This window comes from Harpegnathos saltator, unplaced genomic scaffold (assembly GCF_003227715.2).
Source record: "Harpegnathos saltator strain DR-91 unplaced genomic scaffold, Hsal_v8.6 scaffold414, whole genome shotgun sequence".
NCBI lineage: Eukaryota > Metazoa > Arthropoda > Insecta > Hymenoptera > Formicidae > Harpegnathos > Harpegnathos saltator.
This window is the reverse complement of record NW_020230222.1, coordinates 1,090,802-1,232,280: the sequence shown is the minus strand read 5'-3', so window position 1 is coordinate 1,232,280 and position 141,479 is coordinate 1,090,802. Positions and strand designations below refer to the sequence as shown.

At 48.9% G+C, this 141,479-nt stretch overlaps 8 protein-coding genes across 15 annotated transcripts; 4 read left to right on the top strand and 4 right to left on the bottom strand.

The window, feature by feature from the left end:
• Positions 1-1,590: 1,590 nt before the first annotated feature.
• Smurf (SMAD specific E3 ubiquitin protein ligase) lies at positions 1,591-8,181 on the bottom strand. 2 transcript variants are annotated; one of them, XM_011145153.3, is made up of 12 exons: positions 7,959-8,181; positions 7,065-7,103; positions 6,872-6,980; positions 6,660-6,793; positions 5,947-6,211; positions 5,172-5,614; positions 4,664-4,913; positions 4,382-4,551; positions 3,404-3,594; positions 2,869-3,266; positions 2,207-2,667; positions 1,591-1,831 (listed from the first exon to the last, which is right to left on the bottom strand). In XM_011145153.3, the coding sequence occupies exons 1-12, from the start codon at positions 8,011-8,013 to the stop codon at positions 1,644-1,646; spliced, it is 2,703 nt and encodes a 900-aa protein (XP_011143455.1). In that variant the 5' UTR covers positions 8,014-8,181; the 3' UTR covers positions 1,591-1,643. The 2 variants fall into 2 exon arrangements, with proteins under 2 accessions (XP_011143455.1, XP_011143456.1); XM_011145154.3 differs by having other exon boundaries at positions 4,382-4,548.
• Positions 8,182-8,815: 634 nt separating this feature from the next.
• LOC105185552 (uncharacterized) lies at positions 8,816-15,762 on the bottom strand. Its single transcript, XM_011145152.3, has 4 exons — positions 15,617-15,762; positions 13,335-13,389; positions 10,425-10,583; positions 8,816-9,988 (listed from the first exon to the last, which is right to left on the bottom strand). The coding sequence occupies exons 2-4, from the start codon at positions 13,377-13,379 to the stop codon at positions 9,800-9,802; spliced, it is 393 nt and encodes a 130-aa protein (XP_011143454.1). The 5' UTR covers positions 13,380-13,389; positions 15,617-15,762; the 3' UTR covers positions 8,816-9,799.
• A 21,269-nt stretch (positions 15,763-37,031) lies between these two features.
• LOC105185550 (hypothetical protein) lies at positions 37,032-85,049 on the top strand. Of its 2 annotated transcripts, none has more exons than XM_011145148.3 (2): positions 37,032-38,046; positions 78,607-85,049. In XM_011145148.3, the coding sequence occupies exon 2, from the start codon at positions 78,717-78,719 to the stop codon at positions 81,174-81,176; it is 2,460 nt and encodes an 819-aa protein (XP_011143450.1). In that variant the 5' UTR covers positions 37,032-38,046; positions 78,607-78,716; the 3' UTR covers positions 81,177-85,049. The 2 variants fall into 2 exon arrangements, with proteins under 2 accessions (XP_011143450.1, XP_011143451.1); XM_011145149.3 differs by lacking the exon at positions 37,032-38,046 and adding an exon at positions 74,227-74,323.
• Positions 84,885-86,345, bottom strand: Mrm2 (Mitochondrial rRNA methyltransferase 2). 3 transcript variants are annotated; one of them, XM_011145151.2, is made up of 2 exons: positions 86,155-86,253; positions 84,885-86,068 (listed from the first exon to the last, which is right to left on the bottom strand). In XM_011145151.2, exons 1-2 carry the CDS (start codon positions 86,163-86,165, stop codon positions 85,303-85,305), a joined length of 777 nt encoding a protein of 258 aa, XP_011143453.1. In that variant the 5' UTR covers positions 86,166-86,253; the 3' UTR covers positions 84,885-85,302. The 3 variants fall into 3 exon arrangements, with proteins under 3 accessions (XP_011143453.1, XP_011143452.1, XP_025157170.1); XM_011145150.3 differs by having other exon boundaries at positions 84,886-86,054; positions 86,155-86,345; XM_025301385.1 differs by having other exon boundaries at positions 84,886-86,073; positions 86,155-86,254.
• Positions 86,346-86,624: 279 nt separating this feature from the next.
• On the top strand, positions 86,625-90,810 carry LOC105185548 (WD repeat domain phosphoinositide-interacting protein 3). 2 transcript variants are annotated; one of them, XM_011145144.3, is made up of 6 exons: positions 86,625-86,808; positions 87,584-87,760; positions 88,037-88,294; positions 88,376-88,577; positions 88,648-88,871; positions 89,638-90,810. In XM_011145144.3, exons 1-6 carry the CDS (start codon positions 86,742-86,744, stop codon positions 89,742-89,744), a joined length of 1,035 nt encoding a protein of 344 aa, XP_011143446.1. In that variant the 5' UTR covers positions 86,625-86,741; the 3' UTR covers positions 89,745-90,810. The 2 variants fall into 2 exon arrangements, with proteins under 2 accessions (XP_011143446.1, XP_025157169.1); XM_025301384.1 differs by lacking the exon at positions 86,625-86,808 and adding an exon at positions 87,032-87,197.
• Positions 90,811-91,942: 1,132 nt separating this feature from the next.
• LOC105185549 (hypothetical protein) lies at positions 91,943-94,019 on the bottom strand. Its single transcript, XM_011145147.3, has 6 exons — positions 93,721-94,019; positions 93,393-93,526; positions 93,143-93,317; positions 92,839-92,924; positions 92,617-92,752; positions 91,943-92,136 (listed from the first exon to the last, which is right to left on the bottom strand). The coding sequence occupies exons 2-6, from the start codon at positions 93,471-93,473 to the stop codon at positions 91,943-91,945; spliced, it is 672 nt and encodes a 223-aa protein (XP_011143449.1). The 5' UTR covers positions 93,474-93,526; positions 93,721-94,019.
• Positions 94,020-94,226: 207 nt separating this feature from the next.
• On the top strand, positions 94,227-96,634 carry LOC105185547 (UPF0193 protein EVG1 homolog). 2 transcript variants are annotated; one of them, XM_011145143.3, is made up of 5 exons: positions 94,227-95,303; positions 95,423-95,562; positions 95,638-95,734; positions 95,878-96,024; positions 96,110-96,333. In XM_011145143.3, the coding sequence occupies exons 1-5, from the start codon at positions 95,207-95,209 to the stop codon at positions 96,331-96,333; spliced, it is 705 nt and encodes a 234-aa protein (XP_011143445.1). In that variant the 5' UTR covers positions 94,227-95,206. The 2 variants fall into 2 exon arrangements, with proteins under 2 accessions (XP_011143445.1, XP_011143444.1); XM_011145142.3 differs by having other exon boundaries at positions 95,423-95,734; positions 96,110-96,634.
• Positions 96,635-96,804: 170 nt separating this feature from the next.
• Positions 96,805-115,616, top strand: LOC105185546 (sorting nexin-8). Of its 2 annotated transcripts, none has more exons than XR_003113336.1 (9): positions 96,805-97,279; positions 98,476-98,603; positions 106,494-106,626; positions 111,723-111,916; positions 112,091-112,208; positions 112,537-112,996; positions 113,293-113,509; positions 113,771-114,096; positions 115,448-115,616. XR_003113336.1 is itself a non-coding variant. In XM_011145138.2 (9 exons), exons 1-9 carry the CDS (start codon positions 97,255-97,257, stop codon positions 115,532-115,534), a joined length of 1,551 nt encoding a protein of 516 aa, XP_011143440.1. In that variant the 5' UTR covers positions 96,805-97,254; the 3' UTR covers positions 115,535-115,616. The 2 variants fall into 2 exon arrangements, 1 of the variants encoding a protein (XP_011143440.1); XM_011145138.2 differs by having other exon boundaries at positions 113,771-113,959.
• Positions 115,617-141,479: the final 25,863 nt, after the last annotated feature.

Sequence of the window (141,479 nt, the reverse complement as noted above, 5' to 3'; positions counted from 1 at the left end):
GGAATGAAATATAAATAAATCTGCATTCAACATTTTTGATATATGCGTATCGCAGACGTCTCTCTCTATTAATGCGAACTTTTAGATTTAATAGACAATCGAAGATACGGCCTTCGATATCGGCATTATTATCGTTATACCTTTATATTCTATAAATTACAACAACTTTCGTTAAAATGACAGATAAAAACTATGATATTTAACACTTGCGTTCAGAATTATACATATGTACAAACTTTCTATATTTTTTCCCTTAAGACACCGAATAATACTAGATATTTCCAGTATTTCCCTACCAGAGTGAACTTTTCTCGCATGTGTATATCTTTCGTCCGACACTAAATCCTATTACTTGCCGGATAACTGATATGGAATTAATTGACTGTGTGCATTATATTATGGTGTTTAAAGGTTTATGGTGGAATTGAAAACTTCCAAACTTGTGAATCGCATTAATATCTGCGCGAGCCGATTCTTTATATCGTCAATTAGCAACATTTATAATCTCGAGATTCTTGACACAATTCTTTAATATTATCTCAATTTCACATTTCGATAAAAATTCTATACACAGTAATAAAAATAATAATAATAGTTGTAACCTTTGGAAGATTTCATCTTCCACAAATACTTGTGCATACTGCATCTTATATTCTAATTTGAATAATGACATTAACATTGATGAATTTCATGAAATTAATGATTTTAAATGTGATGAAGATTTCGATAGATCTAAGTAGACATAAAAAGAAGAAACAGATTGATTAAAATATTCACCGCAAAAGAATAATTTTTGCAAGCTGACAGACACTGGACTAACTAATAAATATTTCAAAATTGACATGTATAGACGTACTGAGAAATTTTTTTTAAAGATTTTTACTCGGACTTAGGTTTAAAAAAGAATGTACACTTAGTTTGAATACATTTTGGACATTTTTTTTCTCGATGCAGTTTGAAACATAGCCAATGATCCAACGAAAAAACGAAGTTTTGATTAATTCCCATTTGTCTCATTGACTTACCAGCTATGTTGCAAATTGCATTCGAAAGCATCAAGAAAAAAAAAACAAAGTCTAAACTGTTAAAATTGGAATCAAATGTACGCATTGTGTGATATGCAAGATATCGATTTGCGATCGTTAGTTTGTTATTACGATCGCCAAGGCCATTTAGATATTTGTACACGAGTCAGAATGATTTCCCTGATAGCTTACGTATTAACACCTTCTAACAAAACTACCTCGCAAAATCTCCCAAAACTACTTCTTGATGATTTATAAGTATAGAGAATGAACAACTTTGTCTCTTGTTGTTTAGCAGAGTTTGTTAACCCCTTGCATTGGCATTTAATTGACGCTTGCGCGTGACTGACATACGCGCTTATATAGGCTGATGCTCAAGGAGTACAAAAGCATACATTTACATTACGTGTTTGAGACGTGCTAGACGTAGATTCGTAAGTAATAGAACATAAATGATTCCAACGCAAGCGGTTAATGTTATCGTGAAAATTCGGAACCATTTAAATATATATATATATATATATATATATATATATATATATATATACATATATACGTATATACTAGAGCGTATACAGGAGACAATCATGCTGAAGCTTTTTGCAGAACCATACCATATTATTCAACAGCGAAGCCACAAGTTTCCTCAACTGCCTGTGTAAGTTTGTCAAGCATTTTTTGATAATTCGGGTAATTTTGCGGTATGTCTATTCTATTGAAACAAGTATGTGCTTTTGGTAGATTTTCACTTGGAGCATCGACAACGTGGATCGTGAAAAGTCGAGGACCCGCCGCTCCTGTCGATCCTACACACACATAAATGCAATGAGTTATTTGAGTAAAATAAAAAATTTTAGCATAAATATTAATAATTAATGTAAATATTACATTTACATTATTAATTTACATATTATATATAATTATTTACATTGTTTATTAATATAATATAAATACTATGTTTAATGTAAATACTATGCTAATTAAATATACAAAATTTAATGCAATGTGCATAAATATTAAACTAATATTTCCTGGTAAATGTTGAGAATATTCAGAATATTTTAGAACTTGAGAGAGAATATAATAATTATATCATAATCTCTTATTAATCACTTACTAATCACTTAATGATATCAATACAATGATATCAGTTCTGTGTATGAATGATTGGTGACATTTACCTTGCAGAGCCTTGAATCCTTGTAACGGGACTCTGGAACTGCCGGTAACAAACTGAAGTAATCGTGCCCTCATTTCCTCGCCGTACGACTCTACTATTTGCCAGAACCATTGCACCACTGGTGTATCAGGTGTACAGTGCTTAAGCCGAGTGTGCATCTTCCAATCGTTTATGTCGATAGTACCAAGACCACCGATAACCAATTCCAATTCGCGCTCATCGAACGGTCTCAGTAACAGCGGAGGAATCAATTCGTGGAATCCTTTCTGCAACGCTAAGAACTGTTGCTCGATACCGCGCATGAATCGATAGTTGACGTATAAACGGACGTATTCCCGTTTGTTCTCCTCCGTTACCGGAATGTCTTTACCACCCGGTTTCAATTCGTGATTCTTCAACACTCCGAAGCTGCTGTGTTCTACGGAGAATGTGGCATCTAACACACCGTCTATACTATTTTCCCTAATAACATGAGATACAATGAATTACAAAGATTATCAAATGAAAGCCATTATGAGTCATGAGGCAGTGATTATAAATAAATAATAATGATAGATACAGCAAATTGACAATTTTTCAGAAGTTGTTGTTAAGGCAGCATATTACACGAAATACAGAAACGCATCGTTTGCAAAAGTTGTAATTAAACAGAAAAAGACTTACAACATCCACGTAAGGCTCCTGTGCAGTTCCGGATCGACACCCTCGATATCGCTCAGTGTTATAGCTTTGTTAAGTAGCATTTTGTAGAACGGAGTCGTGAAACCACCATCGATATGGTGACCGTGGAAAACAGCGATGCCTATGATCCTCCCGGCAAAGTGGAAGTACGACAAGTGTTCGGGATTTATGCCCGAGTCCGGATTAATTTGTAGCGTGTAATTGTCGTCCCTCGAGTATTGAAAGAGACCGTATTGAGGATTCAGCATCTCATGCGATAACAGATACAACCATTCGCGCGCCACGCCGCCGTAATCGAGACCCTCCTCGCCGCGAAACTTCACCATGAGTCTTTTCCGCATGTCCTTCGGACGCATCTTCATTATCAGCCTGTACGATTCCTGGAAGAACGAGATATATTGTTTACGATCGCGGCGTAGTCGTGATGAATTCAGTCGAGTGTTTCCGATTCTTCGCGTTTAGTGACGAGATCTTTTGGTACAAAAGGAGAACACGTAGACATGAGACAACTTCTCACTTCGAATATTTCGTTTCTCGACACCTCCAGCCGGCAGTGACCACTCTGAGGTTGAAGGGCATTCAATTCCGCTCGAAGACACTTTAGTTTCGCTACTAGATCGCGCTTGTATTTTGGCAGTAGCTCGTTATCCATAAGTTCCTTGGGCAACTCTGACACCGTTTGAGCGTTTTGCGGCCGCACACTTTCCACTGAAAAAAAGAAAACAAGAATTTTAGCATACACCATATACACACACGCGCGCGCGCGCACTCACACGAGCGTTCAAATATTCCGCACAATCCACACGTGATATACGAGATTGAGATTGTCAATCTTTACCGTTCCTGAGGAGCATCAGCCTTCCGAAGTGAAACGGCATTTTGACCAAACGAAAGACAACCTAACGATTCGACGTTGCAACTAAGACTGAGAAGTCTCGTGCGTTTCTTCTTCTCTACCGAAGCTGCCTTCTCAATACTTAAAATAAAGCAGAACTTTTCGACGGAAAGATACGTGTGCGGATCAAATGGGAAATGAAAGGGGGAGAAGAGAAAATTCGAAGGATAATTTGACAAGTAAAGAGGCACAAAGAGCAGATTTTTACAATGAAACCTAACCATTCAGGTAGATGTGCTTGCTATAGATAAGATAAAACCGTGAGACACGCACACACAGACGTGACCTTTTGTTTTGTTTTGGTAGAAGCAAACTGATTATGTGATTCATATATTTCTTTATCAAATATGTAAGATGCATGTAAAGAGATTAGAGATAAGATTTTACATAAGGTCTTAAAATCGGCATCGGTGCTTTTCGCTTTCGGCTTTGATTTGTGTGCTTCTGAGTTGAACGCGTCGCTCTCGAGTAACCGTGTAACGACAAAGCCGTATCGAGCTATCACACGTGACGTCCCCGCGAAGTAACGCGAAGTAGGACTTTACTCTTTCTCCTGTTTTATGGGGAAGCGTGTTTTTGAGATATTTCACGATAACTCACTTGTCGGGGAATTGTTGTTACTCCCGTTTTCATTTCTCGTCGACTGCTGTGGTGTGTTAGGCTGAACTATTGGTGAACTCGTAGTGTCTGCCTCGGCGGTCTCGCTCGTCGTAGAATTGCTCGCGTTATTTGTCGTTTGGTTATTCACGTTATTATTTTGCCTCCTACTGCTGATGGAATAATATCGTTACATCCTCGTAGTCACAGAGTTGGTCCTTCCCCGTGACAATTGTATCTTATTCTTGTCTTATCTATATCTTGTCTTCTCACTTGTATACTCACTTCAAGAGATTGCTTATGATTTGACTGGACAGCCTGGGGTCGGTGAACTGCGTTGTGCGGTTGTTATGATCCACGAAATACACCCGTCCGCTTTGGGTCTGCCTCATCTCCCATCCGCTAGGAAGAGGACCAAGTTCACTCGTCAGTTCATTAGCTTGCAGATCACGTGGTATCCTTGGATCATGCCAGGTAGAAGATCCAGTGGGTACATGGTAGAAGTATACCTGACCTTGTTGGGTCTTTCTCATTTCTATTTGCACAGACAATAGTCACAATAAAACGTAATGAAACGAGACAAAACTCTTCCTCCTCCATGCTCCTTCTTACTTTACAGAATTCAAATCATAACATACATCCTAGGTTAGAAGGACGGTGAAAGAAAAAGTGACGGTGACGAAAGAAAGCGAAATCAAGGAGAGAAAATCGTGCGAGAAAGAGAGAAACTGAAGAGAATCGCGAAGGTCGACGAGAAGAGATTTCATATCGAGTACTGTCATTGAATTCGTACCGTAGCCACGAGGTAAGTCCGGCGGCTGCGGGGGATCAGTTCGCCTGTCGCTGCTTGGCATAACATTATTTCTATTTCTGTTGCTGCGATTAGGCCTTCGCGGTTGACCGCTATTAAGGCCGCGCTCTAGTCTTCCGTTGACATTTTGATTGCCGTTCTGTTCATCGGTTCCTCTGACCACGCGCCGTTCTCTTACGGATGACGCAGGTGGCACATTTCTCATGTTGTGCTGATTCTGTTGTTGCGTCGGTGTATTTCTCGGCGTGTTTTGCGCCGAGCTGTCTCTGCTAGGAGTTTGACTCGCTGTCCCGTCGCCATCCCACTCGGGCGAAGTATGTCTCGCTGGGCTTTCATTCCTCACGTTCGGCGAGCTCGCACTACTGCTGGGAGACGTCGGCTCCGACGACGGTGGTGGCTCCGGTGTTGTCGGTATAATATTAGGCCTGTTGATGATGTGTCATTCAAGTAGTACTCATGTTGCATATCGATATTCTAATCAGTGTCAGATAAAACGTAACCACTTATACGTAACAAGAACGATTTTGAATTATAAATTTGCCGTAATTGTAAATTTAGTTGCAAATCTATATTTTGATAGGAAATATACTCATATATATATTTCGTATGCTAATATGTTTACGATTATAATAAATATTTGCAAACGCGCATTCAGGATTGTTATTCGTGTATGTGCGTGTGTATTCAGCAACATTAATATTTCAACACGTAGTTCTACACTACCATTGTCTACCAATATTCATAAATGTAATATTACCGAGTATTAGGACGGATCCATTGCGTGCTTTTCGTGTGGTGATTTACGTAGTAAAGTCGACCACTTTGCGTTCTCCTCTCTTCCCACCCGTCTGGCAAGTCATTCGGGCAACTTAAATCTCCGAGCACATCGACCACTGCATTATGGCAGACTGTATTGCTCACTGCACCGTTGTGACCATCTCTTGACAACAAAGACACTACAATTTGCCCCTTTACAACGTCTGTGTCGTCGGAATGGGCTTTACACAAGTCCAATCGTTGATCTAAAAGTATGTGCACGTTGCAAAAAATAATTCTAAGAAAGAAAATTATTCAAGCAGCATATCTTCTTTTCTCTTAAATCGACATATCAAGACATTCAATATTGATTGAATGTCTGAGAAAATATTGATGTGAAATGTTATTTGATCAACTGTTGCAAAAATCTTAAATTAATTTGGATTCACAGAAACACGACGTGCAACATAAAATTTGGACTTAATTTAGGCTTAATTGTTTTCAGATATAAATGTGTATATTTTGCATATTTGTGTGTACATTATTCAGCATTTGTATATACATTTTAACATAAATATTTTTTGTTTGAAAATCTGTTCTCATGTAAATATCATATTATTGTGAATCTTAACACACACATATATGGAACACATTTATAACAAAATTAAATCTAAAACTATTAAATCTAAATCTAAATGTAAAACAAACACATACATCCTGTATCTTTAAGTCTTTGAATGGTGTTTGATAATATGCGTACACATCCTAGAAACCCTCCACCTTGCTTTTTATGGATCTTCCTATAATTCCACACAGATATAGTGATTCCATCATTCTTTCCAATATATCTGTATAAATAACAGTCGGTTATTTTTTTTCCTAATATAAATGAAATGTACTTTACAGTTTACAATATAGTTACTCACAAATCATAATGTTGATTCCATTTAGGATCAAGGGTGGCTTTGCAGGTGTCTGTACTGTGACACTGGCCAGAACCATCAACAGTTATCTTAGCAAAAGGATCAGGTAAGCCTAAAAATAATTATTTTTAGCCCATTTATTCATGTTCTTACATGTACATACAAATTCAAATTCGCGAGGAAACACGGTACTCACGAAATAAATCTTTTCTAGCAAGATTACGGGCGCATAAAACTGTAACACAGAGAAACATTGTGATTGCATTTATTTCTAATAATTTAAAATCATGCTAAACCATATTTCATATATTATATTTCCTGCTTTATCACAAGCAATTTATTTCCCACGAGTTACTACAACATATCCTCACAAATCAATTGAGCAAATCAACCGCATTGCTCCTAGATTCTGCATTAGCAATTGAAACAATATTCATTAATAATTCAGAAGGAAAGTAAGGGCACATGTGAAGCCACATTAGAGAGACACGTGAAGCTTGGAATGTGCTGTGTATTCTTTCTAAAGTGCTCCCCACTAGAAGATCCGATTTAGCGGTCTCTATAGTAGTCGGTAGTTAAGTGCGTTAAATACAATAATACAGAGAGAACACAATGCCCCAGAAAATTCCTCGTGCGGGCCCTGTCAAGGCTACCGCGGCGGGCACCAGCCAGAATGACACATCGGACTTAATGTCTATTCAGAATTAACATCAAGAGTGACCTCCCGGGGAGTGTTCGCGCGGTAGGGCCGCGAGCATCCGCCGAGGGAGTTGCCATAACCAAGGGACGAGGGAGCCACGGCTCGCGTCCTACGGCCAGGACACGCGACATCAACGGCATTTTATCCTAGAGCCAACGGGCCCTCCTCATTTGACGTTTCATTCGCGTCGCGACCCCTCGCGAACGGCGGCTACGGCGCGGGGCTACATTGAATAATGCACAACAAAAATAGGCCGAGCACGAGAGGATCTCTCGTCGACGCCGTGTCGTGGCCGTGGTGCCGCGACTTTCACGCTCGACGAGACGAGACGAGACGAGACGAGACGAGACGGGATGGGACGGACGGACGCCTGGTGTACGCGGCACTTACTCGTCAGACGGATCTTCGTGGCGCCGTTCCTCCTGCTACCGCCTGGATTCGACATTTTGCACGCACATTTAACACTCAGCACCGCACATCGGCGCTGCGTAATTGGTAAATAAAAGTGGCTTGACTCTGTGCTTTCTTGCGAACGCACGACGGCGACGCACTCGCCTGCTCCGCACCCACACCAACGTAAACTGGCCGACGCTCTCCGCTACATACACAGCACTCGCGCGAGCTACTCGCAATCGACTGCGAGAGATCGCTCCAACGGCCGCCTGCGACCACGCGAATCGATATCCGCGACCAGCGAGATCTCGAATCTCGAGGGCGCTTCGCGCGCGTGCGCGACCGTTACGTTCTCTTTTCGCCGGCGCCCACCTTGGATCACGCGGGATTTGCAGTTTCCCGAGGTATTATTTTCAATTTAACTTGTCTATCGGCAATTTCGCGCAAAATGATGGCGTCTATTCGGTTCCCGATGTATTCCGCGTTTCGGACTGGCGATTGAAACGTCTCCGTGCGCGTTTGATCGAATATTTTGGCTTATCAGAATATTTAACCAAAAAAGCGACAATGCGTACTAGTACCCGGGTTAGTCTCCAAAATGGCCGAATGCGATGCGTTCGTATAGTGGTTCAAGCGAAAATTACGTCACGCGAAACTTCCTGCGCATTGTTGTATAACGATCGAGTCTGGTTTATACAACGCGATAACGAACAGGAGCGGGCGAGAGTATGTGCGCGCGAGACGCGTCCAAATATTTTCGCGTTTTGCAACGAACGCGCCGAGAGTGGGAGGAGGAAGTGGAGACGGGACGGTGGCGGCGAATCAAGGTGTGAAAACATTCTCTCAGTCGTCGGTTCGTTTCATTATTTCCTTTTTATTATTGGGCTTCTTAGCATAGAAACGTACAAATCAAAGATAAATATACACGCGAATGCTCGTGAAAGAGGGACGGCGTACGACATACACGCGATCGTCGCGACGAGAATGTTTCATCGGAGTCGAGATATCGCGCGTCGCGCAATAACAGAATGTGTCATGATACTTTCGTATTCTTCCTCCATGCCGCGCAGCTGCTTGCCGTACTTAACGTGATAGCATGACTTAAGCTTACGAGTGCGATATGAGCACGTTAATAACATTTACGATATCTCAACTGGCCTGCTTCTACGAAGGGACTGCCGCTTCTTATTAGTATTACAGCGTTTCGTAACGTTTAATATGTGCATGTAGGTAACTGTCTGTCGTTTCTACCCGAGCGACATTATTTTTAATTATATATAAAATCGTGTGTATAATTGTATATAAATTATATATAATTATTTTTTCTCGGGTACATACGATTCGCGTTACATTTTGTACTATTATCGGTAAGGCACCGTCTCGCGAAGTCGCATTTTTTTTTTTTAATACACGACGCGATCGATTTGAAAGTATCCGTTTATTGATAGAAGAAACGACGTATAACAAATAATTTACTTCGAGAATGTAGCTCCGAATCTAGATTTTTCGGCAAGTTAGACGAATAGACTTTGTGATTTCATCTCGATCAGATGGATAATTGCGATAAGTTGCGCTTCACATAATCTGGGAAAATTCGCGAAATTGCGTGCGAATCCCGCGCGATTTGCGCGTCTCGCGCGCTTTATCCGGCTGCGAAAAATTTGTTCTTTCCGCGTTATCGTCGAACACATGCATCGTCGTCGAACACGTCGGAAAAGTCTTTGGCAGTATCGTCCCTTACTGATTAGAGAATTCCGCATTCGTCATTTCGATCACGGAATGTGGTTAACACCGATTGCCGGCCGTGCAGTCCCCGTCGTAATCAAATGCGGCTTATTTCAGTTCTCCCCGCGAAACGTGAGGAACGCGTCCACGAGGAAGAGAACGCCCTCGATGATGCTGATGGAACCTTTGGCCAAGCCGGTGTCGCGAAACGACGAGCTGTGGCTCAGCTTCTGGAAGAAGTCGATGTTCAACGCGCCCGCAGCGATGAACAGGGCACATCCGATGAGCGAGAAGAAAAGGTCCTGCGGGGTGAGTTGTTTTTTATTAAATGCGAGGTTCATCGCGCGGTCAGTGTTAATTAATTCTAAGCTGGTCAGCCGGTTTGTTCTTTGCTACCATGTGTGAGACTTTCCACTCTCACAAATTATGAATAATTTTAACAATTTTTCTCTTTCCTATTCAATTTCACGCTTTCACGGTGCTATTGAAAAAACGCAAATGCAGACTTCTCAGGGAAATGTACGATGAGTGAAAATATTTGAACACTCCTTTTCTTTAGATAATCTTATACGAAAGAACAAAATACTACATTGAGATTTAATATACTAATCGAGCGAAAAAATACATTTTACTCGCTTAAGTTTACCTTAAAAATAATTATACGTGCAAATATCTTATTTTTTATACTCTGCATGCTCTGCAATATTTGGTACATAATAGGAATATGCATTAACATACCACACGACGATTCACTGGCGTTCCCATGACACTGCCGATGAACAAGCCGACCAAAATAATTAAATATCCCCCAAATGTACCCATGGTTATCATCGCGGTGTGATGATCTCCCGCGTTGAAGGAATTGTAATGCAATCCGATAAGGATGCATACTAAGAGCTGTAGGCAATAGTATGAGGTTGAAGGGAGGTGGACATATACTCTTTTTTCAATTAAGCGCTATACTTTCTCTTTCTTTTAATCAAACTCGGACTCTCGCTCATCCTTCTATCTTCATTGTATACGCGTGTGAAAATCACAGCGGTAACGGTTTTTCGTTACCTGAGTGAAGGTGCGAACGTTGCCTGCGAAACTGGGTCGAGCCGAGGAGAGTACGTCGACTCTCTCGATACCATCATAAATAAAATATTATCCACTCGGCGTCCCAGTTGGCATAGAACTTTTATCTCCAGACAACAGGTCAGGAACTCTTAAACCTAACCGGCTAGATATAGTACGTCGGATCATTAACACAGTTACGCGTAGGAATAGAATCTACTTCGAGCGTGTCATTAACTATAATCGGTAGAAGACACGGTCATTGCACGCCCCACGAACAAAGCAATTCTGAATCTCAAAATTGATGCATCCAAGAATTTTCGAAATATTATTGTATGTGTGTGAAGTATCTAAAGTTACACACAAATATCTCGTACATTGAGGTATTTTACTCTTAATAAAAAAATAAATTAAATTTTTATTTCTCTGAATTTTATATATATATATATATATATATATATAATTATTATACAAAATATACACATTATTTATATATATATTTTTTATTTTTTAAATGAGATAGTTGATAATATGATTGAATATTGACGAGAAATCGTAGGAAAATGTAGAACAAATTTAGGGTTACGCGACTGCATTTTGCAATTGTATAATTTTCCTCCTGAGGCCCACCGCGGCGCCAACGTTAAAATTCAACTGGTTAGCCTTGACGCGATGAACACACTGCCGCTGTACAGTATATCTCAAAAAGTCGAGGGTTCGGTCATACACGTGCGCGTGGGCAAGCATGCGATAGTACGTCGCATTTACTACAGCCAGCCGCTAGTCATTAAGAGATGCTACTATCTGGTACAACATTGCCGATATAAATATCTACTCTGAGGCAGCATCATAACTTTGAGGAAAAAAGTAGTACAATCAATTTATTTTCACGCGTCTCCTCATCTCATTGTCGATTCAGACATATCACTTTTATCACGCTAACTTTCTATTTTATGCAAATTATGCATCACTATCGTTATATATTTCGCATTTATATGCAACGCGATATGTAATGATAATACTTCGTCGATAATACATCGTATTACTTTTCGTATCGTATTACGTAACTTTATTTTATCTCAAATTTATTGCCGACGTGCGTTGCAAAATTTTCTGCTATTTTTATCGTGAAACGGGTTTGGAATAACATTGCACCGTTAAGAAACTTTACCGATAAACTAAAAGAGAAATGATTCGAATAATATATAAGGAAACGCTATAAAAGATTGTTAGAATAAGACTAAGAGCCAACATTAATTTTGAACATAATTAGACGAGCATTCGTTTCACGAATGATTTTGAAATTCGTCTTTCCTTGTTTAGTGAGCAACGTTTCTAGATTTTCAAATCTCGGCTTTATGATTTTTTATAATAATAATATTTTATTTAATTTTATTATTTTTGATTCCTTGATATCTTGAGAAATATACTAATATATTATTGATATTTTCAAGCAATGCAAAATTAAGTCTGCGGTGCATTTTTAATTGCATGGTTAATCGCTGCAAGAAGAGAGATTGACGTAGAGATTTTACAACGCGTAAAAGCGTAGCCGCAAACCAGTTGTGTGTTTCCAAACGTTTCAAGACGCACAAAAGACCGCGGGCCCCTCTCGCATTACGGCACGTAGTCCGAAAGAATCCTAACGGAAACTCTCATACCGGTCGACTTCCGGGCAACTCGGTCGCATTGCGACCGTAACGAGAGGAGAGAACGCTCTTGTGCGATAATCAGCGCCGATTATGTCACTCTCCATTCTCGTCGCCTTACGAATCACGAAAGATATGCAGCGTGAAACGCCGCGCTCTACCAACAATAATCCGACCGCGACGCGCAGACGATTTTCTCAGCTGCGAAAAGCGCGATACGCATCGCGCAGATGGATGTGAGCTACTCGAAATTGGGTCAATCGATCGGAAGAAACGGCGCAATGCTGTTAAAAATAAACCCAAGAGCATGGTGTGGTGGCGGTGGCTCTCGGAGAAGTTCTCGGCCGACCTCGAGGATAATGTTTTTCTCGTGGCTCTGCGGGACACGTGTTGCATGAAAAGCCGAGCGATCTGTCTTCGACAGATTTATGCGATTCGCTGTCGATCCTCGAACTTTCTTAAAGCTCCATTTTCACGTGATTTTAAATGCTAATAATAGAGGACGGTTTCTCCGGCGGAGCAACTTGTCTTACGCGGTTCGCAGAAAAAGCGGTTTGCGAGAGAAGCCACCGCGCGGTGTGTTTTACTCTGTAAAAAGGGAGAAGCCTGCGAGTAAACGCGCGCGTTTCCGGTTATGTTAATGAACATTTCATAATGTTGTCACCTCGTACAACCGTATGTGTGTTGAGTTCAACTAAGAAAAAATTTAATTTACGATGTCAATACTTTTTTTGCTTGTAACGTTGCAAAATCCGAACGCTTCTACAAGTTATACGATTCGGATTTATCGTTTGATTGATTGATGTTCGTTGAATCTGTGTCATAGGAAAGGTTAAGATTTACACTTCACTCAGAAAACGAAAGACAATCCTACGACGTCGGGGCCACGAATTTCAGAGATTCGCGATAATCTTATGCTTATTATGCTTATTGTTATACTTACGAGTTCAAGGAATTTTACGATCGATAACCTCGTAATGGTAGCCATTTCGTCTGGTCTGTAAGTTAAAAAGAAATACTGAATACACAAATTAACGGTGTTGTTTATCGAGATAAATAAGAACGTACGTTTGTCAAAGTTCACGTCGTAATGAAATGGTACGTAGGATCGCAAAGTGATCCGATGAATTATAATTACATGTTAACTGACGAAACCCGAAGACGCACTATACGAACGCGCAAATATAGCAACTATAAGTACAGAATGTAAGCCGCATGCAAACTTAATGAGCTATAAAGAGAAACGAAGACACGACAATCGATATAGTTGTGCGACAGTCATGCAAAAGAAGCCGGAAGTACGCCGTATAAGCTCGATTGACATGTGCTTCCTTCTACGCGTTCTGAGGGCGTGTACATGTTTTAAAATAATAACGTAGAGTCAGCAATGTGAGGCACTGTCACAATTGAAATATTGCGAACATTATGTGACGGTTAATATAAAGAATTATCGAAGAATCGTATCTCATAATTAGATCTAAAATTCGAACATGGAAATTAATTGGACTTATTTTTTCTTTGAGTTTTTAGACTTCACTCTCGAGTGGACATTCTCGGTGAAAATTGCCATGCACAAGCGCAAATGTCTGATAAACTTTTCGCGAATAGGAGCATCTTATGAATAAACGTAGATAAATTTGAAAATAGAAGACATTTCGCTCTTATCTACGCAATATAAGTAGGCGATAAATAAACGTTATCTGTAAATTGACGTTATATCCATTTTCATTCATTTTGTTCGCATTCATTTTGTTTCGGACAATACGAGATCAATATAAACGTAATGTGAAAACGCGATGTCGAAATTCAATCGGGCAAGCATTTATGGATACGATGGATAAATATTAAAACCTGTCTTTCTCTCATGGATCTCCAGCTGCGAATTTTTCCCGGTAAATAAACACTCGTGACGCAATTAAGCCACCATAATTTAGCGATTTGTATGAAACTATTAACCATGACAGTATCGCATTACATACGTCACGGAGAAATTTGCCCCGCGGTACCGTCAAAGATAAGCAAAATAGTGCGTGCTTAATTGATACTTAGGCGAAACTTCACGTCACCCGTCGGATGACTTGAGCGAATCGGCACGTATGACGACCATGACATACCGACCGAAGACGGGATAGGATGCAACGAAACTAGTAAAAATACGTGTACGTTTATTTGTATGCGCGATACGTGTACGTTTATTTGTATGTGCTGCATATTTACATGGCGTCATCGAGTGACAGCGTCAGTATGTCAACGGCATAATGAATTTTTAATCTCGGTTTGTTTGAATCATCGGTCTGAAATTGATATAACGAGTATCCTCGCGATAAGAAGATATGAAGCGTAAATCGCGTTAAAAATAACCGACTAATTAGTCATATTTTGAAAATCATAGTTTTTCAAACATGTTATTTCTTGATATTATTAATTTATATAATGCTCAGTTGGATTCGGTACAAGTACAGAGAGTATTTATCTTTTATCGAATCACGCACTGTAGGAACTATTTGCGAGAAAATGAAACCAAAGATAACAGTAGCAAAAGTCTAAAAAAGTGAGTCGAGACTAATCGACAAATCAGTGTGGACAACGCGACGTTATTCGAGATGAATCGCTTGGATCGATTGTTAATTGTTTACCATCCGCGACGTACGCAATTACATCGCGAAGCCGGCGGCGTAGGCGACGAGATCTCAATGTTATTCCCAATAACGCGTGATTTCAAACGGTCGTAATTACCCGATGAAAATCGGGCATCGAAATGTAAATCGCGGTCAAACATCGCTCGAGAAGGGGGACGCATTTTTTGTACCGAAAAGGAAGACACTTTCACGCTGCTCGCGCGCCGCTCGTTGCCTTGACTCCGTTTTTGTAATTTCTTTCGGGATCATTTCCTTTCGGGGCGAATTGCGTTCTTTTTTACTTCGCGAGGCGCGTACTGAGACAAATCGCGCGAATTCACGCGACGAATTTTTCAAACGTTTAACACAGCAGACGCGAGCGTCTTCGCTTTTTGATCTAACGTCGCGCTCCGATCGGCCGAGATTAACCGAACCACAAATTAGCACATGAACGGGCGCCAGGAACAAAGAAACTCGGACGAACGCCGAAAAGAACCCGGGCAAGTTGCCGTATTTCCAATTTTGAAAATGTATGAAAAGAAAGTTCAAAGTCCACGTTCGACGAGACGCGTCCCGGTCGAGGCACGGCGTCGTTGTGCGTACTTACGTGTCCGCGCTTCTTACGATTCACCGGTCACACAGTTGCTCACGAGACGAGGGTTCAACGGCGACTGATGCTGAAGACCGACCACGCATTGTGGAGGCGCGTCAGCTAGCCTCGATTTTTACGATCGACGGAAACACGCCGCTGGTTTTGCTATCATGGTGTTCACGCATTGAACGGAGTGTACACACATGAATGTTATGGTCCAGTGACGCTCATTTTGACCACAGCCTGACTCGGAGGGACATGATTTATCCACAAATAGACGCTGACATAATTTTTGACGAAGAACGATATCGAAGCGCTGTTAACGCTAGAGAACGCGATTGACATTTACATGGCTCTGATATAATTACAAAATTCACCAAAGTGCACATAATATGACAAATTCGGCACTTCGGAAGAAAATATATGTTTGCAAATTTTCTTAGAATTTTAGTATACATATTTTATACGAGATTTTCCTTGCGCCAAATTTTCGTTTATATTTATATACAACATTATTTACAAAAACCAACGGATGTTTTTGAACATCCTCTTAATTAATCTCGTTATACACCTTTAATTGCTGAGTCATTAAAATTTGCGCAGATGTTCGCGAAAACATGAGTTAATTAAAAAACATACCTGTTGTTTTTCTTGGATATTTTAGTTTAAATTTATCTTTCGTGTCATCGCGGATGCACGAAAATTTCGTTAAAAATAATTGCTGATTTCGATATTTCGCGGCTATGTAATTATAAAATGTCATCTACATCAGGTAAGAGAATTTATGAATCGACGATTACGTCAATTCTACGCATTGAGCGTGACATCACGTTGCTTGTTACACGCTTACGTCACGTATCGTCACAGTACGAACAATATAACATACGAGGCTGATGTTTCAAGTTTTATAATGATCCACAGTTAATTTCCGGTACACAAAAGATGAACGTGAGAGACTTTTACATTCATACGAATGTAGATGCGTGCAGGCTAGTGTGCGTGTTAGAATTTGTCCCGTTCTAACGTCTAATTGCCCGGCTCGCACACGTCAGGTTTTTGCCATCTTTATTTTCTCGCCTGCGCTCTTAGCGTTGCGTAGCCGTCTTTTCCACACGTGCTACCAGCAAATTATCCGCAGCCGCTCGCGTTCGCATCCATTAGCCTCCTTTCGCCGGTTACTTATGATACAACGTGCGTTTTTGCACGGTCCCTGTGGATTTGGCACACCCTTGCTCTTTCGCTCGACGCTCGCAAAATGTTTGAACTCTTACGTTTATACATATGAATGTAATTACACGAGTGTAAGGCCATATCGCTGATAAGGAGATCACATGAAACTTGGTTAACGTTCGAGAAAATGATTTTGCGGTTAAATATAGAGAAACATTGTTATGTCACAGGAGAATGTACAAAACAACGGTCGACATTTCTCTGTGGAATTTCAAAAAAATTGCTCTCGCAGAAATATTGATACCACATATCGAGTTTCTTGGAAAAACGTTGGGTCATCGGGATTTAATTATGCGTATACATGTTATCTATCTCGCAGCTTCTTGTGTGAATCAGTTCCACGCGCGATTGTTACTTGAACTCTGACATCATCTGCTCGTCACCGTAGCATCGTAAAAATAATTGCTGAAAGATAATTTATAATTGTAGATTGTCAATTCAACAGACGGCACGTCGCACACAAACGACAGGCAAAATATTTTTAAGGCGGATTTTTAGTGATATAATTTAATTCTTCAATGATGTATATTTTTTAACAACAAATTAGGCGGGCGGATTTCGGAAATTGTCAGCGATGAGTCGAGACAAAAAAGTATTGGGCGCTGGACAAATGCGTATTCTTTTCGCAAACAACTCGGACTAGTAGTTACAAATCGACTGTTTTATTCGTAGAGCTGAACGGCTCTACGGACTGACGTTGAACAAGGTCTCTTAAGATGGCGCGATGGACACCGGTTCGAAGACCACAACGACAACGCGATAAAAGCGATGTACCAACAATCGTTATTTCTTCAATTCGTCCGTACCATTAACGGCTGAGCATTTTTACTTGTCAGACGTCACATGACATGAACTACTTGAAACTCGTGCTTCGGTTTACTTTTCATTTTTATTCTAACATAGTTGTACCAGTCGACGAAGCAGCAATAAAGGATTGGCTCTCCATGCATGTCCTGAGAGAATAAAACGTGGACAAATTATTATCAAATTTTCCAAATTCGTGACTTTGAAAAGACATTTTCTTTCTTGACTATTAGTTGAGCGATTTTTTATAGATTATTCGACAATCTTAGGAATGAACGAACCAATGGCATGCTATATAACAGAGTGAAACGTTCGTCTCATTTTCGAACATAAAATGATGTGTGTGAAGTTGACCCCGCATTTTTCGAATTTTGTATTTTTTCGAATTGTGCTGATTTGTGCCGCAAACGTGAGACCGATAACTTTAATAACATTTGAGAAAAAAAATAAAAACAAAAATTTGCCAGCCCCGCACTTTTTAGACTTAACTAGCATAATCCGGCACAACTTTCAAAATTTCGAAAATGTAAAAAAAATTTGTTTTGCCCACCACTTTTTGTTAATTCTTTTGCAAGTTGTGCAATTTTCGGAACATGTCTTAGTCGTTTCTTGTTGTACTCGGCTGGCACAATTCAGCACAACTTGCAGATTTGTGATAAATGCATTGTAGAAAGTTATTTGTTAATTTGTATTTTAACTTTAACATTTTTTTTCTACTGAACGAAAGGATATATCCAGTTTCTTCAAACGGCACAACGCGGCACAAATTAGTAGGAATTTACAAACAAAACTTGGGTTCATTCGGACAAAAGTGGGGGCTGACAAATTTTCGTTTTTATTTTGTTTCTCAAATGTTATTGAAGTTATCAGTCTCGCGTTTGCGGCACAAATCAGCACAGACGTAGCACAATACGGCACAATAAAGAAAAACTCCAAATTAAAAAAGTGCGGGGCCAACTTCACACACGTCATAAAACATCCCCTTGTTTTTTGTCCGTCACGGCTAATCATCTGATCCATTTCAAGTTTTAAGATATCGATAGAATCGTGTGAGAAGCGTGATGATCATTCTTACGGCATCATCGACGACCACAGCTGGGGTAGACAAGTCTTCGAAAGTAGGAATTGGTGCCAATTCTACTACCTGCTGTCTAGACTCGCGTTCATCGATCTTTGCAACCGTGGAACTCACGGTTACATCAGTGTCCACGCTAGAGTCAGAAGTTCGCGTGTCACCCGTTGTACTGGAAAGATCTCGTTCTCTTCGGAGCTACAGAGTCGCGAATAATTTCGCGTTACACATTTATCTAATTAACACATTGACTGCCACCGATCATCTCAACACTCAATTGCAGTTGAAATCATAAAATATGCGACAAATAAATGCAGTTCGCGATGTATATACTCGTTAAATCTTTTCGTTGCTTCTCTGTCGGGTATATATTTCATCTGTTACACGCAGTCGGCTATATTTTATATATAAATTAGAGAGATGTGGCAACATTAAAGCTGCTGGTGACCACCATGGCAGTCAACGCGTGTGTTAAGTACAACACTGAAGAAGATATTCACGAAACATATAACATTCGATATTAAACGCGAAGTGTCAAATTCGTTTACACTCACGCACCCACCGCCAGTAGTCGAAAACGACCCAGGCTTGGAGTAGATACAGAGTCATAACAAAGATCGATAATATACACATGACAAAATTATGAACGAAGACGGGATGCTCCAATAACTCCTCGTCGGAGACTTCAGTGATATCGATGTACGTATCGGCGTGTTTCATCTCCATTATCCCCGTCACTAGCATTAGAACAGCCCCCGTCATACACGCTGCGAAAGCCTTGCGAATTCGTTTTCATAATAATGCGTTATTATTTAACGTGAATACGCAAATGGTCGAGCAAATAAAAGCCGCAAATACTCGATATGAAACAACTAATTATACACGTGGATGGAAAAGAGAACACACGATTGTAAGTGAAACGTTCATTCCTCGAGATCAGTGGTAGGATCGAATCAAACGCCATTACGAGAGAGCTAATGACTTGTACATATTAGTCTTGTAAAAATATTTAACTTCTTAAGAATCGCTGAGAGAACCGTGTGTCAAGAGTTGGGTCTGTTGCAATGCAAATACGCGAGTTGCGTGTTTAAGCAGACGTTGCAACATTTAATCGATACAATATAATGATTCGGACCGTTGTGTTATCATCAAACGAGTGTCCAAATAATTATATTTGCATAAGCATGTTATATATATTCCGTATATTTTCGTAAGCAACTTTCAAAGTAAAGACTCACTATCACGGGTCGGTCGGCCAGTGTGTATCTAAACCAGAGGATCGTAAGGAAAAAACTCATCAGCATACAGATAGGGTACAAAAAGAAAATGGGATTTCTCTCCTCCGGCAGTGCCGGGATCGTGTCGTCCTTCTCTCGCGCGTATTTATTCGCATAGTGATGCACGTGATGAAATATCTCAATAACCGATATGAACACCTGAAAAGAAATATTCCAGGTCTGACAGGGAAGGACGAGAGAGAGCAAGCGAGAGAAAAAAATGTATCTCTCTTTTCTTTTTCGTTTCTAACAAAAGCGCTCTCGAGCCTGCGAGATACGTCTCGTGGGCAGCAACGCTCTTAGCAGGTTTCCACTGATTGTGATAAAATTGTCAGCTGAAATGGAACGCGGGTAATCGAACACCACGGGAAGCCGCGCGGTCTTCCTCCTGAAGTGATTAGAATTCGCGGTGTACGTACGCGTGCTGACACGCATGTTTACACACAGAGCCCGATATACGTGTCGTCGCGCGTAACATCGTGTTCGATTACATAATAAAGAAACACAGGCGCCGCGATTATCGTGAGAACGTCTGCACTGAATCACGGCGCGACGACGAGGAATCCGGTCCAAAGGAAAAAAAAAAAAAGAAACGAAAACTGGGTCGCCCGGTCGCATTGTTTAATATAAAGAGTCATTTTACCCTCGCGCGCATGCATGATGTGACACGTAAAGATAGCGATGCTATCTCGAGGTGTTACATATCGTGTTCTTCCGCGAGGAAAGTAGATCATGGAAATATTTCATTCGTTTCATGTATATTTGAAATTTTCGCGTGACACTTTTGAATTCGCTTTGTCTAGAAAACATTTTCTCTCTGGCTTTCTTTCTTTTCGACGTGAGAATCGGAAAATCAGGACGGTAGATACAGTCGACGTTACACTCGAATGTCGTTCTTAATTCTTGCTTCGAACGATAATTTGAGTACGAGAGATTTAGTATTTACTTCGTATCGACTTTTTATCGCGAAGTAGCTTCAGAATCATATCCGATCTCTTACGAATTGGGCACCGTGTAAACTGACGTGCACGATGTACGAAAGATCTGTCCTCTTCTTGAACTTTCTCTCGCCACTGTGATAAATAGCCGCGAGCCTGGCAGCTTCCCGGAGTCTACGTAGCTCCAGCGAGGCTTCATCCTCCCTAATCGATCGACTATTTTCGGCTTGACTCACCATTAAGTCGTTAATTATTGACGCAAATAGCCGGCAGATTCCCTTGTCGATGTAACCTAAATTTAGAGGCGAAACTCGACATTCCTGAACTATCTGACAAATGAACAATGACTGAAGTGACGTTCACTATTAATTCACGTCGTTTATCGAATTGTCTCCTTCGGGAGTTAGAAACAGACAATGAACCGCGAATGAGGCGCGCGCGTTTGGTGAAATTTCAAATAATTTATGCAGGCAGACGCGATTATGACGTGATGAAATCAAGCGCGAGGATAACATACATATATAAATTATACGTTGCAAAATTACATACATTTGCTCTGTGCACATTTCCATAAGCTTTGAATTATTGATCTTAGTTTGGAGCTTTAAATATTTGTTATTAATTATTATTAATATTATTTGGGGGAATTAATATCTTATTTTTTCTCTAAATTATATTTTGTAAGATCTCGATTAAAAAATTTATGTCTAATGAGAAAGCCTCCACTTCTTCATCTTCGAATTCATCTCCATCTAATCTCTGAGAAGTCGACATGTTATTCTCGTCCGATAGGACGAACCCACACGCTTATACTTAACATTTAGACCGCGTTAGCTCAGCAGGTAGATATTCTTCTCCCTTTCTAATCTCCCCGTTTGTTCGATTTTTATCTCGTTTTTTCCCCTCACATTCCGACATCCTCGGTCGTAGACACTCCAAAGATTCTCTGTTCTCAAGCTGAATGCACATTTCTCTTTATGCTCACGAACATTGTACAAATATGCAGTTTTTTGTAGGTATAATTTCTATAAATAATTTTTTATTTTTGCATTTTTCACGGTTTTGGCAGCACGGTTTTGGCAGCACGTGTAATTGTTTGACCAATCGATTATATATTTTACGGTACGAGCTTGACAAATCTTAAATCTTCGACAATTCTGGAAAGAAGTTTTACGATCGGAGCTGGATATGACGACAAAGATACGAAAGCATCGTGAAACGCGTTTTGGAAATATTCCAATTGAACGTCAGTGCTTTTCTGACAAGAGGATATCGGGGACGTAGAAGAGGGTACTCTTTGTGGTAGCCGACATTGCCGTCGCTATCGCCGTAAGTGTCGCCGAAAAATATCGTGTTGATGCTTCTTTCGATGAAATATTAAATTATTGTCAACCGTGAAAATCAAGATCAATGCGACAGACGTGCTGTATTTTCTCAAGGCCTCTGACGTCATTTGTGCTCTATTTCGGATTTCTCGTTTGCGTTAACTGGGATTAAACGCACATGGTTCTATTTTAATATTTATTCGAATTGCATGCTTGCGCGAGTGCGCCGCCTCGCACAAAACTGCGCGAGGGAACCGACTTTAACTGTAAATCGCCTTCTATTACTTCACCATTGAAGCCTTGTTACATTGATCTAGTGAAAATTCGAAATCAAAGTGTTTTACAGCGTCACTTTACGAACGAAGTGCTATAATAAAATGTTTAAGCATCTCTATCCTAACGGTCAAACGAGAACGACAGCACCGGAACGCTAAACTCGAGTATGGCTTTTCGGCCTGGCATAAATACTTTCCTTAATGAAAACGAATACCCTCTTATGCCGGACTATAAATTTTACGATCCTTTCGAACACGCTCGACGTTGCGCTACGTTTTTACGAGACTTTCGAAGATGTCGATATCGTGTGCAACACGAAATTTTTCGACCACGCTTTCCTGCGATGAGCGACATTTTCGGGAAATCACAGGGGGTTTCCGTGGAAAACATTTCCATAAAAATCTCCAACTATACCGTCACTATATCTCCAACACCTTGAACAATAGCGAAATATATAAGAATTCATTGCGATCAAAATCATCAACTTTCACTATTGATTAATTTTGATTTTTAATTTCGCATTTTTTCGGTCTTCTTCTTTCCTCAAATACAATTTAATACATTAAATCTTTCTATTACTGACAAATTGCAATTTACAATAGCTGACAATCGACATAAACGAATAAAAAAATATTAAATTACGAAAGCCAACTCGCACGTTGGCAGAGTGACAACTTAGAGTCGCAAGTGTTCACGTTGCAAATTACAGCTTAGGATCTATTAGCGGATGTCTGGTGCATAGCGATAGATAAACACATGGAGAGATGTAGGATACTTTATTGTCTTACTTATCCTTCGAGCTGGCGCCTAATGTATAATTATAAACGGAGATGGCACACACATTACGCAACGTCAGCTCGTCCGCGGATAAAGCGTGTGCCTTTTCCTTTTTTTCCTGAATTCATCGCCTCGTCACGTATAGTCATGCTCTCGGCGACTTCCAGGAGGAGAACACGTGGATGCCCCGTGTAATTGTATCTCCTCAATGGCGCCTCCGCTCCTTTCTCCATCGTCTGGACGACCTTGGCGGTGCGATCGAGCAGAAAAATCCGATTTGCTTCTTTTACCGCTATTACCGATTCGATAAATCTCCGGTAATCGTCGACGAAGACGTCGGCGAGTGAGGAAGACACCGCACGAGGAAGAAATCAATTTTCCAAGTGAAATTTATTTCTTGCTGCTGCGGTGAGACCAAAGCCGTCGTCTCTCGCGCTCGGCTTGGCCGGAGGTGCAGAGACTTCTAAATAATTTTCCATTGCGCAATTTCAGTGTGTGTTCAACTTCGCTGTGCTCTGTTATTGCACGCGCACATTTGAGCACGACGACATATACATTAACGAATAATTTATTTAACGATACGTACTTTCGCGACGCACCGCTTTGCTTCTCACTTGCTGGTCGTCCACACTTGCATTGCGACGAACGGCGCGAATCTGAAAGGAAAAAAAATCTATGAGCCTATCATCGTGCTCTGAAATGAGTCGAGAAAGGGAGAAAGAAAGAGAGAGACAGCAAGAGAGGAGCAAAGAAATAGATTTCTTATGCTAAATTCCCTCGAGATTAACATAATCAAAAATCGGCAGAGAATTTAGTATCTTGAAAGAAAGGGTCGCCTTCTCAGACTAACCTGCGAATGAAAATTTTATCAATTGCTAGAAATGTACACGATAAAATTTTTTAGTTGTTTTAAGGAAGATATTGGATTGTGTCGTAAATAACTTTGGGTTTTTCAGGAGAAATGGAACGATCATATTCTTGTGCCGTTACAACTTCGTGAAATAACGGATTGCTCGAGAGAAGACACAAGAAGATATGTAGATCGAAATGGTGTATACACCGTTTCCTAAAATTATAACGACATCAAAATATAATCGTTTCATTTCACCGAAACATCCAAAATTACTTATCGCGCAACAGCATTTTTCAAAGGTGAAATTTAGGTCACACATAGGATTTCCAGAGTGAATATCTCTTCAATGAATCAAAGTTTTCCTGCTGCGAATAACGTCGAATGTGATTAATAAAGATTGTACGAATGGTTTCCACAAAAGTCAAACGTGACTTCGGACTGAAAAACGACGCGAGAAAGGGTCTCAAAAAATGCCGAACATTTATTTGAGAACGGAACGGAAGAGTGTGAAATATTCTTCCGACGTGGGATCGACCGCCCCGACTCTCTCTCTCTCTCTCTCTCTCTCTCTCTCTCTCTCTCTCTCTCTCTCTCTCTCTGTCTCTGTCTCTCTCTCTCTCTCTCTCTCTCTCTCTCTCTCTCTCTCTCGAGCACACGCCCTGTGGAATTTCAAAATCGAAATTGTCCAGTTCCACATGACGTTACGCGAAATTGACGGCTTAATTGTTTTTCGTGCATCGACGTGAACAATGTGCAGGTGAAAAACGTGGCTGCAGCAGCCACGACGGCTAAAACAAGCGTAAAGAGAAAGAGAGAGAGAGAGAGGGGGGGGAAAGAGAGAGGAAGAGAGTTTGCACGATGAATCAATCCCGGGGCGGTTCTGCGTATTTTCGGCCGCGCGTTGAGAACTCGGACGTCGGTTTTCACCTGTGCGGCCTCCTCTCCTCAAATCCGCTGGAGATTCCGCGCGAGGTGCACCCAATGGGTTATCTCCCCTCGTGTTTGCGCCACGACGGGGTTTGTAGGGTGGGCGGGGTGGACGCGGTGGTTGTTTACGTCTCTCCCTCGGGAAATACGAGGCAACCGAGAGAAATGCAGGCGTGCGAGTGCGCGCTCGCAGGGTAACAAAGATTGGGGCGAGCGGAAATTCCCACGCGAAATAATATTTTCCTTCGGCAAAGGAAAATATGACGCGGAAGAAACAGACGGTCTTCTCTGGCCCCCGATGAAAAACGGCCCCCGACGAGAATAGCAGACAGTCCCGCTGTGATCCCGGGATCGTTTGTACGAATTATTTCGCGAACACCGCTGTCGTCACCGCGTGAAACGCGCAAACCAGGCGGTCCCCCCTCCTCCCGTTATATGAATCGATCTTATTATTATTATTATCAACATTATTGCCACGCGCATATCTCTTGATCATGACACGAAGACGCGTGAGCGAGTCCTCGAACAAGAAAATATCCCGGCGCAGCCATCGCGCTGGGCCGCGACGGTGATTCCGAACTCGCGCGCGAATCCGCCGGCAATAAAAGCGCATTTCGGTCCAGCCTTGGAGCTCCGGTTCTCCGCCGGACAAAAGCCGCGTCGTCGGTGCGAAAGCCCGCCTGTGTAACCCATGGGTGGATGGGTTAAGCGACCCTCTCCGTGCCTGCCTCGCTCCGAGTTTACGGGAGTCTCACCGGCGGGGTTATTTTCGGTGGCTGTGCGCTCGCTCGCCGTCATCGCCTCCGTCTTCGCCCGTCCCGTGAAACTGCACTTCCGGTATGCGCTCCCGCGGAATGTACCGCGGCGCGGCGCGGCGCGTAACGCGAAGAGCAAAAACCGCTCGGTTTTTCGATCGTTTCCATATCTCTCGTCGTCGCCGTTGCAGTTAACCCAGTTACGACGGTGATTACTTATTGCTTTACGGGCGGCGTGGCCGCGTCGTTATTAACGCACCGCCCGTACACTCTCGCCGGTACACGGCAGTCGCTGCCGCCACCGCCGCCGCCGCCGCCGCCGCCGCCGCCGCCGCGCCTCGTCGCGAACACACTGGGCTCTTTGTCGGCGAAAGAATTCAATATTAACGCACGGCACGCGGCGTCGTCGCCGCGCGCGGAGCTGCGTCTTAAGAACGTGCGTCGCCGCCCCGGCCCGACTTCTTATTTTACGCGAGCGAGCGCGAGCGTTAAACGTCCCGAGCGGAGCCGCGTCGGGAGAGATCAACGGTACCGAACGATGTCGTATATATCAATTAACCCTTCGAGGCATAAATTTGTTTTCCTCCAACCGGGGCGCAGCAGTTCGTTCTCACGCTACAGTGGGGTGGCTCTCTCTCTCTCTCTCTCTCTCTCTCTCTCTCTCTCTCTCTCTCTCTCTCTCTCTCTCTCTCTCTCTCTCTATCTCTTTCTCTCTCTCCTAACCCCGCTGTCTTTCCTGCCGAGGATTATGCGAGCAGAGCCGAGAGTAATGGCGATTGCTTCGGCACCGCGGCGCATGATATTTGCCGTTAAAAGTAAGCTGAATGGAATTTCTCTCTTTCCCTCTTTCTCTCGTCTGTCATCCCGAAAGCGCGTCAGTAAAGATTAAAGAAACGGTATGTTCGGGTGATGGACGCGCGACCTGCGGCTCGCAGAGGAGTTTTAAAGTGAGTCACAGTTTCACTTCTCGGTGCGAGAGTATCGACTTATCGCTTAAATGGCCGGTTTTGATAGAGGAGCTGCCTTACCTTTTTCCCCGAGAGATATTTCTGTTCTACATCGAGAGCGATTGCCACGGTAATTTTTTCGGAAACCGTGACAGGCGTCACGGTTGTGATCGTTTCGTCATCTAGGGGACGAAAGTGAGAAACGTTTATTTTTATCACCAGGCATAGCTCTCGAAAGCTGAACGAAAATGCAGAGAATGCGCACCGTCGAAAGGTGTCGTGCAATTGACAGAATTAAAGTTGGACTTTCCGGACTCAGCGTCTCGTTGGAAAGTGGAACAGATAGTCGGTCGGTTCCGGATTCGAGAGTTTTGGAGTCGGGTGCCGCGGAGAAGAGGTAAATGTAAAAGTAATAATGACGATGGCGTGTAAAATCCGAGAAACGTTATACACCGTGTGATGATTCATCATGCGTGTCCTGGATCTCTCGAGCGGGTTTCCCGAATTACGTTACGGACTTAATAACGTCAGGAGACTCTCCGATCACTCGTGGTGTCTCACGGGAAGTACTCGACTGCCGAGTACACGCGCCAGGAAAGGATACTTTTCAATAAAAAAATGTTGCGGTTTTCTTTGCGTGAATAAGAAATTCCACGGTCCGAGAAATAAATTGAGAAATATCGTAACGTAATCCACCGATCCCGAAGAACGTGTCTGGTGATGTAGAGAGAGTTTCTTTTTCACAATTCGTTCATTCCCGAAGGAAAAAGTTACTACACGCCTGAATAACGCGTTCCTGAGTTTAAGTTTCCTCGAAGAAGTATATTTCTCGGCACAGCGTCGGGGTTCGGGCGGGGGCGAAATTCCCCACGACGATGCAGCGCCGAGCAATTAATTAACTCGTCTATTAATTATTACCGTGAGGCAAGAGCCGCGGGCTAGAATCAAAGGCGCACGATGCTGAATGGAATCTTTATGAGCGCAAAGAGGTACGAGAAATCAGATCTTGCGGGTTTCGCAGCTCCCCTTAACTTAATGCGATTGAAACTTCAGTTACTCCTTCAATCCATTTTACATTGTCGTCTGATCTGATTGCCTCCGAACGCGACAATTATACGAAGCTAATTGCTAGGGTCATTCTCTTCTCTTCCTTCGTCTAGTTTCCTCTCTTTCTTCACACCCGTCATTCTTCTTCTTTCTTAAAAAGGAGAAATATGTATTTCAACAGAATTTTAATATCTTGCCTCCTCCCTCTTCCAAGTCGGATATCAGAAAAGAAAGAGAGAGAAGACAGAGCGAATAGCTTCAACAAACGGCGGACACGACTCACCAGGCGAGCGCGATGCACTCGCGGCGCGGCGAGTGCACCGGCGCCGTGCAACCGGCGGCGGCGCAGCGTGCACGCCGGTCGAGTGCGCCTACGGAGTCATCCGCGGTGCAGGAAACAGGAAATCCTGAGCGGTGAAACCGAGCAGAAACGTCGGGAGCGCGCACAGAGCCTCCACTGTCTAGGAATTCTCGGTCGGTGGAATGAGATGAGGCAGCGGCGACGGCGGCGACGACGGCGGCGGCGGCGGCGGCGGCGTCATGTTGGTTGATGACCAACCGCTGCGGCCAGCTGCTTCTTCGCGAAGAGGGATGCAAATGAGGGACTCGCCTCGTGTGTACTTACATGCCCTAGCCGGGCCTCTTCTAAATAGCATGTCGCAAGCGCAGCCCGACTCCGCGGCGCGCGCGTCCCTTTTTATCGGCGCCGCGAGTCGCCATTAATTACGGACGCGGTCGGAATAAGAGCACCCAGTGGGGTACGCGCGAGCGAGTATTTAACGAAAAGCGCACGGCGCGAGACTGAAGTGTAGCACGTAGAAACGAATGCGAATGCGAATTCCTCGGCCGGCGCGGAATCGAATTTCCCCCGGCGGGAATATCGGGATATCGGCGCTTTAATTAGGAGCAGTCGCGGGAGCGCGGGAGTTTCTTGCGACTAACAATGTACAAATACGCGGAATCACACGGCTACGAGGTAAAAGTACTGGTGCTGGGACGCGCACCTGACTCTGTGCATTCTTATTAGCTTGGCCTTTAAATTCGATATTTAAATGCTCGATGTAGAATACATCTGAATGAATATTTATTATTTGAATATTTTACAGCAAGTATTACTTGTACCGTAACAATATTTTTATATTAAGTAATGCAGTTTCGCGCGCGAGAACTAGATCAATATACATATTATGATATTTATACACATTACACTCGTATTATAATATTTATGCACATTTATAAATTATAATATTTATACACATATATTCTACATTGAAAGTTTAGATATTTAAAGTCCAAAATAATGAGAATGTGCTTATGTTGATACTTTTATCCAAATCCGCCGCGAATAAAAATTTGCGGAAAAGGAGACGATATCTTGTAACCGAAACATATCTCGGAAGAATGAACACTGCAATTCCAGTAGATATCCCAGTGATCCAGAAAGCACATGGTAAGCATAACACGGTGACACACGCTCGCGCGTGCAGCTCGCCGGTCCGCGCGCGTTAATCGGTCTCGATTATATCACCTCGTTGTGAAAATTATGCGCGCGGGTTTATCTCGCGAGCGAACGCGACTCTGCTTTGCGTAACGTAAAGCGCGTGACCGAATCGCGAGAGAGGGGCGAGAAAGCAAAGAGCAGAGCGGCGCGCATACGGCGTGCAGCCGCGTATCGCTGCGATTGCAGCGTGCACAAATCGCGATCGCTAATCACGAAGCAGCTGGCCAACTGCGCGGTGCGCATTAAACCGTCGACCGATAATGCGAAATTGCGAGAGTTGGAAAGCACCGTTGCGCAACGTTTGTGTAATACTCGAGGATACGCTTATCAAATTTTCGCGGGCGGGCTCCCTCCTCTCGCGGGAGCGACGTTTTTCAACGTTCAGTCGCAATCACCTGGGTTCTTCGCATCCATGTGCGTCACGGGATATCACTCTTGCATCCGGAAGAAGGCAGCGGCTCTCACTGCTGAGGAATGAACTTTTCGAATCGTCACCGCAAGAGAAGATTTCTCCGGCGACTTTTAATTTCGCAGAAGATCGAGGAAGATCTTCTTCCTTTCCCTTGGAGAAAAGCGCAAACGGAGAGCAACAGCTTCTCCCTCCGCTCTTTTCCCCTCCTCTCACCTGCCGCGGCTGCCTAACCGACAATTAAACTTTCATAACCTGTCCATTAGCGCGAATTAACGCGGTGCACTAACTCATCCGAATTCCGCTGATGCAACGCACTTAATTTACGTGCGAGCGTCGACCGCTCGCGCGCGCTCAGCTCGATGCGCGGGGGTGTGTTTGCCCTCCTTTTCCCCCGAGGATGCGTTCGCGCGAGCAAAACGGTGCAGCAGCGTGCGAGGGAAGATCGCAGGGGAGACAGAGAGACCGAGCAGATTGCCCGGGTGCGACGGAGAGAGAGAGGGAGAGAGAGAGAGAGAGAGAGAGAGGGGGGAGGAAGGGAGAGCGGAACGAACGACAGAGGGACATTTAGAGACTGATGGCACAAACCTTTTAGGCAAACTAATGCATTGAACCTGTAACATCACAGAGGCTACTCCAACAGCTCGATCTGTCCCCTCCCGTGCCCGCGCGACGCCCGCAATGTCCGTGTACACGCGTGTACGTGCCAGCGGGTTCATTATGGGAAATGTATCGAGTCGCACTGTTTCTGTATACGGGAATACCCGGTGACGCGTGTGCTCGGTGATAACCAACGGGCGTCGAGCTTATTTTTCGCATCGAGAGCGAGAAGAGATATCTTGTCATGTATGAAAATTCGTTGCTCGACAATGGATGCTCGCTCGTCTCAATTGAGTGGCTGTAAAATTACGGAGAAGTATCTGTAATACCGTGTGCACACACGTGATTTCTCGTGGTCTTCTCTTTTCGCGTCCGAGCAACGGAGGGCGAATGCGGTTGATTTGATTAAGCCGGTTCCAACGGGATTAATTGATAAGTCAACGGAGGCTCCACTACGTTGAGTGAGCCGTAGCGAAATTGAGAAAATCGTGAGAACAGGAATTATTTAATTAGGTTCTGCGCGCGCGATTAAGGCGAGATGTCCGTATCGCGGCACGTCTTCGGTTTCAAGTGCCGAGCGATGTCTTTTTTCCTTACTTCTCGTCTCGACTGTCGAGTTTACAGCGCTACAAACGCACAAACCGTGTCCCACGTGCGCCAGCGCGAGCTTCGACGCGCGATACACGTGGCGCCTTTCGCATCTTTTATTTATTCGCGCTTAGCTCGGCGTTTGCACATTTTCTACGGGGCTACTCTCCGGCCGGGCGCGAGTTGGAAACACGCGTGTGCCGGCGGGATTCATTATGGCAAATGTACCGAGAGTTCAACCCCGTATGCGAGCGCACTTATGCACGCCTGCATACTGATACGCGGGAATGCGCGCGTGCAATTACCTACGAGAGCCTGCTGCCGCCCCTCTCCCCTCGTTCCGTTCCGCCCTCCGCTCGCCCCTCCGCCATCCTCTTCCCTTCCTGCGCTCAACCCGTACACCGGGAGAGTGTACACATAATTACCGGCGGGAAGGCGCGATTATTAATTTAGGTATTGCTCCACAGACCTATATGCCGCGCGGCGTGCTCCTTCGGCGGGACATTCCATGCCGAGGTTTCCGTTTCCTCGACTCGTTGACTTTGGAAAGGGGGGAAAGGCGCGCGCGTAGAGAATTGGCTTGATAGCGTATTCAATTCGCAATTAGAGAATTGTTCAATAGGCCGCGGGTAAACTCGGCGGCCGGCTAACCGCTCGGTGTAACTTTCTAGGCGTTTCGACGCTGCACGCAGGGTCGTGAATTACAGTCACCGAGCGAGAGCGAGAGAGGCGAGCGAAATGACTCGAGCGCCTTGTGAAAGACAGGACAAGCTTTTTCTTAGTCCCCCGTAGCGTCGGCCGCGCGATCGGTGCGGCACAGTGCGGCGTCTGATCTACGTTAAATCGCCGTGGATGTAACGTCGGCGATACAAATATAACCCTCTTGATTGAGCATAATCGTGACTGCGGGTACCGGTGGTGGTGCCGTCGCTCCCGATGGAACGACGGAGAATAATGACTGTCACTTCCTTCGCTTTTCCCGAAGGCGTTCGCTCGGGAGCCCCGCGGAAAAGAAAACCGTGTGATCAAGTGATGGCGGTCGGGCGAAAAGTCTCTGACGAGAAGTGACTCTGTTGTCGCGAGTGATAACATTCGACTGCATCAGAAAACTCGGTCCGAGAGATAATCGGAGGACAACTGACCGATGAAGAAGCGCCCAGGAATCTTTCTGTTCTTCCAACCGAATTCTTCCAACTTGGTCAACCGGAAAACTTACACGGGGGAAAAGGATCGTGCGGAGGAACGAGAAAAATTCGACGAAACATTTCCGTTATCGCGACTGGTAATACTTGTCTCGACTGCTCGAAAACGCGGTTGAAATAATTGACTGATTAGGAATTTCTACAGGTACATTTTTTCGTCCCTGCAACCAATTTTCCGTCTTCCCGGTCTTCCCGGAAAATTCACTTACACCAACGGACTTGCTTTTCCCGCCTAACGTTGCGCGAAGAATAAAACGACGAGCAGGACAGCAACGGCGATGGGGAACGATTCCGGCGGACCTCCCGGTCCGTAGATGGGTAGATGGGAGACCTCCGTAATTTTCAGCGAGCCGAATTATCGCGAGATGATCACAATCGGGCGCGCACCGATTCATGCCCCCGGCGCCGCCGCGCCGCGCCGCCTCTCCTTCATGGGCGCGCGCGGCTCCATTTATTATTCTATTAAATTCGTAGTTTCCCGTCGGGGGGTCCCCACCCCTGCCTACAGCTATCTCTCACTCACGACTTAATGCGATATTCATACCGAGGCGAGCGAATGGACCGGCTGGGGTTCGCCGGGCATACGCCGTGTCGTAATTAAGCCGGACACCGCGGGATCCTCCCGCGTGCTTTTTCTTATCACCGCCCGAGGCGACCGGCCGGGCGCTTTTATCTATCTTATCTACGGCACTAGTTGCAACAAAGTTGCGACTGCAATATCCGCCGACGATCGATCTTTCTTACTGCTTACTGCCGCTGCTGCGGCGGCGGCGGCGGCGGCGGCAGCGGCGGCAGCGGCGGCGGCAGTTGCCGCTGCACGGTGCGTCGGCACCTGTAATTATTTTAATGGTCGTTCGAACGATGACAGCGTGCACTACTGTAATTACCGTGCCGGTGGGATTGCGTTAACTTAATATATAACAAATGGGCAGCACGCGTTACCTAGAGCGATAAGTAACGGCGCCAGACGCGAAAGGGCAGGGCCGGCTGCGCGTAACTCAAGGCACGGAACGAGAGCACTCCACCCACGCGAGAATCATTAGACAGTGAGGAAACGTCGTTGTGGAGGAACCGTCTTGTAATGCCGACCGCGCCGGTCTACGACACGACGGTCGCCAGTGCGCCCGAGATCTTGCGCGCCGATAGGTTGACAAAAAAAAGCAGCGGTAATTAGAGAAAAATCGGAGCGTTAAAAGTGCGGCCGAGGTGACTGTTTTATCCGCTTCGCCGGCTAACAGCCAGCCCTGCGCGTTGAAGAAAGGTCACACCCGTTACACCTTACCGCATGTAAATGCAGACCTGTTTCTTTGACATTCTCAGGACATCTGTGAACGCGAGATATCTCGAGGATCTTGCGCTATATGTTATAAGATATATCTCATAAGATCGAAACGTACAGTCCAAGGATTACGTTAAACGTTTAAAATATGTGCGTTATCGGCGATCAGAAGTGGAAAAAGTCCACGCAGTGGAAAAAGACCACGCGTTGCGTTACAAAACACGCATGTCAATTCGTAGCTCCTTGCGATTCGCACGGAACTGTGTGTTCGTGTTCGTCGAGAGAAATTTTCCCATCGAAAACCACCCGATTTTGTCGAATCGTCAAGCATCCCGATAGTTCTGAGAGTCACAACAGCACCCGATTTCAGACGTGAAAGGATATCGCGGTCGGTGCTGAGTGTACATAATGTTTGACCTCCTGCAGGTTTCACGCGGATTTATTCTCCGAAAATGTCAGCTGAAAGAAGGATTCACGCTCACGATCGCGCTATATGAGAGGATATCTTTCTCTCTCTCTCTCTCTCTCTCTCTCTCTCTCTTTCTCTCTCTCGCAAGGCACATATAGAGTGAAACGAGTTTAACTGGGTCTTTCGTGACGAGCGCTTTACTCCCGGGCTAAAATAGACTCGAACAATGAGACGTATGGATCTTCCCTCATTCCAACGGGAAGTTTGATAAGTTTTATCGAGAATGAATTAAGATTATTATCTTAATGTCTACGGTATTGCTGGAAATTTATAATGTTTACCGGATCAGATATTTATAATATCTATGTAGATGTGATGCGAGTCCAGGCCCGGGGTTGAACTATCGGGAAATAAATCGAATTCAAAATAAAGATTTCAAGAAGTCAGCTTGCTGTCAATGCACTCTGTACACTGGAAAGCTCACCGTACGAGACACGAAGAGAAAAAAGAGACCGGTGGCTTATCTCGTATCTTCCTTTATCTCGTAAATTTTCATTGGTCAGCGCTTTTCTACGATTCTTACCGCAAACTTCCTCAGCTTTACTGACCCCAATAAACTCCCTCATCAGTGTAGAACTTGCTATCACACATCTTTACGCCTGATGTGTCGCTGAATGCGCAGCCGACGTTTCCAGCTCTGGCTATGCTCTTCTCTCTGCTTTGGCTCGTTCTCTCCCATGTTTGAACGAGTCTTCCAGTGCAGCAGATGCAGCAACGTTCGCAAAGCAAACGCGTGCGCGTGCACAGCACGCTGAAAGGGCGACAGCTTGAGAGCCGCGGTGGCGGGGGCGGCGGCGTCCGTCGCACGTTGATAACACAATTAGCTTGTCTCGTCATGCGCGACCTCCGATAAGGGCCTCCTGCCGCGCTCTCCCCGTCGTCCTCTCTCCCCCCGGCCCTTATCCTCCTTCTTCGCCCACATCGCGCGCGCGGCCGGCAACGTGCAAGCGGCAGGATTGCCGGCGGATCGGCCGCGTCAGGCAGGATCAGGCGGGACAAGAAGATCCCCCGGGACCACGCGGCGTTTCAGGGACGCGATAAGGGCGTCGGCTTAACCCTCTCGGACGCGAAGAGCCCCCCGCGACGTTAATACCTTCCGGCAGGTTTTCCTCGGTTGATTTATTCCGGAGGGGCCCCGCAGTTCGCGGCGCCGCATGATACATACGCGCGCATAGGCGGATTTATAGTGAGGGGCACGGGGACGCGACGCGCACGGTGGCCCGAACGGAGCGGCTTGTAAATGTCCGTATATGCGAAAAAGAAGGAAAAGGACGGCGCGCCGTCGCGGTCTGCGCACCACCTGAGCACCGATCCCGTAATTGTTTTTTCGTCCCTCGCTAATCTCGCGCGAGCTCTATCCCGTTCGAAAGAGTTCCGCCGAAGGACGATCGCTTACGTGGTCGCCGAGAATTTCGAAAAATTCGAGTTCGCCGCACGGACGAAACAAATTGGACTCGAGTCAGCGTGACGAACGAACTAAACGTATTTCGATCAGGCGAAACGCAGTTTTTGGTTTCTAGAGCTAGACAAATTTTGCATTTTTCGGTCTTCAACCGAGACACGGTTGGTTCACTCATCGTCGAGTTCATTCGATCGATCCTCTTTCTTCTTGCAGATTTCTCGTTCCTATTTTTCCTCTTTACACGTTTCTATGTTTTTCTGTATACCCGTAGAAAAACTGTCGAATCCGCCTATGTAAGCACGTGCGACGACGGACACTGTCGGAGTTGTTGAGAGAGTGGTCACTGCGGCACGTGCCATTTGGCCACGCGATCGTTTCGACCGTTCGCCCGTGCGAATCATTAAAAAATAATTATTTTTATATCGAGGTCGTTTATGGGTTTCCGCTTCCGACGGGAAACCGCCGATGCCGGGTCCACGTGCCAGATCTCTCTCCGTCGCACACGTGCACGAGCCGCTGATGCGTCCTGCAAAGGGTCGCGATCGTGACCCTTTTCGCGTGGATATTCGTGTTTATGGGGATGCAGGATGGACCCCCTTCGAGGGAGACACTTTGACGAATCGTATAGCCCAGATCGTAAACGGCACCGAGTGCAGGGAGAGTCGGGGAAAATTCGTCCCTGTGATCTGCGCCTTTAGCAAGCCTAATGTCACGCTTTCATTCGGCTTCAATACGTCGCTTCGTTTCGTCAGCCGCTGGAACGATCACGACTCGACATTAATCTTGTGCTTAATTTTTTTCCCCCTTTTTTCCGCAGATCTTCCCTTCCACGTTCCACGCTCGAAGATTTCTTTTTTACCACCACGGCGTGAGGGAGAAAAAGGGACTTTTTCACCGAGACACAGGCGGTTGCGCCGGGCTAGTTGTAGCGACCTCATCGAACTCTTCCGTGAACTCGGAAAAAGCAGAGAATTCGAAAAGAAAAAAAGAAGAGAGACCAACGGGTGGCTGGAGAGAGCGTGCACCGCGGTGCCGTAGGGGGTGGAACACGGTGCGGTAATAGCATAAATCCGTGGACTGTGTAGTCGGTTCCCGATGGCCGCGAGGAGAGGGGAGGGACAGGCCGGAGGCAGGCCGACTGTTGGAAGAAACGACAGTCGCCACTCGACGCCTGCACCGAACGGAAGGCAGCTCCACGCAAACGCGAACACTCGGCATTTTCGAAACCTTCTCGATCGTGCGCCGTTGTTGTCTCAACCAAGGAGGAGGAAAGTCTGTCGCGGCGACATTTCAATCGCGAACAATCACCCGCCAAATACATCGCGCCGCAAACAAATACGCGCGCGCGCGCGCGTGCGTCTGCCTCGAGAAGGTGAAGAGGAGATCAGCCGTTTTGCTGCGACAATTTTCCCACTTGGAAACAGTGCGAAACGATGAAACGTCGCGGGTTCGTTCTAGATCCAGTGTGAACTCTCCAGAGGAGAGGGGAAGAAAAAAGAAGAGAGAGAGAGAGAACTTGCGATACCGCGATCGAGAAGGGATCGCGATCGATCGGCGAGCGGAAGCGCTTCTTCCGGTCGGCGCGAATTTCGACGGATTGCGTCGGGCGATTGCGCGCGATCTCTCTCTCTCTCTCTCTCCCCTCCTCCTCCTTCTCTCTCTCTTTCTTTCTCTTTCTCTCTCTCTCTCTCTCTCTCTCTCTCTCTCTCTCCCTCTCTCTCGCCAAGAGGAGATCGAAGAGACTCTCTTGTATTCGTCGTTCCGCCGGCGTGGTCCGCTCGGCCGGAGCAGCGATTCGCGCGCGAGCGCGAGCGCGAGCGCGACCGGGAGCAGCGCGACTCGTGAAAGTGCACGACGGTGGCTCGTCGGCCACGAGGACACATCGATCGAGGCAGCAGACGTCGATCTGTCAGTCGAACAGGTGCGAGCCGCGACGCAACGAAAACAGTCGCTGGAACGAGAAGAGAGGACAAGACTTGTGAAGTGTGCGAGCGAACGGTTTCGTTGTTTCATCGAATATTGACTTTGGATAAGGAGAGACGGACGAGATACACGTTGTGTACATAAGCACATTGAAACGTAAACGAATCGAACGGATGTGCGATAGTGCAATCGAAACGGAAATAATTTTGGGAATACGCGCGTGAACGGATCGTCGGCCGTTTTGACAGACTGAAGAGAGAAAGTGACGTTCGACATTTCGAGTGAGATCGCTCTGAAGACAGAACGAAGAGAGAGAGAGAGAGAGAGAGAGAGAAAGAGAAAGAGAAAGAGAGAGAGAGAGAGAGAGAGAGAGAGAGAGAGAGAGAGAGAGGAGAAAAAAGAGAGAAAGACGGGTGGTCCTCGAAACTGGTCCCAGCGACACGTGACACTACCGAAGCCTGTGCAATCGTGAAGGAAGACTTTGTGCGCGAGTGTGATACATTCGAGCGCTTCCTCGCTCTTCTTCAGTTATTCCGTGAGAAAGTGCGGGTCCAGCAGGAGTCGCAGGAGCAGGAACACGCGGTGCGTGATTATTAATTGACGATCAGGCTGCGAGGGAGGCGAGCCAGGGAGGAGAGAAATTTCGCAACGTGACGACGCATGAGGGGAGAGAGGAAGGAGAGAAGGCCGTGTAAACACGCGCACGCGGGAAGAGACGCGATAAATTGATACCGTTTTATCGGATATCAGCGAGAGAAAACGAGACGGAGACGGACTGAAGAGGAGAGAAAGAGAGACAGAGAGAGGGAGCAACGGGCCTTGCTTCCCGGGCGATCCGAACGTGGTAAGTGCGTTGTTTCGTTTATATACATGTAGATGTAAACACGGCGGTGGAAACGCGCCGCCGGTGCTAGACAGAAATCGATTCTCTCGATTGGTCCTCGCGGATATCGCGAATGTGACGTATCTTATCGCGAGACTGCGCGTTGAGATGATCAAAAACAGTTCTCGGCGTTTTGTCGGAGGCGAGGCCGAAGAGAGAATGTCCAGTTTACAGGGGAAAAACAACCCCAGTGTAACTGAGTTTTCCGTTGCCTGGGAACGGACAGGGAACGAATGGAAAATTCGGTTGCAGGTACAGAAAGAATTTCTGTAGTTTCCTGATCAGTTCAATTGTTGTCGATTATCTCAACTGAATTTTTATACAGTCAATCGTTTAAACGTTGTTTTCGTTCTTTCAATGATAGTGTCATTATTGTTGTCGTCGCGCAGATATACTATACGGCAGGAGAGATGCGCAATGACAAAACATAACAACAATGACATTGTCGTTAAAAGGTACAGAACAAGGCTGCTGGCTTCTAATTTCTAATAACATACGATCTCAGATCTTTCTCCCCGCGTGCTATTTCTTCTACAACATTACAAATTGATCCGATATTTCTTCGCAAAGTTATCTCGCAACGTCCATGATGACGTAACGATTTTATCGCATTTCGAAGTTCGTCCGCAGATTTCGCAATCTGCGCGTACACGAAGAGTTCAGAGCTCCACTGGTGTTACTCCGAAGTGTTGCTCGAATTTATGTTGAATGTTGATGCATCGCTGAAAAATTTGCGCGACACAATCATAATCGCGATATAATCGCAACGAATCGGCATTTGACGTCGATCGGCGACGTAACGCGGAATCGGCCAAAGTAACCGATTAATTAATCACGCGGTGCGTGAGTGCGCGTTTATGCGTCTGCTTGTAAACAAATGATGCGGAATCAGGCTGAAAGCGCGCTTGTTGATACACCGGTCATTCTTTTGCGTAATTACTCACCTTCGCGATCGTCGCTCATTAATACGAGATACGCTGCGCTCAGCGCGAAGGAAGGTGCCGTGTAATTAAATTCCCTTGTGTCCGACAACAATTACGCTCGTTAACGGAGTGCGCTCTTCGCGGTTCTCAATTACGACGCGAAACGCAGATTTAACCCTTTAACGGCGAAAACTCGCTCCTCGATCACGTAATACCGTGCGTCCGGAAAGGAGAGGAGAGGAGAAAACGCGCGCTCTATAAGTCGCGATGTGAATTTGATATCGATCGAATATATCGATGTTGCTGGAGGATCATACGAACGAAAACGAACTACGTTCGAAAATGAAGCGCCGGACAAGCCGCGCGGTAAATAGAGACAGAGAGCTTTGACGAGCCAATAACGCGCAGCTCTTAGCGTAAAACACGCGACGTAGGTAGGTTCAATCGCGTCGCTGACATCGCCGGCCATTCGCGGAGTCGCAGCAACGCGCCGTGGAATAAAACTACTTCGCGCACGTTATTGTGCAACGAAAATTACTCCATTTAGCATACTCGTTACTCGCCATTGAACGCGAGGACGGGCAATTATTGACTTTTGTACCTTTCTCTTCGCCGTTGGATACATATGTATGTGTGTCACGCGATGAAATTCAACGCGGAACGAACTCCGGGCGGGATCGTGAAAAAAGCATCTGTCAGAGGTCATACTTAAAGAGTGAGGGAAGTCGATTGGAAAAGCGGCTAAGCAGCGCTGTTCATGATCGCGAACGGCGATGGACATTTGATCGGAGCAACGACTTTTGGCCCGAGTCCAAGGTGCGCGGAGGAAAAGTTTGGTTGGGTAAATTAACGTGACAATGGACGAACGAACGCGCGTCTCGGCTGAAGGACGTAATTTCCAGTTCCAGTCAAAAGCGATTCTACTTCGTAGGGACCAGGAATTCCGTTTCTTTCGACGAAAATGCGTTGGACTCGCTCATTGTCACGCTGATTCGACCAAGCTGCTTTTTCCGTGTGCACCTGCGGGATATCTCACAGAGAACGTGAAGCAGAATGCTCAAGCAGAATGCGCAACGTTCTCTTTAGCTAACGACTCGATAGCAATTTGGTTGGTCCAGCGGTGGAAAAAAACCACTGTCGAAATTTCACCGAGCGAGCGCCTCGTTCGATGGAACGGCACATTGATTCTCCGCGGGAATAAATGTTTCATCTCTTTGTCTCCGATCGCGGCCTAGAGATTAACATGTATGCCGACTCGTCTAGCGATTGAATAAACCAGAGCGATCTCCCCGAAATATTTTATTGGATCGAAATACGAATAGTACGTGCGCTCTCGTGTATCGGAGTTCGATCGCTCCAGTCCAGTTCGGCTGGCGAGGTCACCGATACCCGGTTAACGGAGGTCAGGATCCGCGTTCAGGTCAGGCCGTGAAGAAGCCAATCCAGATCAAAGTAGATTACCATCACATGGCGATGTCAACTTCTCAAGACGGTCGGCTCTTTGAGGTTTCAGTGCAGCGTGCTCGCTCGGCCGTGCGTCGTAGTGCGATTCATGTATATATATCAACGTCAAATTGCTAATATAATAATTAGCAATATCTCGACGTATGCCTAAGTAATTAGCAATTTACTTCTACCCTTTCTTTTCTACGATCAGTTAAAATCAGCTAGAATCAGTTTATTAATGCGAGTCTAATTTAGATCCGCTCGTGGCAGGGAACTTGGGGGAAACTTATAATTTGCTATTCTAATTCGCTATTTCTGAGATGTTTAAAGGTTATTCGCTCAAGTGCGTATGAAGTCTTGGAGCTACCCGTGCAACTGCGTCGTAGCGGCACTCTCCGATGAGAACCGATCGTAACATTGCGCCCCGACTTCGATCTCGATCGCGTAATTCGCAGATTCGTCTCGCGCGTTCGGCGCTGTAACGACGAAAGTGACACAGTCCGGCTTTTGACCGTGACACTCTTCTTTTCGGGGCTTTCCAGTGCGTCAATGAGCAGAGACTGGTGTTAATATGGAGAAACCCTTTGACGAGAGTCCACCGTAACAGAGTTGATTTCTCTCTGCAGATGCCAAGTCTTGTCCTTTAGCGCGCGATTTAAAGGGAGCGAGGGCAAAGGATTCTCTTTAATTCAGGCTCATCTGGCGCCTGTCTCGACTCAACTGTCGATATCGTCTTACGTAACTTCAAGTCGCGTCTTCCTCTTTCTCTTTTACATCTTTCACCTAGTTCTGGACGTTATATCACGTAATCGAACGCCCCACCCGAATCGTGCCGACCTCGGACAGCCGCATTCAGGACGAGCGATTTCAGCGCGAGCGTCCCGCGCAGAAAATAACCGAGCGTCCGTTTCTGCAAATCTTGTCCACATGGAAAACGCGCTGTTTATCCGCGTGTGTCGTGTGCGGGAGGAGAGTCATCCGGACTCAGATTTACCCTACATCGTTGCCCTTCCCATTAAAGGCAGCAGCTGCGTTTAGACGATTGGTACGGAGAGAAGAGCCCGGCGGATCTGCGCTCATAGTACCGTGCCGGCGCGGATAAGAGGGACGGGTCAATAATTGTGACAGAAATTCAATCCTTTGCAAGCTGGACCTAATGCCCACCACTGACCGCCAATTCAATCAAGCGCCCGCCAATCGCGGCCCCCGGAACGGGATTTTAGTCGGTGCGCAGCGCGCCGAGGGATTTCGTTACGGTCCGCTGCCGCCAAATAAAATTCCGTGGAACGCGCGCGGGCCGAACGAAAATAGGTATTAACTACTCGATGGCGTACTACGTGATGGCTCCCAAACACTCTCCTATGTAAATCGTTCGCTAACGTCCGTCGGAGCGCGACAAGAGCGTTCGCCGATTGTCGGCGAAATGGATGAAAAATAAATTAAATCGCGCACGCGCGCGCGGATGGGATCAATGACACGCGCGTGAGGTCACGCGGAGGAAATTTCGGGGGTTTCGAGATATCCTACCGGCGAGGTCTCGCGAGTTGGCGGTCAGCCGAGAGTCGAAATGTGCGAGTACTTATTTTTCTCGGCGAAAAAACATTCCAAGACTCACATTTTCGCGTATTCCTGCCTTCGGAACATTTTCTCCGGTGTTTGATCACTCGAAGAAGAATGCAGGTGTCTGTTCTCATAACTACACATGTGTTATGTGAGGCCGGTGACTCTACAAATTAATACAAGTGTCTCGCGCCGCGCGAGATGCGTCTCTCGCCCTGCTGCGCGCTCGGCCTCTCTCGACGTTCTCAATTGAAATTACTTAGAAGCATCTAAATGCGGAAAGCATCGCAATTTCGCGGCGCGATGCACTCAAGACGCTTCGTCGCACGTCGCGCCGGTGCGAGTTCCTCGTCGACGGACGCGCGGACGTTCACGCTCCCGGAGCGAAATGCAGGAGGCGATGACACGCGCGTTCGTGATGTTTTCCCGCGCGGAAAGAAACGTCCAGCAACGAGCCAGGAAGTGGCGAGAACGGCGCGACGTTGCGGTACATCGTCGCAGTACGCGCGTACGCGCGTGTAACATCGTGACGCGTTAACGTTATACCGCGCGCGAGGACGATGTTAACATCGAAACGATATACGACATCGCGCGCTCACGATTGCGGCTCAAATGCTCCGCTCGACGATACTTCCGCTGTAGCGGAGCGCCGCGAAAAGTGGAATTTTCCGTGCATCGCAACATCGCGCAATGTAGTCGCGTTGTGTCGCGACGCATTAGTCGACGCGACGCGATTTCGATGTTGTGGCTTCAAGTACGAAGATAAGCGATTTAGAAGCGCGACTTTTTCAACTCCTCAGCGACGATTTACGGTCTGCCGGATTGACGAACGTACGAATTTTCGTACATGCACATCCCGCATGTCGCGTCGTCAGCTGATCAAAAACAATAACAGTATTCGGAGCCGAGTACTTTTACTCGTATCGCGACTACAAGTGTCGCCGCGGTCGACAATTAGTTGCGCGACTTGAGACATAGCCGACAATTACCGACGAAGTCAAATCCCCCCGGCTCATAATTTCACAACATTTGCGCGCGGTTTGCTTATACCGTTACGCGAGGCAATTTGAAGAGGCAACGTAACGAGGATTTGTTTCGCGCTCGGCAAAGGAAGGGTCACGGTAGGCCCCCCCGCAGCCACTTTGTGGATGCAATTATAACATCTCCGCTAATTTCCACGCCGCACGAGTCGTTACACGGCGCGCTGGCTCTCTCGCGGTTGGAAATAATGCCGGTATCACGAGACGGAAAACCGTTCTGTCTTCGCGCCTTAGAAGACGCGCTGATTTAAGACGAGGGACTTCCCCTCTCGCGGCGGCTCGCGCGTCGTCAAAAATCCTGCCGTACATCATGAATAGTCATTATGCAAATTATACACTCCGGTGTCCTTAGCATAGAATTAATCCGATCGTTTTTCACGTGTGTATGTATACGCGTATTATTTTTATTTAACGAGTCTGATTTGAATAATTCTTCATGCATATGCAGCGTAACTGCGCGCGGAGAAATGGTGCTGATCGAGTCGCGAGAGTCGCGTATTTCGCATCGTGAGAATCGGCGTTCGCGACCGAAGAGTAGGAAGTATCGCTACCATCTCGCTTTCGTGGCTTTGCACATCGCGATTGTGAGCGGTTTCAGGTTCAAGGCTCTCACCGCACTACCGTTTTGTAACGTTCCGCTCATGTGTGTGTAAAGAGAGGAAAGGGGGGAGGGGCTGCGGGCAGGCGGTGCCCACCTCAATTTCTGCTGCCGGTGAATTTGGCTGACCTCGTTTGCCGATCCGCGGCGACGTCGTCGCGGCGGACTCGCCGTCGGTCTAGCCGGAGAAAGGAGTGTCATTGTGTTCGATACCGCGGAGGTCGAAAGCAAGGCGGTATATTAATCGCGGGGGCGACGACAGGGCGGAGAGGTGGAGATTGAGGGGGAGGCAGGGAGGGAGCTGAGGAGAACGCTGTTACATAACGCCAGGATGTCCGTTTGGTCGCGCTTCATAAGGCATTCAATGTGCGGCCGCCACTTCCACCTTGGAACAATTTCGAGTCGCCGAGTAGACGAGACGATTTATCGAGAAATGGCTTCTGGCCGCGCGCGCGATACCCTCCGACATTCGTCTTGCGAGCGCGCTGAAGAAACATAAAATTACAACGACAGATCAGTCCATCGCGCTCGCGCGCGCGTATTCTGTTCGTTAGGATATCGAAAAGGATAAGGAACGGGGAATCTCGAGACAATCTAGCGGAATTAAAGCGATTACAATCAGCGATGCTTATCGTAAGTGATAGCGATCATAATAGCGAACATAATGAGGCAAAAAATATAATTGCGACGCATCGCAATTATGCAGATGCAAGTGAGGATAGTTATTAACACGTTGGAACGCGCGACAAAGTGCAATGTTCTTTCTTCTCGCACTGAAGCCGCCAAGTTAATTTAATCCGATAAGTCGGATTGACGCGATCGCGAAAAAATGTCGATTATACGCGCGAGTGCGGAATTCTCTCTCTCTCTCTCTCTCTCTCTCTCTCTCTCTCTCTCTCTCTCCCTCTCTCTCCCTCCCTCCCTCCCTCCCTCTCCCTCTCCCTTTTTCTCTTTGTCGAGAGGCGTTCGTGAGTCCCTTTCGTCGCTGTGCACGGAGGAAGTGATCAATGAAAAATAGTCGGCGACGCGGGAGAGCGTCTTCCTTTTCATTGACCGACAGCGCTGCCCGGCAGCTTGGCTATTACGGTAATCGTAAGACCCGGCGCGAGCAATTACGCGAGCAGATATTTAAACGGCGAGTACCTGTCGCGCGCGCTGAAATATGACTCAGCCCGGAGGTAAGACTGGCTGACTGGCTCGCTGCTTGGCCGGCTGGTCGGGCCTTCTTTTGGAGCGGATATGTCCACCGAAGGATTCTCGGAATTAGCAGTAAGGGATCTCGAGCGTGCCGCAACGCGAACCTGCCATTGTTGCGGAATGTGTTGTTTGAATGTTCAAGACATCGAGCCTCCGTGCAACCTCTATGCGAAAAAATAAAGAAAAAAATGTAGCGGAACGAAGCGCTACGGTCGCGGTGAACCATAACGATCGGGTCAGCCTAATCTAAGTGGCGACGAACGCAGTAAAAATTCTGGGAAAACACGAAAGCGGGTCAAAATCGAAACGAAAAAGCGTCAGGTGTTTATTTCTTCTCTTTTGCTTTATTCCGACTGCGGGTGATCCTTGGGAAAAACAGCCAGTTGGAAAAGAAAGTGAGTTGCAATAGGAGATTCAATTTGTGCCGCGTAGACACAGTAAACTCATCATTGTTTATCCTTATCTTTCGACTTTCGGAACGTATCCGTCTAGTACAATGGGAGGATTTCTTCCCTAGCGGGTAAATTTTTCCATTAAACAAGGTGGATCTGGTTTTAACACACAAAAAATCAACTTTTTTGTTCACTAGCATTACAGATGCACTACAGGTTCGCTCGCTTTTCCTCATTCAACGTCATTTTCTGAAGATTATTTTCTGAATTTCTTTTGTATCGCTTTTTACTGAGATTTCTTTGTCATAGTAAATCTTCATCTTATGCTACGTGCGACTGATGAACTGTCATTCCCGTTATATTATTATTATTATTATTGCTTCCAAGAGACATTTTGCGTCGATGAAGTCGCCGATGGACCTCTCCCGATGATCCACGTCGATTGTGGCTCCGACTTAATTTTTCCCGGCGTTTTGCTCGCCAGTCACGCCATTTTCATTCCATATTCGATGCGAACCAAATCAATTAGACGAGACTTAATTATAGGAGCGCAGGTATACGCGCACCATCTGGCGCGATGATTAACGGGAGAACTATTTTCTGTCGTTTAACGCGGTTTCCCGCGTGTAACGGTTCCCACGGGTAGGCCGGGAGAGTTCCCGCGAAACGGATGACGTTGTCGCTCGTCCGTTCGCTCGCTTGTCCGAGCGCGGTCTTCCTTTTGTCTTCGTACGTACCTTCGTACCTGTACGGCCTCCGTACAGGCCGGCAGGAAACGACTTCCCTCGCGCGAAGATCCACGCGCGGAGATGGAGTGCGCGCTTACGCGATTCCGTCGGAAAAAGATAACACGACTCGGGTTACCTATACCGATAGCAATAACACCTGCTGAAGACTCCCCTTGAGGCTTCCCTTTTTCTCTCCATCTTGGATATAAGATTAGAGATTTCGTGGGAAGGGGGGGAGGCGGGGCCGATTCAACGTGTCGGGGCTGTGGAAAAGCGCACGATCATTGGCAACGCCGGCTACACACGTTGTCACGACAGAGAGCGCGGTAAGTGGGCCAAGCAATGTGTGCCTGTGTGTGTGTGTGTGTGAGTCGGTGCCAAACCCACATCGAAGGTGATCACCGGCGAGGGATGGGGCTTTCTCAGGGCCAGCGACCGCCGTCGTCGCCGCCACGGGCGCAGCTCGGGCTCTCTGCGGCTGCCAGGATCGACGTGTCGATCGCGAGAGATCCAAGCTAACGTCTCGCGTTACATCGGTGGATTGTAACGGATTGTACGAACCGCGACCGCGATGACCATTCTAATTTGGTAGCGACTCCAGAGCGGAGCCGAGAGGACGCGCGACCGGGTGATGCTGACGAGGCTTTCGGCTGTGATTCGGCTCTCTCGTTGTCCGAGAGCGGTGCCGCGAAACGAGACACGTGAGTCGTCGTTCCCGATCTCGTCGTCGACGTCGCAATGCGCGCGCTCGAGAGAGAGAGAGAGACCGCGGCAATTATTCCGCGGTATAATAATCGCATTAATTACTTATACGGGCAAACAAGTTCCGAGCGGCAGGACTCGGGCGTTTCTCATCTTCTCTCTTCGCGTCATTATCATTAATACGTTCTCGTCGAACTTGTACTTACATTCGCGAATTGCTCGCGCGCGCGCGCGCGCGCGGCCGGCGTGGTGATTGCGCACGAGAACAGGAGTAAGAAGTATTTACTTCGGGATATAATCACGACGGACGGACTGCTTAATTAGAGAGGAAAAAAGGATATTTCCGCGACGCGCGGGCAAAACTCCGTGACGAGTTTCTCCCCGTTCCTCTCTCAGCCTCGTCGCGTCAGAAAGAGAGAGAAAGAAAGAGAAACTCGTCGCTTTGGAAAATAGTTAATGGCGATTCCTGTAATTGCTCCGTGCCGCGAGACAAGTGTCTATATCTTGGCTATTTCATAAAAAGGATCAATCTTTTCTATATATAGAGCGGAGAAAAAGATTACTGGTCCCTCGCGCGAGAGGCTTCCGTTGACTTTGCGACAAAGAAAAAGGAAGAGAAGAAAACGCGCGCGAGAGGAGAGGGAGAAAGAGAAAGATAGGGAGAGAAAGAAAGGGAGAAAGAGAAACGAGTAATATTCTGTTCACGCGAAGACGATACACCAAATCGTCGCATTTATGCAATCGGTATAGCGCACGACGAACGACACGGGATGAATCGATAAGGCACGTCGAGTGAAAGCAAGTCGAATTTCAGTCCGACGATGTCCCGGCCTTTTTCACGGCGACGCTGTTTTCGCGCTCGCGCGCCGATACGTATGACGACGAGATGAGGTGTGTTTAAACGTCGTCGCGGCTCGTCGGGCTTTTTTCGGTGTGAACGATACTTAAATCATTTTAAGACGATGCTCTCTGTGCAAGGCGGTCTGGTGGCCTTAGGCTGTCGGTCACTGACACTGTTTCACAACCCGTGCGACGGGCTTCGACGGGCTCGTGTCCTCACGTGATCGCACAGCGGAACCGAAAAGCGTTCGTAAATCCGAGCGGATGCTTTATTTCGATTCCACGTGATGAGGAGATCACCGAGCGCTCCCAAGGAGCTGCGTCTGTGTGTCGGCCGGTCTTTCTCTCCTTCGAGAAATCTCCCACACAAGTACATTTTGACGAAACTTATCGTAAAACAGAGTGACCGTTAAGTCTGTTGTGTAAATTTGACGCGGTGGCGAGAAACGGGACATCCCACATAAAATTGTCGGAATGAGCTACCTGCAGAAGGCGGCTGTTGAACATGAAAATCCACTCGCCTATTACCGAGATGTTTCCTTCGATTACGATAACAAGTTGCAAATATAATGCAAATATAATCTACCGTAATGTAAAGCAGACATGTTTTACACTGCACGCGGAAGAACGACAAATGTAATCAATGAAAAAAAGATGTATCTTCTATCTGGGATACATCGGCATATTACAAAGTGCTCCATCGCCGATTCTCCAATGCCGAATATCAAGGGCCTATAAAAAAATTTTATATCACTTATCTTTCGAGATATATTAGCGTTAATCACCGTGCCAAGATTTTTCGATAAATTCTGCCAGACAACAATGAGCGGAGGCTTGGGTCGCCCGATAAAGAAAGAAGATTCTCTCGCGAGGTAGGGGAGCATGAAACGGAGAGAAGGCTACCTTCACTCGGTGAAGGAGCACGAAACTTTTCCGCGACCTTGGGAAGCTTCGGCATAAATCGTGCCGGTAAGCGCCGAGGAAGAGCGACCAGGCGACGCCTCGCTACGCTCCATGACTCTCCCCAAAGGGCATTCTAAAATCGGTCTTAAGGTCGTCCAGGAAACCGCAATACCATTTATTCCCCCCGCAATCGGAGAAACTTCTTTCTCGCGAGGATCGCTCTACCGTCGCCGTCGGTTTCTCGCGGCGATATTTTTCTCACGTAATATCAACGAAGGCGACGAGCAGGAATTTCTCGAAGCGAAATGTTTCCGGAGTCACAGTCCGCTTGGGAAACTCGACTCGCCGATTTCGGCTCTACGGAAAAAACAGGGACGATTTAGCACCGCTAAATTAGGCGGCCGGTGATACGATCGGATTGACCTTGCTCGGCAAGAAACTACTTTGATATTTCGGAGCAACGACCGTGCTGGTATGATCGATGCGGACCATCTCAATTTGCGCTTCGAAGAAGCGCGAATCGCCCGAAACCTTCGCGTCGGGTCGAAAGCCATTGGGAGAATTACAACAACGGAGCCGAGCTTCGTTTGTGAGACTAAGGGGTTAACAATCGGGTCAATTCGTCGTCTAAACCAGTTAGCCGGAAGACCAGATACGATCGGCAAAACCGATAGCGTCCGTCTAACTGAATTATCTCCCATCGATCGAGCGCGCGAGACCTGCTTTTCGACGAGCGGATTTCAAACTTGTACAGCGACGAATCTTTTTTTTTCAAACGTCGTTTCGGGAGCATAAGTCAAGAGGGACATTCTTTCCCTGCGGGAGCTGCAGGCTCTTCGGCTGCAGAACTTAGCTTTATTCAGAGCGAGGTAAGAGTAATAACTTGGGAAAAAAATAACATTGCAGGATTTATGAATAAGAAAGAGTTGAGAGTTAATGGAAAGAATCTCGAGTTGAAAACGAATGAATAATCTTGAGATTATCTGCAGATAAATACCCTGAGGCAGCGTTTATTTGATTTTTACGCGCATTTTTAGAATCCATCCGCGCTTTCGTCCTCGCGGTCTCAGTCGTCTCACGTCGCTTTTTCTTACACGTTGTAATTTCATCCCGCCGAGGTCAGGGAGAGCGAGGCGCGCGATGAAGCACATACACTTCTTCGCGCGTCGTTGTTTTTCAAATTCCTCGCCTTCCTCGCGCCGACTGTTATAATTGCACCAGCGTCGCGATTGCGCAACGGTCTCGTCTCTGTTCGTTTTCTCGCGTCCACGCGAGTAATTCGCGCAAATAATGACGTCGACCGCGCGCTTCCGGGATGATGAGCGACGATAAATCTCGTTCGAGGGATCAAGCCGCGCCCGTGCTGTGATTGCTCGGTTATGATCAGGCTGGCATTCGGGGAAAAATTTCCCGCCAGATTTCCAAAGCTCGCTTGAACGAGATGAACATCTTTGTATCAGACTGATACGAGAGATCTGTCACTTCTCTATTTTAGATTCTTGTAAGAAGTTTGGGTATTGCAAGAAAAGTGAAAGGTCCTCCGTTAAACACCTGAAAAATATTCAGGCAATGATGTTCAGTTTATTCGTAAAAATTATTAATCTTTCGTAATTTCATTTCCTATTTTATTTGACAAATACGTCCAGCTGTCTATACCAACCTAACATATAAATTCATCCTTTTGTGTAGTTTCTATGTCACAATTGCAGACTGCAATTATCGGCAAATATTTCTTGATAAGATAACAGACCGAGAGAGAAGAAAGTCAGCATAATAGCGACCGTCAACATGTTTAATATAGTGATCGCTGGTGAATACCGGATCGGACATTAGAACGAATTATAGGTAGAAACTCCCGCCCGCGGAGAAAGTACATAGGCGATCGAACGTAGAAGTAACCGCTCGCCGAATGGAGAAAGTGCGAGTCGGCGAGCGAGTTTTTAATTTAGAGCACGATTCACCCTTTCGAATCCCGCTTGCCCATCGTCGTTTCGCGGCAATTCCCGACCTGCGAGGAGACTTTGATCGAAATTTCTACTGTCGTCGCTCGTTACGCTCATGTCTATCGCACTTTTAACGGAAAAAAGCTTTCTCCATCGGCGCTCAACGGCTCCCGCGAAATTTTTATCTCTCTTCGCTTATAGAGCGTTATCCTCGGCTGTACTGACTGCGTTCATCTCCAGCCGTTCCAAGCGAGTCTTCTTGAAAGCTCGAAGGATATAACGACCGACGGCTTTCACTAACGCGTGAAAGCACGACGATTTGCTTTTTAGTATCCGCGATTCGCAGCTTTATGTTTATATGTGTAGAGTCCACGTCTCCTCTCGCGAATGTTTCTTCATTATTATTTTCTACGGAGAATCTATATATATATATATATAGATTCTCCGTATATTATATTATATATATATATATATATAATATTATCTATATATATAGAATTATAGAATATATAGAATTTTATTATCAATATCTCTAGGGAGATCATAAATAACAGATCAATCCATTTGTGTTGAATCTTGTCGCGTTATAAACTTGTCACATTTATCGTCCGTGCATATTTTAATAATAAATTGAATCTTCTGTGTACAACTTCTTCAACACCGACTCGATTTCTGCTTGTCAAGCAGAGATGTCTTATATCGCTAGGCGCTTCAGAATTTCTACAATCATGAAACAACGCGAAATTTTCTCTGAAGCAAGTTGCATACCAAAAGACGAAAATTTCTTTAAAATTTTTCGTCAGCTTGAAACACTCGCTCTAAATAAGCGAATCTTTTCGAGATGGCTCCGCGAGTGATGCGCATAAGCTCGCAATCCACATCAATCGTTACGCGCGTGCGTCTGACGCTTTTACCCGCGAGCGAAGCGAAACGTAGAAACCGAAAAGCTTCTTTTAACACCGTGTACTTTGGAGCGCGTCCAAAACTTTCCAGACAGTTGGGCGCATAACTCGACAACTCGCGGGAAGGTTATCGAAGAAGTAGAAGAAGCTCATCCCGCGACTCGAGAATAATATTTACGATAGCCGATGTTGATGGTTAAGGTGGGCACGATCGCGCGCGTTGACGTTGAGATTAAACGGAAGCCGCGTCCCGAATCTATATACAACATTCACCTTGCTTCGCCTATTATCGGAGTCGCTGGGAAAGAAAAATCTTTTTTTGCCGGACATTGTGCTGTAGAAAACTTTCGTCGCAAAATGAATGCCAGCTTTAATTTAGTTTCTTTTCTTTTTACGACGTATAATTTAAATATATATATTTATATTATATTTAAATACATATAATTAAATATATATTACATAATATTACATAATATTACATAATATTACATTTAAATTGCGAAAATATTAAAACGAAAAGTAGTTAAATTTCATATAAATATATATATATATATATATACTGATCGTTATGTTATTAATTAAAAATTAATTGTGGGTACATATGATTTTGATCATTTGATAAATGATCGTATTACAACATGCGAGCGTAATGACAAGGTCGCTCAAATGAGCTAGAAGTCCGGAGCGGAGGACGGAGATTTAGGTCGACATTGAGTGCGAGCAGAATGCGCATTGCAGCCTCGTCCTTGGCCGATCTCGATTATCTTGGCGCTTCTCGTTATCAAGCGTTGCGCAAAATTCGATGATTTACGATGAGCCACGATGGCGTTTTAGGCAGCAGATGCGCGATGAACGCAATAAATCCGAGGCGAAGGATTACAATGGAGCTCGCGCGGCAATGGAGATTGAATTGGAACAAATTGCGATATCGCGAGAGTACACGCGTATGCATTATGCACACATACATGCCTACACGTATTAGATAAATAACCAAGCAATGTAATTCATTTTCTTTCAAGGTAATTAATTGCAATGCTAAATTTTAATTGACATTCTGAGCCAACACCCACGCGCATCGGATGAATAAATTAGTGCAATTAATCTTCTTTTAAAGAAGATTAATTACAATGTTGAATTTTTTAATCGACGCTCTAAGCTGATGATATGTAAGCACCGAGGTTATCGCTACGATCACAATATATCGAACTTGTTCGATCACTGAAATTCGACATTAAATTTTGTTTACGAGCGACGAAAAGTCAACTCGGCTGACCACCGCGCGCGGTTTGGAAATAATCACGCGTGCGATAGCGAGCAAACCTAAATTTCCGGCGTGCAGATGAGTCGAGCTCTCAAGCCGCGAGCTTCGTAAAAGTACCGTGCTTTATCCGCATCTCAGCCGAAATATTATGAGAGCTCGAGCGTTCTTCAAACAACCGATAAATCCATCCGAAAAATACTGCACTAAGCGTGACTACCAACGGTAGCGATAGCTACGAACAAATATATCATACGTGATGAATGTACCGTACCAGAACACTTTTGACATAAATAAACGACCGCGCTAGGCCGTCGTGTCCAATCTCGATTCTCGTCTAAAAGCTCTTGATCAATTAGACGAGCGTGCAGCAGCTGCTTGATTGAGCCGGTGAATTTCGACGCTGTTTTCCGTCCCATCTTGACCAGCTTTTTTTTTCAGAATAAAATATGCATTTGTAATCCCCAGCCCGCTTCTCTCTCGCGCTTGAATGACTCTTTAATAATTCTTCTTCCTGACAACGAGTTTTCTCACAGTGATGCATATCTTTTTATTTCGTCTCATTTCGAAAGATTGCAAAGTAATCAACTCCCGCTGAAGTGTCTGAGTGGATCGTAAAAGAAATACACGCTGCGTTTTCGCATATTTTTGTATTTAGAATTTCATATGTAAGTTTGGCAATATTTTAATATACGCTTTCCGTTTTTCGACGATTCAGTAACACTCGGTGTGTGATTATCTCGAGAAAAGAAAATGCGATAATCTCCTTTCTTCTTGCTTCTTCTGCCGTCTAAAGCGCACTCAATCCGAGACGCTGACGTTTAGTGTTTTTAGTACTCGCGCGCCGGCACATTCCCGTCGCGCAAATCGCAATCGAAATCTGTGCGATCCGCTCGTCGTCGGTAATGGGAGTCGCACGGCATCGCAGCCTCGCGTTTTTTCCCCGTGCACCCCGTTGACCCTCTTACCTTGACCGTGGCACTCCTGAATTCCACCGATAATTCCTGCGGCGCGGCACGAAAGTAAACACCGCGATCGCTTTCTCACGCCGACGACGTCGCCGTCGCCGTCGCCGTCGTCGTCGGGCGAATTTCCTTCGTTCTCGCTTCGCCCGTCGCTGGAAAAAAAAAAAAAAAGAAAAGACAGAGACCTGCCTGCCGGTCGGCCTTAACGAGTCCGGGTAAAAACGCTTATTGAAAGCCGGGGGATGCCCAGTTGCGCGCCGATCTCAAGGTGGACTCGAAATTAAACCGTCGACGAGGTACGATGCTGCGTTTCGATACGCGAACCGGACCTACACATGACGCGCGAGCGCGAACCGTGGGACTAGAATACAACCGGTGTCGTTCTGCGCCTTGAGAGCAGTGCGAGAAAAAAGAAAAACAGAGACGGAAAGATTACGCGCCGCATATCCCGCCATCCATTGTTGCCGCCACGAGAGATTTTCGGCACGTACTTCTTCCGCTGCTTTCAGTCGCGGATATTTTGGGCGATCTAATTTGCATTGAAATTACAAATTACTGCACTGAGAGAGCGGCAGATTTACGGACGCTGGAGCGTAACGCCGTTAAATGCTCAAGAATGTACTACCTTCGCCTCATTCATCAAATTCGACGCGCTCGCCGGAAAAGAATCGATCGTCGAATCAATTCGCCGATTCGCGGTCGTTTCGTCCCCGTCCAATTAGAAGAATCTCGGCCGGCGTTTTACGGGCGGCTCCGTCCGAGAGCCTTTTGGTGAACATCCAACCTTTACGGTTCCACGAAGCGCATTTGTCGTCATGGTCGTTACTCGCTTTGCCGAACGAGACAGCGCGGAGCGGAGTTTCCTGCCTGTCTACCACCGCGCTTTGGAACACACAGACTGTTAGAAGCGAACGCGCAAAACTGTAACTAGTGGACAAGATGACGACGCTCGGGTAGACATGCGGACGCGTCGTCGGGGGCCCGCGGTTTACGCACAGCGCGAAAATAACTTTTCGTCCTGAGAGACTCCTTCGGCGAGGGAAAACATGACGCGGTTTGACGACTCGACGGACGCGCGTTGCCGCTTGCGACATTTTCCGCCGGTCTCTGTCTTTTTTTCTTTTTCGCTTTTTACTCTTTCCCCAGCAGTCTCATCGGTAGCCACGCGATCGTCTCCCGATGCTGATGTGTCGAGAAAGATAACCGACAAAACGACAACTCCACGTGGCTCCGGTATTTTCTATGACGTACTTGGCACGTATCCGCGTGTCGCGCGTCGCAGTCCCTCCCGTTGAGAAAATTCAGCTACTCCTCGATAAGCGAGATAAAGCACTCGGGGAATCGTGTTCTTGCGTGGTCAGCTTCCCCGTCTGGAATCTCATTCGCGCCATCGTGCGATTCGGCACGTTTTTCCAGCATTGTGGAGCGCCTCGATGATATTTGGGCGCCGGGATATCCGGCTTTTCGTTCATTCGCGCACTCGAGCTCCGCGAGTCTCCCGCGAATTTTTCGGCTCCGAGTCGAGCGTGACAATTCGATACATCGCTCTGTATATATATATATATCTTCTTTTTTGAATCCGCCGGATATGACTCTGTCGTTTCGACATCGCTTGCTAACGACGATATCAAAGGCTGGATAAAGTAGTATAAATTATGGATTTGCTAAAACGACCAGTCGTTCTGTTTGCACGAGGTTTTATCGCCTCTCTTGAGCAGCGGTCAACACGTAATGCACAATAAACTGCAGGATTAAGAATCAAATTAGCATACTCATGAATAATTTGTCCCTCGATCAAAGAATCTTTGCGGTAGCGACGTAACCGCAAACTCGGCTCGTGTACGATTTGTATCTCTTCCTCGACCGGAAGCGGCTCGTATCACCGACACGATTGCGCCGGGCTTATGAGTTCGCGGCACGCTCGCAGTGCTTTATTGCGAGCGAACGGGCGAAAAGCGGTTATTGTATAACGCTCGCTTAAGTTTTATAGCCGTCGGGTGCGCAGCGGAGTGTGCGATTTCGATAATTAAATAAGAGCGATTCCGATCGACGCGTGTCTCGCGCGATGTATCATGCATATTAGCGCTATCTCGCGCTGTTATCATCCGCAGAATGAGCGAAGATCACTTCTCCGATCCGCAGAACACGCCGGCACGATTAGCGAAGTCTCACGGCACTTCAAATCGGAATCTCCGCGCGGAGATTTAAGATTCCGCCGAGCTACGAGTAAGAATCGTCGAAAAACCCGTCGATGAGCCTCCGCCCGTTTTCGGCCGAGCGACAACGATTCTGCGGCTCGATTGTCCCGATTGTGCGAGTAGAAAAATCGATAAAACCGGCGCGAAGGAAGCTGTGCGATGGGACGCGTATTCCCGCATCCATCTCCGCTCGGCTCCTGCCAACCCCCTTTGTTCCTTCCGCCCTGCCCGGCGTTTCCGCTCGTCCGCCGAACCCGCCTCGCAAATCGTCACCGTCAATTTCCATAATTTCCGCGTGAATGCACGCGCGTGTCCCATTAACGCTCTCCGGCCACGTCCGGCTTTTGAAAAAAGCCAAAGAAACGACGTTTCACAACGCTCCTTTTTGCCGTTCTCCGCACGCGAGCTGTGCGCCCGCGAGTTGTGCGCGAATTCGCGCGTATCGCGCAGGTGAATTATGAACACCGCGATATTACGACCCTGAATCCCCCGTACCGCCGAATGGCGTTACTTTATGGACGACAGTCGGTATAATGCCGCGATTAACACAACGAATCGTATCGCTAATGAGGCGTGAGTCACGCTGAATTTTGCAATTTCGCTCGTGGGATACGCGCGCGAGGGGGTGAACGATGCGACGCGCGCGAATGACACAGCGTGTGGGTGTGTGTGTGTGTGTGTGTGTGTGTGTGTGTGTGTGTGTGTGTGTGTGTGTGTGTGTGTGCGTGCGCGCGCGCGCGTGTGTATGAAAGTCGGTCGAAGCTTTTCGACGACTGTGCGTAGAGTAAGAGTTGCGTAACACCTCGAGTCGTGTTACACGAGTCAATCGTGCGGCTGGCCTTTCTTCTATCGTTTACTTTCTCCTCTACGCGAAATCGTCGATCATCGGCTAGATGAACGCGTGCCGCCGCGATTAGCGCACGCAGCCTATGTGAGACGATTAATATGATAATAAGTGCACGGGGACGAGTTTCCCACGAGTTGTCGCTCGGCTCACATCGATTGAACAATAATAATCCTAACATTGATGAGAACATGGACAAGCTTGTAGGAATTTTTTTCTCAAAACTGTTATTTTTATAGTTGGACGTAACTTTGCTCAATAGTGTACTCATTGTCTTTCCGATGGCGGAAGGCCATAAGAAACTGAGGAGAAGTAATCAAGCTCTGCTTGATTACGGGGTTATCGACTTTGGAGGGGTTTTCGTAAAAGCTCTCGACGAGCTCATCGAACAAGCTAATATTTTGACTACGTTCGCTAATATAAAGTTCCCGTCGAAGGGTCAGGGTTCAATGCGCGTGCAAACGCATTCAGCTCGCGCGCTTCATCCATTCGCCGTATGCATCGTCATGCGCGCCCATAGCGACTTCCTATTTATTGTGATCTCCGTTTTCCTGGTTGCGCGATGCGTCGCCGCATCAGGCCGGCTTAGGAGTGGTCCGTCGGTTTGATCTCACACGACACGAGATAACCTGAATTGAACGGGCCGTCTTGACGCTTAGAGCGTATTAGAACAATTATCAGAATGATTTAGAGCGAAGAACAGCGATGAGAGAGACTCCGCGGCACTCATCAGCTAATTAAGCGATACTTGCGGTTGTTATCACGTTATCCGACGGACGAGAACTTCACCGCGTCGTGTGTTCGTGCCGTACGTGCTTTTTTATGCGCAGCCAACTTTCGCGCAAAGTGAACCGAAGCGGTCGTCGCGTTACGAACGATCGCCGAAATTAATCTTGATCAGCGTAAGTGTCGCAATTTGAATCATTTCTCGCAATCCGGAGATAATTAGCGACTGATACTCCGACGACATCGGACGAGCAATAATTTCAAGAGAATCAATCGAGAAACCTGTTCGCTATTTAACGGGAAAATCCCTCCTCACACTTAAACAATATTACGCTTTATATTTGTATTTGAATTGTGATACATTTTGCCTCTTCCATATTTTAATATTTTAATTTTATTATTGGACATAAAATTGGAAACAAAATCATGTATATTTCTCTGCACTACTCCGAAACTATTGGTGCGGTCGCGGAAAATAATCGGCCAGTACTGACTTGTTATTTTACACAAATAGAAGATTACGTTTGGGATTATTGCAAAATAGATACGTCATAAATTTGATTGCAAACATGACTAAGCGCAAAGTTGAAAGAGACATGAGAGAACCAACTGTGAACGATTAAATTAATCGACGACTAGTTGGTGGCGCGTGCAACACGACGGTGAAAACATTGAAATTCCCCCGAGCGTTGAGGTAGGTCCGGCACGCGACCAGATTCGCGATGAATGTCATGATGGTGGCTCGCGCCATGTTGCGGCCAAATGTTCGCGGATGCCACGAATACCTGAAAAATTCCAGACCGTGCGTTTGTATCTCCTCTATCAAACATCGCATCGACTTCACTACACAGCCGCACGTAATCTGCGACACTTCGGACGTGTATATCCGTCTTGGAATCACTTATCCACAACCACATCCAGGAAACGACAAGAGGGGTGACCGTACGAAAAATCATTAAAGAATTCGCAAACTTCTCGGCATTGTCGTCCGGAGAGAGAAAATCCCAGAGACGACGCCCGCTATAAATCGCGCAATGAGCAATCACGAACGCAGCATAAAGTCACGGTTAAGCACGAATCACAAATTCGGAGACGACAACGATGACTCGTTGTATTTCGAAAGTACCCTCGGAAACGAGAATCAATCGGTTACTTTTAGCTCTCGCGAAATCGTGGAATTCCCTTAGGACAGGAAACGCTCGAATCTAATTAGAATCGATGGGTTCAGAAAGCACCAGCACCACCAACACTACCACCTCCTCCTCCTCGCAGCGTCTCTCATAATCGAATTATGCAAATCTGCTGTCGGGACGGAAATCACTTTCGCCAGAGGCGAGCTCGAGCAACGTCTCGGCGCGGCGGCGACGTTAGACGAGATCCGAAGCGATCCTTCCCTTGACACTATTACCGTCGCGATCGTTTCGCGTTCGCCAGGCGCGAAACTGCGAGATATCGCGCTGCTATTCATATTATTACTTCATCGGGTGGAGTAATCTCTCTCCCTCTCTCGCAGACAGTCGGGTTGCGGGAATTTCAGGAATTCGAGCGGAAAACTATTTGAAAACCGCGAGGCGATACCGATCTCGCGGCGCGAGCTCGAGCGCTCTTATTATCGCCACCAATTTGATCGGGCAAGTATGCGAGGGTCGGTGTAATTATCGCGCATGAATTGTTACCTCCGTCTGTCGCTCCGGAGTAAAAGAAAGCGCGCGCTCTAGGAGAGCCGGCGCGAGCTCGCGAGCCGTCGAATTGCGAGAGACTCGAGCGTCGAAGTCTATCAGAGCGTGTCTGAGGGAGTTGCATTGATTTTTCATCGATTCCAGTTTGCGCGGCTGGCATTAGCGGCTGCCGCCGCAGCCGCAGCCGCCGCCGCCGCCGCCGCCGCCGCCGCCTCCGCCGCCGCCGCCGCCGCCGCCGCCGTCGCCGAGGTTCGCTGAACGTGCAGCGCGAATTAGCTCGAAAGAATTGAAGAAATTCAGGCTCTCCGATTCATAGTCAACCTCGAGGCGGAAAGGATCTGTGCACGAATATCGTAATAGAAAATCGATTAGAAAATGAAAAAAATCCGATCAACGCGACGTATCCTTATTAATTAACCTGACCGCTGCGGAGGCGATGGCTGCGCGCCGACGACGGATGACGATGTTCCTCCGTGGAAAATCCCCCCGAGGAGACTTTCTCTTTCTCTCATTTCTTCCAGAATCTGATCGTACGCCTTGATTTGCGGTTGTCCTAGTTGTTACGCACGTGGAGCATTTTTTTCCGGATAATATCGACATTCGCGCGTACCGAGTAAGCGCCATATTAGCCTGTCCTAAGGCTAAGATATACTCGTGTTATTCGAAACATTTGAAAATACGTAGTATTGGAAATTATCTTGCATGTGATATAAATTTCCATATCGCAAAGTTAACAAGATATCCAAAGAAATTATCAATTAATTGTGACGTATAATTGTTACAATAAACTTCTCCGTATTTCGAATGAGAATTTTCGTGATAAATAAAATCGGCTGATGCGGATGCCGACAGACCGATCTCCACCGATTGTTCCCGGAATTTTCATCGTGGAAAAATGACCATTCTATTTTCAGCGTAAATCAGAGCGAGCTTCGAAGGCTTCACTAGAAGCATCATTAATTAGATTATTCACGACTCCCTCGCGCGATCCTTTGTCCGTGTTTATCTCCGATCGGTCTGTTTTTGAAATCGACTCATTGTTCCGTTAGGTGTTCATATATTTTCTGACAAAGCACAAAAGAGAGCAGCGATAGATGTTGTTTTAACCGCTTCCATTAGATATATCAACCTGTTACTCAGCCTACCGCCGCGCGGGGCGCTAGAGCCAGTTAATCAAAAAGCCCACATTGTATACTCGTTACTCGTGTATTACTCGCGTTCTTTAGCATAATTATTCACTTCGAACTTGCGGTCTCTTGCAAGATTGCCCCAGATATCGAAACTCGCTCGTCATTGTAGCATTCACGGCTAGGTACTCCTGTTCCCCGTCAGATCGTATCTACTTTGTAAATGGTGGAGTACGACGACGATGTTGAAAAAGATGAAGACTTTTTAATGCGCCGAGCGCCGAGCGGCTCGCGTGAATATGGCGGGGGACAAAAGTAGAAATAATATGTTGCAACCGGCCCATAATTAGGGCGATATCGCAGTACTAGCGCGCGCAGTGTGGCGGCGCGTTTATACGTACGTATGAGAGAGACATTTCACATTATGGCGCATTGTGCGCCGCTTGTGCGCGGCGTTTCTCTTCTTTTCAGTAATGAGCAACGACGGAGCGGGTAACGCTCGGTCGCGCGATTGGCCGCGGCTAAACCGCGACTCGCCGCTCGGCGAAATATCGGAAGTGAGCGATTTGCCGAACCAGTTTCCTGTGGATTTTACTGCGCTCTCTCAAGACCTAACCCGGCCGTTCCTTCCTCCGCTCCGGCGAGCACCGGCGAGAGGTAGTCGCGCGCGCGTCTTTTTTCTTATTACCGGCTGCTTTTCATTGAAATTTTCGTCATCATCGCTTTTATTATCTCACTCGAACGTGCCTCTCGACAAGCCGCGACGAGCCATAATAGTCGGCCGATAACTCGCCGTCGCCGTCGCTGTCGTCGTCGTCTCTTCCGCCGTCTCGCGAGATCGGGAGACCGAATTATATCGCCGGGGGGGATCGTCATAATTTATCGCGAATATATCCGCGAGCGAGGCTCATTTCGCGATTCTTTTCGCTCGGGCGCGATCCGCAGGCGCCGTGACTCACGGAAACATAACTCGCGGTAAAGCCGAGCGATCGCGCGAACAGATAACATACGACGTTATTTTATGACACCCGGCTCGCCGTGCCGATTAATTAGTTTACACGAAACTCTGCTGATGCTATCAAAGCGAGACAGTTGGCCTCAAGGTCCTCCCGCGTGTCGCTGCGTTCCCCGACGACGACGACGACGACGACGACGACGACGACGACGACGACGACGACGACGACGAAGAAGACGAACACGACGACGAAGCTGCCGTTAAATAGCGTTACGATCCGCTGCCCCGGCTACGCCGCTACGCCGTTTTTCATCCAACGCGCGGGACGTGTTCGCGAATGCGTTACGCCATTTTTCTAATTGGCCGAGCGCGACGATCTATTAATCTCTCCCGATTACGAAATGATCGTAACCTCGCGTGTCTCTCGTGAAGTAAGCTTTCGCGAGTCGTGCTCGGCGATGTACGAATTTAACAAACGCGCCGAGTCGGTATGGCAACAATCCCCTCCCCCCTTTCGACTATATTTCACTGAATCGAAGGCTATCTGTTTTCTCGCGATGTATCTGTTTAACAAATTTCCGACTCGAAGTGTCTCGTCGTCTCAAATATTCCGAGTATTCCGAACGTACATTTGTTTTCAGCGACAACGAGCGTCATCAAGAAACTTCGAATCGACTTCGGACAGTCCCGTTATTTTTGTACGTTAACGAGGAACAAACGACGGAGCAGAATGCGCTCTGCACGTCCGAAGAGAAGCACTCTGAGACATTTTAATGTAAAATTCCCGAAGCACTCGCAGTAGCCCGATATCGACACGTGAAATGATCCTTTCGAGAGAATACGTTCAAAATTCGACAGACACGAGTGTTTCGTCGGGCTTGAGGAAGGCGCAGCCTTCGTTAAATTCGTTTCGCCCCGTATTCCCGAGGGAACACGACCATGCTAGTCGATTCGAGCACACTCGCGGGAATGTATCTCCTTTTTTTCCTGCGATGAGAATGTTAGCGGTACACCGCGACGGGGTCCCATTTGCGCGCTGATCTACGACGTTCGAGCGGAGCGAGCGAGTGAGCGAGCGAACGAGTTTAGGATTCATGTCGCCTGGATGGGCTGACGGTGTTTAATTGCGCGACGATGATTTACTTGCAACGATTCGTCGTCGCTCTCGGTCTCGTAATGGCAGACGGGCCGACGTGTCGATTTCCAGCGGATCGCGCCGGTACACGGAGGCGACCCCGTAAATGCAATCCTATGCAAACCTGCGCGCGCGCGCGGATACGGGATCTCATTTCTACTTTCAATTCGCCTTGAACTTCTTTGTCTTCATCGCTCGCCGCGACCCGTCGAGCCCGATCACTTGTTTCAGAGAGCTTGCATAATCCGAATACCTGCCGCGAGAGATCTCCGCCATTCGCGGGATAATCGAGATATATCGTTGCAGCCCGCCAAGTTGGAAAGTTTATCTGCTTCCCAGAGACGCCGGCAAATGTTACTAAAAATGATCCACCGCCGTCTCTAACGGTTCTTCGTTTTATATCGAAGACGTGTCTGCGATCTCTCTGCTCCGGCACTCTTTCGATAATTCGCGAAGGCGCGTCAAGAGAGTCTCACGGTAGAACGAAGTTTTCAGCTAGTTAGGTTCGGTTGTGCCGCACTCGTCAAATTCGCAGGGACTGAAGCGAATAATCGAATCGCCACGTGTCAGCGCTCCGCTGATCTTCAGCGAGAATCGCGGCTGACGACGTTCGAAATCTTTCCACTCGCGCGCGTCTCTCTCTCTCTCTCTCTCATTATTTTGCGTCGCGTCAGGCGTGAATGAAAGATGGAGACTCATTGCTGCAATTTACGCCTTAAATCTTGCGTGACAACGTCGGGGTTTCATTGGCGCGCTTACGAATCGGAAGCAATCGCCGAGGATTTTTAACACATACCTCGCGCCTTTTCAACGATTCACCGTTCGAATATTGATCGACGAGTCAATCATTCTCGCACGTCCGCTTTCGTAGACGAGACTCGGCGGTTAACTCAGGTGGCAAGTGTCATTGTTCTCTCGGAGATCCGCGACCGGCTGTCTGAAAGGGAACAAAAGCGATCGCGAGCCCCGGCGGAATGGTCTGCGCAAGACCACGGCAACGACGACGACGACGACGACGACGACGACGACGACGACGACGACGACGACGATGAGAGTCATTTCGGTGAGTGTAAGTGGGTCTTAAAGGCCACTTCACGAGGCCGGACCCAAACACGAACGCTTTTACAAGCCGCCGCCACTCCTCTCTCCTCACCACCTCCTTAGCCTCCCCTTCGCTCGGAACACGCGTCCGAGATAAAGCCGCGCGAGAGATGAGGACCCGGCTTGTCAGAAAGAGGAAAAAAGCGTGCCGCCTTCATATAGCATGCGCCGTGAAAAATACATTTGACCCTAAATATAGACGGTCGCCGGACGGATTTAGAAATCCGGTCCGATCCCGCGCTTTCGAGCCGGCACAAACTCGCTGGGCCAAAAGGAGTAACAGAGTCCGGGATCTCCCGGGATTCCAAGCGGCCGTGATTTTCTCCCCGACGGACAACGCGAGACGGCCTCCGCTCGTTCGTCGCGAGATCGTAGCGCGTGTACAAAGGATAACTTTCTGACATGGGACCGTCGTAAAACGCCAGGACACCTCTGGTCGCGCGAGATTCCCGCGACAAAATCGCGCGAGGCAGTCGCCGGCCGTCCGGCGATCCGTTATGGCGGGCTCGCGCGAAAGCGACAGTGAGACGAGTAGTCGAAGGAGCTCTGAGATTGCCCGTTTACCTTTCTTCAATGAAGGAGGACGGTAAATAAAAGCGAGATGTGTGCTACTCGACTCGCGTCTGCATTATCTTTCTTTAAATCCGACGTCAATTCGGCTCCTCGTGCAAATTGAATCAGGAAGCGAGGAGGCGCGGGCAATTGGACGGAACGATGAAACGACTTCGTTGACTGAGTAAATGAACTCTCGGCTGTAGTCTTCATTATTCATTCTTCGTCGTTCAATCTGCTCAGACTCTTGCGTGTGCATTTTCTTGTAGAAAGACTCGAGCGATCTTGACTCGGACTGTCACGACGTGAAAAACGACTAATGTGGTAGAAATATTACAATTTTCTCATTACATTTACCATCATAGACCAAGCATTTGCCGTATTGAATTAATCACACAATGATATAATCGATGCAGCGACAAATTTGTTGAAAGTCTCCTCCATTTTGTGTACCTCCATTCTATGTACTGTAAATAGTACAGCGTAAAAGTTTGCGGCTGTACGAAACAGCCGCAAACTTTTACACATCCAAGCAACAAAGTTGCTGCCGAGCTTAAATTTGCTTGGTAACTTGCAGCTCGAGTCAGCTGCTGCTTTCCCGCAAAATCGCCGCGCGTCAATCGGCCCGATGAAGCTCGCTCAATTCCACTCGCCTTCTTCCTCTCTCCCCCTTTTCCGGGTGCTCGAACTTTTGGCACACACGCAAATCGCCAAGTCACGTCCGTGGACTGTTAATTGCTGTCGGATAATTATTCCCGACACGACACGACACGACGACGACGACGACGACGACGATGATGACGTGTCGCCCTAAATGCAACTTTATTTCTCTCGCGCCGGAATCACGGCGTTTCCCGACCACTCGAGCGTTTCTTTCGCGCGACAACTTGCACGACTTGCTTCCTGGGAGCGATGCAAACGTGTCGTGCTCATTTCCCCAGGAGGCGATCGAGCAACCGCTATCGCGGACTACTAGACGCCTCGCGCGGTCTCCTGAAAAAACAGAGGAAAAAATACGAGAAGAACGACTCGAAGAGGAACAACGGCCAGCGGCATCGCGTTACTCCCGCGCATCCGCGACGTCGTTCCGTGCCGTACCGTATATATTTTTTGTCACTCCGTAACGAACGCAGTTCTGCACGCGATGTCCTGGATACGAGCGGGGCGCGCGAGGCGAGGCGGGCTGCTCGGGGAGAAAGATGAATAGAATTCGATGCAAATTTTCGGCTCATGAATTAGCGTGGCTCGTCAGAGTGTTCGTTAGGATCGCGTTGACGTGGTTGTTAACTCGCTTACTTTTTTTCATGTCCGATGGAAAACAAATGCATTCTCTCGGTTAAGAAGAGCAGCGCACGCCGGCAGGTGCGTTATCTGCGCCCGGCTCTTATTGTTTCCCGCCGGTGAGAACGTCTTCGTAATGTATTCCCCCGGGCTGAAATAACGCTAGACCTTGCAGGATGCACTCGCGGCCGGCGGTTTGGCGTCGTAAAACCGGCGCTGTCCGCGACTCGCACATAAACACACATACGACTGTAACAGCGGGATTTTGGAAATGTCGCTTGAGTCTTCGAAATTGTCGCTTGAGTCTTCGAAAGCAGCATGTTTGAAGCGCGATTCGATTTCTCGTCGATTTTCATCTCAGCCGTTGATTCATCTCGTCGTCGTTTCCATCCGCCGCCGAGAGACGCAGGTTATTGTAAGAGAATACCGGTGCTCTTGAAAAATTTACCGAGGAAATACCGCGACGTCCGTCGAGGAGGACGAAAAGTAATGGCCGAGGAGAGGAAGAAAGGAAGAAGAAGAGCATTGCAGCATCCGCGTCGACCGGCGATCCAAAACCTCATTCGTTTCAACGCTTGGTTCGTATTTCCGCACAGGATGCAACAAGCTTTCGCAGCCTTGGAGACGATGCTGTGAGCACGATGATGCGCGTCTCTGATCATTCTCGCTTGCCTTCAGCAATTAATAAAACGCTGAAAACCGTCATTGACGGTAGACAAGCCTTCGACATGTACATAACCGAGTCACTCGGAGAGGAAAGAAAACCTCGCGAGCTTTTACGTAACTTCCTGAAAAATTTTTACAGGCGCTCTTACGTAAACGAGAGAGAAAGAGAAACAGATAAATTTGTTATATAATATATCGGCGTATTGCGAAGTTGCTGCACAAGCTTTTTGTGAGCGATCTACTTGTGCACCGCCGCCGTCGTTGCCCGTCTAGATTCGCGATGATAATGCGTTGCGCGCCTCTCGTAATTTCGAAAGGCCCGATAGCGAGCGTGAAAGAGCTCGGTGCACCGGAGGCTGACATTAAACGCGAAGTCGATCCGATCTCTCCGCAGCGACGAGAGAAAGAGAGATACGGCAACGCCGAGCTGTCGCGATAAATTTCGGCGCGTTCTTTCTTTCCGCGCGTGCTGTATTCCCATTCCGCGCGATCGCGCGTCATATAAATATATCTCTACGGCATCGACGACGTAAGTAACGCCCGGTGCTGTCGTCTGGATTTAAACACCTCTCCGTCGGCCGCGAGAAACAGCACCGAAAACTAGCCGGGATGTGTTATCGCTCGGTTTAAAAGCAATACATTTTAATTCTTGTTGCAGCATCAGTTAGAACTCGATCGAAATTAAATAATGTCGGGCTGAAGATCAAGTTGAAACGCTCCGCTTCAACAATACCGAGGGAATCAAATTGTTTAAAAAACGTCAAATTACAAATCGCGTAGAAACCTAAAAAAGGTCAGGTTGAAGATCAAGCTGAAACTCTCCACTTCAACAACACTGAGGGAATTAAATTGTTGAAGAAACGTCAAATTACAAATCGCGTAGAAATCTGAAAAAAGTGGGGTTGAAGATCAAGTTGAAACGCTCCGCTTCAACAACACTGAGGGAATTAAATTGTTGAAAAAACGTCAAATTACAAATCGCGTAGAAATCTGAAAAAAGTCGGGTTGAAGATCAAGTTGAAACGCTCCTCCGCTTCAACAACACTGAAGGAATTAAATTGTTGAAAAAACGTCGAATTACAAATCGCGTAGAAATCTGAAAAAAGTCGGGTTGAAGATCAAGTTGAAACGCTCCTCCGCTTCAACAACACTGAGGGAATTAAATTACTGAAAAAACGTCAAATTACAAATCGCGTAGAAATCTGAAAAAAGTCGGGTTGAAGATCAAGTTGAAACGCTCCGCTTCAACAGTAGCGGAAGAATCAAATTGTTCAAGTCATTAACATAGCATAAGCATCAACGGATACTGACAATTTTACTTCTCCGCCGTGGAACGTACCTTCGTTACGTACGGGCTGACATTTTCGGGCCAAGTTTCTTTCTCTCGGCCGTTCCCCCCTCCCCTCACTGCTGCTTCCTGTTTGCACCCGCGACTACATATCCGGTGGCCCTCGGGGACTACGCGCGAAGACGAGTCGAAAGAAGAAGCCACGCGCGATATGGCGGTCCAGACTCATAAGTCAGTCTCGGTGGCAGGTGTCTGCGATTAACATTATCGGGGGAGTGACAACCCCTCTCGCGCGTAGTGGCCGGGGTTGGCGGCGCGCCAGAGCCTTAATTCTTACGACCCAGACGAACTTTCGGCCGTGCCGATTATTACCGTCTTACTTCCAACCTCCTTGGCCGCCGGCCAAACGTGTTGCAAACATGTACTGGAATTCCCGTTGCGGACCTTCGAGTCGCACACGCGACGATGTGTCATGGACTCGAAGCTTCTGCTACGCGGGTGGAGTCCGCGTAGCAGAAGACACGTCGCGTCGCCCCTCTGGACGCGATTTCCGCGCCGAGAATGATAACGCGAGCGACGTACAGGGAGCCTGATGTCGACTGACATTGCCTGCTCATTGGCTCATCGACTAAGACCTTAAAAACGCCGAATTTTTCCTTTGCGCTTCTTCCGTCATTTTTTTTCTCGTTGGATTCGCCTTCCTCCTCGGATTTTTGCATCGTCATTTGACTTGGATTCGATGATCGTTAATCACTGTACCTGACATCGATCGGCTGAGTGGTCTTTCGAGCTGACGAAACGACGCGCGTCGCGAGCGGGTTCGCGAGCGTATGATTCCATCGCGCTGGGATGGTATAGCGACGGCGGGAAAAATAAGACAACTTAGAACAAGAAGAGGGAGTAGAAGCTGCCGCCACCGCCGCCGCCGCCGCCGCCGCCGCCGCCGCCGCCGCCGCCGCCGCCCGCCGCCGCCGCCGCCGCCGCCGCCGCCGCCGCCGCCGCCGCCGCCGCCGCCGCCGCCGCCGCCGCCGCCACCGCCGCCGCCGCCGCCGCCGCTGTCGCCGCCTCCGGGAGAGGAGGCCTCGAGGTCGCGGCTGCGTAGTTCCCCACGACTGCGGCTCCCACGAGCTCAGCCACCGCGAGTACGCTTTCCAGATCAGATTCATTGACCCCGCTGAATCTCTCGGAGCGGAGAGACTCGGTCGCGCTCGTGCTTTTTCTCCGCGACAGAAACGCGGCCCGCCCGCGGCGTCGGCGACGGCGGCGGCAAAGCGGGATCACACAGCGAAGTGTGTACGTACGCGGCTTCATCCGCACGATAAAAAAAGAAGAGAAAAAAATAAGAGAAAAAAGACCGATACGCGATAATACGCTCGCGCGACATACGCGTTGAAAGCGAGGAAACCTAATGGAAACAAGATAAAAAAGTGTGAACGCACGAAACGCCGTCTGCACGTTGGGAATAATTGTCGTTTGCATTCGCGTGCAGATCGCGTTGCCCGTAATCTTTATCTTCTTTCTCTCGAATTCTTCTTTCCATTCCACGTGCATCGGAAGCGCACATACCCGTTTACTCGTTTCGCATTCATTCCTTGCGAAACCGCGGAAATCGCGCGTTTCGATCCGTCTCGTTTCATTTGTCTCGTCGATTTGAGCAAAAGAAAAGACTCTCTCAGCGGAATGAGTATATTCTTCAAATCTCTTGACGATGCAAACCGTTTGAAAGCGAGTACTTTGTAGAAACATCGCCGGCCACTTCTCGCGAGTAATTCAAGTAGCAACGTTCCCCGGCTATTGATCCTTTGCGACATGAGAGTGTATTGAAAAACGACACGACGTAACCGCCAATCTCTGCTCGCTATTATCTCACAACGAAGCACGGAATTCAACAAGCCGGCGATTCTAATCGTCCTCTCGTGCGCATGGTCCATTATCGATTACTCTCGTTAGATCGATGATCGCTCATTGTAGCCGGCACGGTCGTGCCGCCCGAGGCCAGAATCGATCATCAGAAGTGTGTCACATCTGCCGGTCGCGGCGAGTGGACGAGATGCTCCAAAGGAAATCGCCCGTATCTTATTAAGAGCTAACAGCAAGTTCGGCTCGCCGAGGCCACCTTAGGCAGCGGATTACGGTATCGCCTCCGCTTCAAACGGCGCCCAGCCTAATTTCACGTTTAATCGCGCGCCAATTACGTGCGTCGGCACGATGCCGACGTCGATCCGATCCTCTCACTGATGACGAGGCGGTCAACCTTCGCGGAGATATGACGAAATTTCGGATTCCGGATCCGCGACGAGAGAGAGAGAGAGAGAGAGAGAGAGAGAGAGAGAGAGAGAGACAAAAAGTCGACGTACGTGCGATTACAGCCGACGCGAGTTTCAAGTATTTCGAGTTCCGAGAAGGTTTTTCTCTCCTCCGTCCAGCAGCGCGCTGAATAAATGCATAAACTAATTTCCGCCCGTTCATTGGAGCGGACGGTTTCAAACACCACGGAATCAAGCCGTTGTTTCCAATGCTCGCGTTAGACGAATGCGAATTATCACGTCGTCGCTTTCCTGCGCGAGAATTCCTTCTGTACTTACGCAACTCGAGATAACGCAAACGCGCGAGACGTAAAAGTCGCGCGTACCGACATCGAATACAGAGTGTGCTCCTCTGCTGGTCCTGGAGGAGGTCGGCAGGCATCGTCGTCGTCAGCAGATCCAATCGCGAGGGGGAAGAACGCTGCCGACGCTGTTCGACGCTGCGGCGCACATGCTCGATGGTGCAACAAGTACGCAAGAAATGGCCGCTTGCGAAGCCGGCGAGAAGTGCACCGGTCGCAGGTGAAACGTATCGAAACGCTGAGACGCGGCGTTTAACATGACGGCCGAGTGGAGACGTACTCTGAAATACGTATATACGGTCCGCGATCGCAAACTGCACTCAGCCGCAGATAAATACGAACTCCGAGTCGAGAGAGAGAGAGAGAGAGAGAGAGAGAGAGAGAGAGAGAGAGAGAGAGAGAGAGAGAGAGAGAGAGAGATGCACCGGCACCGGGCACCGGGATATGTGATGCGTGGCCGGACCAAGTGCACGCCGCCGCCACGGAGACGTAGAGGAATCTAGCGGAGATACACCTGCTGCGCGACGTACGTTCACGCGCGGCTACTGGGTGTCTCGGAAAACCGGGTCGTCGCGTCGCTCGATTTTTCCTCGCCGACCGATCCATCGTTTCTCCCACGGGCGCGTCGTCGGAAGACGGGGCACTGTTTACTGAGCGTTTAAGATTTCCGATCCACTCGATGGTGGAGTTCAGTTTCTCTCAATATTCCCTCGGGCCAAATTTCTCGACGCTGAGACGTGCCAAATTAATTAGACAGCCGAGTTAAAATTTACGATACAGTCGCGGGGCGACTGAATCGCGTTGAAAACGATCGGAATCGAGAACTGTAAATTTTTCGATTGTGCAAAACGCCTCTCGAGTTTCGCTCGTCCGATGAAAAGTCCAGCGCTGTGTGCGCGCACCCACTATCTCTGCCGCGGCATAACTGCGATGCGCGGCGAACCAGGACGTATCAATAGAGTGAACATTAGATAAAGCGCATACGCATACGGCATCAGTCAAGTTTCTCACGAAAGTAATCTGGCGGCAATAAAAAGCGATACACGATACGCGAGGGGACACGCGCATCGTGTCGTTATTATCGGAAATACCGAGTCTGAAATTCCGAGATGCTTTTTTCTCACAGAACTCACGATCGTTGGTCGTCGATAGAGCAGAATCTTAATCGCCCTCGGAAGAAACAAGCAAGAGAGAGAGAGAGAGAGAGAGAGAGAGAGAGACGGAGAGAGACAGAGAAAGAGAAAGAGAGAGAAGCGGATTTACTAATCGCCCGAGAAACGCCGAGATTATAATCCCGTGGAATGCGCTTAGAGCCGTCGTTTCGTAAGGCTTCTACTCTCGCGTTCCAGTTGCACGATATTATATTCGTCCACGTGTACAGATTTGTAGTCACCACCGCTGGCGACAATTCGTCTCGATTAAAGCTGAGCGCGGTTTTTCTTTTTAAACATTTCAACCGCGAACGCGCGCGTTTTACTCTTTCTCTCTCTCTCTCTCTCTCTCTCTCTCTCTCTCTCTCTCGCACGAGTGTTTCTTGTCAGTTGTATCTAATTATTATACGGTAAAATGCTGGAATAAATCCTGAAATTCTGCACACGAGGAGAATTTTGCAGCAAAAGCGCTACAGAGATCTCACAATGAGAGAAACATATCGACACATTCCTCTTCAACTTATTATCTTTTCGTGCTGAATCTCGTCTGAAATGTGGAAAATGGCGAGACAAATTGGAAAAAAGAATTCGAATGAAAAGCAGAAGGCTATAACATTCTGGCGATGAGACAACGATCGAGATATGCATGTTTTTGATTAAGGAAGAAAAGCAATTTCGATTATGTGATTAGTCTTAGGGATATTATTACGCGCGAGAGAGCGTCCGCGCCGAAGTGTCAGGGCGAATAAATCACAAACCGACAGACAGACACGCGATGCGTTGAACGCACTTGGAGATAATCCGAGCGCTAGGGGGATGCCCCGGGTCGGTCCTCGCGTTATTGAATTGCTTCTGCGCTAACGTTGCGTTATTTAGGGAGAGGTCAACTCGTGCGCGCGCGATGAATCACGGCGGGATACGAGCGAGGCGTTCGCGCGAAAGGAGCGGGTCTCGAAAGTCGAAGAAGAGACGCGGTCAGCATTGGTCATCTCGAGGCCACTTAAACCCACCGAGAATAGTAACGCGGTATAAGCCACCGTGCGCGCGCGCGCGCTCTCCGGCTAATTCTACAGGGTGTCCCAGATTCGCCGTCCCTTCCTCTCGGCTTCGTCTGCTTTGATGTATTTGAAGAGCGGCTCTCGCGGTCGCAACGGCAATTTCGCGATTACCCGCTCTTTGTCGCACTTTGTCTCGTTATTTCCAGCGTGCTAAATTGCGAACGTCCGCCAAAGCGGCCGGCCAGGTAAAGCCGATTAGACGGCGGATGAAAAGGAACGGGCGAGTCTCAGGGAGAGGCAGGAAGGAGATTCCGTTGTTCTGTTGCACTTAGATCACAACACGTGATCTAAGTGCAACAGAACTCTGGTCGGACGATGATGCGTTACGCGTAGCTGCGCGTGCGTCGCGTTAGAAAAATCACTGCCCGCATTCTGTGAATAATTCGCGGAACGCGCGCGCATCGCGCGCCGCGAGATCGCGATCCGTCTCTCTCTCTCTCTCTCTCTCTCTCTCTTTCTCGCACGAGTCGAACAAGCAGCGTGCGATTAATGCATTTGGAACATCATTCTGCAATCATACGCGCCGCGCGTACGCAGCCTCCGCGGACGATTGCGTCACGACGTAACAATCCGTATTAAGAAAATGCAGATACACTATCTCGTCCGCGCTTCCTCGACGAAATGCGCGCGAAATGAGGCGAGTCAAGTCGGCCAGAGGATCACATCTGTGATCCTCGGCTGGAGACTCACATTTCCGACTCGTATTTCTCTCTCCCTCTCGCTCCTCAGTGCAGCGCGACGCTTCCCCGCAATTCGCAGATCCCCGGAAATTTCTTCCGCTTGGCGTTCCGATTCGTTGGATAACGCGCTGTCACCGCGGCGCGTCAACTCTCGATTCGCATTTCGCTCCGCGGCGAGCGAGCGAGACGCCTTCGAGGAAGAACCGCCCGAAGCGAGCGCGTTATTAACACTTATCTCGAGAGCATATCGTCAGCCTGGCGCCTTGGGAGAGGCGCTTTGCCCATCTTTAGGGAGGGACTTTTATATCTCTCACGTCTTTAAAAAGTGATTCATCGGCGATCAAAGTTTTACATCTCGTGTCTTAACGAATGATTAATAGCCAATTAAAGTTTCCCGCGGTCGAGAGTCCCATTCCGCCGGCCGGTGGATTAATCGCGCGAGGAGAGCGCCGAGATACACAATCCAAGCGGGAGTTTAGTGCGACCGATAATTAACGTATCTGGAGCTCTGGACGTGTAAACGTTTGCACTACGGATTACAAGAGTGGACGCAAGACAAATACACGATGTTTCCTGTGTCGGCGGGAAGCGGCAGGAAGATTAAAGCCGATGGAGCTTTAAAGTTGGCTCGCGCACTCTCGCGCGTCCTCGAACCTTTCGGAGCCGTTCGCGCGGAGATACTCGCACAGAGTATCGATACTCTGCCTCGCGGTATCGGTATTTCTTCCGAGCGTGCGCAATTCACCGACCGGACGCTCGCTCGCTCAAACGACCGGCGTCAATTGATCGTTACGTTGAGCAACGGCGCGACCGCGCTCGTAACGTAAATATCGCGATATCGCGCGATATTCCCACCGGCGTTATCTCGGATCGGCGGAGAGGTTTAATCGTTTCGCGGCCGGATTTCGCGACAAATCGGAAAAATTGGGCGCGATGGAAAAACGTACGACGCGTTACGTCGCTGCTTTCGTCTCGTCGCGATCCGCAGTGCGAGACGTGACCGACAGTTTCCTGAGCATTTTTCTCTGTCCCAGCTCGGCCGTGCTCTCTGCCTCTTGCTGTCGAAAGTCACGAACTTATCGGAGAAAGCTTCCGATGCAGGAGAGCCCGGCGGTTGGTACGCGAGTAATAAAAGTCGTGGCTCACTGACAAACGTGGATAACGGATTGCTCGCAGGCTCGCGTAGGAAACGCCCGCCGCGTCGGCTATCAGTAGAACGGCTCTTAAGTGTCCGCCGGAACGAACGCGAGCGATCACATTGCTAAACCATTCACCGCCGTGCTCAATGCGCCGGGCTGTGTGAAATGCGTTTAACAAAAATCTCTCCGAGTCGAGTCGCGCTCGGGCGAGCGTCGATAGTTTCGTTGTCGCGCGACTTGCGCAAACGCGTCGCCGCGTACGTAAGATGTAACAAGCTTCGGCAAGACGGCAGAAAAAAAATGGACCCTCGGGAGAAAGATAAGGAGAGTTGCACTTGGTTCCACCTTCTCGCCGGGAAGAGGAGGAAAATGAATCCCGAAGGACCGCTCGCGAGACTCACGAAGGAGCGCTCGACGATCGTCTTCCCGCACTATCGGAATTTTGTGCACATTAAATTCTCATTAGTTTCCCGGCTATTAGTTTTATTACATCGGATAACGCCAAGTTAACAAAGTTAAATTAAAAAACGTTTAAAAAGGACATGGTAGGGAGGAAAGCTGTGCCGGAAAGCTCGAGCGCTATGTGGCGACGAGTAGTCGGCTGCTGAGTCTCGAATAGGTCCCATCGACACATCTCTGTTTCTTGCGACACGGTAAGTTTGACGTTATTAAGACCGTATCTCATCGTACGTTTCGTTCTTTACACGCAGGAGGCGCGTATTTTCGCGAAATAACGCGTCGGCGATCCTTCGAGACGATCGTATAAAGTGTCACACTTCGTGGCCGTTATTCTCCCCTCGAGCGACCTCGACCGATCATCGCGTTCGTAAAGCACCGAATTTTAGATACTATATTTATTTTGCCAGTCGCGCGCGCGTGCGTTTGCGCGGTTCTCTGGATTTACTGCTGAATTGAAGCAGAGCGCGTTTATTTGTGCCGCGCACGTGATACTAAATGTGATACTCCGTGAGCTCTCTCTCTCTCTCTCTCTCTCTCTCTCTCTCTCTCTCTCTCTCTCTCTCTCTCTCTCTCTCTCTCTCTCTCTCTCTCTCTCTGTCTCTCTTTCTCTGCCTCTCATGTACTTTTTTAATCATTTTTCGTTTGCAACGTGTTGTTTAGCAAGCGAGCTCGTTCGGAGGAAGAACGGAACGAAGGTTGACTTTTATTCGAGTGCGATACCTCTTCGACCTCTCGCAAGAGCGGCTTGATAGTGTCGTCGTTCCGCGCTTCTCTCTCTCTCTCTCTTATACTTTTTCCTAATAAAACACTTATTCTGTAATAGAATCTTAAGGTAAAAAAAAAGGCGGAGTTACTCGGTCTGAGAGACCGATGCGCGAACGCGATTTCGTCAGAAACCAAAGTTTATACCAAAAATAAATTTCAAATACTTTTATTTTTTCATTACTCGAGAACCAATGACTTCGAAAATTACTTGCATTATTATACACGCGTAAATAAATAAAAAAAAAGTACAAATACATATCAACATAATATCATAATGATTTCTTACGTTGAGCGTCACCAAAAGTCTCCATGATACCCATTGAAAAATGACTGAGGAGACTCGCCAGTGACTGACGCGCGTGAATTCCAGATTTCTGATCCACTTCGGTTCTGCCACGGTTCAACGTGGAAGACAATTCCACGAGACTCGTGTCTCGCGTGTCCGCCGGCGCATTGTCGCACGCCGCATCGCGCGGAGTCTGCTCTCCGTCGCAGCAAGACACGTGGAATAATCAATCGGCCGATTATAAGCTGGAGCAGACCGGATCAGGCGCTCGCGATCTCGCGTTGCCGCGTGCGCATTAATCAAGCGCGTCCTTATCCCTCTAACAGCTCTTAATAGCGGCGCTTCCCCGTGCTTACACGCGTGTCGCGAGATAGGGTCGCGCCGAAAGAAGGATAACGTCGCCGATATCTCGCGACGGCGATCTCGAGAGGCACGTAGAGACAGAGACAGAGCGGGCAAGAGAGAGAGAGAGAGAGAGAGAGAGAGAGAGAGGAGAGGAGAGATACTTGCTCAGTTAGCCGCGGTTTCCGTATTAATCATACGCCGCCGGTCCTTTCCATTCCGTGCGCAGCGGCCCCGCGTGCTCCCGACTTGCGATAACGATTATCGATGCCTCACGTTCGAAATATTCACGATCCACGTGTCGCCGCCTCCGCCCCGCGCCGCCGACAGGCCTCGCCACCGCCGCCGCCGTCGCCGTCGCCGTCGATAGCGGCGATCGCCGATAGCGAGCGTTAATTCAGGCCGAATTGTCGATATCGTGCTGCGCGGAAAATCGCATTTTCCATCGCCGGCGAAAATAACTCACCGGGAGGGCGGAAGCGGGGGGCCATGAGAGCGGGGCTGCAGCGTTTTCATCGTGAGCGGACGGGACTAGACGCCGACGACGACGACGATGACGCTTCCTGCCGCAGCGTCTGACATTTACCACCGCGACGTTAACACATCGACACACGCCGTGATTGGAATGGCCGGTAAATACCGTCGCGCCAAAGACACTCCGTCTTTTTCGGTCATTACACGGCGCGCCTTTATTTATGGACGTCGCTGTCAGAAGCCGCGGGAGAGCGCGGTTGAACTTTTCGAAATGCTAATAACGGACTCGCGCGCGCCGGCATCGATATTTTACTTTCCGCATCGCGAAACATGCGAGCGCGGGAACGATTGAGTCGTTTGTTCGGCGAGTCGCTTGCGTTCGCTTCGCAACGCGGCGTCCCGTCGAGCCGCGTTTTCGCGAGGGAAATTCCCTGCCAAGGACCAGGTCGCACCGGTGTCACTTTCGAAGCGGCGAGCCGCCCGAGAATCGCGCTCTGGTTCCTTTTTTTTTCCTTCTTTCTTTCTTTCTTTTCTTCTCCCGCGGAAATGAATAATTTATCGCGCGCCGGCTATCTCCTCTCGCGGTAGGACTTGATCTACATTAAACGCGGTCATTTACTTCGCTGGGAGAACCGTTAAGAGAAAGAAGAACCCGCACGATCCCGAAGAGCACGCGTATGTACACTTCGGTAACGCGCGCGCGCGCGCGCGCGTCGCTCCAATGACGTCTAACGCTATTCGACTTGCTGCTTCTTCAAGCTGTGCTCTACATGGTCCGCGTTTGCGAGAAATCGCCGTTGAGGCGAGCGGTAGGAAGAAGAGGGCGACTTTTTGGAGAAGTCTTGCCCCGACGTGGTCTCCTTTGCGTGCTTTTCTTTCACCTTCGTGTCGATATTAGATAGAAACGGTATTAGAGATCAGGTAGAAACTTAGATTTCCTACGTATAAAGTCACCTCTTTTCTTTCTCTTTATCTCGATATTACAATCGTGATATTAGAAACTAGATATTAAATAAAGTTTCCTTCGTTAAAAATTCCACTTTCTTTTCTTTCGTCTTTACAGCGATATTGCGATCGGTGTTAGAAGTCAGGTATTAGAAATTAGCTTTATCCAAAATGAGTTCTCCTTTTCTTTCATCTTTACATTGCCATTAGGAGTGAAGTGGTATTGCTTCCCCCGGACAAAGCTGCGCTTGCCTTTCTTTGGTCTTTGCGTCGGCGTTAGGATTGGTATTGTAAGCGAACGTACCTTGTTGGTATTAGCAATTAGAAGCGCGGACCGAGATACGCGATTCCGCGAGGTTTTTACTCGGAACACGTCATGAAGTAGCAACTGGTGCTGCCGTTATCGCGAAAAGCAGCAGGCGCGAAAACCAAGTCCGCCGCCGAGTGGCCGCGCGTTACTCGAGGCGACGACACGCGAACGATCGGGAAGTCGATTCTCGTATTTGCACGTTTTATTCACGCTGCGGACATAATCCCGGCGTGCCTGCATAACGGTAAAAACAGATCGGCGTGCATTCACTTTTCCCTGCTGTACTACGCACACATACTCGCACACACGCGGCGCATTATCCAGTCGCGTACACATATGAGGCACGCACGTTTGCAACACGCCTTTTAAGGACATACGCGTTCGACGTGAGTTCGGTACCACCCAGGAACGAGCCGAAAACGCGTCTGAAGAAACGGTGCGCTTGAATGTCCTCTTCCACCCACGGGAGCCCTTCGGCCCTAGGAAGCGAATGTTACGTTTGCAACCTGCGAAAGGACTCTCTCCGCGTATAACGCAGAAACAAACCGTGTTCTGTCTTGTTGGAAAAAATTGAAAAATCCGGAAAAACATAAAAAAGAAATTATTATTTGTAGAAATATATTTTTGAAGAGCCACGGGAGCCCTTCGGCTCTAGGAAGCGAATGTTACGTTTGCAACCCGCGAAAGGACTCTCTCCGCGTATAACGCAGAGACAAACCGTGTCCTGTCTTGTTGAAAAAAAAATTGAAAAATCCGAAAAAACAAAAAAGAAATTACAATTTGTAGAAATACATTTTTGAAGAATATTTTTACAACGTTGAACATTGAAGGCACAATCTGGACTCCGTCTAGTTGAAATCCGAACGTCCTATCCTCCAGCATTTCCGGATCATACGGTACACTCCTACTTGGCGGCTCCTCGCTTATCCTTGGACAATAAACGCAACACGTTGAATTCTCGTTGAATTCGCTCTTGTTTGTTCCTGATCCTTGTTGGCCCCGCTGTCAAGCGCGACAGTTAGTTGTTCAAAGGCAACCGAGAGACAGATGTGCGATGTTCTGAGAAATTTCTGAGGAAACACTCGCCTCCCTAAATTGCCCCGACGAACGACGACGCGTTCGGCACGCGGGCGCGCAGCATCGGCCAAGTGGCGTCTATTAAGATTAGAAACTGGGTTAACGTTGCTCCCTAGGATGAGCCGCTACTTAAGTGAAAGCCCTAACGGCTGAAGTTAATTCATCTCGCGTTGCGCAAACGTGTCGCTAATTTCTCCACTCGACCACTTAAACAACTCGCTAATGCGCGCGCACACATGAACGACGACTAATTTCATCCCTCCTATTTGTGCTCGCAGACTGAACCGATGCATCTAAGGAGCAGGTGACGGGCGGAATTCAGACGAGCGTCCCTGAGATACTTCGAACGCACTCCGTGAAGAAGCCTGATCGCGGCAACACGAGAAAGATGCCGAGCCAACGACGAAGACATTCTCGCTGGAGAATACTGCTGGTGCTGCTGGTGTTCGTCGGACTGATCCGTCACAGCGAACTCACGTCTGCCGGCATACCCGAGTCGTCGTCGTTGACCTCAGCGCCCGTCGCCAGGAAGAAATCCCAGGACTTCAGCTCTCTGGGTGACTTCTCCTGGCAAGCGTGGTTCATGGTGGACACGCAGGCCGGCGCCCAGCCTGGCGCGGACTCCGCGACTCTGCTGCGGAGGATCACGCCGAAGAGCGTCTTCATCGCACCTGCTCTGCCAGCGTGCGCCGAAGGTTACGAGGAAGACGCGATGGACAGGTGCGTGAAGCACGTGGACATAGACCAGAACGCGCATTTCAGCTTCCTCCTGCAACGTCTCAACACAATGTACGCTAATCGGAAGAGCAGCCCGCAGAACAAGCAGCCGACCGGTCCTCTGCAGGTGAACATCCCGCTGATGGCCAGCGTCAATTCCGAACCGAAGAAGCCCGAGGCCGTGGAAACGCTGTTGATAAACGACCCTCTCGCGGCGGTGATGGGCGAGGTTGACATAGCGGACGACAAGAAGACAAAGCACGAGGCGGTAGCAACCGCGTACGAGGTGAAGAACGAGACGACGTTGGGCGACAAGGAGAAGAAGCAGAACACGTCTTTTCACGAGAGTTCCAGTCTAGGCAACATCGAACAGGTTGAGCGTAAGCCCGACGCGGCGGTACCAGTGGCTGAATTTGCCGAAGAAACCAACGACACCAGCTTCTTGGGGGTGGTGGACTACAAGATCCCGGCGGACTTGAAGATCTTGTTGAACGTATCGGGCGCGAAGGGATCCAACGCGAGCGATACCGCCAGCGAAGATGCTCCGACTACGGACAAGCGCGTCAACCCCACCGAGATGTCGCCCTTGATGCTACTGTTGTCTACGCTAATACCGAGCACGACTCCTGAGCCGAAAACAGACGACCTGCCGTCGACGGAGAACAACACCGTCAACCACACGATTGGACTAACGTCCAACTATACTTCACATGTCCCTGATACGAAGGAGGAAATCGCCGAGGACAACAAGTCAGGTTCCTATGAGCTTCCAGCAGCGTGGTCATCGGAAGCCGATGACAAGAGTCGAGACAACGAGACGCGCGCAGAGGATCAGCCGAAGATACTACCCGAAGGTCCCAGGCTGGACGAGTTGCACGAGGCCGACTTCATCTACGACGACGAGGCGGAAGACGACGAGTACGTGTACAGCACGGACACGCCAGACGAGGAGTCCACCGAGACAGAAGAGATCCTGAAGCACGGCGAGGCCGGCATGACGATCCCCACGCGAAGCCCCGATCGAGCGTATCGTGAGCATCAGCGACTGCGGCTGCAGAATCAAACCGGGGACCGGAAGAAGACGGCCGGCCCACGCGACCAGGTCGTGATCCGCTTCAACGACTCCACGCCCACTGACAAGGACGAGGCGGGCAGCAACATCTCCAGCGAGGTCAGCATCGACGGTGACCTGATTCTGGAGACGACTCTGTTGGACGTGAACACCGAGAGGTTACTGGCCACCAGTACCCAGTCGTCGGACGCGAGCGACCAAATCACGACGAAGAGCAATGACGGCGATGACCCCAGGCAACAATATGACCAAGATCAGCACACCATCGCGCCAGAGCTCGTGCTTTCGTCCAAAGACGGCAACCAGGTGGGCGCACACTCAGAGGACGACAGGCAAGACGCAACGCTGGAATCCGCCCTGTTCTCGTCAGAATCGTTGTTGTACGACCCTCCCGAAGAAGACCATATAACCGAGATCCACGCGATCGACGAGGACCGGCTGGACGTGGCGGAGGAGAGCACAGCGAAGGTCGACTCCAAGGAGCTCGGCACGACGCCGCGAAACGCCTACTCGGACAGCTCGGTGCGATTCCCAATAAACCACGAGCTGGTCGAAGGTCGTGTGAGGTTCCCCGATGCTGTGAGGCAGCAGCAGCAGCAGCAGACTTACGTGAGATTCCCCGGCAGTGAAGCCAACAGCATACACAGCGCGAACTACAAGCATCAACACACGCATGAGACGCCGGGCGACGGCGCCTACGGCGGCAGCAGCACGAAGAGCAGCGTGCCCACACGCCAGAAACCAGTTTACCATCTGACGGCGCCGAGCTGGAAGCCGGACCGGCAGCAGGACGAGCGCGAGCCGGCGGCCGCCCAGAGGCAGAAGCAGGCCTTGCCGCCGCTGCTTCGTCTCTGGAGCAAGATGCCGCTGATCAGGGACCCCTCTCTTCCCTCTATCTTCCCCATCGATCAGTACCAGACGAATCGCTCGGAGGACGACGATTCGCTCGAGGGGGGACCATCGGCCGAACATCGCCGCCGGAGCTCTTCGCTGTCGAGGAGCCAGCGCGTCGACAAGGCGGCCGCGCGGGTACACCGAAGAACGTCAATTAGCGGCTAAGCGCAGCCCAGCCTGGACACTGACTCTTCGCGTCTTCTACGTCGCTTTGCTCGGGAAGGTCCGGTGACCGTTCGGAACTGTGTGCCAAATGAATGCGGGGAGAGAGAGGGGCGGAGAGAAAGGGAGAGAGGAGAGTTTCGGCAGGGTGAATCTCGAAAGGACGAAGGGACCGAGAGGACGCTCCTGCGCGGCGACTCGGCCAGACGGGAGACGCGGCTTCCTCGAGCGCGCCGATTTTTTCGACGGGAACCGCGTGAATCGGTGCTACGCGCGTAATCGCGTAGTATTGCGTGTCTAGCGAGCGCGTTGCGTATCGCCTGGAAATCACGACAATCTCCGAGGGAGCGAGCGCGGAACGGTACCCTTCCTGGAATTGTCGGCCAAGCGCTTACAGGCCAGAAGGAGCGTGCTAACGGGGACGTTTTAATAGCAACGGTCACGTCTTGCAAGAATCGGTCATATCGAGACGCGAATCCAGAATGAAATCTCTCTATATATCTCTCTCTCTCTCTCTCTTTCTCTCTGTCCCTCTCCCCCTCTCTCTCTTCGCTTCCCTCCGACGAGTCTCAGTATCCGTTCCAGTGCTGCCGTTTCCGGCTGTCTCCCCCTCGCGTAGGAACGCACCCCGATAACCGTGCGATCGATAGTGCTAAGCGTGTTAAACGAGGAGAAAGTAAGAGGAAAGCGGCGGAAAGAGATTTGCGCAATAAAGTTGACGATGACGATGTCGACGTCGACGACGAAATTCGCGGCGGAAAGATCGATTCTCTACGGAAGCCTCGACGAGAGTTACCTCGCATTTCAACAAAGGTGCTGATCAGTCGCCATCGAGCATCGGGGTGTCCGGTCGTGTCGAGCGACAGGAAGACACGGAAATGTGCGAATTTCGACGCACATCGAAGCGTCGGAACGGCGAGGTCGGCCTCGAAGAGCGCGTCGAGGCTTCGCTCGCGTCGCGAGTCTCATTAACCGAGCTGACACTTACGAAACGAAGCGAGCGAAACGCAGAGGTGGTAACGTCTCTTACGGTCGTAACGGTATGCGCTGAAGTAGATTCAAAGTGACACTGCTCAGCAAGAAGGAGAGAAGGAACGATCGGATTTTCCTCGAGTATTCTCGCGAGTAAGTTTTCACGTGTAAAACCGAGATCGGCAACGATCTCCCCAGATCCTCGTCGCACATTCGACTCCGCAAAACGCGGCTTCCAAGCTCCACAGTTTTATCTCGTCGACTGCCAAATGTTATATTTTGCACCACTTCTTAATAAAAATTCTACCCGATTCATCGTACTTTGCTATCACACGGTCATTAACACGCCATTAATACGTCATTAATAATCTAATGCCGACCTATCATTATATTCTCTAATAAAGTAAAAAGAAAAAAAAAGAAATGCGTTTACAATATACGACGAAACAATCGCATTCAAGGTGTGCGATAAGAGTGTGGAAAATAATAATAATAATAATAATAATAACAATAATAATAATAACAATAAAAGTCTCGCGTGCGAGGAGTATGATAATCAGCGGTCAATTCCATCGCGCGTCAAAAAGAAGTCATTAATTCCGTTAAGTTTCGCGGACGGGAGGCGGAGAGGGAGGAGGAGGAGGAGGAGGGATTGAGGAGACGCGAGTTCTCAGCCTATTGTTGAATGCGCACTCGGCTCTCAATGCGGCTCGCGTGCTTGTTTATCAGCGCGGTTCGGGACACGCAGAATGAGAGAACTCAACTTCCGGGAACTGATGGAGAGAACAAGTTCTCTCCGCGTCGGGCGACGAGAAAGAAAACAGGTGTCCGAGCCGCATCGAAAGCAAGTGCGCCGCGCGGATGAAATTGAGAACGCGCGTCCGCGCTTATTGAGCGCGCGAGCGTTAACGCTAGTTTCGAGATAACGATGTATGAGCGGCGTTTACGAGCTCGCGAGCGATATGCCGAGCTACTTCTACATGGAGGTGTTATCGCAGCAGACTGATTTCTTTAGCGTTATTATAGAGTAGTAAGTCACGATTTCCGGTCGTACGAAAAATCCCGAGAGAGTTCGTGTCGCCTTGCTATCGGCGGCGACGGGGACTTGCGCACCGAGAGAGAGAGAGAGAGAGAGAGAGAGAGAGAGAGAGAGAACACGTCCGAAAAAAGGAGCGAACGTTTCTTCGGCGCTGATAACGTGCTCGCTCAAACCCGAAATCTCTCACTTGAACAAATTCTTTTATCGACGTAAATAATCGCCAGGATATAGCAATTGTGAAAAATCGAAGAAAAGCAAATTTGTTTCTCGGCACAAAAACACACATGTTCTGACAGAAAAACGGGCACGTTAGTAGCCCGCTGAATAGAAACGTTCGTCTCCCAGAACTGTTTTCTCCCGTTGCGCACGTAATCGCAACAACGTCAGCTTCCGCGCGAGGAGTCACCGCGTCGAGGACTCGCGGGACGCGAGAGAGATGCGAAAGAGCAGCTTCGGCTGCACGCACGCACGCACGCACGCACGCACGCACGCGTCCCGGTCGCGACGGCAGGAGACACGAGGTGTCCGAGGAAAGGACTCAAAATTGACTCGCCAACTAACGCGCAACTTCGACGTCTTGGACTCTTCTCGCGCCGCGGATAGACACTTGCATTACGTAGCCCGCGACACAGCGTAGTTTAAGTGTTTTTCGGTGTGAACTAATCGATGGTTGTTTCATGTCTCGAAGCCCCGAAGACGGAACTCGAGCTAGCCGTATCGAAATCGCTAATCCTCGAGAGTCGAAAAGTCTCGACGACCCCGCGGCCGCCATTCGCTCGTCCTCTTCACCGATCCGTTCACATGAGACGACCGCACTCCGGTGGTAACGTCTGTTCGACACCGACGCGCTGCTGTAACGACAGTTTCGTGGACACGGCAGAACCGTGTCCACGACACTCATTGAATTTTGCATCGATTGCCCTTCGATTACTGAGAATCAATCAAGGCAACGAGAGCCGCGCAAGGACGTTGGCAGCGAATGATCTCTCCTCACGAGAGAATAAACAATACATACGAGGACATTGCCCACCTCTTAAAGAAAAAGAAAAAGGAATGTATCGGAATTAAATTTTGGGACAATTTCTCGGAAAATTATAATCTGGAAAAAAGTCGTAAAGTTACAATTTTCCGAGGTACAATTTTATCGAAATGTTAGAATTGTCTCGCACAGCTGGAAGCGTCGATATCTGTTCACTCGAGTGCAGCAAAAATGCACTTGTGTGCGTATGCGCTGTTTGCGGAGTGATAGCCGCTAGCCGGAACAATTGTACACTTCGGGAAAATTGCATTTCGGGCTATCGTCTCGATGTTGAGATTTTAGCGTTATGACTTTTCGGGAGAAATTGTCCCGATTGATCGTCGTCTTGATCGATTCTCGATTCTCGATTCTCGATGACCGATGCTCAGTGATTCCCGTCGATTCTCCCGGCGAGGCCAGCACGTGCAACGAGCGGCGAAAGTCTTGATCCTTGGTGGCACATCGGATGTCACCCCCTGCACCGCGGCGGGCATCGAAGCGTTTCGAAATGTCCACCCCCCCTGTTTTCGATTTTGTTACACTGCGCGACACAACGAAGCGGAAAGTTATACGATAATTGACACTGTGCGGCCAGTAACTCTACTGCTCTACGTGCGTTTCTCAATGTGGTGTGTAATGTCTCTCGTATACTGAATGTTGATTCGTGTACATATTAATTTTATTACGGAGAATTGTATATATACATAGCATATGAAACATAAGCATATAATATATGAGGAGAGTGTAAGCGTTAACACACACAACAGCGTCGCGATGCGTATTAATCATGTGACTGTATCAAATCTCATTGTATTATTTATAGCGAAATATATCGATGTATATTGCATCTTTGTCGTGTTGTGCAAGGCCGTCTGTATTAGATAACCGAGTGGGAGGACTTATATAAAAGATGCGCACGATAATACCAAAATATCTCGTCATCTCATTTTTCATTTATTTCAAACGCAACCCGCCCGCTTTGTGTACACGTGTCTCCCCTCTGTATAACGACTCTATTGTAACAATTATATTGTATTATAAAAACAAAAGGAAAAACAAGGTCGCGCTGCCAGCACGAAGAAACGTCGCTTCTACTCGCATCATCTCGTCTTGAGGCCTTTGAAGTCTCTGGCGAGGAAAAACATCTCTGTCGACTCATCCCTCGTGGCGTTCGGCCTGACTATCCTCACCCTGTTGTAGAACCTCAGCATGTCCTGCTCCAACTGCTGCGTCTTTCTGCCGTCCCATATCTTCACGACGAACGTACCGTCCGGCTTGTTCATTTGCAGGGCAAATTTCATCGCGGAGTACGCGAGCATTATTATATTGTCGTGATCGATCTCCCTCACACCGCTGGCGTTGGGCGCCATGTCGGACAGGACCACGTCCGCCTTGTCGTCCTGCATCGTCTTACGCAGTTCTTCCTGCGTGCTGGCGCTTGTAAAGTCCATGCCGCTCAGTACGACCGCGCCTTCGACCGGGTAAAACGGAAGCTTGTCGACGGCGAACACCTTGCCGACAGAGCCGTCCTTCTTGCCCGAGGCGTTGATCGCGTTGACGGCGACCTCGGTCCAGCTACCCGGCGCAGCCCCGCAATCCACGACCACCTGGCCCGGCTTGAAGATATTGAACCTCTCTTGGATCTCCAGTAGTTTGAACGCGCTTCTGCATCTGTAACGCTCCTGCTTCGCCTTCTCCACGTAAGGATCGCGCAGCTGCCTCACCAGCCATTGCTGCGAGCTGTGCTTCTTGTGCTTCAAGTTTCGCGGAGTCTCCTTCAGCAGGGTACAAGCGACATGCACGCTTCTCGTCAGCGACACGTTCTGGCGGAGACTATTCATCCTGACTACGGCTGCACAACATAACCTAATCTAACAAACGCCACTCTCAAGGCTCGCCAGCAATCCCGGCTCGTCACAAAGCTTATTCGTCGGCAACTCTAAGCTACTCACGTGTCGTGCATCTCCGAGGAACGTGCACCATCCACACGAACGAATCGTAAGCCGTTAGGCGATGAAGGCGCGTGCGGCAAACCAACAGTCGCGGCAGCGGGACGGCGACTATGGACGCGGCCATGTTGGCCGAGCGCAGCGCGCTCTAGATGGCCGCTATCAGCTGATCCACGTCAAACGACTGACAGCTGCGACTTGCGACGAGTCGGTAAAGGAACCGACTCGGAACATCACGAATTCTTCGTGCAATCCTCAACTCGGGCAACGAGCCCGGATAATAGACGGCGATTAACGATGGGCGGGATATAACGGGCGAAACTCCCGGCGAGAACCATCAGTCTATTATCGGCTGCCGAGGGATCCGTTAACGCTCCGGTGAACGCGCAAGCGTAGCGCTCGTTCCCCACCATCCGGTGGACATGGTGCGCACACACACAACTCGACGCGTGAACTCACCGACTACCACGTTCGCAGCGCCGAGGCGAGGAAAGTGTCACGCAGCTTGCCGGCGAGGAGGATGTGACTGTGCTCGGCGAGACGCGCGAGAGATCGCTCGGATGTGCTGCCTCGCGAGAGAGTGATTCACGATGAATCTGACCGCGGGGAACCCGCACGGCAACGGCCTGCTGTACGCCGGCTTCAACCAGGACCAAGGTACACCTCTCCGTCGTGCGCGACCCTGCAGCCGCGCGCGCTGTCAGGTGCTGCCTCGTCTCCGTTTCCTAACCTAGCAGCTACTCGTGCGCATCGTTCACCTCCGGCTCGACATGCCCCGACGATGTGTTTCGCGTCTGCGGGAGAGAACTCGGACTCGTGGTTTTTGCTTCATTTTGTTTCTCTCTTTCTCTCTCTCTCTCTCTCTCTCTCTCTCTTTTCTCTGTCGTTCCTAACCTTCTTTCTGTGCGTCCATACCCGGAACGCCGACGTGTGATCGGCGTGATCTCGTTATTTCATTCACTTCGCGCGCTGCCTCACGAAGAACGTCGACGACCTTCGTCCGGCCTGTGTCATTCGGCGCATAGTTCATTGGAAATCGTGTCGATGTAATTTCCCCTTTCCCCCACTTGGCAGCTCTGTCCTGATTCTTGTATGAAATTGAGTAGAAGCACGAGTGAGACCAGCGCGTTCGTTGATCGCATCCCACGCGAAATACGCCGTACGCTCGTATGTCCAAAACAACTTCGCGTTGATATGATATCTGCACGCGTGGGTCCATCGTGGACAGTCGTGCGTCTCGTGTGCTTGCGCTTGTGTGTGCATGCGTGGTATCGCAAATCCCGTGACCAGTCTGATCGGCACTGCCAAGAAGAGGGATGTACCATGCGCGCACGCACACGCAGGCAGATAAGGATATCGCTCGTCTTTCTTTTCTCCACTTTGATTCACGTGTTATGAACTGACTCACTGACTGTTCGCGTGTGCTTTTTAGGATGCTTCGCTTGCGGCATGGAAAATGGCTTCAGGGTGTACAACTGTGATCCGTTGAAGGAGAAGGAGAGGCACGACTTCAGCGACGGTGGCCTCGGATACGTGGAGATGCTGTTCAGATGTAATTACCTGGCGCTGGTCGGCGGCGGTGCCAAGCCGCTGTATCCCACGAATAAAGGTTGGTGCTTGGACGGGGAATGTCAATGAGGTTGTGAATCCACTATTCCTGCGACGGAACTGTCTTGACAGCAGTTTTAGTCATAAAAGATAGCTTTACGTTCCGCAGAGTCTCTGAGGTCATCCAGAGCGATCTTTGTTTCACGCTTAAGATGAGTGGAACACGTTCCTAAAATTTGCTCACCCACCCTCAATCGCGCCCTGTATATTTCACGTACACGTACGCTACGGGAATCAAGATCGGTGCACCGACGTCAAGTATACTTTTCAATTGCAGTCATGATCTGGGATGACATCAAGAAGTCACCGGTGATCACCTTAGAATTTAACGCGCCCGTGAAAGGCGTCAAGTTACGGAGGGACAGGATAGTGGTAGTGTTGGAGGGCGTTATAAAAGTTTACACATTTACACAGAATCCCCAACAGTTGCACGTGTTTGAGACTAACCCGAACCCACGTGGATTGTGCGTTCTGTGCCCCAATAGTAATAACTCTCTACTTGCCTTCCCCGGACGGAAAAACGGTCACGTTCAAGGTAAGACTCGTCGAGCGAGTGCCAAAGTGAAGTAGTCGGCGCGTCGCGATGTCTCTAAACGCCCGCGTCCTCATGTTTCAGTCATAGATCTGGCCAACACCGAGAAGCAACCGTTGAACATAGAAGCGCACGAGACGCCTTTGTCCTGCATAGCTCTAAATTTGCAGGGCACCAGACTGGCCACCGCCTCCGAGAAGGGTACTTTGATCAGGGTGTTTGATACGCAAAACGGTAACATGATCAACGAGCTGAGGAGAGGAGCGAATCACGCGAATATCTATTGGTAAGCGCGAAAGTAGATACGAACAGAGTGCCAACCGGAAACGCAAATTCTAAAGCGACACTGACTCCAGCATAAACTTCAACCACGACTCCACGTGGCTGTGCGTCGCCAGCGACCACGGCACCGTGCACGTGTTCGCCGTCGAAGATCAAAAGCTGAATCGCCAGTCCAGCTTAGCGTCCGCCACTTTCCTACCAAAGTACTTCAGCTCGAGCTGGAGCTTCTGCAAGTTTCAAGTGCCGGGCGGGCCACAGTGCATGTGCGCCTTTGGTCAGGATAACAATAGCATCATAGGTGAGCAAAATTCCAAGCAATGGGATTACATCAGCGCCGTCTCTCTCTTTTTTTTTCTCTGCTTGATCGGACTTTCGGCTTGGTGCCGTGGTCTTGCTTCCGACGCTTCGTGAACATTCCAGGTCACTTTTTCAGAGAGAGAGAGAGAGAGAGAGAGAGAGAGAGAGAGAGAGAGAGAGAGAGAGAGAGAGAGAGAGAGAAAGAGAGAGAGAGAGAGAGAGAGAAGAACGACCTGAAAGTTTTGACATTCTTTTCGAAGTTCTCAAGTTTTAGGTCTGACCTCAATCTTAACACGTATTGTAAAAGATTAATTCCTCAATAAGACGCGCTTTGAACCAGGCGGTGCCTTCTTAAAGTTCTCAAGATATTTTAATTGAGTCGTTCGATAAGGTCGCATAAATTTTTCAGATGAACTCTCAAAGCCGACACTTTCATAGTCGGCATAATTTCACATTTCATGACCTACCATCATTTGATAAAGTTATCGATAAAAACATCGGCCTTGAATCGAGACCTTTCGCCGATCTCTCCACGACTGATCGAGCAATCTCGATATGTGACCAAAAGTAAATATAAGAACCGTAGAACGTCTCAGAATGACATTTTCTGTTGACGAGGCGTCGGGAACAGATCCACTATGGACGCGGCACTAACAACCCGGAAGTCAGATCGAGCATTTTTCACATACCTAAAGCTAAAAATCTCTCTCTCTCTCCCTTTCTCTTTCTCTCACGTTCACGATCCGCTTTTGTGTGCCCTTGTGCAGTGATATGCGCAGACGGTAGTTATTACAAGTTCGTATTCAACAACAAGGGCGAGTGCACGAGAGACCTTTACGCGCAGTTCCTCGAGCTGACCGACGAGAAAATGTGACTGGAGGACACGACGGCGGTGAACTAAGAGACCGCGCGCGCAGAAGACGACCTCTCGTGTTCCTCCGTTCTTTTCACCTGCGTCATCGGCCGCCGAGCGAAGATTGAGATCGCCAGGCGCAATGATACACGTGACCTTGATGTTCGGAGAAAGATAGAGAGAGAGAGAGAGAGAGAGAGAGAGGGAGAGAGAGAGAGAGGGGGGGCAAGGTCACTCGGCGAGATGTTCGTTACAGAGGAGAGATCGAAGATACGTCCGTTCCTTTTTGGCAGCGGGCGACACGACAGAGGACCAAACGCCAAGAGTTCTATTGATTGTTAGTGATATACCGATCGTTGATGTGTTGTGCGCGGCTTTTCGGCCTGCACGGGAGCGTGTGACCGACGAGGTCGGTGATCCGTTCCCTTGCTCGGAAACGCCGACGATGAGAGAGATTTAACGCGCGTCGAGCAGCGCGCGCTGGACGCTGGCGCGAGATGCGTCCGCGAGAGAATGCGCGAACCTGTTAAACGAGCCTACCTATTAGCGCTGACGCCTAGATCGAGACGGAGAGGAGCGAGTTTTTTTCAATGCAACCAACAAAAGCGGGAGGAATGTCCGCGGGTGACAGCTCATTAGCGCCGGGGAACGTCGCGGCTTACTTGTTGGCGCCGTGTGATACATTTTTTCTTACAATTTAGATAAGGACGCTGCGTAATATTCGTTGAAATCAAACGTTGGCCATAAATATCATCGCGACTCAGGATGAGCCGAGGGGCTGCGCTCTCGTTGTTTTCTTTTTCTTTTCTTGTCTTTTCGTTCTGTCGCTTGCGTGAAAAGCGTTGCAGATGCAAATCGTGTGTCCCTATTGATATTGCGTGTGTCTTAGTTACAAAGAAGAAAAAGAAGAGATGTCTTTCGTGTTGAACACGCCTCGCGCACGGCAAGCAGGAAAGACCTCGGTTGGTGCAACCGAATGCAACCCGGACGCGAGCTCGGTTGAGATAACATTGAGCCTCTCGTCTGGTCCTCGGAAAATTTAGTTGCACCAATGGAGTCGCTTTCCTTCGTGTAAAACAAAAAAAAAGGATCTAAAATCGATCGTACGTCTCGACGACTTGATCGTAGATTATCGTTACGAGTGCATAGCGTTTATCTCGGTTGTTGTCGACGAACGCGAGCTCGTTCGTTCGTTCGTCCGTTTCTTCCTGCCTTTCGTTAACCGAGTCGATAATGCGTGTCGCGTAAACTTACACACACACATGCATGCACACGCGCGCATATATACATATATATACTTATTGGAGTATTATAATTCTTTTTTTATTATTACGTTTTTTCCCCATATATTTAATATACATATACACAAGAGATGACTACACTTTATATCGGGATATTGCCGCAAATAACAAGGTTGTAATTTCACAAACGAGTCGAGGGAGAGAGGAGGGGGGGGTTGAGATACGAAATAAAATTACTTATTATACGCCACCCGCAACAGCCGATTTGTTCAGTTGTTGTTGAAAATCCCCGTCGCTCCGTTTCTCCGACGATTATCTATACGATTTACGGGAGCACTGCTGCCTGTGTATCGCGACTGATTGATTGATTGATTGATTGATTGATTGGTTAGTTGATTGATTGACTGATCAACGATCGTAAGGCGCGAATCTGCCGGGTTTCGTCAGTTTCGTCGTCCGTCAAGTTAAATTCAGTCTTGCGCGCGCTCGCACAGCGAGGTGAAACTAACGTCGTCGTCGTCGTCGTGATAATCCGACCCGCCGGGATTTCTCAGCCGACGTGTGCGTACGACAGATGATACACAATATTCTCAATTGACATCGAAGCGTAGTACTAGGAACCCGTGTGTGCGTCGTATCGAGATGAGATCATGACCGAGGCATGTCGTCGCAACGGCACAGAAGGTAAAGCGACGCTTAGCAACTTAACGCTAACGACGCGCGTGCGGGAAGAAACGTCTTGAGAACGTGAGACGCCCCCTCCTCCTGCTGCTGCAGGGTGTCTCTTGAGCTTCGTCAAGTATCTGTCTGTCGCGGCTCTGTTCGCGGTGAATTTCTCGTTATTTGCTCCGTTGAGTCGCGGTACAAGCCCGTGTCGCGCGCGACTTCGCAATCGTCTCGCGACCGGACCCCGTCCGATTTCCGCTTGCCACCGCAGCGAGCGAATTCTTCCTTGCTACCTCCGTTACGACAATATCTTTACACCTCGAAGGGCTTCTTCGCCGACATCGTCGGGATCAGCTTCGGCACCTCCATCGCCGGCACCGCGTATTTCTTCTTCACGCAGTGCACCTCGTGCATCAGACCCTTCTTCGTCTCCAGGCTCTTGTAAGTGCTGTATACCACGAACCAGATGTAGAAGTTCATGAGCACCACACAGAAGACGGCCACACCTGAGAATGCACCGTTCCTTGTCAACGTCAGGAAATATGCTACTTCTCACGTTGCGTAATCTCATAAATACATAAAATTTACAAATGCATGGAAATAAATGCATAAAGTATGCAAAAGAATACGCGGCGCGCAAGAGACTACCAGAGTGTTTGAGCGAATAATTCCCACAATGAAAAACCTATAAGAGCCAACGCAAGAACATTGCGCAGAAGAGACGGAACAAGTTGACAAATGCGTTGACATCTTTCCAAGCGGTATATTTTCATTCAAAAACAAATTAACGTTGCTAATTTGCAGCCTTTGCTCATCTTGCGCTGGCTCTTACGAGTTTGTCCCCCGAGTTTGTCAAGGCGAATTGAACCGAATATCACACACGGAACCTTCCTTACTTCTTCAATTGTTCCGCTTGAAATTCGCGTCTGTAACGCGTGAAAAGAAATCGCGGAGATTCGCTCGTGCGATTTTGCGTGCGGACTTACGCTCGTAAAAACTCGCTCTTCCGCCCAAGATAGCGATGAAGGGGCAATTCTCGCCCACCAAGAACAGCGAGATCACTAAGGACGATATGATAATCATCATGACCACCATCCAAGGTGTCATGCAGTAACGATTATTCTGAAAAGAGAACACAGGAGATTTATAGCTGACGAAGCTGCCACGACCGTCTGGCTGTTCGCTCCGCTCGACGACTCGAAAGTTACCGTCAGAGTCCCGTACAGGAGCATGATCGTGCTGATGAAGTGGATTATCGCCATGACGAGGCCGCAGTACATCGAATATACCGTTTCTGCAAATATAAAAACCTGTAAATCTTGTAGGCAACGATAATTCCACAACAATTAACGAGGGGGATGGGATGACGATCGCTATTATCTCTTTTCTCTTTTTCCTCTCTTTCTTTTCTGTCGTGCGATGAGAGAGAGAGAGAGAGAGAGAGAGAGAGAGAGAGAGAGAGAGAGACAGAGAGAACTCTTGGTGCTGAGTAAATATATTTCTGAGAATAACCGGTTGCGTTGTGATGCGCGAGGTCCATCTTCTTGGTGTTGAGGTGATTCGACCATATCTCCTCCAGAGCCTCCCTCACGAGGGCGTCTTCGGTGTCCCGCACCACCATCTCTTGGATCCACATCGCGTGCGCTATCGCCAGGACGAAGAATATCAGGGTGAATCCGGTGATGAACTGCGTTAATTAAAAATTCCCCGCGATTATTCTCAACGAATTGCGGATTTTAAGCGCGCGCGCGCGCGCGCTTACCAGCTGAAGTATCGCGATCAGCACCGTTCCCTGCTTCAGGTCGAAGAAGTGCAAAAAGTTGTTCAACAATACGATCTTCATGCTGCCCCTTGCGGATCAACGCGCGTCGGTTCTCTCTAATTCCTCGAGCGCTCCTAGAAACATCAGTGTCATTGTGCATGCAAGTCACCTATTTATAGGACGTTCTTCTTATCGCGTTTTCTTCTTATCGTGTCAGCTTCGTGCTAAGCGACGACACTCGACATTTCGCGTCGGCGCCGACGACGGGGAAAGGAAGAACAGGCGGGTGTGCGAAAGTAGGTGAAGCACGTCGTCGTCGGCTGCTTACCTCGCAGGTGTGCTCCGAATGTCGGCGAATGGCCGGACGGTCGCGCTTCGCGATGGGAATCAATAACTTTCGCTGCCTGCCGCCGCAAAAACGAAACATGCGACGACGGGCCGCCGATGCCGCGACGCGCTGCACCGTCTTCGTCGCTCGGCAAAGGTGCGCCGAGATTCACGCGCGCGCGCGCGCTCTCTCTCTCTCTCTCTCTCTCTCTCTCTCTCGCTCGTCGTGTCGTCGCGAAAAAATGCGCGAGTAATGCGTCTATCTGCTCGGTGGTGACGGCGAGGCGCCCGCGATGCGCAAAACGCGAGGGTGACTGCGATCGACACCCTTGCCAGCAGCGGACCGCTGCGAGACGAGGCTCGACACGCAGGCGCGTCGCGGGTTATCGTATCCCTCGAGCCGCGTCTGCTCCGAGTCGCCCGACGTTTGTTTGTACGCATCGTCGATGTCGATCAAGCCCGCGATTGGGGTTGGTCAGCGTTGTTCTGCTACTCTGCTGCTGTTGAATGTCACTGTGGCGGCAATTACGTCGAATTATCAGGACGAGTCAATGCCGACAACAAATGCTTCTGCCTCGTTCGCCCCTCCTCCCCCCCACCCCTCGTTTCTCCGCGCGAGCGATTAATTAAATAGAAATTATCCGAGCGTGCTCAACCCGAGACCTAGTTATCGCGAGGACAGTGACACTTCGTGACTGCGCCCTCGAGAGACGAGAGCGCACGTATTCAAGGTAAAAAGAGGCCTGATGGCGAACATGAAGAGGATTTTTTGCTTTGCGCTCATCTTGATTCGGCGCGAATCGCGCGGAGCGGTCGCGTATGCGCGGCAAGTGAGATCGCCAAACACGACTAATTAACTGATATCATCCCCTCTTTGAGGATTGTGAAGTCGCATTTATTCGTTTCTAAAGTCACGCAGAGCCAAGAAAATCGAATGCTGCTTCGTGAATATTAACGCATGTACAATGCACGAGTAAACACTGAAAAATATTTTTCGCGGAATGAATTCCGCACTGAAAAATATTTTTCGCAGAATGAATTTCGCACTGAAAAAATATTTCTCGCAAAATGAATTTTGTACTGAAAAGTATTTTCGCAAAAGTTCCACTTTCTCGTCAGTAGCGTGCGAGACAAAAGATCCCACGTTCTCACAATTTCCACATTTGGCGTGATCGCTGAAATGGTCAAATTCGCGCGATCGCTACTTCGTCTCGCGAACCGCCGTCGAGACTATTTACGGTACACGCCTACTCGTAATAAGATAGACCGCGATGTCGAATTCTGATTTGAAAGTTGGTTCGATCGAATTGAGTCATCTTTCCAAGTAGTCATAGAAACGCGACGCGCCTCGTTACGACGTTAGATTAGCCGAAGGCCGAGGGTGGTGCGTGATTGTCGCTTCGTTGCGAGTCGCAGCTCGTTCATGACAGTCCACTCGGCAGTCGGCGCGATCCTCGCGAGACCGGTAGCGTCTTCGGCGAAGACTAATGGATCGAAGGTACCAGAAGGTCGGTCTGGGGGTGGGGGCGATTCACAACCCCCCGAGAGCGAAGTACAGCGACGACACGCGGAAGCTAATTAAACGTAAGTGAGTCGTAAGTAACTAAGCCCGGTCTGAACGTCACACAGAACGTTCCGTCGACACGTTCGACGGAAGGTCCAAGCCCTTCTGACTTTTAACGTCTGTCAATTTCAAACGTTAGTGTTGATGGAGGAGTCTAAGTTAACAATGTTGCAAAAGAAAACGATCCAGGAGGCCGTGGACAAAGGCGAGTCTCTACCGCCGTCCATCGATCGTAGAAAGACCAAGGCCGGTGACGACATAACGACCGAACACAGTCGTGTAAATATCGTGACGCCGCAGAGAAGCGCGGTGAGGAGAACAAAGAACAAAGTGACAGTATGGCTTTCCCGACAGGTTAAAGCGCCGAACGCCTGGAGAAGACGCTCGCAGGACGCGATCGTCAGCAGCGGCGCTTACGAGAGGGAGCAGTACCGGAGGACAGCGCCCTTACGTAAAAACGATTCTTTGCACATCGATTATATATTATATCATATATTATATTATATATTATATTATTATTATATTATATATTATTATTTATTATATATTATTATATTATATATTATTATATTATATCTTCGCTTTTCCAAACAGCCAACAAGGACAAGCAGAAGCGCCACTTTGCCTGTATGATGGCTTTCGGCAAGGATATGCCGGAGACTCCTCACGGTCCCAAGATCCTTCATCGGGCCAGACGGGAGGTACAGATGATGCCCGAGAACGTGGATCCGCTGGATGAGCGTAAGTCCCAGTGGAGCGAGAGAGAAGAAAATCGCGCGGCAAATTCGAAGCCTCCCGGCGAAAGTGTCGTCTCATTTTTGCGCAGTGATGGCAGCGATCCGAGAGAGAGTGGAGTTCTTGAAGGACATGGAGGGCCTCGGGATGGAGAAACAGTACCGGCCGATAATACAGCAGGAGATAGCGCAGAAGATACGGCTGATCGAGAAGATGAGCAAGCTGATGCCCGAGGAGACGCGGCAGAAGATGGCGGAATTCAAGTACGAGAGACCGCCGCCGAAGCCATTCCCCATGGGGGACCTGGACGATTGATCTCCGCGGTGTCGACCCGGAGGGTTGATCATTTTCAGCGGCAGTGTTGTAGAATAGGCGCGGCTTCTTCATCTTCAGCCGTTCGACAAGCCGCGAGTGAATATTTCAACGACGGGGACGCAAATCGCAGCCCGAGTGTGCCAGATAAAACAAACATGACACCTCCTAGAAACGTGAAACGTCTCGCTCCTTCTCTCCTGTCATTTCCCAAATTAGAGAGGAATCTGTCTACGTGCAATATTCATCTCTTCATGTTTGTACACGCAGTTTGTACGGGGCACAAATAAACGCAAACTCTCGACCTCCGCAGCGATTACTTTCCGATCAACGAGACGCGTAACCTTCGAACCTTGGATTTCTTGGATCTCTGGAGTTCTTTTCCGAGGAACTTCCCGCGCCAAATTTCGACCGTACAGTTCCCTTCTGGGTCCTGGAAGTGCATATTAATTCTTCGAAAGAGGACAGGCCTCTCGCGGTACGCCGAGCCATCTCGTAAACTCGGCGCCGCGTCCGTTAGTTCGTGCGGCTCCCGGGGGCGGCGCGACGGTCGCGCGCGAACTCGCGTCCCAGTTTGTTCCAGCGTCATCCTATCGTCAGTCTTGCGCTGTGCAGCGCTGGTGAAGGTTGTATGCGGTTGTGGTCCCGTTTGCCGTCACCCCTCGTCGTCGTCGTTGTGGTGACCGCGAGTGAGAAAGTGGTCCGTCGACGTGTCGCGACGTGCATAAACTTCGCTCGCCCGTGATCGAACTGTGCGCGGGTGCGCGCAGACGGCTGCCACGTTTCAAAGTGGCGTTTACGCGCGCGCGACCGGAACCGGAGTCTAACCTCAAAGCAAGCGTGGCCGCTGCCGCCCGCGCCGTTTGAGGAGTCTGCCGAGACGCGTTCTCGCCGGGGCCGCCGATGATCCACGGATGATCCAACATGGCGTCGACCGATCTGTCGTTCGGTAAATGATGAGCCTGCGAGTTCCCGTAACAGTCCGCGACAAGGTCTCCCGCGAGGTCAACCGGTTTGCGAGAGAGCGTCGGCGAGCTGTCACCGCGCGTCTCGCCGGCGCGACGCCGCTCGAAAATGCCCGCCGCCTCCCGGATGTTACACGCTCTTTTCTTATCAGCCTAATCAGAATATGGGGCAGATCGGCCGGATATCCCGATCGGCGTTTGCCCGACCTTCGTCGTCGAACGAGTTTCCCCGCGAGATAGGCTCAGAGGAGCCTCCCTCCCCCGCCCGCGGCTTTTCTTCTCCTTTTTTTCTCTCTTCTCTCGCAGATTCGCACGTCGCGCTGGGCACGTTCATGCCGTCGCGTCGCGCTGGATAATCAGCTGATCTTCCGCTCGCGGACGGAATCGCGCATGTATGGCGCGATGGTACATCTCGACGGTGATAACGGTAACGACACGCGCGCGGCTGTCCTTTCGTCGTGATCCGCGAGTCGGGGAAAGGTAACCTGGCGGACAGCCTCGCCAGAGTCCGGAGTCGAACTTCCGCGTCGAAGGGAAGCGGAGCCGCTAAGCTTAGTATCAGCTGTTTATGCACGAGGGGTTTCGCAAGCCGCCGCGGAGATTTCGTCACGGCAAAAATCCGCTCGCTCGCCGTTCGCTTCTGCAACGTATGGATTTTCAACGTTGCAAAACACCGACGAGCGTGCGTAAATCGCCTCAGCGAGGTCTCGCGTGTCCGCGCTTTTCAGTCGAGTCCGCCGGTCTCCTCGTCAATTCCCGAAAAGGTCAAGAAACTCTCCGCGCGCGCGCGTGCAGCTCGAATGAAAAATTGCACGAGAAACTCGTCCCGAGAGCCAAACGCGAATCTCGCGCCAGGTACCTGAGTCGCCAGCATCTTAATTGACACATTCGCACGCTAATTCGAGATGACTAACAGCGTCGACGGTGACATCCCGGAGAGTCGGTTCTCTCTCTCTCTCTCTCGCGCGCGCGTGCGTGCGAAAGAAAAACGCGGAGAAAGTGAGTCGCGGGCTTCCTTTTTTCACAAGAGCTCGCTCGTTCGCGCAACAACACAGCCGAATGTATTCGCCGCGGTTTCGTCACGCGCGGTTTCGCGACGACTAGAGCCGCTCTCGAGAGGCCTCGCTCGCGACGGGAATCTGTCTCTCTGACGTGTCTTTCTGTCCCACACGAATGCCAGGCTCCATACCGGCGTTCTACAGAGAGGTCCACGAGAAGATCTGCTCGCCCACCAGCGGCAACGTGGAGCGCGAGGTGTTCAAGTCCCTGCTCGTCAAGTCGCAGCTGAGCAGCTCCGTCCTCAGTCAGGTACGAGACCATTTCCGAGTCCTTCCCTCCTCCCCTCCCCCGCGCGATAATTCCGTTTTCCCTTGTTTTTCTCTCATTTTTATTTCGCGCGCTTCAACGTGTGTGCTTTATTTACAGGGTTTCATTTGCGTCACCTTCGCATCTCGTTCCGCTTGTTTTTCTTTTGCTTCCTTTTGTGTCGCGCCAGCTTGCTCTTTGCTTTGTTATTACTTTATTTACTCTCCTGCGAAGCACTTGTGATCACATTCGCTGCGCACCGATTAGCCTGCGTTTTTGTGTCACACTGAACTGATTTTCACGTTACACGCTTTTTTCTGATAGAATACCGGGGATATAATAATAATAATAATATGATCTGCAAACTATGCAAATTATACAAGCCGTGCGGATTATAAATTATATATACCATGCGGCCTAGCGAGTCATTGTAACGCTCATCTCCCCGTCTCGCGGGTGAATCCGTCGAGAAAGGAGCAGAAGAAGCGAAGGTTGAATGGGATACGAAGCAGGCGTTCCGTTAAATTGTTACAAACAACTCCATTACGCCGTGCAGTAAACCCGATAGCGAGTTTCTAAGGCGGCAGGTGCGCTCTCGCTCGCGCGCGCGCGCGCGTTTTGTTTTCCAGCGCAACCTTTCCCAAGCGGAACCTGCGTGTCCCCGCGACCTATCGCGATCGCATACAAGGAGACGCCTTGCCGGGCCGATGAGTTTGTCCTTCTCCGCGTCCCGAAAAATCCGCTTTCCGCGGCGAAGTCTAAAATTGTTGAAATTGGCCGACGAGCGCGTTTCGCCAGCTCGCCTTTCGAGGATTTTCCTCGTGGCCGCTTGCCACGTCGTGTGTTCCCGAGATTACCGACGCACGCGAGAAAACTCGGCTAATCCGGCCATTCATTCAGCTTTCTAGCTGGAACAAATGACGAGCATAATTTGCGCGCGAGCGCACTTCGCGGCTCATTTTTCCGCGAGAAACGATAGCGCGACGGGAAAAGACGTCAGACGGAAATTAACGGTACCGTCGTTGCGGAAGCCGCGACGGACGCGTCGTTCGAAACTCGTTCAGCTTTGGCGACGCGCTTGCTTATTACGTCGAGCGACGACGTGGATCGTGACGACAGAGGCGCGCAGCGAATTATCGCTTGATTAGCGAATCCGAGAAGGACAATTTGGAAATTCGCGCTACCACCTCGGGCCGTTTGGCCGTCGTTCTCCGCCGCGTCTCTTGGCGATGATCGCGGATGGCACCGGCGGCGTTTACGCGCGAATTGCACCGAGAAGACGATTATCCCGACGGGACAATTCGCCGTGGAGCTTCGCGATGCCGCACACGCACATGCATTTTGTTTTGACGCCGTTTAGCGCCGTGACGCTCATTCGCGAGAAACCGCGAGATAACTGCACGTGTCATTCGCGACGATAATTGCGACGAGCTGATTGATGCTTCTGGGAAGAGTTCACGCGCGTCTTTATTACTTATCGGATCCGAGATTGCGGCATTGCAGCATGCGTGCATCCAGACGTTGTTACCAGCCCGCAGCGGAAAGGAAAGGCGGCGCACAGCTGCGCGGTGCACCTTGCGCGAGACAAAACACAAGTGTTGTCTCGATACAAAACAAGCAGACAGTCGGAAAGTGCGATTCGATTTTCTTCGAGAAATCTGCCTTCCTCGCATTTAGCGCGCGAAGAGAATTTTTCGTGGGAAATTTTTCGCGAGAACAATACTGCATAATTTTGCAATCGAGAAGCGTATCGACAATCCGCCTAAATTTATCACCTTTCTACCTCATATTAGTGAAAATCTTTAATCTTCCTAAATTTCATCCGTCATTAAAAAGCGCGATGAAATTCAGCAGAATTTATACGAAAAAAAGAAAAAAGAAAGAAAAAGAATTACATATAACAAAGATGCATAATATCGTCTCTGTGTGGAATACATGTACTCTGAAAATCGAATCGAATTCTTCCTGACTCGACACACAGCGATTGAGACACCTGCATGCTCAACAACATCCAGAAAAGCGGGAACGTGCGAGGCTCAAGGTAATACGACGGTTTTTGCTCTCGCTATGTTTTACTTCCACAGCAGTAACTGCTATCCCGGCCCGCCGGCTCGTTTTCCCGCACCTTCCCGCGTTATTATCGCGCGTGCGACTTTTTTCTCCTTTCCCCGTTGCGTTGATATTCGCGGCTCGACGGCGCTGTGAGACGAGTTCTCGATCTATTAGGGAGCTAATTTATTCATCGCTGGCGTTTTCTCGCGGGCACTGCTATCGCGCCGCCGCGCCGGCCGTCAATTTGCGCATTTTCGCGCGCGTGAAATCTTCATGAAAACAATTAAAGTGCTCTCTAGGCGCCGCGTCGTATCGGCAAAGCTTTATCGTCTCTAACAACACGCCCGTCGATGATAGCGCGCGCGCGCACGGACGCCCCTTCGTAATGGTGCAAGATTACGTGGCAGGGTCAACCGTACCGCCAGTTTATACTCTGTCTGTTGTGCGCGCGACAGCGTCATAAACTCGTCCCCGTTCGAATATATTTTCACCGAGTCGACCGACTCGCCACTGATCTCGTTTTCATTCGTTGTTGTACAATTATGATCTCTCCTCTTCTTCAATATTTTTGTATTCGGTAACCTAAGGTAAATGTCCCAGTAACCGGACACGGTTTAAGCGCAGGTCGTCACTTAAAATACAATATATAATATTAAGAATAGTTTTGATATAAATATATAATATTAAGAATAGTTTTAATATAAATACATAATATTAAGAATAGTTTTGATATAAATATTTCGAAATTATTTATTCGAAAAACTTAAAATTCCCTTGAATAGAGAAACATTATTTAAATCATTGTATATATCTATTGTTAGTGAAATATTTACATAAGTAATGAAGCGCAACGTAACAGTGTGACCGGATAGTTGAAATAGATTATGACCCAGTGTTCGGATATATTTGTCCCAGTGTCTGACCGCAATTAGAAAATTAGTGTGCGCTAACGGGAAACAATATAAATATAGATGCTATCTCTTAATGAATTTATTAACGATTGACCATTATTTTACCAAACCATGGATGCATATTTATTTAATTAATGTTTATTTTCACATAAAACTATCAAATTGGGTATATTTTTCTTCCAACTAATCGTCAAATATGGGAGTGTTTTTTACTATAATTATTCTCTCTCTCATTCATTATTGTTAAAATAAACAGTAAATATTTTTTTCACAGTGATCGGATAGTGGGACGTGTCCGGCCATTGGGACGTTTACCTTGTATGTTTCTCCTCTCGTCGCAGCTCTTAAAGACTGCTCTTAAATGATAATAAAGACACCAGTTATCAATCTACTTTTCCACTGGAAAATGCATACATGTCACATGCGGCATAAAATTCATACAAAGAATGGAAAGAAGAAAACGTGAAAGGGAGAGAGAGAGAGAGAGAGAGAGAGAGAGGAAGGGAGTCTTGCAAGTTATCACACGAATGACATCGCACGTCCTCGGAATAGGAGCGGAGCGGAAACGCGCGCGCGGCGTTCAATCCCGTGGACGCGTCGTGGCGAATGCCGAACGGCAAAGTCTGCCATCGATCTTACGTCACGAGCACGGACAGTCAAACGGGAACACGCGTCGATCATCTTTCGTGGCGTTAAACGCGCCTTCCGACGATAATTCGCGCAAATCTGCCGGGCGGCTCGAGGAACTCCGTTCGCGAGATGCTTTCGCGGAAAGATCGCGCGCGTCGCTCAGAAATGTCACGTCGCATCGTCGCGCAAATGTCCGAGTCGTTCATTGTACTAACAACACAATGAAAATAGCATTCCGCAGGGCCGTGCCGTGCCGAGGTATTTCGCCGTCGCGAGCGGAATGGCGTGTCTGCGTAACTGCCTCGGTTGTCTCGGGATTTACGGTGCGAATTTTTCGCCGCGTCTCGTGATCTCGGCTTGAACTCGCGCGCGGCTGTATCGATACCAATACATATTTGTGTACATATATACACATATATATTCGACTACTAAGGAGGACTACTAAGGAGGCTAAAAATAAGTATGCATATGTCGAGAAGCTCCGATGTTCTCTCGCGCGTCTCACCCGCGTGTCAGCGATCGCTCGAAGACGCGCGCAGTAATTGAAGGACAGCGAGCAAGTGAGAGTATTTTGCCGGCCGTTAAAAAATCGCGTTTGACAAAATTCTCCCGTCGTGTCGGCGAATTCGCGACGCAAGCTCGTGGGATCGTCAGAGTCCTGGCTCAAGTGCGGGCCTGCCATTGTGCGATTCCTCGCCCTATCGGCAGGCATTGGGGGTCACTATAAATAGAACGCCGCGGAGTGATAAACGTGTGCATGAAAAATTTGCACTATGAAACGTAGACAGCGCGAATTATCGCGCTCGCGGGTCGTTTCGCGCGTTCGTCGAGCGTTCAAGACTCAACGTTATTTTTTTCTTCCTGATCAACACCGCTCGCCAATTTACGCGATCAGCGCCAGTACGATCCGTCGCGAGCTCGCGATTGCCCATGTAATTCTAAATTAATTAATTAATAGCTAATAGGTGGAGCGGCTGAAATGATCCTTCCGTTGTTGTTTGTTTTCTTTTTTCTTTTTGGCCTTTTCATAGAACGTGGAGAAGAGAGGGCCGTCGTCCCTCCCGTTTCCGCGCTTTCGCAGAGCCTCGATGTCGTTCCACGGCTATGTAATTTCAGCCCGCTTCGATTAAGCGCGATAAATTAAACACGCGCCCGGCGATATCTACGACTCGAAGACGCGCCGAAGCAGTCGTTGGACAACAAGTGCAGCGCGCGCGACAGCGGGCGTTTTAACGTACGACACGCGGCTCGTCTTCCTGTTAGGTGAAATTGAAGGTTTGATTGCCATCTTCCGCATTGGCACGCAATGTACGGCACTTTTATGTATCTAAAAGCGGGCCCGTTTATACGCCGTTGAAATCGAGTTCCGCTCCATCCGTTAGTTTCCCGATTATTCTCAAATCGTTTCAACGAGTCGCAAACACGGGGAAAAAAAAGAGAGAAAACGTACGTTGCCTCGGTGCGTGTCGATCGACACCGAACGCGCGACTTCGCGTTCTCTTTGTCCGTGGAATTTCGCAAAGACCTTTGATCTTTGACACTTTTGATCAACGAGACGAGATATATTTCGAGCGTCCATTCTTGTTCTTAGGATTCTCGCGGATGGCCTTGTTTTTCGCGCGAGCGTCGACTTCCGCGGATTACACACCTCCGCCACGCAAACGAGAATTGATGACGAGCTGTTGGGCGATTCAGAGTGCCCCGCGCGCATAATTATCTCGCGTAGAGAGAGACGTTGCGTGACGCCGGCCACGACTCTCTCGTTACACACCTCGTCCATGCGCTCGTCCTTACACGGACATTATGTCCGCCGCTGTGTTTGTGCGATTGCATCAAACTTTATTGACACGAATGTCAGCACACTCCCACGTCCTCCAGCGCCAATCTCTTTCTCTCACTCTCTTTCTCTTTCTCCTCTTCCCTCTTTCTCCCTTCACCCCTTCTGCTTCCTCCCGTGCAAATATTCTCGTATTCTTCACGAAAATACGAGAAATATTTTTTCGTCACTGATAAAGACGTATCAGCGCGTAATTGCGGGTGCGAGACGTCAACATCGCTCGCGCCCGTGTTACATAAAGATATCTCTGGCTTCGCTAATACACGTCCTTATCAGTTCTCGAGACGGATTATCGTAATGCAACGATAACGATGTGTTTTAACATTAGAGATGTGCGAATCAAGAATTTTTATGTCGAATCGAATCTCATTTTTTAAATTCGAATTCGAATCGAATCGAATCTATGAAGTTTCATTCGAATTTGAATCGAAATGAATGAAATTGAATCATTAAAAAATTTAATATGACTATTAAACATGCAAATAATGATGGAAGATTTTAATATGAAAGGGAATATTGATATTGTATATCGGATAAGAAAACGCCGAGAACGATATCGCGCTGCCTTCTTCACTTCAAGCGCGTTTCTCGCGGGTTACTTAAAAATTCGTCAACTTGTCTTCGATCGATCGTAGCCGACCGTTGGGAATCCTGCCGTGTTATTCTCGCGATTCTCGGTGAGTCGAAACTAAATTAACTTGTAGTTATCTTCGGCGTCAAGTATAATATATTTTTGTCGCTCTAACGATATCAAGTGACAGAATGTGAAAATTACCACCGAAATTCTTCTCCCGATCGTGTGTGATTTTTGTTTTTACACTTTTTATCAGTGAAACTTTTCTTTCGAACTGTACGCGCTTTCTGAGTGAACTACGCGATTTCGGGCTCCCCTTGTTCCTCGGTATTCCGATATCGAGCGCTCCGCGTTATCGAACACAGCACATTTTCTCTTACTCGATTCTTTTCTCTCTTCTCTCCTCTCGCCGTTCCCCGCGTTCCTCCGCCGCGAGACCACCGCGAGATACACGCATCCACTCTTTATCCTCCTTTCACGCTTCCTCCCACCGCAACCACCTTCATCCCATGTTTCTCTTCCCGCGCAGATATCGCTATCCTGATTTCCTCTTCGTTGCTCCCTCGTTATTTACGAGCTCTATCACATTCTTCCGACGAATGGAACACTCGTGTGCGTGCTCGAGCGGCCGCGGCACAACGATGCGCCGGACGATGTCGCTGTTTTGCTCGCGATTCGCACAGAATGGGGAATCCATTATCGTCGGGCTTTCCTCCCACGACTGCTTGAACCTGATCGGCGATTAGGGTTTAACGACACACACACACACACACACACACATATTCGAGAGAGAGAGAGAGAGAGAGAGAGAGAGAGAGAGAGAGAGAGAGAGAGAGAGAGAGAGAAAGCAAGGGGATGCACGCAGTGGCGTGACCGCGGCCGCACTCGTATCTAATTTCTTTTCCCCGCCGAGTGCATCACAGGTGCCGGTGTATTCTTACTTTATCGCGAGCGCGCGAGAGAGAAAAGATGAGGGAACGCAGAAGCTGTAAAGAATGAGCGATTGTTACACGTGAACTTGAGAAATTGCGCATTTATCTCCGGCCGTGCTTTGCCTTGTACAAATTTAGATTTATGTATTCAGCTTTATATTCCTCACTCCTCCAGTATGCACGCGAGAATTTTATTAATTCGATCTTCCAATTAAATAACCTAATAAAGCGTTTCTAGAGGCGTTTTTAGAAAAGTAACACACCGTGCAACCGTGCGTCCAGCACAAGCTGACTTCATTTCTGTGTGAAACATTTCGACGTTTGTACTACATTTCCGTCGTAAAAATATTCCCAGTGAACGAATGTCCTCCCCCCTCTTTCTCTACACATTTATATTTATTTACATGTTTTTGCACTCGCTTTGTGCGCTCGCTGTGGCCTCCTCGTGAAGGAAGCCAAGGTGTCGAAGATAAGACGACAAGGGAAAGAGAGGCACAGGCGCCGCGAGAAGGAGAGAGACGCGAATGAGAATGGAGGGGCAGAGGTGGAATGGCGCGGCAAGGTGGAAAAATCCACGGCATGCGGTTACTTTCATTTATGGCCTAATGCTTAAGCTTCGTTCACAGAGTACCGTTGCGCCGTTACTCGGACGTGGACTACGACAACGCGCGCGTATGAGCCGGCGCTTCCTCTCGGGATCTCGCATTCTTCTGTCCCACCACCTCCCTCTCGTTGGGAGGAAGAAAATAGAAACGTCACTCGTGCGCTATTTCGAAGAACGACACGCTTCGACCGGTTCATCGCTTCGTCTTACAAACCGGATTATATTCGGCGTAGAAACACGAAAAATAAGAATAGTAAAACAAACCACCTGAGGGAAACGTTCTTGGGGGAGGACTCTCCGCGCGTTCTTTCCGAGCGAGCTATCAACGACAACCTTCCTCTGTTCTGTCTTAGATATGGGAGCTGGTGGATAGCAAGATAGGCTATCTCACGAGGAGCGGACTGTACAAGGGACTCGCGCTCGTCGCCTTCGCCCAGCAAGGGAAGCAACCGAGCGACAAGCTGCTGGAGAACTCCGAGTCTCAAGGTTAGTCGAGTGAGCTCTTCAGAATTAGGAAGAGAACAATTCTCAGCCTCGGGACTCGCGCTGTGGCTTTTTTCCCAGCGTTTCACGTGTCTTAATTTTACGATCGCGTAAGAACAGATTTAATTCGGTGGGATGAACAGACACACGACCTCGAACGCGCGCATTGGCAGAAATTCCATCTCCCCCAACCAAGACGCGTTTTGCTTCGTCCATTTACGTGAGCGTCGATTCGACGGAAATTTTTTTCCTCGCCGCGGAAAATACAATTCTGCTGTCACGGATACGTGACACCGGACGCCTCCGGCTGAGAGATCGTATCGGCTCTTGGGATCTGCTGTTAACTTCGGCGATTTGTTCATTATTTTCCTTCGCTCACGGTTCCCACCGTCTCGCCGATCCAGATCGAAACGTATCGCGGGCGCGAGCAGGTACGCTTCACAAACGCCGAGCGCTGTCTGCGAACGGTCTTCCGTGCCGTTGACATTGCGCCGCGCAGCCGTATATAGACGTAACCGCTGGAAGTAGGTCTTGAATAAGTCTATTATCGGACAGGTGTGCTTAGATAATGCTTAAACGCGTCTCGGGCCGTATCGAGAAAGAGAGAGAGAGAGACAGAGACAGAGACAGAGACAGAGACAGAGACAGAGACAGAGACAGAGACAGAGACAGAGAGAGAGAGAGAGAGAGAGAAAAAAAAGAAAGAAGAGAGAGAGAGAGAGAGAGAGATAGGAGACTGGTAGGCGTCGCTTTCGTGCCGGAGTCGTTGGCCGGCGGAAATCATCGCCGTTTTGTTTATCGCTGCTAGAAAGTCGCGCGCGTCATTATACATAACGCGTGTCACGAGAGAGAAAACGCAGCACGGGCTTGGCACGGCTTGAGGATACGCCGATCGCCGCTACGTGTGTCTCGCCATTTTATTTGCGTAGCAAAGAAGACGCGGAAATATATATTTGTCGCGTATTCACCGCGCGCGCGTTCATTGTGAAGCGACGGAGAGCCCGTCGCTTCACAACAATTTTCCCCGTAACTTATTCTTACGCAGGTATCACGCGGTGTGTACGCCTGTGCGCCGACAAAATGTCTTGCGTAAGATGTTAATTGTGCTCGCGTCCTCTTTATGCAAAAACAGCACGCAAAAGTGGACGCTTATTGCCACCGGAGATTTTGCTGCTCGAGCGCGCCTTCACATTTTCCCGGGAAGATTGCGCGAGCTGCACGCGAAAGGAGACATTATACGTCATCGTGTAACAGCACAAGTTTTATCTCGAGTCAAGTTTAACGGCCCGACGGCAAGAAAAATAGCGGCGATTTACTCGCGGCTGAACTTTCTTCCTTCCTGCGAGCGGCAAACGTCGATCGGAGCCTCGTGAGAAAACGCTGAATTACAACTTCGATAAACGAAAGCGGTAATATCGCACGGTACTCTCGGTAGTCACGCAGACGCAGACGAGGCACGTAGAGCGAACGTCGCAATAGCGAGCGAGGTATCGTGGGTCAGGAGACTCTTTCGGTATCGAGGTTGCGGTGAGACGGACGATTATTTGCCGCGACGCAGGTAGACGAATAACAATGCCGCGAGATCCCGCTTTGTCTCGTCCTGGAAGAATGAAGAATCGGCCGAATAGAACGTATCGGAAAGGACCCGTGCAGAAAGAAGTCACACGGAAAGAAAGAAGCACGTGCGTTTCCTTTCGATGTTGTTCTCTCGTTGTCCCGCGAGAGTTCGTTTAACACGCGATTTTCTCCTCGTCTCTCTCGGTCAAAAGTGACAAAACGGCACTACGTGGGCGGTCTTGGCGGCAACGGTCGCCAAAAAAGGAGGAATCGTTGAGTTATCGAGACGCGGAGCGATCTTTGGAGTGATCCATATATTTGTCAGCGCGCACAAGCGGGATAACAATGATAAAAACCACGACGTTCGCGCGCTTCTCAAAAAGGACTGAGAGATCATCGTGCAATCGTCCGCTTTTCGTCGTCGGAAGTGTGTCAGCGTGCCAATCGAAAAGGCGTTCATAAAGAACGATACGGTTAGAGAACAGGAAAATACTCTTGAGAATCTGTTCTCGCTGGAGGTTCGCAGAAATTCGTCGAGCTTGAAGAGAATGCTGAAGTGGACGATGAACTATGAAGGTGTGGACAACGCGACGATCGTCAAAAAGTAAAATATATCCATGATCGATAAAATTAATTCTTTTACCTATTTGTTTCCACGTGTATTTGTTTCAATATTCGAAATTTTAATTTCTTTATATATTATATATCGCCTTGTTGTATATTGCGTTGTAACGCAATATACAATAATGTATTGTAACATAATTGTAATATAATTGTAATATAATTGTAATATCGTAATGTATTGTAACATTGTAATATAATGTAATATAAATATAATATAATTTATATATTATGTGGTAATGTAATAAAAAATAATTCAGAATAAAAGTTTTTCAACCAAATGTTTTTTTTATTTGTGACACTTCACTTTTCTAGAAGATTATAGAATTTTCCAAAAGATTCTATAATATTCTAGAAGAATCCCGCCAGAAATTCCGAATACCTCTTCGGTTATTATGTTCTCCTGGTGCGAAAACGCGAAATCGGGAAAATCTGGAATTTTTAATTTCCCGCCAGAAATACCGAATACCTCTTCGGTTATCATGTTCTCCTAGTATGAAAATGAGAAATCGAAAAAACCTGGAATTACAAGCTTCCCGCCAGAAATTCCGAATACCTCTTTGGTTATCATATTCTCCTGGTACGAAAATGAGAAATGGAGAAAATCTGGAATCTTTAATTTCTCGCCAGAAATTCCGAATACCTCTTCGGTTATCATGTTCTCCTGGTATGAAAACGCGAAATCGGACAAATCTGGAATTTTTAATTTCCCGCCTGAAATTCCGAATACCTCTTCGGTTATCATGTTCTCCTAGTACGAAAATGCGAAATTGAGAAAATCTCGAATTTTTAATTTCGCGCCAGAAATCCCGAATACCTCTTCGGTTATCATGTTCTCCTGGTATGAAAACGCGAAATCAGGGAAATCTGGAATTTTTAATTTCACGCCAGAAATCCCGAATACCTCTTCGGTTATCATGTTCTCCTGGTATGAAAACGCGAAATCGGGAAAATCTGGAATTTTTAATTTCCCGCCAGAAATTCCGAATACCTCTTCGGTTATCATGTTCTCCTGGTATGAAAACGCGAAATCGGGAAAATCTGGAATTTTTAATTTCCCGCCAGAAATTCCGAATACCTCTTCGGTTATCATGTTCTCTTGGTACGAAAACGCGAAATCGGGAAAACCTGGAATTTTTAACTTCCCGCCAGAAATTCCGAATACCTCTTCGGTTATCATGTTCTCCTGGTATGAAAATGCGAAATCGGGAAGGTCTGGAATTTTAAGAAATTCTCGATTTCGCGTTTTCGTACCAGGAGTATATGATAACCAAAGAGGTATTCATAATTTCTAATGGGATTCTTCTATAATGTTCTACAACATTTTACTATATATATATATATATATACATATATATATTGTAAAATGTTATTATATATATATTATATGTCAAAGACGGGAAAGTTTGAATGGTACAGGAGAATAGTAAATTAAGCCTCTCCAACTTTACTTTTCGGTAATACAAATAAGATTTTATTCAATTCAGTAGTACAATAGGATTTTACTTAATTATAATAGAATTTTACAATAAAATTTTATTAAATTGAAGCGCATCCCGATAATGGTACAAAAACAGTATCTTTTCACGAAAGTGCTCGCAAATATTACGCGATAACTCGATAGTATTCTCGGTCTCTCAATTTTCGGGTGCAATCATCCGCGGTCGAGGGAATTTCGGACGTAGCCACGCAGAACGGAATTCCGGCCGGTATCGCTCAGCGCGGGTGGCTCTCACAACACTAACAATCCTGTGACACCAGAACCAAACGTGAGACCACCTCTTAGCCGTTATGATGGTCCGTCGAGATTCCCACTACGAGATGATACAAAAATTCGATACACGACAGGAAGAAGTGCAACCGAGTGGTTTTACAAGAGACTGGACTCCCCTCGATCGCTCATGCACCGCCGCTCTCCCTCTCTCTCCCTCTCTCTCTCCCTCTCCCTCTCTCTCTCTCTCTCTCTCTCTTTCTTTCTCATACTCTCAATCAGACACCGCTATGCGCACTCCATGTCCGAGGACTCTCAAATCGCCAAATGCACCGGGTCACAATCTGCTGAAAATCTGCCACTCCTCCTCGGTGAGCCGGTAATGTCTTTTTTCCCTCTCTGGCACTTCCTCGTCTTCGTTTCCGTTCTGCGCGGCTTCACAGCATTTCGGAAGTAATTCCCCCGAAATCGACAGCCTATGCCAATGACAATAGGTTCCAGCTGTGTTCTCCTTTGTTGTCGCCACTACTTTTTCTTGGGTCACGGCATATCACCTGCGTTGGCCACGTGCAACAGTTGACTCTTTGCGACAGCCAGCCTAAAAACAAAGATTCATTTCCGATATTAAAGCGCTGTATGGTAATCATGCATTAGGAAGAAAGGGGAAACAATCACCTGAAACAGAGTGAGTAGCGCGCGGTGATCAAAGCTCTCCTCCATGTCGTCCAGTCTCCACACAATCCCTCAATGTCCTTTCGTCCATGTCCTCCTGGCCGGCGAGGGGAGCACGGGGATGCAATCATTGGGATGCGCTGACTACTGACCTATTTTTCATAAATAGAAATATACAAATTGCGCGATCCTCCGAACCGATCCTCTCGGAGGCACCCGTCACAATGTACGATGAATTTTTACAATATTTTATAACAATTTTTACAACATTTGTATTTCTAATATTACCGGAAGTAAAAGTTTCAATATCAAAATTTAATGAGAACGGTTTGCTTTTGCAAAACCGACAATTTTCTGTCACTCTGCAATGTGGCGTTGGAACCTAATTCGTTGCAGTCGATACGTAACCGATCGATTTCTATCGCTCCTAACAATCGAACGGCTATCAGCCCTGCTGAACGCGACCCGGCCACGGCTGTTACATCGGAAAGTGCGTTCTTCACGCGGAAGGATACGTCTTGTTCTCTTTACCCCGCAGAATTACCCGTACCCGTCCTGGGCGATTTGTCGGAAGTGACGCTACTCGCGCAGAGGCTGCACAGAGGCAGCAATCCCGCCAAGCTGAATCTCACGTACTCGGACATTTGTAATCTTGACACCATCGAGGTCAACCTCGTTCCCGAGAAGAAGGGCATCTTCCTCAAGCACGTGGAGTATCAAGTCATCAGCAAGGTATTACCGAGCTCAACGTTTTCTCCTATGAAAAATACGAAAGAGTAGATTATGCTATCATTGTGCAATCGACGTGTAATATCTACGTCGCTTAGATTCACTCGTAGCGAGTAAGAATCATCACGCCGAAGCCGAAAGAGGCAAGCTCACGCGGAACGTTCTACTCTCTTGCAGAGATTCAATTCTAAAGTGTACAGGCGTTACAACGACTTCGTGTCGTTGCACGAACTCCTCTTGGCCCGGTTTCCTTATAGACTGATACCCAAGTTACCGCCGAAGAAAATCGTGGGAGGTGAGCACACAAAGCCGACACACAAATGTCGACGCAGACGATGAGCAACGTGCGAAGTTGCCGCGATTTTCATAATCTCTTCAGCGAAATATCCGGAAGATTCTAATTAAGATTTGCTATTGTAACACTAAACATATATTATCATCTAATCATGGCACGCAGTACATCTTATCCCCCCTGCTAACACAATAATATCACGTAAAATCTAATAATCGGAATCGCCAAGCGCACCTAACCTAATCATAGATGACAATTAGACGATTAATGACGAGCGAGAGATTTGCGCCCGCGAAGAATCTTCTCTCATCTCTTTTCGCATCCCTCGCAGCGGACTCGCAATTTCTCGAGGAGAGGAGACGCTCTCTCCTGCGGTTCCTCACGCTGATCGCCCGCCATCCGGTGGTGAGCAAGGACCCGATCGTCCAATTTTTCTTCACGTACACCGGCGAGGAGACGCAGCACAAGATCCGCGAGGTGTTCCGTCGAGTGCCGGACGAGTTCGCCACGTCGGAGCTGTCGTCCCGGGCGAAGGAGCTGGTGCCGCCTGAGACGCTGACCGAGTTCGCCAACAGCCGCGATCAGATCCGAGTGATACTGCTCGGGATCTCGCGGCTGAAGAACATCGCCGACTGCCTGGCGATCAGGTCGCATAGCTACGCGGTCGACATGGCCGAACTCGGCACGCAACTGAGCAACTTGGCCGCGGAGCCGCACGGAGCCAGCTCCTGGGTAACCGGTGGCTCGACTATCTGGCAGGACATGAAGAAAGGTTTCCACATCATTTCCAAGTGAGAATTCAGACGAGATATCTCGCTAACGGAAGGTACTCGCGGTCGTTGTACTCTTCCGATATACGCTACGATCGATTTTCTTCATTTCTGTTTCTTCGTTTGTTCACCGCGAAAACTAAACGATATAGAACAACGCTCGTATCTCCACTTGGTACAGATCGAAAAGACACCGCATGAATTTGCTCGAAGAATACTCCGAAGAACGTCACGCTTGTCTTTCGCGGTTTTCTCGCGCACGCGCACGTGTGTGAGTGAGTAACGGCGGAAGGAATGGATGAATAAACATTTTCCAGGGAGTTCAACCTGTTGTCGACCAGGGCGTTGCAGCAAGCGGTCCGGGAGGAGACCATGGTGTGCGAGAGGCTGAATCTCTTGCTGGACATTTTAGTCGCGCACAGAATGCTGTGCGAGAGACACGAGCGAGGTGTGAGCGCCGATCACCAGCGCGCCTTGTCGACGATGCTGTCCCTGAAGAAACGGCAGATGCAAGGCGTCATTCGCGGGACCGACGTAAGTATCCACTCGAGATTCGCCAGCCCGGCAAACCGTGACTCCCGTGCAATTTGACCGGCGGCGATCGCGGTAATCGTGTTTTCGCAATTGCATAATTACTCGCCATCAGCCGACTTAAGGCAGCGCGCAATTTGGCGCGCGGGGCCAAATAATAAGCAGCCGCGAGCCTCGTAACTTCCTACGAGGCTTACGCAACGGCGCGCGCGTTTTCGCCGGGGATTTCGCGCGAGATTTCATCGTGCCGCTCTCTGCGCGCAGGCCGACACGGTGGAGTACCTGGAGAACAAGATGGTCGCGCAGGAGTCGGTGATCGCCAACGTCGAGCTGAGGAACTGCTTCTCGCTGCACTGCCTGCACATGGAGACCCAGCTGGTGCACGCGCACCTGGAGATACTCGCCACCGTGCTGCAGAGCCTCGTGAGCGTGCAGATACGCGGCCACTCCGAGGTGAGAGTCGTCTCGGCATTTTCGGCAACGACGCAACTCCCCTCTTCTTTACTGATTCATTAATGAACGTGTTCATTTTGCAAACGAACGCGGAGACCCCGCTGAGTCGTCGCACGGTAATGCTGCTGGCGTCAACGGTAGATATTCAGAGAGATACAGTCTGTAAAGTAAGAGCGTGTACGGGTTAATGTGTAGAAAAATTTATTTTTAATGATTTTTAAGTACATGGATTTGTTGTACTTCATGAGAAGAAAAATGCTATATCATTAATCATAATGAGTCCAGTCACCACCGGCATTGATAATTGCCTGGCATCTCCGAGACATACTTTCCACTAAGTTGACTGCGTATTCGTATTCGGTAAAGACCTCCAAATGAGACGAATTTGTCGCGTCAGCTGCTTCAAAGTGCACACTCTTTTTCCTCGAAGCTTGTGCTTGAGATATGCCCACACATTTTCAATGGGACTTACATCTGGCGAATGCGATGGCCAATCAAGTGTGACGATGCCAGACTGCTCTTTCCACTCGGTGCAAAGCTTGCTCCGGTGTTTTGGGTCGTTGTCTTCCTGTAAGATCCAGTCCTCGTTTTTTTTTTTTTATGAAACATCGTTCAGCAGTCGGCAACAAACACTTCTCATAAATTTTAAGCATTAAGGTCGGGTTCCGCTTAAACAAATTCACAATTTTTTTTCCATATTCAGCGTCACTTTGCCTATCGAGCCACGTTCTGGCAAGTCATCGACATTTTTGACCTTCTTATATTGCTGAACCCACTTAGCGACGAACGATTTTGACTTTCCCATGTATTTAGCAGCCACTGCATATGACATTTTTGGTCATTTGGGGTGGGGACAAAGGAACACAGCCTCGTAGCGCGATGCGTATGCGGCACTCATATGCGGCGGTTAATGTGTTTCTCAGGTTAGAGTTCGATGCCAACTGAATCTTTTGTGACAAAGCATTCACGACAAAGATTTCACCTATCAGCTCACAAAAAAACTAGGACGATATTTGAAGCCAACTGCCATTTATGCCGTACACCCTCTTACTTTACAGACTGTACTTCCCGACATACACCCGACATAATACACGGCTTCTGTTGCCTTCGCAGCACCGCGGCTCTCTTATCGTTTCACCACAGAGGATCTCGCGAAAGTTCGTCGGATGCTCGATGGCGGAAGGATCGAGTCATTTTTACACACGCGTGACATCGGCCGATTAACGCGCAGCACACGCGGTTTCGTTACGACTGTTAACACGACAAGAAATAGAGAGACAGCGATCCGACGAACTGTTGCGAGTGGCCGATATGATTTGTTGAGACAGTCACGCAGTCTCTCACTTCATTTTATCGCACTATATTGTCGTCCATACACGCTACACGCGTATCTCAGGATTATATGTTTACCGTTAGAGAGAACATTTGCATAAATCCCCGGAATCACGAGCGCGGATTGAGATTGCTGATGCAAATGTTTGTTTACAGTTGGCTGAAGTGTGGAAACTGATCGAACCGACGATTACCAAGTGTTTACCCGAGAAGTTGGCAAGCGGCTCCAACGGGGTCTCATAGCACAGGGAAGTTTCGTGTGTTTGTCCCGGCGGATCGTGCGTTATCAAATTAATAACCGAGACTCGTATAGACTTGTAGCAAATACGATCATCGACGCGCGCGCCGCGGTTCTTCACGGAGATGAGAAGTCCAAGCTTCATTCTCCAATCCTTTCCCAGCGCCATGTCGATATTAACTACCGTACAATTTTATACTCTCTCCTCCTCCCCTTATGTCGTACGTTCGCTTGGATATTCAAGTGTGTCGTGCATGATGCCAGCGACCGTGCAATCTATTTTAGGTAAAAGAAATTACACGAGAAGGCGTATTTATCTCCTCGACGATTGCAGCGACCAGAATCTCGACTGTATAGTGCGCGTAACTTTTATATATATATATATATATATAAAAGTTATATATATATAAAAGTAACTTTTATATATATATATATAAAAGTTATATATATAAGTATATAATATATATATATATATATACATACACATACATATATACATACATATATATATATATATATGTATAGACATTCCTTGTTGTGTACTTAATATATTTTATGAACTACCAAATGATATATATCTGTAATTCTCTCTCTCTCTCATTGTTACACATCGCTATGTACATACAAAGACTTATAAGTTGTGTATATATATGTATACGTTGTAAATAATTTAAACGTCCAACTAAACTCTTGTAGGGAGATTTGTATTCTTGTACGCATGTATGTAGGAACAGGTCTGAAAGGATTTATGGGTTACACAGAGTTTAGTCAGATAGTAGAGTTGAGATCGTATTAATTGGCGAATGAGAAAGCGCGAGTCGTAGCGTCCATAGTGAGACATGAATGTAATTTTTGATTCGGTAACGCGTTGGGATACTGACTCGCTTGGGCTTTGTTCTTTCACCCGACCATTTTAAATTTTACTACCGAGATTATTACTCTTTGTCCATGTACGTTTGTACGTTTCCCGTTTGAATATTCGTCAGACGCCTCATTGTGAAATTATGGATATTTTCAATATACACGGACTCGGGACTTTTCTCCTTCCTTCGTTTGTTCTGAGCGGTTTTTCTCTCAGCAGAATCAACGTTTGTAAAATTTGATTTTTTCATCACTCTACAATAAGGTTAAAAATCGTAAAGCGCACAACCGAGTTCTCACGCAGGAGAAATTTAACCAGGAGGAATTACTGCTCCAAGGTGACTGAGGAGACCGAAAGTCCAATAGTCGCCGGCAGATATTTGACACATTTTACATATTATGCTCATGTTTATAACGACAATGCAATATATTGTTATTGTAAAGAAATATGTGGTTTTTCTTCCCTTTCCTCTCGCCACGTGTAAATAATTTTAGAATTAGTATTACAGAAAATGTGTAGATAGATAGTTTATAACGACGCTGAAAAAGAAATATTAGAAAATGAAAAGATGATCTGACTCGTCCAAGACTCACTATTTGTAAATAAAAAATTTGTCCATCTTATCTTCGAGGCGCACTGCGATCTCAATTTTTCATCAAGAATAATGGCAAGAATTTTGGAAAATTGATCTACTGCACCTGTTAAAAAATAGACTATCTGGCATGATTTAACAATTTCGAAAAAAGCATTATTACGCTTAACGGGTTTGAATCTTGACTAGTGGGTTCAAGTCTTGGCTAAATGGTTTGAGTTTTCGCTAAATGCAGTTCCAGAATTTCCGCTATGAGCCGCCACTTTAATTTAATGAAAAACTAAAGTTGCAGTAGCAATAAGTCAGACGAAAATTTTTTATTGTCTGGACATAGGCCTTTTCAAAATTTAGAATTGAATAGCGTGTCGAAAGATCTTTCTTCATTTTTTGAGTTTACATTTAATTACTATTTGCAATTAAACAATCTTGACAAAAAGTTAAAGTATAATTGGAAGATGGAAAAAATTCAACAGGCCAAAAGTTTGAAACAATGAAGAATGAACGAGATGAGCCAAGAAGCAAGCATTTTACAGTCGAATGACTCCAACTGTCGGAAAATATCACGACCATAACATCGCTGTCGTCTTTCGCGATCAGCCCTTTAATCGCAAAGAAAAACGAATAAAAAGGTCAAGAATATCGATTCGTCAATCGCGCATCTAGCGTGAAGCGTTAATTATTGCCCGGTCATTAAAATGCCAATTTATCACGTGTAAGCACCACCAGTACGCAAGAGCGCGTCGTTTCCCGTAAACTAGCCGTCGAATGCGGTGCATTATCCACGAGCATCAATTTGAAATAAGGCCCTTGAAAGCTTCATCGGGATCCTTGCCCTCGGCTGGCAGGGCGGGGCGACGGTCGCGTAATGCTCTTTGAACGTTCCGCATTTTAGATTAAAGGCGGTTAACCGAGTCTTTCTCTTCAACGTATACACCGGACGAACCGTCGTCTCGTCGACGGACAGAGAGAGAGAGAGAGAGAGAGAGAGAGAGAGAGAGAGAGAGAGAGAGAGAGAGAGGGGGGGAGAGAGAGAGAGAGAGAGAGAGAGAGAGAGAGAGAGAGAAAAAGGACGGCATTCGAATTGCAGTCGAGCGGAAGTAACGTTTATCTCGGATATTTCTTCGCGAAACGACTTGTGTTGATCGCTCACTGCGATGTACACAGGCCGATTCCAAACTATACACGAGGTGGATTTTCAGACGTTCGAGAGACTCGACTGCCCTCTCGTCGGGAAATACGATCGAGGACATATTATATTACCGTCTTCTCCCCGCTCTCACGGCTGAAACGGTTCGCCCGAAGCCCCGGTGGTGTATGCTGCTTCTTTCCCCCTTCAAACACATCTACGCTCCTAATTCCAAAAACGTCCTGTCGCGCGGATGACGAACGACGTCACTGTTGCACGACGATAATCCCGTATCGCGGCTTGCCGTGCCGCGCTTTGCTGATTCATTTCGCGACGGGAAAAAGGGGAACAAGTCGTCGTTCGCGGCGTTGAACGATACCGCGCGCTCGGGCAATCGAAGGTTGCCGCACTTTTTCTCGATGGCGATTTCACAACCGCGCGCGGAATAAAATGCCGTCGTGTCGCGGTAGAATGGAATAGTCAACAGTGTCATAATTGGAATAAATCTTTTGGATTCGATGCAGTAATATCACTGAAATGTTAGCGGAAAATATTGTCTCCAGGCTGAAGGCAACATTTTCCGCAATTTAGAATATAATCAATCAGCGCGGAAGTTTACTAATTGCGATCAGTTCCGCAGGACCTCCATTATTACTTTAGAGCCTGTCTATATATGTATATATATATATATATATATCGCGTACAATATTATCAAGCTCGATATTCGAGGCACTGTAAAGCAATGTACGATGCCCTAGTTTCAATGATACGGCTGTTGAAAAAAAAATGCCGCAGTTGTGACCAACTCCGTCGATACAACACTTTTCTTCCCCGTGCACCCAACAGGAAAACACACCCCTGAGAGTTACCGGAAAGCAAATTCTCCCATCGAAGAATCCACGTCGGATGAGGAAAATCATGGTGGTCTTTAATCATCTTTACACAACACGATCTACTCAGGATGCTCCTTCGCCACGCATGGCAAGCAAGATCTCCATTCGTTGCAGGGGACCTCTCCCTCCCTCACACGCATACACACACACACACGCGCACACACGCACACACACACACACTTTCTCTTTCTCTCTCCCCCTTTTTCCAGCCGCGCTTGAATGTCAACATAGATAACGCTCGAGCGATTGAGAAGTCGGGGACGACAGGGGGACGAGGGGGGGGGAGAGGGGGCAATAAACGAGCCCTCTCGAGCGAGCATTCTCATCCCCGAAGAGTCGCGCGGATCCGGCTCCGCTGGTATAGCATATACGCCGCACTGGCGTGTACGCGCCAAAGGACGAGCTACTGAACATTGCAGAGGCAATTTTCCCCGACAATGCCAGCCACTTTGTTTCGCCGAGGATCGCCCGTGTGCGTGCGTGCTTTGAGAGTCGCGCGTGACTCGGCTACAACGTTGCGCGCCGGTATGTACCGTTTCTTCGCGGTCCGACGCCAAAGGGACTCCTGGGGTCCCGGAAGAGCGTGCAGGCCCTGGCGCCGTGCGCGGTCTTCAGGTACGCGGAAGAGGAAGCGCGCGCCATGAGGATGGCGACGCAGAGGGCGTTAATTAGGCGCTTTAGGCGATCCCGAGGTGACTGATTCGGCCTCTTTTGTGCGCTCAAACGCACGCAGATGTTCGCTCATCTGTCTACCTGTCTGTCCGTTTGTCTGTCCATTCATGCTACTCTTCGCGTTGTTGAGGATATCGCGCCGCGATTATTATTAATATCATTAGTCGAGCGGGGGGCGGAGGAATCCCTCCTGCTCGCGTGGACTTGTCGTGTCTCATCCCGTCGCGGAAATGGAACGCTTTTTCCGAACTACGTCGAGGATCATTGACACGTTAACGATTGAATTTAATAAAGTTACGTTAAATAAATGAAATTCACAGGACGCGTCTGTATCGTTAATCTTTCTTCGTCGGTGTTTTTTAGTAATTAATTTTATATATAATATAATAATATAATATTACATATGATATAATATAATAATTCCATATATATATATATACACACACACACACACATATATATGCATATAAATTTATAAATTGATAAATTTATTAATAATATTAAAGCGACTACCAGTAAATGTAATTTTACAATTTTTTTAAATTGAAATTATATTATAATGTGTGATTATATTTTATGTGTGATTCGATAAAGTACGATAAAACCGTATCATCGGAAACCGGAGATCGCCATTTTTTTCGCAAAATAAGTGGGAAAATTATTATAAAAATTAATAATGGAATTAATTAAAGTACGATAGATGAATCTAATTCGGAATATATTTTCAAATTTATTTTATCGGTTCTCTTCATTAGCAACACACAGTTAACTTTTCCGATGCACAATTAAATATACAATATTTTATATTTAACTTAATGAGACACAGCGGAAATACTGTATTTTTCCGGATCACGAAGTAATATTATTAACACACCGACAAATGAATTAATAAAAATACGATAAATCTAATTCAGGATACGCGCAATTAATCTTTCAGGTGCTATTAATTACGGTCTACAAATGATTTCGCGAAAACACGGCGACGGTCACAGTGCGCCGATCACCGCGGCCGATCAGCGTGGCGTTCAACGTGTTAATTAGTCAGATCGCGAGCAACAGCGCGGAATTTCGCTGGCGGACGTGGCTCCGCGGGCAGCACGCGAACACTCGGCCGAGTGTATTATCAGCGAAAAGGGCCCGCAATTAGAGCTGAAATTAGCCATTAAATACACAAACCGCTCGTTGCCTCTTCCGTGCAAAAAAAAAAAAAAAACAGAAAATTATTTCCGCAGTCTCCTTTCTACTTCTCTTCTTTTTTGTTTTTTTTCTCTCTCTCCCTCTCTTCGTACGATTCAACGTTTATAGGCTCGCGGTGCTGCAACGGCGTGCGGTCCTGCGCCAAAATGCAACGAAGTACAGAATTGTCTCGTTACCGTGACCAGCTGCGCGAGTGCGGCTCGTTAAGAGGATTCCCTTTGACGAGCTCTTTTTTCCTCCCACCCGTCCCCTTGACCCGTTTCCTCCTCTTCCGTCATCGCCACTACCACCGCCGCCGCCGCCGCCGCCGCCGTCCCTGTTCCTCATTCCGCACCACCTCCTCACGCATCTCGTTTGCAGGATTTTGCGTCGTTGCATAAGGAGATGATACGATTACAGTCGCACGTTTCTATCCTTCGCAATCGGACGTGCGCGCGGCCGAGTGCAATTAGGCGCGAGCCTGTGATCAGCCGGGACGAGACGTTTCCGCACGTCGGAAAATTACACCGTACAACGCACAACATATGCGATTAAAGCGCGATCGAACGCAGCTTCGCGCGCGCGGACTCGCCTTGAGATCGGCGCTCGAGGGTGCGCGAAACCGCGCACTCGTGCAGCCGGACGGCCGACATGCGATCAGCCGACGAGACGCGCCCCGTTCGCGCTGTAATCGATCGGATTAGAGACGACGGGAACGAGATAGCGAGGATCGCGCGAGTCCGCGCGGGGAGATTAAGATCGAGCGATCGTGACTCTCGATGCGGCCCGATTCCGAGCGCGGCTGTGCGCTTAATCGCCAGGCTCGCTCGGGGTCGGGGAGAGAAGAGAGAAGGAGGGAGAGGGACAAGCCGAAAAAGAAAAGAATATCCACACATATGCCGAGTACACACCGATACATCGGCGGATAAGTCGGAAATCCATTCGTTTCATTTCGCCGGATTTTACGGCAGAACGGGCGAATCGACGAGCGCGCGCGCGTGCACACCCCGACATACTTTCGCGTATTATCGGAGCGCGCGAATTTCGCCGAGACGGGGCTCGCCGCCGGGTGGCCTCGATGTATCAGCAAAGAGAGAACGGCTGCAGCCGCGGAAGATGGAGGTTTATGAAACGCTGAACGATAACTTCGGCCGAATTCACGCGCTTCGCTCGTGGCCGCGGCGAGTCTCGCGAAGGGATGAAAGTGAATCGCGCGCAGACGAGGGTTGATAACGAATAAATGAGAGAGTAAGGGGGGCAAGGAGGGAGAGGGGCGATCGAAAGCAGAAATGATACGAGCTATACGCAAGAGCAACATTAACGAACGAAATTATCGCGGTGCTGCAAAGCGTAATCACCCCCCTCCTCCCCGTATATGCTCGTCCTGAGTTTCTGTCTGGGAATTCTCATTTTGAGCGACTGCGTGGACGTCGCGGTGGATTTGCATCCCCCACGACGGCGACAACGACGGGTCGGACAATTCAAATGCGCACTCGTCCAGGACGACCGTCATCGGGCCTGCAAATTCGCCTCCAAAGGATGCGGCAGTGACGAGCAGAAGATGAAAGAGAGGGGAAGGGGCAGAGAGAGAGAGAGAGAGAGAGAGAGAAAGGGAGGGGAGCGATGCGCTCTTTTCGAGCTCTGACGATTCGGCCGAGCGGGCCCGGTTTTACATTCGGCGCGCTGGATTTTTATTGTCGACCAGTTTCTCTCCGGAAGGATGTGCTGCCTCCGGAGAATTTAGAGCGCCATCGCCCCCCCCCCCGGGCCGTTCTCTATTCTACCGCGCCGTGGGAATAAACTCGCCGGCCGCGTCGCCGTGCTGTAAAACGCATCGGTTTTTCGGCGGTCGGGTCACTTTATGCCACGCCGGATCGCGGGCTCATACACCCGGGAAACGCACTCGGGTAGACCGATTCACCGACGCCCCCCCCCCCGCGCCTCGCGTTCGCCCGCGATCGGGCCAAGTGTATCCTTTCCCCGCGTCTCGCTCCTCTTTTTCGTTAACCGAACGTGCAGCGGTGTTTTCTGGCCGCCGGATTGAATAGATCCGACAGTTGACTCCGAAATCAAGTCACTTACCTCAGAAAGGGCCGCGGTACTCGACAAAATAGCGTCATCCGGAATCCGCTCCGCCCGCTTCCGTCTGGACGTTAATTCCGTTTCAGTTCCGGCCGAGCGTTCGCTTCGAGACCGGTGCAGGCGTGTGAAACACATGAAAACTCATTCGAGATCGAATGTCAAACTGCTAAATTAAAATCGAGTCGTTTCAATCTCGACATTTCTTCACGCGCACGCGCGCGCGCGCGTGCACGTGTGTGCAAAGGGTTAAATAAAGAGGGCTGTGTGAAACGACGCGGGCGGCTCTCGCAAAGGCCATAATTTAAATATCACGACCCCTAAAAATACCTCCGCTCATGCTTTCACGCGGTGTCGGAAGGTTACTACCTACGTAAAAACAAAATACGCGACGTATAAGGCGCACATCAAAGAGAGCCACGAAAATTCGCTCGATTCTCCAACAATTGCGAGTCGGTTGTCTTCTCTCCCCCCTTCCCTCTGCCTCGCCGCGTTCCCCGTACAGTCCACGGGGGTAGCGGGGGTGTGTCGGTGTGTTCGATGGCGATGGCTCGCGAGTCGCCGTGCCATATAATAAAGCGCGCGCTGGGACGCAACATCGCGGAATACGCGATAAATATTCCGCGGAGTGCCGTTGTCGTGTCTCCCGGAACGCTCTTTTGAAACGCGCGCGCGGACGTGTGGATGTGCGCGAATTTCAAGTATGCGTCTGTCTAAGTGCGCGAGCGAGCGCTCCGCTGAAAATATCGCTCGAGGGAAGGGGCAGGGAAAGGATATCGCGCGAATCAGCCTTCGCGTTATTCACCGGCGGGAAATACGTACGTACGTACATACGTACCTATGATAGAGAGGCCGCGAATTTGCCGCAACGCGAAGATAAGCGGCACGGGGGCGAGGGGCGAGGCGGGAGGAGAGGCGCAGACGCGCGTTGGAATTGCGTAAGTCGACGTGGTCGTATTATTTATCCGTCTCGCTTCCGTCAGACTGACGCGTATCCGATATTATCGAATAATGTAGCGGAGCGCGCACAACAGAGAAGAGAGCGAGCGAGCGAGAGAGAGAGAGAGAGAGAGAGAGAGAGAGAGAGAGAGAGAAAAAGAGAGAGAAGGGGGAGGAGAGGGAGAGACAGGAGAGAACGCGCGATATCGGCCTGACAACACTTCGAGTTTACCACAACCGCTCGTTAAAGTACGCCTCTTGAGCAGCGAGGCGAAGGGCATAGGGCGCGCATAGCTCGCGGTAAATATAGACTGTGTTACGCCGACACGCGATACCGTCGAAAAGTTGCGGTGTTTGAGTGCTCATAAAGTACGACCGTGCGAAACCGTGCCTCGAACGTTCTATGAAATACTCCTCCCTGCCTCCCTCTCTCTCTCTCTCTCTCTCTCTCTCTCTCTGTGCCTCTCCCTCCTTCACTTTCTCGCACTTCCCACTCTTTCGCTGCGCGAAATGAAATCGGATCCCGCTTATCGCAATAATGCGGAACGCGCGCGTCCGCGATTACCAGGATCGCCGTTTGCTCGGTGAACGATGCGAAAAAAAAGAAAAAAGACAAATTCTCCCCCTCGTGCGTTCACCGGTACGACGGTTGCGCCTCTGTCCTGCTCCTCCTCCTCCTCCATGGAACGCATCCGAGATTATTGAATAATCTGCTCGGCTGCGTTGTGTAAGCCCGCGTTCAAATCCATCTGACAGCGATTCACTTTAGATTTCCTTGAGCCTCGGCTGAGATAACGCCGCCGTCGCCGCACAGTCAGAGTAACGTTTTCCGAACAGACGCGAAAGATGCGGATCTCTCCTGCCCGGTCTCTCTCTCTCTCTCTCTCTCTCTCTCTCTCTCTCCCCCTCCCTCTCATTTTGCCGCTGCTCTTCTCGCGAAACAGCGCCGGCATGGGGTAATTGCAGCGCTCTCGGCTCATAAATTACTGCGAAATCGATCGTTATTATACGGCTTGTAGCATCATTACAGAGCGGGATATATCTTACGTTATCGGGTAACGGCGAATTTGCATATCAGATTTCGAAGTCGTCTCGGCTGATTCCGAGTCGCCCCGTGCCCCCGACGATAATCTCCCGCTGATAAGATCCGTGGAGCTGGGAGGGAGCGAAGAAAAGTCACGGAAACGAGAGGGAGGGAGAGGGAGACGTTTCATTGAAAATTTCACGTCGCCCGGCGGCGAGATCCCGCGGCAAATCGCTGATTTCCGGGTAATTGACGTGACACACACGGGCTGCTTAAAAGTACATCGAGAACACACCGTGCGTGTATACTCTCCATTGTGGAACAAACATGTCCCGTTCATACCTCTCGGTTATCGATCGATTCATCGATCAGAGGGATGCGAGCGGAGGAGGGACAACAATTGTATAAACACGAGAACACGGAACGTTGAGTACAACGGAAAGTTGTCGGGGAAAACGAGAAGCAAAGACACTCGTCCTGTTGTGGCAAGGAAAAACAAAAGGAGGAGAGAGAGAGGGGGAAGGGGGGTGAAAGAGAACGGTATCTCGCTCATCTCTACCGCCGTTTTCTCCCTCACGCTTCTCGTTCCTTTGCTCACCGGATATAGACGGGAAAAAGGGCGCGAAAGAGAGACGTGACGGACCGGCGAGCCGAGATCGATAAGTATTAACGACTATTTCGCAAGCACAGAATCCACCCCCGCGTGGGCTACTCCCCTTTCTCATGTCCGTCCTTCTCAGCTGACTTTGTCCCCCCCGCACCGCCTCTGTACTATGCCGGTATTGTGCAAGAAGAGCTGCAAAACACGACGAATTTGCTCGTCTTCGTGGCGTGGCAAAAGAGAAAGAGAAAGAGAGAGAGAGAGAGAGAAAAGGACAAAGTACGATAGCAAGACGGAGCGAGGGAGGGAGAGAATGAAAGAAAAAGAGAGAGGAAGAAAGCATAAATGTAAGTCGAGAGTAGGTAAGTTGCATCGACATCGTCAGCCTGATGCGAATGTGTTTGGAAGAGATGAAAGAGAGAAAGAAGGGGGAGGGAAAGCGCGAGTCGGGTCTCGTAGGTGCGAATACATAGAGTTGCAGCGGCGCGCAAGCTTTCAGTCAGCGGATAGAATCCGATAGAATTCGAACTAAGACGAATAGCCGTTGTTCCGAAGTCGGAGCATCGGCAGTTTTTCAGTGATATCCGACGGAAAATTGCGCAGCCCGTACGGGCGACGTTGCGAGCATTCGAAACGGGTTACCGGAGAGAGAGAGAGAGAGATAGAGAGAGAGAGAGAGAGAGAGCCCGGGCTCCTCCTCTCAGACACGGGCGGGCATCTTTTAACCGTGAAGCCGTGATTTAAAGTTTCGTCAATAAGGCGCTCAATGTCGAGAAGCGAAAGAAAGGAGGAAACACAAGAGAGCGAGGGAAAAAGAAAACAAAGAAACGAGGGAAGAGCGGGAGGGAGCTTGCCAAGGAAAATGCGTCCGATCAATTTTGCACTCGGCAAACTTCGGCGAAGCGCATCGCGGCTCCAACTTGCCGAAGAATCTGCGGGCAGCGTGTAATTCTTGACGTATCGCCGCGATTAACTCCGCGCTCCGGGGGTGGGGTGGGTGAGGGGGAAAGTGCGAGTCTGCGAGGGCGAGAACGTGATATGAAGCGGTCTCGCGGACGAAGGAGGAAGCGAGCGAGCGCGGCCGTTTTCAGCGCAACAATTATTCGCGATCGGTCGCGCGTCGCGTCGTCGTGGGAACACGCGAAACGACAAATACGGCGCGCGGCGCTCCCGCCGCCGCGCATTTCACCTCCGCGGATTCAATACAGCCCCCCTCCGCGCGACCAATGGGGCTGCTCTCGCACGCCCCGATATGTTCGCTCTTGGCGAGAAGCAACAGCAACACCGCGCCACCCTCTCACGGTGACCTAACTGAACGAAAAGCTGCAGCGCTGCAGCGGGAAACTAGTTCATCCGTGTAACTTCCGCGCTGAAAACCCGCGGCCTGCGTCGCCTTCGCGCGACCGGACGGAATATTTGATTATTCGTCCTATCGATAATTCGCCGCGTGCGACTCGCCCTTCGCACAGTGCGGCGACGGTGCGAACGAAAAAGAGAATACATCGCGCGCGTATGGAGAGAAAACGATTCCAATATCTCACGCCGACGAATAAGAAAAAATGGCTCTTCTAAAATATAAATTTCCTGTTGAGCGCGAGAAGGGGGCTAAATATTTACAGAATTTACGAGGTTCACACGTACTGCCGCCGAGGCTCTTCATCGACGCGACAGTGCGCGAAATGAAAATTGGAGAAGCTGTAACGAGACGAGGATACGAAAAAAGGTGAGACGGGTGAGCCGATGTGTAAAATGACGTTCCGAATAACCTAATAAATTAATGACGGAGCAACGAGACGAGCGAGGTTCGCACTTAGCAAGCCCCTTCGAAGATGAAACCTCCGGTGGAGAGGCAAGTTCTGAAAAAACGCGCCGTACAATTTCATTCTCATTCCGCGCCGCGCAGCGGCATAAGTGAATGAAGAAAATTGAAAAAGTCCCCATGTATGTGCCGCCACGTACAAATGCGTCGTATGAACTAACGAATTTAATAACCTAATAAAAACACGCGGAAACGTGCAATCTAACGAACGACGTGGAACGCGCGAAAGTTCTCGCGAGCGCAAGTCGGCGTGTCGTTGCAAAACGAGAAAATAAAAATCGAAACCTCTGTGTGTGTGTGTGTGTGTGTGTTGCTCTCACAAAAGTCCGCCATCTGAAATACCAGCGAAGAAGAAGAAAAACCAGCAGAGCGGGGCGGAGATAATAACGCATTAAGTTACGCGTGTAGCTGCAAAATGAGCGAAAAACGAGCGGCGCGCAACGGGGCGTCGGCTTTCACGGGTCGTCGCGAAGTGACGAAAATCCCGCGCGTTCTCGCCGGCGTGGCGCGGCGCGAGCGGCTTAAAATTGCGCAGAGGATCCTCCGTTTGCCGGAAGAACGCGAGTCCACATTGCGGTCAAGCATCCCGCGCGTTTTAATACCGCGGCGAATGGAGCCGCTTATGACACGTGCGGCACGACGCAATGCGGTGTGATGCGAGATGCATTCTTCAAAATCGCGCGAATCGTTCTTTTACAGCGGCGGCACGCGTCCTCAGAAATTGAGGTGACACGTGCCTTATATTAATGCGCCAGCCCGACACACACACACACACACACATACACAGGACGAAAGCTAGAGCTAGCGCGATTTCCCGCGCTCGACCGGCTGCTAAGAAGCCGGTTAATCAAAAGTAATATTGCGTCGTTATGTATGCGCCCGCTCAATCTCACTCTCTCTCTCTCTCTCTCTCTCGTTTCTCCCTCGCTCTCGCGCGCGCCCGGACGCGTCGTCGACGATGGGGAACTATTACACACGCTTAAATTGCGCCCGTATATACATAGCCCGCGATATTTATCGTCGGCTGTATTTCGTGAGTTACGGTGTTCTAAGTCCACCACAGACCGCCGCGCAAATTAACGCCAGGCATTACGAGAGCCCGCCTGGCTGCCTTGAGAGAGAAAACGCGTGTGCATGCACGTATAGACGCGCCCTGTGACACGGCCACGGGGGGCTCGGGACGAGGGGGAGAGAGCAGATATTATGTTACCGTTGGAGCGTCTTGTGCAGCACGTGTAAAATGTTCGACTAGCGAGCTCCTTTGCATCGGGTCGCCGCCATAAAGGCGGAGTTCGGCCAGCGCGACACGCGATTTACTCGAGATGCGGTCGCTGCTTCTCGTTTAACGAAGCGCTCGTGTAAAATTTCCGAACGTGAAATCTTCAAAAGGGAGAGGCGGAGAAGGGAGAAGAGGAGAGACCGCTGGAAATCAACACTCAGAAAAGTCCATCGGAAGAAGGAAGACTTTCCCCGCAAAGGTAACATCTCCAAAGTGCGGAGATCGCGGGCGCCGAAAGTGAACGATTTCGGGATCGCAGCAAGTCGGAATTCAGAATTCGAATTCGCCCCAAATTTACGGGGAGAGACCCCCCCCCTCAACCCTGCTTAATCCGAGATGACACTCGGAAGATTCGGAGTTTCGGAGCGAATGTCACTTTTGAGGATTCTCAAGCAGCTTCCCGACGCGGGATTCCACGGAGTCGGGCTGAGCGTACTTCAAGTAACGCTGTAACGTTACACGGCGACAGGGAGAGGAGGGGAAGGGGAAGAGCAAGAGAGCGAAAAAGAGCGCGCCGAACGAGCGACAGCGATGTGTGCGTTTTAATTTATGAAAGCTCGTAGCCGCGAGCCAAGATGGCTAACACCTTGTTTCCGTTTCGAGCGCGGGCGGCCGGGGCAAGTTCTTTGCCCAAGTAATTACACGCGATTTCTCGTCGCGCGGCTAATGAAGGCGGTCGCCTGACCGGACGGACGGACGGACGGGCGGGCGGGCGGAGTATGCAAAGGGCAAAGTGCTAATTTACCCCCATACTCCCCCCCGGGCGCCGCCACGCTGCGCTGCGCTAGGGATTACGCGAATAATACGAAAGTTATGAGCTGCTAAGGAGGCGGGTTAAATGTCTTCGGCGTCCTCTTATGGCGCTTAAACGCGCAATATCCGCCGGTCTCGATTCACACGCTCGGTAATTAGACGCGAGGCGGCGGCGGCGGCGGCGGCGGCGGCGCGGCGGTTGCAGTTTCGCGATGTTTACACCGGGAACGTGCGATTAATCCGCCGAGAATAAGCCGCGTTTATTCCGACGGAAACGCGCGCGCGCTCTCTCTCGATTAACGGCTTCCATTAGCGCCAAGTCGTTCGCCGATCGGCGAACTTTGCCCTTGCAAATTTTTCCCTTGCGGCGAAACGCGAGACGAGCCGCCGAGGGCTTTTCATCCGCGCGAGACGCGGATATTTCCGGCGGTTTGCCGTCGAAATGGAATGAAGCCGTTATTATTAGCGTATTTTTCGTTCCACCCGCTTGACCGGCGAGAAAGGTGAAACGTAATTAGCGAGCTTTCTAATGAGCGCTTATTTCTTGGTGACCGCGGACGCGTGTGCGCGCTCGTGCGTTTGTGTGTGTTCGGTCGTTTGTGCGCTCATAATGTCCTGCGAAAATATTCACGAGTTTCCCGCTCGGTGCGCCGCGCACATTCGCACATTCGAGCATGCATCCTGTCGAATTCAAGGCTGGTTCCTGTTTGCTGGAAATTCCATTCGGATTTCCCCCCTCAATCGCGTCTATCCCTCATTATCGATGCACGATATCGTAGCAATTAAGCTTCGGATTGTTCCGCCAGTTCAGCTGAGATTAAAGCAAGATTACGTCGAGATTTCGCGTCTTTTATTTATAACTGGCGATATTCAGTCCTGCGCGAGGATGTTTTGAACAGTTTCCGAAAACGTTCGTCCGTGAATATGGAAAGCCTCCCTTCTCTCTCTCTCTCTCTCTCTCTCTCTCTCTCTCTCTCTCTCTCTCTCTCTCTCTCTCTCTCTCACCCATCCTCCCAGCGATGGTTTACCGAGAGCCGGCGACGGCAGTTTTGCTTTTTATCGAGCGCAACGGGCGCAGGAAGTGTGTAACTTCCGGGGATATCCTTGTACGATGTTTTACTTTGCCGTTTTGCAAGCGGCGACACGTTCGGTTCGGCTTGGCTCGGTTTTGCCGAACTACAGCGAGTGATGTCGGCTGTATCTCGGGAAAAAGGGAGTTTCCGGCTTCGCGGGGCAAGCGACGGCGGCAAAATATTCAAATTCCCACGCGCGATGTCGTTAACGGAAGTAACGCGTCCTCGTGTGGTACGATCGCGCGTTAAATAGCGCAACTTTCCGTCTAAATACCGCCGCCGACAATGGAGGTAACGATCCGTCCCCGGTGCGACGGTTCCGCCCTTCCCCCTCCCTCTTTCTCTCTATCTCTATCTGTCGCGCGCGATTCATCGAAATTTCCACTTTATCCGAATTGTTAATCACCGATTGTTAATACGCGACTAGCTTGACGCGGCCGCGGAAGCGCGATTCGAATCGGCCACAATGAGCGGCGTTAATATATACACGCCGCGTAATCTTTGTCTCCTTTGTCTGTCCAAGTGCGAGTTCGACGCGGCTGATTTATGGGAAATTCCACGCTCCTTTCTTCTCTCTTTCTTCCCTCCCCCCCCCTCTCTCTCTCTTTCTCGAAAATGGCGAACGTAATTTGTAAATTCAACTTCGCGGGAAGCACCGCGAAGAAATTGCGGACGCGGCGCGAGTCGATTATTTCGCTCGCTCGCGCGGCCGGACTCTCATCCCGTCCAAATTGCGAGCCGACCGTTAATTATACAGCGAGTTACACAAAAAGCGTGATTCGCGCAATCGCGCGAGTTTCCGCGAGATTGACACTTCCCGCGGGCCGGAATCCGCGGCGAAGCGCTCACCGAGCCGAGCTGCTCCGAGATATCGCCTGTAAATTTCGGCTGACCAATTCGGCTATGCCTTCATCCTCCCTCTCTACTACTCTCTCTCTCTCTCTCTCTCTCTCTCTCTCTCTCTCTCTCTCTCGCTCGCTGTCTGTTTCTCTTTTTCGCTCGCTCGCTCTGTATCTCATCCGCGCGTCGGGTGTAAATAATAATCTCACGTGGACGCGCGACTATTCGCGCAAAAAATGAGTGGCGCAGAAAAACGAGCCACAGCAGAAACGCAGGCACGACCACGCCGTAAAAAAAGCGCCGCCCCGGCCGCTGGCTTTCGGCGCTCCGTGCTTTTTGCAGCTTTTGTGTTTGCGAGCGTGCGCGCGCTGCTTTTCGCTCCTTCTCGTCCGCGATCGGTGAAAGTCAGTTTACGCGGATGCGCGCGTAATATCGAATAACAATGGCTTCATACCTGATATCCGGCATAAGAATGCCGCAGAGTTATTCGATACCGAGGATTATATCGAGTCGTCGTCGTCGTCCTCGTCGTCGTTGTCCTCGTCGTCGTCGTCATCCTCGTCATCGTCGTCAAATCCTCGTCGTCGTCGCAGTGATGGGAATTTGGTGACGGGCTGGCCAGAGAATTTCCCCCACCACGCATGCACACAGCCAGCTCGGTCCATCCATGTGGGCCACGCGCTCGGTACTGTCACACGGCTAGACCGAGCCGGTTATATATGTGTGGTGGGGGAAATTCTCTGGCAAGCCCGTCACCAAATTCGCATCACTGCGTCGTTGTTGTCGTCGTCCTCGTCCTCGTCCTCGTCGTCGTCGTCATCGTCGTCGTCGTCATTGTCGTCATCGTCGTCGTCATCGTCGTCGTCCTCCTCGTCGTCGTCGTCGTCGTCGTCGTCGTCGTCGTCATCGTCGTCGTCATCGTCGTCGTCCTCCTCGTCGTCGTCGTCGTCGTCGTCGTCCGTCGTCGTCGTCGTCGTCGTCGTCGTCGTCGTCGTCGTCGTCGTCGTCGTCGTCGTCGGCGGCACCGGATGCACGATGCCGCGCGATGCAGCGCAGCGGCGTGCTGCCGCGGCATTTGCGATAAGCCTCCGCGCGCGTAACATCCCGATGCTGCGGCTGCGTATGAAAAAAGGAGAGACAGAAAAGCACCAAACGGAAGAGAACAGACGGGAGAGCGGCAGGAGAGAGGTGAGCTAAAGAGAAAAAAGACCGGCGTTCGAAAAAGAGCGCGTCGTAGCGCGACGCGGCTATTTCGCCGTCGTGGCCGCTTCTCGTCGTCCCGTAATGGGGGAGGAAAAAGAGTAAAAAAAAAAGGACACGCCCTTTGAACACGCGAGGCAAGTGAATTCCGGCCGGATAGTAATGAGGTCGGGCTAGCCGCTGCGCACGCGCGCGCTTCTTGTGTCCTTTTCAATTATGGGAATGCAGGCGCGTTTCCGGCGATTTCCAGATTTTTCGTTATTACCATTAGTGGCACACGCCGCCGCTGCTGCCGCGCGTGCTCTGATAATCGATAGCCAACGCGTATCGGCGGGGAATGCGATGCGAGCGAGAGCTGATGAGAGAGAGAGAGAGAGAGAGAGAGGGAGAAGGAGAGTCAGAGGTGGCGCGTTAGCGGCTATTAGATATTAATATTCGCGAAGCAAGAGATACTCGGCGCTGTCAAACGCTTTCGATCAGATGTTCCGGGCGTGACGCGTGTCTCGATGCTGCCATATGGAGCAACACAAGTTGACAAAATTTCCGGATGCGCCAGCACTCACGGTATTTCCGCGTGACAGCACGAATGAGTCGCCGCGCGATGAATTTCCAACGAGTCATGCGATTGCGAAAAGACGCCGAGTAACGTCCAGACGGAAGTAGACGGCAGTCTGCCGATCCCCCCTCCCCCTTCATTACCTTTTTATTTTTAATTTTTTCTTTTTTTATTAGAAATGGTTAAGACGCGAATGTGAATATTTCAACGCAAAAGCGTCGAAGACGCACAGCGTGAATCCAGGCGAGCTCTCTCCAAGCTCATGGGATCGTCGAGATTTCTCTCGCTGAAACGTCCTGTACAATTTTCCCGTCAAAATTCCCCCGCGAGATCACCGGTGAATCCCACCTTCCGACTGATCGAGGCACCGTCAAGTGACATTAGCATTCGTCGTCAGACGAGCGAACGAATCACCAACGATATCGAGAACGAAGGAGAGGGCGCTTCACTATACGCAAAACGTTAATCCCACGGTACATATATAAACGGTAAACGCGTGCGCGTATGCATACACACATACACACATACACACACATGTATCCCGTACGACAATTTACGTCAAGAAAAATCACACGACGCTTACCCGAGGCAGCGGAATTCACGTATTACGCGCGCATCATCGTTCATATTCCTGCCGCGTATATCGTTGACCTTTACTCCTGCGTACTAATTCCGGTCGTACGCGATTGACAAAGGTCGCGTCTAAAAACACTGCCCCATGTCAACGTGGGTCGGCCAACGTTTGCCTTCCAGGCTATTTGAGGAGACCCGTGACACCTCGGTCGCAATAAAAAAAAAAAAACCGCCTCATCTGGAGGCCGCCCTTGAGAGCGCACGAGACGGTCGCGAGAGAATTGATCTCTCTCGTCGTGAGCGGACGGCGAGCTGCGGAGGGCTGAAAAACGCGCGAGCGTCGAGGAAGCCTCGTCTCGCATAGCAAATCAGGCAAAAAGCGCCGGCGGGAGAGGGCAGAATAATTACAGCGAGCCGCAACGATGCGACGGAACCGGCCGGCCGGTCGGCGGTCCCGATGGGGGCGGAGAGAGCGAGAAACGCGCGCGCGACGTTAGTTTCCATGGCGTCGGTTAACGGCATTATTTCGACATACCGGCGGCCGGCACGACGGATAACGCGCGATTCGCGATTCACGGCCTACGCGCGCCTACGCACGTTCGTTCGCGTTCGTGCCTATGCCTATCCATCAAAATTAACGGGCCGCGCATTATTCCGGCGCGCTCTCGAATCCATCCATCCGGCGGAGGAGCGTATTGGGCCGCTGGAGTGCAGAAACGCGCGCGACTGCATTATCGGAATCATTTTAACGCGGCGCGTCGGCCGGACGCATAATGCGCGTACGGCTATTTTGTGTTAATATCCCTGCTAGGCGCGACTCGAGCGGCGCTAACTGCGCTAATATCGCTTTATCGATAATTGGAAATCCTACGGTACGGTTATTATTAGCGACTTAAACCTTCCTGAATCACGGCCGCCGCAGGCTGAAGGACCGCGCGAGCGCAAAGTACGCTTATCGAGAAGGAACGTGTAAAGCCGGATTCACACTATCCACTTCGACGATTTTTTCTTCTTTTTTGAACAGTTTAGACACGACGGTGACGGACGCAGCTGCGAGCACTCTGATGCGAAAGCACGAAGCTGAAGACTCCTTCGACGCCGTCTGGACGACGGAGTGGCAGTGTGAATCCGGCTTAATCGAGAGCTCCTCGCTCCTCGCGACGCCGTATTCGCGGGAGAGCGTCTCTTCTCTCGTCGTACGGAGAGCTCGCGCCGTGTTTTCGGGCGGGAGCGATTTTCCCGGGCTTATCAGAAGTAACGATTGTGTTTGCTCACCGTGTCAGGAATTATTAAGGATCCGCCGGCAAGATTAAGACCAGCCGTCGCTTGGCGAAAACGCCGGCGCGCGCGCGCGCGCGCGCGCGAGCGAATTTACGCTTAAATCTAATTTTCGAACTCTCATTTCGCGGTAATATTAAACGCAAGATCTTTGCGTTAGCGAAGTTGAACAATAATAATGTTAGACGCGCCGACACGCTCGGGACTGAGGATACAGAGGTAAGTCTAAACAGCGGAGCACGCATCATGGCTACGTGTTTGATTAGCGCGGAGGTAGCGCGACGGATAAAAGGCAAATTTGCATTCCCCGGAGGAGCGGCAACGGGACGTCAATGCTTATCGCGCTGCGCGGAATATTCCGGCAAGTAAGAAACGCGGGTGACGGCAAGCAGAGAATACGCCGATTCGATCTCGACGATCGAAGAATACGACCGATCGCGCTGAAGAATGCACGAAGAAGGCTTGACTGGGAACGCGTCTTTAATTAATCGGGACCAGATTCGGGTCATATGAATCGGAAATACCCGTTTCCTCAAAACGTACGCGTTATTCAAGCAATATTCTCCTCCGCATCGTCTGTGCGGTCACAGACGATGCGATGACCCTGATCTTGACCCGAAGAGTCTGGATATTCTCACGAACATATGACATTCTTGATGACCAAGGGGACAATTAAATATTCACACGGCACAGATTTGCCGAATTGTCGTCCGGCGCAAAAATCGACCTCGACCTCTCGCCGAGGATAGAGAGAGAAACCGCGAGACACACACACACACACACACAGAGAGAGACGGCCTGCGGTGTAATAAAAATACAGGTTTCCCCGGAGCAGCCGATATAACGAACCGCATTTCCCGTCTGCTGTTCCCCATCTGCGAATACGAGAGCACAGCGCGCGTTTGTGCGCGATGTAAGCGCGTCCTCGCGCATCTAGATCGGATTTTTGCGCCCGCAACGATCTCGCCCGGCGCTAAATCGACCTCGTCTCACATTTGTTCTCGCCGCCGAGAGGCGGAAGGGAGCGAGCGAGCGAGAGAGAGAAAGAGAGAGGGGAGGGGAGAGAAAGAGAGAGAGAGCGAGCGCGGGTCACGCCGTAAACGCTTTTTGCGCGCAAAACAGCGTATAATGCCGATATAAATTGCGCGCAGGCTTAATTAATTGCGGCGCGCTCGCTCGTTCGCCCGCTCGCGCAGGCCCGGCAAAACGACTTGGCCGAGGAGAGATGTATGCACGGAGGTTGCATGTGCAACTGCATGCGGGCAAAATCAATGACCGCGGCGGACGGTACCGGACGGTTCTCCGCCGTTTTCCCTCCCCGCACGCCTCCCCCCCCGAGCGCAGCAGAACACCGCCGACTCTCCCCGACGCGGCCGCTTCGCTCTCTCCTTCTCGCCCTTTCCCTCCCATCCCCTTACCGCTCTCTCCCTTCCATTCCCTTACCACCCTCTCCGTCCCTCACTCACTCACTCACTCATTCTCTCTCTCTCTCTCTCTCTCTCTCTCTCTCTCTCTCTCTCTCTCTCTCTTCCTCCCTCCCTCCCTCTCTGTCGCCCCCAACGGCCGCGACCCCTCTGTTTCCCTCGTTCGCTCGCGACGGGACATATCGCGAAACGTATGTGTCAGCCATTCAACGGCTGACAGCCGAGCGGCGCACTCCAATTAAGGCTAATGACTTTACGCGCCCGTGCGCGTCCCCTTACCTTTAATTGTCACCTCTTGTCCGCGTTCCTGCTTTACTCCCAGACGGTCTTTCGCGCCCCCACCACTTGGACCGCGCCTCCTCCCGCCGTTGTGTGTGTTCGCCCCTTTTACTTTTTTCTATTGTCGCCGATTGCGCCGCATCTCGGCGGTCACCGCCGCCGCCGCCGCGCCGCGGCCCGCGAGCGGACGCCGATAGAGGCGTCTGGGGAGTTAGCGCGCGGCGGCGGAAGTGCGGCAGAGCGAATTAGCTCGCACCAATGAGGTCCATCGCGACGAAATGAAATTGGCTACGTGAGCGTAATACAGTCGATACTAGCCGAAAGCGTGGCTTTTCTTCTTGTTCTTCCGTATACTCGCCGATAAGCCCGCACTTGCCGCGAATCGTACATCATCGTGTCGATTGCGGGGGGGGGGGGAGGAGGAGGAGGGAGGGACACTCCAGGGTAGGTTTCTTTTCTTTCCTCCGAGGATCCGTGAAGAACGGAATTAAGCGGCGAAGACCTTAGAAAAGAAAATGTTGCGACGCACAGAACATTCCAAGGAAGAGAGGCCAGGGATACCGGAATTATCGAGAGTTCAGTGTGGAAGGGCGAGGAGGGCGGGGAGAAGGGACGAATTCGACGCTTTTCAATAATTGAGCTCACGCCGGTTCGATACCGAGAGCGCATTAAAACCGATCGCGCAGGGTGTAATCGTCCGCGGCGCGGTGTGCGAGGCATTCAATAATTTCGGCGGGCTCGAAAAGCGGAGCGGCCGGAAAGCTCGTAATTCTTCCCGGCGGAGCGGGGGATACTTTACAAATACCAGCGGTGTTTCGTCGTCGGCCCGGTCGTAGCGTCCTCGAGACTTCCAGGGGATTGCGCCATCGCCCGGCGCGCGCGACCCACATCCGGCGGCCAGACAAACGCCGCCCTCGCGGCCGCTACGTTCACATCCGACGCGCCGAAGCCTTACTTATTACCACGGCGAGTGCAGCGGCGAGTACATCCGTTATCGCTACGTGAGCGGACCGTGGCGCCGTAACCCTTTTCTCGCGCGCCGGCCGTCCGCGGCGCTCGCGGCCATTAATAATTCCGCGCGCGGTCGTTTCCTTTGATTACGAAACGACGAGGCGCGCGCGCGCGTATTTGTCTGCTCGCCGCGTCGTCGGCCTGATGTGTTGTACGACACCCGACGGCATTGCTCCATCCCGCCGCGGTGGGATTGCGCGGTACAATGGCCCATTACATAATGGAATACGAACGTGCGATGTACGCGCCGCGCCGAAGGGGGCTTCTTCCGGCCGCGCGCGATTCGGGCGCGGGATTCCTCCCGCGACTACGACACCCTCGTGCATTAAGGACCGCCATTTCGCATCGAGAGAGGGAGGGGGGACGCGTGACATTCTCCCCCTCTGTCGTGTTGCAGCGAATGATTTCGGCGTTATGACGTTCCCGGGATGCTTTCGAGATGACGTCTTAGACGGACACGACGAGTCAACGGCGGGAAGATCGCGACCCTTTTGCCCCGACGAGCTTGGCGACGATTACCGGGGAGACAAATTTGATCCTGTACGAGGAGTCATTGGGTCCTTTCGGTTACGCGCGTCTCGCGGTGAGTGCGAAAATTTACTCACGAGGAACATCCGCGAAGTGTGTGTCTCCGATTTCGACGACATATTTGGCATATTTGTAGAATATGTCAAAAATAAGAGATCCATATCTTTTTGATCGGCAATGGCTCAGGTTTAAGGGGTGAAACTGCCCCTCAAAGTTTTAACCCCTTTATACTATTTCGATAATTATTGCAGATAGGAAAAATATTTTTAGACAAAAATTGTACAGCATAAAAAACCGTACAACTTTTGTTTAAAAAATGTTTTCCTATCTGCGATAATTATCGAGGTAGCATAAAGGGGATGAAACTCTGAGGCGCAGTTTCACCCCTTAAACACCTGAGCTATTGCCGATAAAAAAATCTGAGTCTCTTATTTTTGACTACTCTACAAATACGCCAAGCTTCGTCGAAATCGGAGACACACTTCGCGGATGTTCCTTGTCAGTGCGATCAACTTATTTTTCTACACGAAACGATAGATATACTTTTAATCTGTAATTTGTCAGCGCACGTGAAGGTTATCAGACCGTCGAGATTCATGGAGGAATTGTGTTTACTCATCGTTCGTGCAATTTCTCGCGAGTGCTTTCAGTTCGCCGAGGAAGACTTCGCAAAACGGCCAAAGTGTCCAACTATCGGTCGAAACTATGCGCGAATCTCGTTATTTCTCCTTATAATCTCTCAATTTCACTCCCCCTCCCCCACTCTGGCAAAGATCGAAGTTAAGGGGCAACAGCGAGCTCGCCGAGTTCGCATCGATGCTAATATCGACCGTTTGTTGCTCGCGACAACGACCGAGCGAACTGGTCGCTTCGCGATAAAGGCTGAGCGAAAGAAAGTTCACTTCCATCGCGGCCGCCGTTTCATCCGACTCGGCGGAGAAGTTTCGGCTGCCACCCCGACGACAGGGGAAGGAAGAATACCGGAGCGGATAACATGGCCGTGCAGGCCGCACGGTGTGATATCCATACGTGAGAAAACGTATACCGATATTATATTGTTTTACGACGTACGCTCTCTGCCTGGCCGGAGCCGTTATTGCCGACCGATATGGAAATACTTTTTCAACATATAAAACGTGTGTGGGAGCAATACTTTTTAACCACACGTTCCCTCGCAAATTGCAAGGACATTTCTCCCGCACGTTAGCGTTCACCCGCGCGCCGGGAGAATCGAAACCGGCGCTTCGCGCAAAAAGGAAGACGACCCGCGATATTTGAGGTGATAAAAATAATAAACGTTTATGTTAACGGGGAAACCCGACAGAGTCATATAACAGCAGAAAGAAGAGAGAGGGACAGAGAAAGAGAAAGAGACAGAGACAGAGAGAGAGAGAGAGAGAGAAAGAGAGAGAGAGAGAGAGAGAGAGAGCTCGAGGACGGAGTTGAAAAAGCGTTAGCGAGAAAAAAGTACAAAGTAATCCCAGGAGCAAAAGTTTCGCCAAGAAAAGAGTATAAAATATGAATGGACGAAGGAACAAGTAGACAATTATATGAATCACCAGACAGATTACGACGAGTGCGCTTTCCTCGACGCTCCATTTGATGCAATGAAGGAAACGGGAAATCTCGCGCGTGAAAATAGCGAGCTAAAGCGGGCCAAGTTTTCACGTCGTTTCAATATCGCGAGAACGCGAGATCGATGTTGCTCTCGAGACAAAAGAATACGGAGGACGAACGCCTCCGCCGCCCGCGCCGATCGCCCCGCCACCGGTCGCGCAATCCGGGAGTCTCGAATTGTACGCGGTGTGCCGATCCCTTAATAATCTCGCGATTTTCGCGGTGTAAATCTTGTCCAGCCAATTCGCAAATGCAAGCAGACCCGCGGATACCCCGCGAGGCAGCTGGCAGCGCGCGAACTCCGGAATTTAATGTATCCAGCGCATTCCGGAGGTCGTTGGCGCGGTGTAGCGAATCCGCGTCGGAATTACAACGCGTTGCCGTTAATGTCCGGGTGCGCGCGGGCGCGAGTGAGGATGTAACGAGCGCGTGCAAACAAGACTTCGCGGAATATTCGATGCTTCTCATAACTCGACACAGTTCCGCCTTGAACTCCGCGCACTCATCGTTCGACTTACTCGCGCGCGCACACACACACACACACACACACACACATACACACATACTGTCGTGGTTCGACCCGCTCGCTCGAATCCGCCGAGAGCACGCGTGGGTTTTCACAAACGCCGACGGAGTTCGAGGCTCTTCGGGGTGCTTTTTCATAGGAAATAAATTCGCCTGATAAGAGAGTATCGCGCGGCTCGCGCGCAAAAGTGGAGAAACATCTCGAGGGTGGGTACTGTCGTTATAAAATATAATACTCGATCGCTCGGTTGACTCACGATCGCCATCTCTTTGGTTATTCGCGGTGGATATTAATACGCGCGAAGGAAGAGAGCGTCGAGAAGCGTCCGGGTCCTTTTTTGCTCGAAGCGATTTGTTCGTCGCTGTTGCAAAGGCTGAGTCGTCCAAAGTCCCGAGCAAAGTCGTTCCCGCTTCTTCTCAGCACGCCTTTCGACTCGAATCCGCGCCATTTCCGGCGGCAGATATACGATCGCATGATTTATCTCTCCTTCGCTGCAGGGGTGATTCGATCGGGACGATTATCCGAAGATCCCGCGATCTGCGGGAATTCGCCTTAAGCGGTACGCGCGAGACAAACGGCGAGCCGACAAGTCGGCGTAATCTCGCGTATTATCGTTCGCGTTGCGAGTTTTGCATCCGGCGTCCAAGATGCGTTCTTGCGCGCAACTTCGCCGCAAGAAGCCGCGTAATGGATATTGGAACGTATATCTCACGATACTCCGCCGGCACCGTCCTTGTCTATCGGCTCTTAATAAAAACGTGTTCCTACGCCACAATGCAGCATGAGACTCTCTCAATCTCGGATTATTCGCGTCAATGAAATATCCTTCCCGACGACAGAGCTAACGATCGGCCGCCTTTAACGACTTTGCGATTAATTAGCTCGCCGAAACTACCGACGGTCAACTGTCAATTAAATAAAAAAAAAAAAAGAACAAAATGCAACGCCAATTAAAAAATTTCGCGTCAATCAGAAGCAGCAAAACGCACCGCCAGAAACCTGAGTAATTCTCAACAGGAAACTAGAAAACCGATCTGTCTCACAGTTCCAATGTTAACAAATGATTTTTCGGCTTGATCGGACATTTATGCCCGTCTCATCGCGATCGCCGATTTCAAATCGGCGGGAGATTTCACGTCGCCGCGAGAGCGCTCGCTGAAACTCTCGGCTGGGCGAGCGTTTGCGTTGCTTCGCATTCGTCGAATACGCGGCTGGCGAGCGACGTTTCGT

What these genes read in the sequence shown, in the direction of transcription:
- LOC105185552 (XM_011145152.3), bottom strand. Translation starts at nt 13,379, where the DNA reads ATGGCTACCATTACGAGGTTATCGATCGTAAAATTCCTTGAACTC. An exon ending in TCGTAAAATTCCTTGAACTC is followed by an intron (nt 10,584 to 13,334) that starts GTAAGTATAACA and finishes TATTGCCTACAG; the next exon opens with CTCTTAGTATGCATCCTTAT. An exon ending in CGCCAGTGAATCGTCGTGTG is followed by an intron (nt 9,989 to 10,424) that starts GTATGTTAATGC and finishes CTCACCCCGCAG; the next exon opens with GACCTTTTCTTCTCGCTCAT.
- LOC105185549 (XM_011145147.3), bottom strand. Translation starts at nt 93,473, where the DNA reads ATGAAGATCGTATTGTTGAACAACTTTTTGCACTTCTTCGACCTGAAG. An exon ending in CGCGCATCACAACGCAACCG is followed by an intron (nt 92,925 to 93,142) that starts GTTATTCTCAGA and finishes TTATATTTGCAG; the next exon opens with AAACGGTATATTCGATGTAC. An exon ending in TCCTGTACGGGACTCTGACG is followed by an intron (nt 92,753 to 92,838) that starts GTAACTTTCGAG and finishes TTCTCTTTTCAG; the next exon opens with AATAATCGTTACTGCATGAC.
- Smurf (XM_011145153.3), bottom strand. Translation starts at nt 8,013, where the DNA reads ATGTCGAATCCAGGCGGTAGCAGGAGGAACGGCGCCACGAAGATCCGT. An exon ending in CACGAAGATCCGTCTGACGA is followed by an intron (nt 7,104 to 7,958) that starts GTAAGTGCCGCG and finishes TCTGTGTTACAG; the next exon opens with TTTTATGCGCCCGTAATCTT. An exon ending in GGACTTACCTCGTGGCTACG is followed by an intron (nt 4,914 to 5,171) that starts GTACGAATTCAA and finishes CTGTGCAAATAG; the next exon opens with AAATGAGAAAGACCCAACAA.
- Mrm2 (XM_011145150.3), bottom strand. Translation starts at nt 86,278, where the DNA reads ATGGCCGCGTCCATAGTCGCCGTCCCGCTGCCGCGACTGTTGGTTTGC. An exon ending in TCCTCGGAGATGCACGACAC is followed by an intron (nt 86,055 to 86,154) that starts GTGAGTAGCTTA and finishes TATGTTGTGCAG; the next exon opens with CCGTAGTCAGGATGAATAGT.
- LOC105185550 (XM_011145148.3), top strand. Translation starts at nt 78,717, where the DNA reads ATGCCGAGCCAACGACGAAGACATTCTCGCTGGAGAATACTGCTGGTG.
- LOC105185546 (XM_011145138.2), top strand. Translation starts at nt 97,255, where the DNA reads ATGGCGTCGACCGATCTGTCGTTCG. An exon ending in GTCGACCGATCTGTCGTTCG is followed by an intron (nt 97,280 to 98,475) that starts GTAAATGATGAG and finishes CACGAATGCCAG; the next exon opens with GCTCCATACCGGCGTTCTAC. An exon ending in AGTATCAAGTCATCAGCAAG is followed by an intron (nt 111,917 to 112,090) that starts GTATTACCGAGC and finishes ACTCTCTTGCAG; the next exon opens with AGATTCAATTCTAAAGTGTA.
- LOC105185547 (XM_011145142.3), top strand. Translation starts at nt 95,207, where the DNA reads ATGGATCGAAGGTACCAGAAGGTCGGTCTGGGGGTGGGGGCGATTCAC. An exon ending in CCGGAGGACAGCGCCCTTAC is followed by an intron (nt 95,735 to 95,877) that starts GTAAAAACGATT and finishes TTTTCCAAACAG; the next exon opens with CCAACAAGGACAAGCAGAAG. An exon ending in CGTGGATCCGCTGGATGAGC is followed by an intron (nt 96,025 to 96,109) that starts GTAAGTCCCAGT and finishes ATTTTTGCGCAG; the next exon opens with TGATGGCAGCGATCCGAGAG.
- LOC105185548 (XM_011145144.3), top strand. Translation starts at nt 86,742, where the DNA reads ATGAATCTGACCGCGGGGAACCCGCACGGCAACGGCCTGCTGTACGCC. An exon ending in CGGCTTCAACCAGGACCAAG is followed by an intron (nt 86,809 to 87,583) that starts GTACACCTCTCC and finishes TGTGCTTTTTAG; the next exon opens with GATGCTTCGCTTGCGGCATG. An exon ending in GCTGTATCCCACGAATAAAG is followed by an intron (nt 87,761 to 88,036) that starts GTTGGTGCTTGG and finishes TTTCAATTGCAG; the next exon opens with TCATGATCTGGGATGACATC.